We start from the raw sequence: 107852 nt of genomic DNA, 5'->3' as shown, positions 1-107852 counted from the left end.
ACCAGGTGCTTAAGGATCATTGGAGTCCTGCGCAGTAGAGCTAGAAAGGTATATTTGGCCCCATGTCACCATAGAAAACATCATTTATTTACGCAGTACTCCTCTGTCATGCTGTAATATGGATTTTGTGATAAATCCTTCACAGATACCAAAATAAGACACTGTAAAGTATAGAGAAACTCTAGCAATCTTAACTGAACAAGGGTGAGAATCAGACACGGACAAGTCTATTACAAAAGGAAAACACAGCTAGTTCTCAAGAACAGTGGCCCATGGGCTGCTGCTTTTCATATTTTCTTATAACTATTTACATACACTATGAATAAATCTCATTTATATATTTTAAAAGCTAGGCTCCTGTTTCTGAACACACGAAAGGCAGTGGTGGGTCACCTAGAAAAGTGGATCTTCCTTATTCACCCTGGAACAAGGAAGACATTAATACATTAAATCCTGATCAATTTAAGGAAGGTGAATCAACAGAATCTCCGCTGGCCACACCAGAGATTGATTTCTGAGGGAAAGATCTTCTGATCCATGAAAATTAAAACCATGTTTGTACTTCCTTTTCTGTATTAGTGACACTGCCTAAATAAATGCAGAAATAAGAGATAACACCTCCAGGTTTCACGTCAGATCATACTGCTAGAAGATCTAAAGCTAAGCTGCCAAAACCACATAGATCCTGGCTGGTTGCTGTTCATCAGCAGAAGTATGAGGAGCAGTTACACTTGGATGGAAAGCAGCTGAAAACGGATCTCCTATTTTCACAGTCAATAGCTGTGCAACGTCAGTCAGGGGTACCAAGCCAGGCTGTGGCTGCTGCTTCTGAGCTTTTGTACTCAGCTACATCAGAACAGGTCAGGTGCCAAATCATATTCCCACAATGTCCTTATGGGTGTTATCTCCTTCTTCCTCATCAGTTTTCTCCACATCTTGGAGGGGGGGGGAGGGGGGGGGAAGGGGGCGCAGTGTGGGAATGTCCAGTGCTTCTCGAACGGTTTACAAGGGAAATTTTGAAAGATGGTAAGAGCCCTGGGAGTCCAGAGAAGGGTCATGTTGTGTGACAGGTCTAATGACCGTTCACAGGACTGCTCGGCCACATCTGTCATCTGCCTATCAATTCCCACCTAAAATGAAGTGTTCCCTGAGTATCAGAAGTCTGAGAAACATTTCCTGAGATCTTTTTTTCTAGGGTGGTCAGCACACCAGGGCCCTACTCCTGGGTAACTCCTCAGGCACTATGCCAGTGCAAATTAATACAGCATTCTGCCTGAGCAGGCTTCTGGTGGTGTTTGTATAGGTGCCAAGGGCTACTCGGAATTGAATGGATGTGGAAAATCAGGGCGTGAAGCTTACAAAGTAAATGTAAAAAATGTAATTTACATACACAAACACATCTGGACTCTTCGGACAGTCTGCCTGTCAACTGCTTGACCACAGCCTTCAACAAGGAAAGCGGCCTGAGATTTCACGCTGAGAATTACATAGCTCTCACTTTGAGAATGCCACAGGAAAAAATTAAAATCGATTTTTAAGAAAGGCTCGAGAAGTTTGTAGTTACACACTGTATGATTTGCTAGGAAGGCTGGACTTTGTTCAGTGGCGGCCTTTGGCTTCCATTTTTCCTATCAGTTTTGCATCCCTTATAACAGCTTACCTTTCTCTCTACTTTCTCTATGTTCCCACCTAAAATGCAGCCACTGCCATCAAAAGCTGTATTCCACAACGATTAAACTTAAGAAATTATAAGATTAAAATGTAAAAATTACTAAATTGGGTGGCATTCAGGGGGCACATGCAGTATTCAGGTAACTACTTTCACTGGCCTGCAGTAAGAGCAAACTTGTCAAAGGTTGCCAGGGATTTTAATGACATTTAATTAATTAATTTTAAATCTTTACTCAATGAAATAACATTTATTAGACTGACTAGCGGTTGGGAGCCGTTTGTCAGCAGTGCTTAAGTTGGCAGACTCTCTGTTACTATACATAGCCAGAGAGGCAGAAAGTAAACATCTTATAGGATTAGCAGCTATGTTCATAGCTGAGATGAAATTTGGACATTTCATTAGTATAAGATTGATTCTGACATTTCGTAAAGCCGAAATGCAAACAAAAAAATGTGTCTGATATAAATACAGTATGCGGCACTTACTCAGATAAAGTTCAAGAAGCACAGCAGGTTTAGTGCCATGACAAAGGAAATAGAGAAGGGTCATTTAAGGACCCTTAAGCACTTAAGTGTATGCTTAATCCTGTGGGCATGAATTGGATACTTTGTACTTATTAAAAGCACACTATAATACTAATAATTAGAAAACATGAAAAATTTCCATAGCTAGTTATTGTTAATGGTGGCAAGAATTACACCACTCTCACCAAGGAAAACAATATCACAATTGATTAAATTTTATGAAAGTTTTCATTTATTGTGCCATCCTCTCAGTTTAAGATGTTCTCTAACAACCACAGCTTGACTGCTGAGACTTTAAAGACACGTGACAATGTTATAATAGGAAATACTTCATTACCTTTATGAGGCACTACCTACTATTGTCTTTTTTTAAGCCCCTCACACCACAACAGGTTGAAAGGAAATCTATGCCCCTCCTCTACTCTCACATCACGATTATTCTACATTTTCATGCTGTTACGTGCTTTCATGTGCTAAAAGTAAATCAATTACGTTAACTTTTTTTCAGCAGCTAGTTCTCCTTAGACTGTCTAGAAAATACATTGTTGAAAATCTTCTTTTGCATGTTAAAAAGAGGTTATAGGAGGCTCACCTTTAAAGCTACACCTCCATGCTCATTGCTTTGTTCCAAACTGGGCATAGGTACGAGTGAGAATATTTCCCTACTTTCTAAAAGTCTCTTTGACCGTGTTATCTCTTGAGGTTATACAATGGCTGCATGAGACTCAATTTAGCAGTGTAACAGTACTACAACAGGAATCATTCAAACCAGTCATGGGTTTTATATAGGAGATTGGGGATTTGTATTTTTGAACTGCTAGCAAAATTGAGGCATTTTGAGAATGGTACTTAGCTTATTTTTCATTGAGAATTTGCCATTAGCAAGAATACCCAATAAACATGTACAAAAAATTATTCCAATCCTATAAACCCAGCAAATAGACTTTGTTTGCAGAAGTGAGAATTCATTAGATTAAACCTGTCATTAATGGCCTCCGCAGAGGAAGACCGCGCAGCCTTGCCATACAAACTAGTCCATTGCTTAACAAATTTCTACTGTTAGAAAAGTTCTTCTCATGGTCTAACCGGAATACTTCTGCAGCTGAAGTCACTTGTCTTGTGTTCACCTTGCCCAAGGAGAACTGATTCATTTCTACTTCTCTGCAGGGTAGCTATTTATACCTGTACATACATCTATCCAGAGCTTATCATCACGCCTGTTTCACTCTTGCATCTCCCAGCCTGTCTTTCTTAAGCCAAAAAGCAAAACCTCTTATATTCTTTCCTCACAGGTTGCACTTTCTAGACTTCTGTTTATTTTCATTTAAGTTCTCTGGAGATCACACTTCGGCTTCAGCCTCACCATTCCTCAGTAGGCTAGAAGGCTTTCTTTAAATAGTTTGCCGTCACTATTCCTGCTCATACACGTCCAGCGTAAGGCTTGGCTTTTCTACAAGACAGCGTTGCCCACTCATACATAGCCATCGCTGATCCTTAAGCCCTACATCCTCTTCTGAAGAACTGCTCCTTAACCAGCTTCCCCCTTTCTCTCTTCCTACAACTGCTCATTCCCGCCTGCTGCAGTATCTTAGCTTTATCTCTACTGAATTTAAAAGATCAGTTTACCAAGAACATTTTGATCAGCTCAGATTATTGTTAAAAGGAGCTTTCTTCTACAAAAAAAACAAAAACCCAACAATTACTGCCCTTTTGTTAAGGACATTATCTTCCTAAAACTTCACTAAGCATCTGACAGTGCACTAGAAGCAAAACACTACAAATTAGAAAGACATGATGAAAGCTTAGAGGCTATAATTGTTCAAAAAGAATAATTTCCTTTTCAAAGGTAAACATCAGCCTTGCAGACAAAGATAAGGCCAAGTGCACAATTAGATACGCAAGTCTGTGCTTCTGCTCATATCTCCTGATATCAAAGATTGCAGGAAAATTCAAAATGTTTTCTTAAAACGTAAAAAAGAAATGAACAGGAAAAAGTGTAGGAGACTAGAAGGAGTCATACCAGAACTGCCAGCAGCTCTTAGGAAAGCTGTTTTCCTCAATGCCGGAAGTCTTTGAAACTGAAGATAACCAGCCATGAACTACAGCAGCCATTCAAAGCAGAAATTATTTAAAATGTTTAGATTTTGTACGCTGGTCTTTTGAATGAAAGCATGCCAACCTCCATAATGTTATTTAATTACATGCCTTTGACAGCCTGTCTCTTGTAGGCAGAAAAGTATATTGTCAATATATACTGGGGAGAGAGAAACAGCAGCATTTCCACCGATGCAGTTTGAACGCAGGTTTGAACTATTACTAACTCAAAGCTACGCTAAACCTAAACTAACCTTTGAAATAAATATGAGCAGGAGCTATTCTTTCTACCTTTGCTGTTGCTGATTTTAAAGGCAAAAGTCTATGCTTTTTATAGTGGAAATTTCTCTTTTAGTAGAAAAGATCCTCTGTGGGCCAAAGAGAACCAGCCCTTCTGACAATGCCAAGTCATAGGAGACACCTTTGACGAAACTTGCCATTATTATTCATCTTATTACAATGGATTGTGCAGCTGTAACAGAAGAACAGCCATTGAACTAAGTATTGTATAAAGGACATAATAAGGGTTTCTACCTTTCCTGGATATTTAACAGTTTATAAATAGACATGGCAAAAGGAAAGCAACTACTCTGCCAGAAGTTACACAGGAGGGTACCAGCAGAGCAGAGAAAGAAATACAAGAATTCTGACTCCTGAATTACCTACCCATGGGTGCTCACGGTGTCCCAAACCTCCTAATCAAATTTGACATTCTTTGCTTTAACATTCCCACTTATTTTATTTTTTTTTCAGATGAGAAAAGGCAAACTCAGCATCAGATCGTGAATAGCACAGATTGAACAGACTTGATCATTTATGGAAAGATGGTGCATTTAGACTTCTAGCATCTTTTTCCCTATCAAAGTACTTGTACTTCTTACCTGCCGCTATCTCTCGCTTGCTGTCACTAGGCATTTTCAGTGATACCAAGTCTGATTCTTTCCACCATGATCTGGTGCATGCTAAGGTGCAAAAGAAAGAGATCCCAGGTCTCCATACAGTTACACAGGAGTACGCAGGCAAGCTCTGCCCTAGCAGACACTGGCCTGCCACCGGTCACTGTCTGACCTTCTGCTGGAGTCAGTCAGTCTCAATTTACTCTTCTTCCAGCCTAATGTGAACAATTTCACAGTAGACAAAAAACCCCTCCCCTCCACCTAATCTCTTATTATTTTCCCAAGTGGAGTCCATCTAGCTTACATCAAAGAATTGGTCTCGTTAAGCCATTGTTTTATAAGTCTGCTAATATTTTTCCTGCCCATAATACAGAAGACACTGCTGATAGAAATATGTCAACAGGAAAACAAACAGGCAGCATTTGACATGCTATTAGTCCAAGTCTGGGTGGATAAATAAATCATAGATCAAATATTCATAAGGGGGAAAACACTGTTTACTTCCAATGGATTCATTACGCACACATCTCCCATACAGCACGGCGACAAACACATCCCACAAAAAGGATGTCACAATGTACCCAAGAAAGGACTGTTGATCCAACAAGGACAATGTATTCCCTCCTTAGAAAGTGCTTCTCCCTCTTGGGAATATATCACACTGCTCATACAAAACGAAGGCAGCTAGAAGTCTCCTTTAGCTGTATCACTGCGTAAGGCAGTGTAACTCATCAGGATCGAATCATTCCTAATCACTGGATGTTTCTCTGAAAGTGATTTGTGCTTTAAGTGCAATAAATATTAAGTATTTCAGCCCTTTCTTTAAAATATTGAAACTCCCACACTATTCTTAGATGAAAAATATATTCTAATCCTACTCACCAGGGTATCCCACCATCTTCTAACTGAGAAAATATAAAATAACTTAATGACATTAAGTTGTTAGCCATCTATATATATTTCAACTCACAACGCTCTCCCATAGTAAATGATACTGATGTAGCAAAACTGAACCCAATTTATTTTGGTGATGCTTCCTAATTAAAAATATCAGCAAAGAAACCACCTTGGCAATTGTTTCAGATGCAACCTTAACTACAATAAAGCCAGGATGATAAGGTTAGCATCTCTTCTCTCCTAAAAACAGTGCTATTGCAATCAGGCCACCCAAACTCTAAGAATAAAACACATACAGCTGTGGAGTCCTCAGCTACTAGAACTCTACAGCTCACGTCTTTAGTGGTGAAATAAGCCATCAAACAAGAATATTCATTTTGGATTAGAAGTTTGCCACTAGACAGATGCCTGTGACCCACTGGTGGCACCCACTTTCAGACAGTGGGGAATGATTAAAAAAAATCAAGAGCTTTTTTCTATTTCTTCAGACGCAGTTACTTCAGAGGAAGCACCTCAGATACGTAAAAATTTACCTTGATCTCTAGATAAATGCTGTGTGGAAGCGCAGAGACAGAAGGTCACGTTGTTCAAAGGTACCTCTGTGCCTAAAGAACCATTTTCCAAAAGCCACCTATAGTTTAGAGGACCAAGTATCATTAAAATACATTTTCAGTCTGTTTCTTCAGAAAAAACAGCCCACCCAAGCACAGGGCACAAGAGATAGAAGAGAAGAAAATCCCTGTTAACTGCATTTCAATTGTGAAAATCAGCTGTCTGGAGGAGCTAAGCACAGGACTGGTGAAAAAGCACAAGTCGGTCTTCCCCCACTGCTTTCTCAGAGCAAAGTCAGAGAGACGAGAAGGCAGGCAGCATCACAGCTCTGGCGGAAGAACAGCTCTCAGCCAGGAAATGAGGCAACTGCAACTAGAGTCCGAGCAGCAGCACAACACTGCCCTTTTGGCTTACAGGTATGTCCCTCTTGCCAAACGCCAAGTCATTTTCAGTCGGCATTGCTATGGGGATAGGGGAAGATATTCGCCACCCAGTGCCACAACCCCCATGTATTTTCTTCGCTGAAAGCCTCATTTATGCACAAGGAAGCTCATCTCATTTATCTGACACAGTAGCTCATTGACTTAGTTATTGTTACAGAAGGTCAGTGCGGGCTCCCAGGGCAGGTCTGTGCATGTAGGCTTTTTTCCAACACAGGCAACTCCTATTCAGTTCTTTCATTACTCAGGGCTGGGTGATGGACCATTGCCACAGTGCCGTGTTTTGCTCTGGCCTCTTCTCACTTACAAGCTTCTACTGTAACTAGTCAATGTCCATCAGCATACTCATTACAACTGTGGTTTCTCATTAATTGATAAATGGTTCAAAAGCCAGTGCTGATTTTCTCTGAATCTCGCATCATCACGAGAGCGCATTTAATTAATAGTTTTAATTGAACACATTCCGTCCCAGGTTACACCAGAGACCTTCCAGAGCTTGAGGCTTACTTACCACTCCTGCTATATGGTTGCAATCACATGGTGTGTCCCTACTCCGTGATTGGATAAAAATATTTTTTAAAAGTCCAAACCATCCCAAAAAAGGAGGGAATACAAACCACTAACATAAACCACAGCCTTCCAGGAAATATTAATGACCTTCCAGGCAATATTAATGTTAAAATCAAGGTAACTTTAGTTGCATAACTTTTTCAATGACTGTGGCAACTAGCAATCTGAATTTCATTTGTTCCTACAGAATATAATAAACTGAACTTAGTTCTTTTAATTGCTGAAACACTTCCCAAAAGGGTGCTTATTGCTCCCAGATTTAGTCAGCACTCAGTCTTAAGCCACAAAATTATTTAGATGGTATCGCTTCTCCTTTACCTTCACTGCCTCCATTTCTGTCTCTTCTCTGTACAGAACATTGAACACTGGAATTTACACAGATAACATTTGCATTTCAAATAACTACACTCACTAACTGGAGGCAAAGAGACTGTATAGTCTCGACAAAAAGAACTGTATTCAAATCACATCTGTGCACATCACAGAAGTGTGTGAAAAACAAAAAGTCAATGAATCAATAAATGCCTAATATTAAACAAATGAAAATGCCCTATTACCCCTTCCTTGGACCTTACTAAATAAGTTTCTGGGAGACGCTGAGCAGCTGAGGCTTTCTCAGAGACAGATGAAATGAGATCTCCTCGCTCCAAGAACAGGTCTCCCTCATCTGTTTGTTTTAAAAATCATTAAACAATCCTGAAACTCAACTGCATCCCTCTAGAGACACGTTAAGGGCCATTTTTTTTTTACATATTACAGGCAAATGCTCACCATTTAAAACAAATGTGTGCTTTTTTCCTAAGAAACTCCAAATAAAGTTATACATTAAGGTCATTCCCTTGCTGCAATTCAGAAAAGGATGCATTCCCAACAGGAGATAACATAGCAGATTTTAACAAATTCAGCAAACTTCAAGGGAGATTCAAAGAATGGCTGCTTCATTCCTGCAAAAGGAACCAATTAAAGATCCAGCGCTAAAAGGAATTTTGAAGGTATTGCTCTTGAATGAAACAATGTTTGAAGAAGGAAATGAATTTGTTTATGAGACACATTGTTGGCTTTGCTGAGTTTTACCACCAGAGTTTTCCTCCAAGAGGAAATACATTATTAAACAAGAAGGAAGAAAGCCTCTATCAATCCCAGTAAGGCAGCCTAACGTTAATGTCAGCAACGACATGGTAAGGCTCCTACCAGAGTTTTATTTGGGATTTTTAATTATAAACCCTCTAGAACTGCCAAGTTCTAATTTACATCCAAACTCCTTCTGAAAGGTTGGGATTTTGACTTTACATATTCTTATCTGGGTAGGTTTTTTTAAGCTTGGATTCGTTAGGGTTTTGATTGGCCTCATGTTAGACATTTTACAGACCCTATCATAAGAGGGACCCAGACCCCACCAAAATATAAATCATAATTTATTCAGCACAGCAATCTGACCTTTCAATGTACATTTTTGGAAGCTGCATTATCAGGTATATCTGCCAAGAAACAGGCCCCAGAAAATAGGTCCTACAAACTGTACACCAGAATCAGATAATTACATTGTATGATAATGAACTAGCACAGTTAAGGAAGCATCAATACTGCCTTAGTGGTTCCTAAAAGTAAAAAAACTGAATTAGTGTGCCATCAGAGCTGTGTTATTATACCACAGAAACACAGCACGAAGCTTCCAGCACTTCTCTGTTCCTGGCCTCATACTCATTCCAGTAAGACGACCGTGTCCTGCTGCTGCCTCCATAGCTCCAACCCATTTTCTCTTTCTCCCCGTAGGGGCTGCATAGACTTACCCGACAGCAGGGACTGAAACCAAGTTTTGCTGAGATCAACTTATAAGAGGGGAAAAAAGAATGAGGGTAAAAGAAAATAGGGAAAAGTATAAGAAAAATAATATGGGAGTCAGTGGACAATGTTAATGATTATTTTATTGAGAATGAGGACACTGAAGTGCTGTTGCTGCATTAAACCCTGCTTTTGCCTCCTTACAGACACATAGATGGAGAATTGCGGAGGCTGAAGCCCTTAGGAAAGTGAGATGTTGGAGACAACTGCAGCAATCCTAGAACCAAAACAAGCAGGCGAAATGGTAACTGAACTAGACGTAGTAAAATATAGGTAGTTTGGCCTTCAGTAGCCCTCTCCCTGATGAAGTTATTGGCCATACCAACTTAGTTTGCTTCTATCTTCTTACTTTCTCTCTTCTAGTCTTGTTAAGTCAGCATATACTGACATCACTAAATACACAATATTCCTTCAAAGTAGAGTGTGCCTTCCAAATCTTACCTAGGGTCTCCTAGAGCACAGCCCTGATGAAAAAAAGATGCAGGGAGTTTCAGAGAAGCCCTACACTCAAACAACTCATCCTCTCATCCTGAAACTCCCCTGTAATTTCCTCTGTCCTTGTTAATTTGTTGAAAGGACTCCTGTGCTAAGCCAAGATCAGAGTCCAGCAAATACATCGGCCTATTCCTTCTTGCAACCTACATAAAGAAAGCAGCTCTCAGCTGCCAGCACATCCAAGTTCTAACCAAGCAGTACCTATACCTCTTTGTTTTTCTTTTTTTCTCTTTCATGAAGAAAAAATACAAGAAAAAAGGGGAAACCACATTTCCCAACTTCCTCTGAAACTTTTGAGTCTAACTCAAAACTGCATCAGCCTGCCTTAGCTCAGAGCCCTCGCTGGAAGGACTCTGAACCCCTGGCTGGAGTTGAACCCAAGGTAAACCACACTGCTGTGTGGCCCAGCAGGAGGCAGAGCCCCTCATAAAGAGATATTGAATATATTCCATACTCCCTCCCCCAGAAAATCTGCAAACTGCTAATGAGATGCAGAAGCCAGGGATGCGACTGGCCCTTAGATTTCCTTCTGCAGTATGTATGGAAGCTCAGGCAGATCCTTGTCCAAACTTCAGAAATTAAAAACAAACAAACAGAAAACACCGGGATCACAAAAATGTATTAAGAAATAGCACTGCTTACATTAATAATATGCAGACTAATAATTAACAACAGCCTGCCATTAACAGCAAAAGCTTCTTTGAGGAATTAGGAGAGAGCATGTACAACAACTCGTTGTTCTATGCCGCTCATTAGCTCACACATGCATGCTGGTATATCTTGATTTTCTGCTATAATGTGCTAGTTTGCTTTTGGTTTGACACCCTTTCACACACATTCAGCTCACTCTCCCCACGCCCCGTGTTAAAAATTTTTTTATTTATTTTAAAAATTTCATTGTGCTCCTTTGCACAGGTAGTTTCTGCCAGACAGCACAACTGAGTGGAACATTACTTAATAAGAGCCTGATCCCATTTGCTTCCCCATCTCTACCTCCCTACCATGACAGACCTGCAGAATGTGAGGTATCTTAGAAAGGTTCTGAGACGCCTCCCTGAACGCACAGAAAGAGGCTCAAGTGGTTTCCCTCTCCTGAAGGCATTCTAGACCACACTGAAAAACTCTCCTAAATTCATCTTTGTTTTTCTTCCAAAAAACAGTAAGGCATATATTTTTATTACCCTTCCATTTTTGAGAACTCATGGTTCACATTTTCAAGCTTATGAGCTGGAATGTAACTTTTTCTTCTTGAGTGGAAGCTAGGTTTCGAACGGAATCACATGAATTCAGAAGGTGGGACTTTATGAAAATACCCTAAATACTCTGAGGTTTGGGCAAGCTGGCAGCACTGGGCCCACCCACAAAAACGGAGGATCCCTGGGGAGCTGCAGTACAGCAGCCCATCTGCACCAGGCCACACCACCCACCGGCCCTCCCCAGTTCCAACTCAGTCTCGCTGCCAGGCACTCCCTGGGGCTGGCACTCTCTCAGATTCTCTTTTAAAAGAGATTCCCATCTGCGGGAGATCCTCTCAGAGCACGCACTGCTGTTCCACCCTGGCCTCATTTGTCTGGGTTCCTCTCCATGGCCAGAAGAGCAACTATATTTGTATCGTCCCAGTTCCTCCCCCTTGCAGAGCAACGGCAGGCCCAGGTCCCATCCCATGTACGAATGGTGCCACTTAAAACAGGAGTGAATGGTGTCATTTGGGTTCCCATTCTGTATCTGAATCCTAAAAGAACAGTGGCCACAGTTCACCAGAGGCAAAAGCACAGATGAAGGGTAGGCGGTGCATAGCACAATGTTCTGCCATGCTTGGAGATAAGCTGTGTAGCAACTTACTTTGCCTTTCCAGTGCACAGTCATATTCTCTCTGCCTAAATTTGAACAATCCAAACTGCAGACACAGGGAAGGAAGGCAGAATAATTCTTCTGAAGAAAATTATGTGGACTAATCAGTTAATAACGATGATCTGCACAGGGATGTGGAGGACCACCAGTGGGATAGAGAACGGGGAGACTGCAGATGCTGGTGTTCACCGAGAAAGAAAAGGAGCATGGCTGTCAGCTCTTCTGAACAGGGGAAGTTCTCCTTATACCTCAGGAAGTGCAATGGGACTCCAGTCACCGACATGGAATCCCAGCGTTACCATACTTGCCACCGTGATCCCTCCTGGGAATGCTTAAAACTTTGTACTCTAATGTGTACCAGAAGAGCAATTATCGTGATATTAAGCTACCCAGGAGATGGACTGCGAGTAGAAAAGAGACTGTATAGTCTGCAGATGTATCCTCAGTCTACAGCAAAGGAAAGAATTAATATTCAGAGGATCTGATTCTGTCTGTGGACTTGCAGATGACCTCTGCCATAGCATAATGTAAGCCACTGTTCATGTATCTCTTCTCCTTTCCCTCTAAACTGTTGCCACCCTGATTTTCTGTCCCTGTCTCTAACTGTGCGTGAGCACAGGATGAAGTCCACTGTAGATTTGCTATTACAACAGGGTTCTCGACTCTGCTATCAAAAAAGTCACAATTTTCTCCCAGAAACAGCACAGAAATTTTTAATGACAGTATAGAGGTGAGTATATTCAACTTCTCCATCATACTTTCCCAATGAATGATAATTTTTGACCTGGACCACATCTCTCATCAGAACTTGGACACCAAGAAAATGCAACATGCAAATCTTCAGAAAGCAAAAGAGATTTTTTAATGTTGAAGATACCTCTGAACACCTCATCTTTCCTTCAGAGTATAACGCCTCACAAAGAATCTCTCACCATGATTAATCTTCTGGTATCACTATTCTTTCAGTACACAAACAACAACTGAAGATTTGGCTGGGCAAAGTATCATCTTATTTTTTAATTACATAATTTTATGTTTAGCCATTTCTATGCTTATGTTTTACTGAGATGCAAGCAATGTACTTTGATTAAGAACAGCCTGAAAACTAAATAATCGCAGCAAGGAGGGATGACTGCATGTTTAGCTGCTGGTTACATCTCTGCTCAATTATTTTCTATGAACAAAGAAACAACTAATTCTCCAAATCTGCATCTAACTTCAAAATCAGCATTTTCATTCCCCTTCCTTTTACGTCAAAGATTCTTGTCTGCTCAGGACACGGAGCAATCAGGCAAAATTCGGCATTAGCTTTAGGAAACCTACATGGAATTAGTAGGTCACAAAAGTTTCAATTCCTGGAAATGGCAGAGAGACAGAAGACGTCTGGTGTGCGAGAGGGCTGGCTGGCAGAAGAACGTCAGAGGCACTGCCATGTTCTAGGATCTAACATCAGCTCTTCCATTCGCTTGTGCCACAGCAAAATCTTAACTAAAACATTATCTTGGCAACATTTCCTAAACTTTGATTGCTTGGCTTTGCAGCCGGGACTGCCTTTTAACATTGCCATTCATAGATCTCAAATATATGCTTTAAATCAGAATATTTGCTGCATCGTTAAGGAAGTTTGTGTCTTCCCTACTCTCAAAGCAAGTGTCTTTCATTTCTGTAGAAAACCACTGAGTTCTAGTCTTTTTAGAGGTCTACAGTATTTGATAGGAGTAAGAGAGCAGGCACCCAAGGCGAGATCCAGCCTCCCTTAAAAGATTTTTTGTGAAGGTTCATGTTCAGCAGTACCAGAAATCCCAGCTGCTGGGTACACTGTCGCCTTCCCGCGAGTCCCTGAGGCTGGAGGGAAGGACAACCAGCAGGTGGAGCTTTAGGGCAATCCAAAAAGACATTTTTTGCCTTTCCTTCCACAGCGTTTACTTGAAAAGTTGCTCTTAACTGTATCCCCAGAGCCAGCCACGCAAGGCTTCCTGCCAGAAACGCAGAGCCCTTCAGAAAGCAGAAGCCAAACCACCGTAATTATTATTTCTCTAGATACTTTCTACATAACCCCAATCTGGAAAAACGCAAGCCCACCCTGGCACCTGCTTTAGCTGCTCTGTGGGACACACGGCAACAGAGCTTGCCACAACATCCCCACCGAGGCAATATTGGCTCTGCCAATTCGTGTGCCTCCTTTTCTCAGTTTCAATAGTCATGCAAGTATATGTTTGTTTTAATATATGTACACCCAAAGCAATGAATCATGCAAGTGTAAGTTCACTTTAATATATTTACACTCAAAGCAATAATGCAAGTACTTGTTTCTGTATCTTTTCATTCTTTGCAAAACAAGTTTAATGCCTATGAAACCCTTTGCGCTTAGTCTGGAAATACAGAGAAGGAATTAGAAGTTAAGTGAGTAACAACAGGGAAATCCTGTCTTCTACTACCCATCAGTATTTCCACCTATATTAAATACAAACACAAGTTTATTCAAAGTTGCTCTCACTGTGTAAAGCTTGTCTCTGACTTTTCAAAGAACAGATATAGCTAGAAAAATTTTTTTTTCTTTACCCTGTTCTATAGCCTCCCACTCCAGTACTGCTCCATTTGTGGTTCAGCTCAGGCACCGGGTGTCTCCAGAAGGAATTCACTGTATCCTACATTACTGGCCAACATTTTGGGATAACCTGCTTTTTTAACACACACACACTGCACTCCTAAAACATCAACTTCTCTGCGCTACGTGGTTGTCACAGTGCAGCTTTCCCTTTTAATCCTTGAGCTGAAATGCAGCCATACACACAGGTACATACCTGTGTGAGACAGTGAGGACTGTGGGTCGCCTATAGGTTTCAGTAACAAATGATTTTAGATGCACCAATTAACATAGAGGTGGCTAACTATAATTTTTTTTCCTCACTTAGAAAACGTGTCCCTTCTGCACGGATGTGGGATTTGATATCCCCTTCACCGTTCTCTGACAGCACTTCCCAACATTCCTGCTGCTTTGGGAACTCGTAGCCGCTGCCCTTACAGAGCTCAAGCGTCCACAGTCCCTACCACATTTAGGACCTAAAAGTTAACTTGTTTTACTTAGGCTTGCTTTTTCCCAGGTCCACCTTCCTTCAATTCGGCTTCTTGCTTCTAACCTTTCGGCTTATCAGCATTGATTTATTTAATATAAAGTAGTGAGGTTACCTTAGATCAATTATACCTTTTTTTCTGTGCAATTTCCAATCCTTAATACATCTGTTACTGCTCAGCCGCAGGGACAACTTGTCCAGCTGGATCCTAAATTATTTCAATCCTTAATTCAATTGTATTTTTGCCACAGCCCAGCCAATGAGCATAATTCTTTTATGGCTAAGAAGCCTCTTTAGAAATAATCCAATAGCCCATATTAAAATATAGGTCATTGTGAAAACTGCCAAGTGCCTGACTTGTCATAACTTTGAAGACAGGCTCTGAGTCTCCTTCGGCATTGCTGATCCTTTCGGTGCTTGGAGGCTTAATTTTAAAACAATCAGCTCAACAAAAACAATTTACTTATAACTGTCCAAACTAGTCAATGTTAGCTGGGAAGCTAATTTGCTACTTGATGCTGCACTTGGATAAATGCTACAACTGAGGGCAACTGGAGGTTTCCAAGTACTAAATCAGTTCACAACTTGATGGACCTGTTGCTATAGAACTGCAAAGGCTTTGGACAGTAAAAATAAGTAAAACCCATTCAAACCTACATATGAGGCAACCATGTGAAAACACCTGTAAGACGAATGTGTAATTTTACATAAAGCAAAACATACTGAAAGTTTAAGAACTTTTGTGAAGAAATTATTTTTGGCTCTTCAACTAATACTTCAACTTCAAATGGGACTTGGATCCTTTTGAATGTTTATATTTTTACAGATCCACTTTGTTTTTAAAAGAAACAAAGAACTGGTCTTGTTCAGTGTTTTGGAGGAGACTATTTTCAATGAGGTACTGTTTGGTTTTTTTTCTCAAAGAGATGGAATCATAATCTCAGAAGCTTAAGGAAATCAGTTGCCTTACAACCACTGACAGACACAGTGGTCCTTTCTCTTGAGGCACCAGCAATGGAAAACTAATTGCTTCTAGGTAAATGAGATGAATCTGACTTTTTTCTGTGCTTGTGCCTGTTCAGCATCTAGCAGAAGAGAACCCTGATTTGGCTATAACTGGGCAAAGCCTTGGGCAACGGTAGGGTGAGCTACTGCTTGTACACCTTCCCTTATTGAAAAGGCAACTTTATCAAGCACAGTACACTTGTTTCTGAGTACTCCTAGAAAAGTGAAAAATGACAAACAATTTAGATAAGTGAGGTTTTCATTTCCACATCTCCTCTCCAGATCTCTGAGTACCATTCTCACTGGCCACAAAGGGAGTTCTGTTTCTATACCAAAGGAAATAATTTGGTACCAAATGTTAGTATTAGGCCTAGTAGAAAGCACCAATAGTGAATAATTTAAATGTTCTTACTATTTGTTTGGGCTTTATTGTAATCAGTGAAATCAGCTGTTTTGCATTTGGAAAAAGAATCAGTCTTACTGTGTCTTCAGATATAGGTGCGTGATGCCTCTTAAAATGAACGAGGCTACATAAAGATTGGCTTTGAATGTGTTCAATGATCAGTGTAGTACACAATAAACTTAAGATCAGAAGCCCGTGTTAAGGTCCCTATTTCTAATTAAGCAAGATATCAGTGCTCATTCTCAGTCTTTTTTTGCAGCCTGCATAATTGGACATATTTTACTTGCTGTACAAGCAGAGATATCAGCAAGAGACTGGCACCAAGAGAAAGGGCAGGTCCTCCCAGCAAGCAAGGACAGATTGCTTCTGGTTTTTTGTTTAGTCTTTTCAACAGGAGGAAAATAATATCCAGCACCTTGCCATCAGCAATGCAGTAAAAAATATAATCTTAGGAACATCTGAAATTCAATGTGTTTTCATATCATGATACATTTTGGGTCATCTCAGTCTAGCTTTGGACATTGAGCAAGGTGTCTGTTCAGGGTCTGCAGACGACAGGGAGATGCATGTAATCCTATGACCACATGGAGCTCCCAAGTTAAAACCCTTTTCACGAATTCTACCCATAGGCATATATGCACAGAAGACTGCTACGTGCAAAACGAGCTTCCCAAAGGAAGCCAGATTAATCTGGTACTTATTCTGATAACTGCCTTTTATAAAAGCAAGAAAAATGTGGTAGATAGTAATCTATCACAACTTCACAAAAGCAGCTGCTACAATGACACTTGTAATTGTTAGTCTGAGCAGAAGAGATGAAGATAAATAGAACTGTTAAGACAGAAAAGGAACTGACTAAAGAGAATATAATACTATGTTGCGCTATAAGGATAATTACAGGCTTGGAGTAAGATTACCCATCCTGAAAGATCTGTTATTGGGAATGAGCTTATTAAATATTTGCATTAATATTAGGCACCCAAAAGTTTGTGTTTGCTAATGAAATTTGGAGATGATGAAGTTGGCAGGCAGTATTAAATCAGTGAAGAATGGGACTCACACAGGAAAAAAAGGAATCCTAGAGTAACAGAAATGGGATGGAAACGAACAGACTAAAATGTTAAACCTGGCATTTAAGGATTAGAGAAATGACAGAGAAGAATGACTTGGGTGTTTATAACCTGTCTGTGGACAAACATTTAATATAGGCATGAAAAAGGCAAGTGAGATCCCCTTCACATTAAAGTCTTGGCTGATAATCCTGGGAATTATTACTGTTTCACTAAATGCTGGTAAGACTTCATCTGAAATCTAGGCCATTTTTTGCTTATAAAAGGTTTATTCCAACCAGAAAAGAGAAAGATTACATAGAGACATAAAATGATGAACCCAGAGGACAGACTACAGTGGACCCAAGCGTTCTGCTTCTCTTACTGGTCAAATAGGGACTAGGTCAGTGTGTGTCCTTGCTCCCTTCTGGACCGTGGACAGCCAAGACGAAGGGAGGAGGGTAGGGTGCACCTCATGCACAGTCAGACTGAAACTGGGAGTGCTCCCAGTTTCACCCCACTTACACGCAGCTTTGCAAATTGCTCTCATGCAACTATCTCTGAGATAGAATAAACCTGATGCTAAAGCAGCAGCAAAAGCCAGCGATTCAAAACAGGTAGCAAGAAAGAATATTGTTAAAGTTGCAACTTAACTACTTCTGGTGTGAAATGTTCCGAAGTAGATTTATAATAAAAGACAGTAAATGCTTGTAAGTTGGAGAGAGGCCAAAGTGAAGTGAAGAGGGTGTGCCTATAGAGAGAGGACAGTGGTGAAAATTGTGAGGAGTAAACCCCCTAGACTTCAACATCATCCTCTACACACACACACACACACATTCTATATGTGATAAAATGATAAAGATGCCATGGGATAGCTTGCTTCAGTGATACTGATGGCTCCCTTGAAGAAGGTCACCTGATGCCAGGGGTAGCAGATCCCAGGTAAAATGAGCTTGGGAGGCGTGTATTTGTGACAATCTCAATCAACTTGATAAGGAAGATACAAGTGCTACTATCGTAAGAAATAGGGAGAGGTCCTGTCTTCCCCTAGAACATTCTTGCATAAATGCAATACCAAAACATTGTGGAGCACTTTTGTAATATTTATTTGCAGTCTGAAGACAGTTTGTAGCATGACAGACACTGACTGTCAAAATGCAGGGTTGGACCAACCCAAACGGGCCCTCTCAGTGAAAGAGATGCATTTCTTTGGCTCTAGGGAAGAGATACTATGACAACAGCCTGCTAACAATACAACACAAAGCTTTTAAATACCAAGTAAACACTATGCTTGGAATGGCAATATGATTTCAGGGATACTATGAAGCAAACCTGCCCAACCCACTCTCAGCAGTCCAAGAAGCTGGGGCTGATATACATCTACTGTCATCAAAAGGCGTCTGATACAGTCTACAGCATGGTATCCTTCACCTGCTAACCTAGAAAGATGGACACCCCTGCCACTGCCATGTTCCTATCACTGTGAAATTGTTTTAACATTGATTCAGTCAGAAGGCTGTTGTCTACTTTGTTCCCAATTCCTGCAGCAACTGGCTATTCCCTGAGTTTCTTCTGTCACAGAATAACCAAACCTAACTTCATTCAGCTTATGCACTTCATTTGAAAAATGTTTAATCTTTCAGTGCCAGTGAGCCCCAAGGCCAGAATGAGCTCAGAGTTGCTGTAGATGTATCAGGACATGAAATTAAATAGTTGGTGTGTATATCCCCTGCCCCTTTTTACTCTTCTCATTATACCTCGGATTATAATAAAGAAGTGATGTCCTGCTACTTCAAGTTGAAATCACAGCTCTCACAAGCAACATCATTATACAACCCTGATCAGAAAACAATATCCTAAAACCCCGGTCTTCGGTTCCCACTGTATTCACTGCTTTGATAGCTAGAATTCTTCTCATTTTCCAAATAAATTTATCATTAATCTTCTTTCCTTTGGTTTAAGTGGTGGTGGTGGTGGTGGGGTTCTTGGTGACATTTACCTCAATTTATTTTTAAAGCAATGATAATCCCCCCGCTCAGTCACTGTTTTGTTTGGCTCAATTGCCAAGCTCTTTCATCAAGCATATCAGACATTACATGAAGCAAGACTCTCTCAGATGCACCAACTGTAAAGAGTGAGTTCCAATATACTTGAACGCTCTTTGATACAGCCCTTCTCAAAAGCTGGTTCCTAAGAAGGACAGTAGCCAGTTTCTGTAGTTCTCTAACACCAGTGTCAGAGGGCCGTGCTGCCAAAGGTGGAGAATTCAAATCCTGCTGCCAAGAAGCACAGTGAGCCTTGACACCAGCAGCAAATGCAGATCTGGAAGCACACACTAAATTGTTGTTCATTGGGGTGTTTTTTTTGTCATAGACACTAATGTATGAGAGTGACAATCCCAGCTTACTGTTACAGCATACAGTATATTCTCCTATATGTTGCAAAGAGAATGATAGACAAGAATTTGAATAATTGATGACTAACCTAGCAACACCTGACTATTTTCTAAAGTAAATTATAGCCTATTTCCCAGTCAACAGTGGAATATCGCTAACAGCCTGCCATCTTACCTGGCTCCATTGAGGTTTCTAAACATAATATTCGCTTTTCTGACTTCAACTCTACCCGCTGTCAGGCTCTATTAGGCATAACAAGATCCAGACAGATTCAAGATTAAGCAACTTTTTTATAAAATCCAATTGAGGACTTTCTTACCTTGAGGGTGCAGCAGATATTACATTAACCAGATTGTGCACACTTTCCATGCAAGAACTAAAGACATATATATATATATATATGCAGAGTGACTTAATTCTCTTAGGAAATAAGCGGGGGCTTTCTAGATTCCTCCCACCATAGACATCATGATCAAGCTCAGCTAATTGAGACCTTGTGGGGGAAAGGGTGTTCCTTAGCAAGGCCTTATTTTTCCAGAAGCAATATGTGAGTGCTGTTGTCTAGCGTAGGAAGTCTGTGCCGATTATTAAGGCAGCAACAGTCACGTGGAGAGAGGGGAACCAGGTTTAAAAAGCTCCTTACTGGCTGGGCTACAGCTTCAGCTCCCAGACAGACTGCAGTCCCAGAGTGGTGGAACCAAGAAGAAAGAATCCACCTTCAGTCATCTTCCCCCTCCCCATAGGTACCAGGGAATGGGACAGAGACATCCCCAGTGCTACCTGGTGAGTCTGTCAGCAAGATAGCTTTAGGGCTCTGCAGCTGAGAGCGGAGGCTCTCCTTACGCCCGGAGCAGGGCTTGTCCTTCATTTGTTGTGGGAGAAGGGGCGTGCAGGTTCATCAAAACGCAGGGGAGCGGGGGCACATTTGGGGGCACTGCATATAACATGGGTGTGTATTTGATGCGTTTGTTGGCAGTGACTGATGGATGATGATATGAGGAGTAGGCAGCAGTGTAGCTGCGCATGAGTGTAAAAACGTGGGTTGTACTGCATGGGCAAACAGCGCGTGTTTACAGTGTACGATGTAATGACTGCACAGGGGAAGTACTTGCAGCACGTATGGCATAAAGTATCAAAAAGAATAGAGAAAATAGTGTTATGCGGTGTATTCAGAGAAGATGAGGGCAGGAAACCATGGCATAACAGAAAGAATATATGAGCTGCATGTTCTAAGCATGCAATTGCCCTGAAACAGTATAGCCACTGCACAAATACTTCACCCAGATGAGGGCTTTAGGATCCAAGTCGCAATTTGGATCTTGGAGTTTGAAGCAAGAGCTTTTTGCAAAGGCAGAAAATCTGCAAATTATCAATAGCTGTCTTACTAGCATCTTTGTAGTCTGTGGCCTAAAGAGAGGAGGGGAAGATGCCCATATGCAAGCTTTAACTCTGAGCTGTGATTCTTTTTCACATTCCAAGTTTGCAGAGGAACCTGGTATTGCTTGTGAACTCTGACTAGCACCTCTTCATATATTGCAATTACAATACCGTATTATCAGTCCTAGCAGAGTGAGTAAGAACGGTAGGCTGTAACACCACTGAGAATCCTCTGCGATCTGACCTATTCTAATTGATGCCAGGCAGAAGGGAAGCTATTTAACACTGAGGGGGTTCAGGGGGATAGGACAGTTTCTGCCTTTTGTGCTCAAATTTTATTCTCTAAACAGACACAACATACAGTTACTACCCACAGCTGTAACAGGAAGAGCCCCTGAAAACTCCTTTCTTGCAGCAGTGTTTAGCCAGCTTCTGGCACCAATCACTCTTGTTCTGCCAGCTAAATCTTTGCTCATTTTACACCTAAAAGACCCAGTTCCCATTTGGCATAGCAGTAAATAGTTAATATCCTGCAAATACTTCAACCTGACAATGGAGTCCTACCAGCCCCATGCTTTCTAGGAAAGAAAAAGACAGGCATCCATCAATCGTGGCATAGGAGTATTAGTAGCGTCCATCTCCGCCATTCAACCTGCACCCCACCAGGTTCTAATGTCAAAACCCAAATTCTACAGTTTAACTAAAGCCACACTAGCAGACCGGGGGAAAGCTCAGCCGGGACAGAGGGGAAGTGGGCAATCCAAATTAGCTCTACCTGTTGCAAGCTAACGGCACTTGCAGCTTGCTTGACCGGGAACGCGGATTTTGCCGGGCGGGCAGGAGCGGCTCCGAGCGCCTCGTAGCCTGCGGCAGGACAAGCCCTAATTGTCTATCTTTAAGGTGAAACCGCCGCTGGCGGACAAGGGGCAGCGCGGGGCTGCGGCCGGCTCCCGGGGGCGGGTGGGGAGGCTGCAGCTGGGTCTCCGCCGGCGTCCCCCAGGTGCGCCGGCGGCTCGGCAGATTACGGGCAGCGGCGGCGCGCCCGGTGCCGGCCGCTCCCCCGCGGAGGAAGGGCGCGGGCAGCCCCGCTCCCCGGGGGCACCCCGGCGGGCGCGGGCAGCCGCGGTCCCCCCTCTCCCGCCTCATTTGCATGGCTCTTATTACGGCCGTGCCTCGCTCCTGCCGCGCTGACACCGGCGGGCTGGAGCGCGGAGTCGCCTCCAGCGGGAAGCGCGCTTCCGTTATCCGCGCTCCCACACCCCCGCCCGCTCCCCCTCCTCAGCTCCCTCTCCTCTGGATGTTTAAGGCAAGGATGAACAAACAGATCCAGCCCGACCGCAAAGTGTCGGTGGTGGCCCCCTTGCCGGAGCGCCCGGGGCCGCCGCCCCCGAGGAAGGACGTGGAGCTGATCCTGGTGAAGGAGCACAACGGGGTGCAGTACACCGCCAGCAGCCTCCTACCCGCCGCCCCCGCCCCGCGCTACGGCGCCCAGGACAGGGAGACCTGGGGCAAGAAGATCGACTTCCTCCTCTCCGTCATCGGCTTCGCCGTGGACCTGGCCAACGTCTGGCGGTTTCCCTACCTCTGCTACAAAAATGGAGGGGGTAAGCGCGCCGCTTGCGAGGTCCTTCTCCCCGGCCCCACACCCGCACCGCCGCAAGGGCGGCATCCCCTCCTCCTTTCCCGGAGTTTCAGGGGGAAAAGCAAGAGCCGAGGCTCTCCCCGCGGTGCCGGCTGGCGAAGGCAGGAGCGGCGACACCGCCGCGCTGCCCCGTTTTCCCCCTTCGCCCCCCGGCACGGCGCATCCCGCCGAGCCCCGGGCCCTCGCAGCGCACGGGTCGCCGCTCCCGCCGTGCGGCTCCCGTCCTTCGGGGTAAGGGATGCTCGCACACCCCTCCGAGTTGAACTTAGCTGGGAGCACAGGCGTATCTGCCTTCTGCTGACACTTCAGCCTGCTTAACACTTTTTTTCGTTCGTAAAAAATAGCAGCAAGAGGGAAAAAAAAAACCCAACCAAACAAAAACACTTGAGCAGAAACACGGCATCTAGAAAAGTTAGCGCCGGAGCACTGAAAGGTTTCTTGGGGAGAGTTTTAACGTGGGGTCAGGATTTCTGTCCTCCCTTCTGCAATCTGGGGGCTCTACCCCCTCCAAAGTAGGTAGGAGACTTGTTACAAACAAAACCTCACCTCCTGCACAGTTTGGGAATGACAGCAACAACGAAAAAAAATTACACACAGTAACTAGAGTTAGCTCAGATTGTCTGGCACATCTTCAGTAAGATCGTAACTCCATCATCCCCTTTCATCTCCCTGAAATACGCTGTGCTGTCAGTGATGACTCCACGCGGTGATGGAGTAACACCATCTGCGAGCTGGGCAGGTGCCTGGGGTGCTTTCAAATCACCATCGGGAGAACAGACCCTGCCTAGCAGATGGAGGACTGCTTGTGTGAATGGTGAATGATACAGAGAACCACCGCTAGATAGAAAGTGTGTTCTGTAAGATAGTTATGTATGTCTTGATAATGTGGTTGCCTGGCACCACATAATGTGGATAAAGGCTAATGGTTCACATTTGTAGCATAAAATACTTGCTTCCTGTGAAAAGACGAATGCAGGATGGGAAAATCCCTATCAATTAACATGGAATTACACCCGTCCTTGGAACTTAATAGGGTACTAGAAAGGGTTGGTACTGAAACACTCGGTCTGGTTTGGTACCTCCAAAACTTCTGAGGGGAGTCAGAAAATCTCTCTGCTCACCACCCAGACATGCTGAAGAAAGTAGTTAGTACTGAAAAATAACCTCCATCCTTATTTCATTATGTCCAGAAATAATCTAGCAATTCACACTACAGCAGCACAATTTATCATGAACTCAGCAGGCTTCCACGGTGTCAGGTGCAGGTGTAGCAGCAGAATCACGCGTGCCACTCAGCACATATGTGCCATTGCCAGATCTCCGGGTTATCCGGCAATTTTTAGGGAAAGAGATGTATTCCCCCTATCTCACATTGCACAAGGTGACACCCAGTGTTTGAACTCATTTCTATCGCATTTTGGGTCACTTAATTTCCTAACCTGCTTCCTTTATAATTTGCTACTAGCTCAGGCATAGGAGGTGACTGTCTGCAGCTCTCTTGCATTTTGTTTAGTCTCCATGTATTATCTTATGTCAGTTCAGCAAACCTGGGTCTTCATCAGCATCTTTTAATTCAAGTACTTCCAAATTGCAGTGGAGAGACAGCTAACTACTTCACAGCTACAAGAGCCACCTTTCAGTGAAAAGTTTGCACCAATTCTTCTATACCACCAAAGTGGAATCAGAGCTTTACAAGCAAAGGTAGAGAGGCCCTCTGCTATCAAAGTCTATAGAATGACTCAGAACGGCGTACTGATACAGAGATTATAAACACTTGTTTACTCTGCTCTTCAATAGAAAACAAACTGCAGTATGAAGCATCTCAAATCAACACCTTGGATGTCATTCCTGAATGACATACATAATATCACAACATCCTTTACTGGCACTTAAGAGACTTATTTTACCATAAAATGAAAGACGCGATAATCCCAATGGTCAAAAACCATCAACAATGGGCTTTTCCTGAGGAGATGTTCTCATGGAGGACATCAGCCAGCTGAGCTAGACAAAGACACATCAGCTGTGGCTAACAGGGGGACAAACTCATTTTTACAGCTTGATTGTGCTTGGCTTAATGAAGTTTAATCATATCTAAATATTGAGATTATTTTTCTTTTTCTATGCTGTTTGATAGAGTGTGGCCATCAGCATATCAGTCATGACAGAATTTCCAGGATAGAGCCTGCGCTGAGAAGCGGGGAATGGAAACACAGCCAGGGACTGGTTAACAGCTCTCCTCCTTCTCTTTACAACAACTGTCCCTATGTTATCCTAAAAAATTTCCATCCATTGCCTCCCATGTTGGACATGTATCAGTTTCAGTCAGTAGAAACTCCTGTAAGAGATTCAGGCTCCAAAGTACTTGACTGAGTTTCAAGCCAGGTCATTCCCTTCTCTGTCAAACTGGGTTTGTGAGCTTGTTTGCTCTATGGGTGAATTCTCCTACAAGAGCAAACATGAGACAACAGGCAGAGCTATAGGATATTGTTAGATTTGTTGCTATCTTTCCAGTTCTAAATCACAGATATTCTGAAACATCTTCCTCCCCACCCCCGGCTACTGCAGGAGGGAACCTTTTTAGCACTACAGCAAGTTTTGCTATCTCAAAAGAATAATCCAATGGGTTTCATATAAGTGCTGGCTTATGTATCTCCATACAGAAGATATAATAAAAATAAAGTACTAATAGATACGGAGAAAATTTCATTTCATTATCTTAGTAGTTTTGCTGGACTGCTGAGCAAACTAGAGAGACAAAATCAGGTGGCATTTCTATACCTGTATAGCATGCTCAAAAGTTTTACAGAAGCTCATAACAGAGTTATAGTCTGCTTTTTGATATTTAAACTAGTAGATAAAGGAAAAAAACTGAAACAGATAAAACTTGCATTGGATGGCATGTATAAAGTAAATCAGTGGAAGGGAAAAGGTTTCCTTTCTTCCTCCCTCATTTTCTCTTTATTCTAAAAGCCTCAGCAATTCTCAGCCTCAGCAATTTAACTAGAGCTGACTTTAGACAAATAGTCGAATGTAGGTTACGAACTTGTATATCTTCAACAGACATACAAAATAGGCAGTAATGCCATAAGTACTGAGCCACTAAGGTATTTTAACACTTGTTTTCAGCGTAGCTTGTGCTATCTAGCAAAAAGAAATTCGGTTATCCTTCCAAAATCTACACCCACAAAGGTTCTACAAATGCTCTTAAATGTTGAACAACAGCGTCAAGGACATGGAAGTAGTAGAAAATGGCAAACCCCTTTACATCTGAAAAAAGTGACATGGGTGACGTGTACTGTTATGTTCCTAAGACTGGCTATGATTAATTTAAGATGCCAGCAGACACACTAAGGGCCTTTCCATGCTTGTAAAAATAGGTGGTTCTCAATAAAGCGTGAGAACTTAAAGTTAACTCAGATGGAAAGTATAAATACACACTGTATTCCCTCATTCACAGTTGAATTTTACAAGGACATGGATGCATATACACCCCCTCCTTATTACTAGCCAAATCCTCGAGTTTCTTTCTTTGATAAACCCAGGGAAATTTCCTGATTAAAAACTAAACATACAGGCTTTTGGGTTAGATCTTGAAGTTCCACACATATAAAACTCCGATAGTTTACTTCAGTGAGTTTTACTTAACACGAGGCATACACCACCCAGTGGTAGTTATATAGACTTTTTTATGTTAGGTAACTTTAGAGACAGTACTGGTGGTGTTAACAAAAAAATCCCTATTTGTATTTTAACAAGCTCCCAGTAACAAAAAGCTAGAGAGTAAGAAGCATCCAGCAGCACTAAAATGCTGAATGAATAGCCAGAAACATCTGTGTTTTGGGAGTAGCCTGCTGAGAGACCCCAATGGGACTTCTGCACAAAGATAGATGGCAGAATGTAACCTTTCTGTGAACAACTGTGATTTTTGGAAACATTCTTCTGCTATAAAAAAAAAAAAAATCCCCAATCTCTAGTAAGATCTAAAAGCCTAGAGCATTTATTTTTTGTATCAGTTACCTACTTCCATAGGACTTGCCTGCCTTACAAGGGCAAAGAGAGATCCAGTGGCCGTGTGATAATATGAAACAGGCCACAGAAAACTTTGAGGACAGTTTAGTATGAAATGTCTGGATGAGATCTTGCCCTCAGTGACTTCTTGGAAGCAGGATATGCCCATATATAAAAACTACTTTACAAGATGATAGGGAGCCTCTGTACAGATGGTAAAATTCTGCAAGCTCTCATTAAGCAGATAAGGCAACGCTCCAGAAGGGGGAATTCTCAAACATCACCTTGTCGGCTTCTCTGATCAATAAACCACAACTTACATGTATTTGACTGCTGCTCACAGCACAAAGGAAAAGCACTATTTGCAGCAAATCAAATACTTTTTGTGCAGTCCATTTGTGAGAGTTTCAAGGAGCAGGGTATGTCACTGGAGAAATCATCAACTATGGTCATTTCTACCGGCTATTCTCACAAGTGCTATATCCTCATTATAACTCATTTCTGGCAAAAGCCCATTTTTTTCTATTTTTAAAATGAGACTCCCTAGCTCTATGACTCTGTAAGTGGTCAGTATCAATGTACTCAAAACAAGTCTTTATAACACATCCAACCTTTTAAGTGCTCCCCAGTTCTGTAAGAGGCCACACAGAATTAAAGAATAAGAAGAGTATTAAAATTAGACTCTCATCAACTTAGGGAAAGATTTACCCTGATATTTGGATTACATCTAAAATTTTACTGATGCCAAATGAAGTTGAGTAATGCCTAGTATGATTAACTGATGTGCTCACAGTGGGGGAGGATGATGCTCAGTCGTAGTTAACAAAGCTATTGTAGTTTTTGTACAAGATACTTTTAATGTTAATGTTCATTTTTGATCCATTTTCCTGCATAGTCGTAGGCAAAATTAGTATTTCCCATTGAACTTTGTGGAAAAAGAATTTACCAGCATAAAGTACTTCTTTTGTGAGCCAAAGTATTTGCAAGGTCAGTCATGTTCAGACTACTCATTAGGAAGCATGTAATTGTCGGATTAGTCACTGGAGACTTATTGTATCATAAGAATCAGATTAAGCTTTTCATGAATTTACGAATAGCTGCAGATAAATATTTTAACAGTTCTCTAGCTATCATAATATACACTTTTAATCTCCTCTGAAGCATTATTTTTAAAGTATTTTTAGACCACAGTATTTCTAGAAGAAACTGTTTGCTTCAAAGAACAGTTCGCCAGCAATCAATACGCTTTAGAACAGAAGTATCTTACAATTTATCCTAACGCTTCCTTTCCTATTCATACTTCCATAAACTGCAACACAGCACTGAGCAATCCACAGCACAGGTACCAAAGACAACATACAACCAAATCCAAATATCCCCAAACAGGGCCAGCCCAAAGGCAGGTGCAAGAGCCCTCATACACTGAGAATGACACCTGTGAAAGTATCCCCTGCCACAGAGCTGTGAGCCTGGCTGTGCACCACTTCCCCAAAAGCAAGCTGTGATGCTGCACCTTGCACCTTGCCTTTCTACTAGGCTCTGCCCCTTATGTTTTGCCAAGTGCCTGACAGCAAATTTCATCACTATTTTGAGAAATAATATAATCTGGCACTTTACACTTCAAAGGTGGATGACCTTTGCCTTGTAATATCAGGGTTTACATTCCAAAATAGCATTGATAATGATAAGAATAAGTCAACTTTGAAGTAATGTCACTGTAAAGCCTACGCCGAGAGTTTGACTCATCATTCAGTCACAGCTTAGATGCAAATCTAGTCATTTTGGTTTCCTAATAAGGGGGTTTCAATTCCCGTTCACACATCGAATCAGTGACCTCCAATAGGTTGTGCTGCTCCCCACACTGTGGGCATCAGCTTTGAGCTCCTGGACATTGTGTGACATAGGGGACAACGTTCGGTTGCGTTGTGTGACAGTACCTCCTTCCCCAGAACTGGATTCAGTGGCCAGCTCACAGTTGCTCTCTTCCCTTTCCCACATGACTTCATCACTTCCCTGTCCTTTCCTTGATCAGCCAGTAATCATCCACAGAGGAGAGATTCACCTAGGCTCACCAGATTGTAGCTCGCATGCCAGTTGCCAGCTGCTTCTCTGAAATTCCCTTTCCTCCTCTACCTGTCTCATTGGCTCTGCAAAATAAACCTTCAGAACTGTAATGTCTGCAGGGTTATAAACTACTATGTCATACACCTACTTCATATGAGGCATTATGAATAGTTGAAAAGGAAGAACTGAGCCTTTCAATTCTAAAATTCTCACTTAAATTCTAAAATTCTCATTCGTGACTCTGGCTTCTGGTAAGATACCATGAAATGGTGTGTAAGTGGTACACTGTATAGACTCTCAGCTAAATACCTGCCTGAGTGGAGGTATTTGTCCCTGAACAATTCTAGCAACCCACGGATTGCCAATTTTACAAAGGTTCTAGAGATACACAGACATAGAAAGATTCTAGACAAGGTTCATAGTATTCAGCTTCACATTATACCTTAAGAGGACCATCCTCTGATTAATGCAGGGCAAGCATTCAGAACTGATGCAAGGGGTGCACCAATCAATTACCAAAACTGGTTTTCCACTTTTGCTCCTCCACGTTACCAAGATAATAAAAAAGGTGGTGTGAACCAAATGAGCTGTTTTGACAAAAGCAAAGATACCTCTTTCTAAGCACACTGAATGAACACATTTTGATTACCACTCAGAAGCACTTTATTCTAAAGAAAGAGGCAGAAAAGACATCAAGCAGTAAACTTAGTTCTGTTGTTTGGAAATTTTAAATCTCTGCTGAAGGTCTCCCCCCGACCCCAACTTCACTCCTGTATGCTCTTCTCAATTCAATCAAGAAATAAAGGTACTGAAAAATCCCTAGAAAGCCATTCCAACAGGATATATATCCCTCCTGGACAAGTAAATTCTGAAAGTCGCATTAGGAAGCCTTCTATGTTCATATTAGCACCTGTTAAAATATATACAGGAGTTTCTTATAGTTTGTCTAGAGATCTCAGGTTTTGGATACTCATTCAAGCTGAAATAGCAGGCTCTTAAGCTTCATCTATTTCTAGTCTGTTTTCTCACTAACATCTTTTTAAGCTCTTTATTCAATTCACTGGGATCAATGGAGAACAGAAAGGCCACATTAGGAGTGTAGGCAACAGCCCTTCTTTATGAAGAAACCAAAATATCTCTAAGGAGACTGAGACATGGTCTACATGGTTTTGGGGCAGAATTTCTCTTTCATTCTTTTGCAAAATATCACAAACCTGTCTGTCAGTTCAGTGAATATGTGAATACAGCTCCAGAGGTCTAAAGATGTTATTTCAAGACAGATACTTTCCTCCCCATACTTACACCGATATGAAACAGAATGCTAATACAACTACTTACACATGAGATCAGAGGGAACACACAGCTTTAATGAGTGTTTAGATATGCTATGAAGGAAATGATGATTAAAATCAGTCCACAAATTACTCAACCTCTCGCTGTGAATTAAAATGGAAACAAATGGTTTAAAGAATTTTGAGCAGTTCTGAGGAGCAACATCAAATAGAGCATGCCTTCATTTTTGCTATGTCTAATGGGAAGCTCATCAGCAACTCCCAGTTCTAAAGCTTTTGTCCCAGGTTAACCAATTGATTAAATAGTTGAGACACATGCTGGCTCTCTAATATCAGTATGCACCGTAAACTCCATAGCATTTACACACATTGTAATTATTTGATTATGTTGGACCTAACTGCTCTCAGCACTATTACAAAATAATAAAACATAACCAAATCAATTCTATACTTAGAGATATATTTATATTAAAACATTGTAATTTAGGAGGCACGAGACAAATTCAAATGAAGTGTCTTTGTAATACAGTTCTAGATCTTTCAGTACCACTTTGCTGTTAGTACTGTCCATTCTCTCTGTATATATCCTTCATATAGAATATAAAAAAAACACGATAATGGATTTGGGGGAATCTTGCAACTGACTCTTGATTTGAAATGTGACAATGAGAAATTATTATTATTACTGAAGTTGAAATAAGTTCTATTCAGGACAACTCCACTGCCCCAATCCAGTTTCAATGAAAAGTACGTAAAGATTCCAGGAATATCACACTGATTATAAACCTTCAGTTTCCCTTCCGCAGGGCATCTGGAGACAAAGGATTCATGTAGCCTGTTACCCATGTCTTGACAGCCTGTAATTCCTTCCTCCAACTACAACTCCTTAATCTTCCCCTTTCCTTCTCCCTGCCTCCAAGTCTTGAACCTTTCATGGCAAGATTTCATCCTAATTGTGTAGATCTTATGCACTGGTGCCAGGTCAGAATAGTTCCAAATGAAATGCTTTACTGACACTCCAGACTTTACTTCCTAAAGTTGGATAGCTGAGTCCTTCAGGAAATCAGCACCAAAAGTGCCTAGACCCCTAGTAATGCTGAATAATCCCTGTTCTCATGGAAATTCTGGAGAGATAACTGTAGTATAATTCATCATCTTAACTTCTGTATAGATTCAACATACTTAATTTTAGCCATACAGATTTTGAAATCTTTAATCCATAAAGAAGGGGGAAAGAGGTGGGCGAAATGGAAGGGAAAGAGTTAAGTTCATTGCCTTATGACATATTATTCTTCACAAAGACGATAGGAAAGAACCTCTAAACTACTTGTCAAGGCTATCCTGTTTTATTTGCAGTCTTCCTCCTCCTTTCCCCTACTCTCTATTTAAACAAGTTTTGCAATCTCTCTCCTGAAGCATGACAAAGGTGACAGCACAGAACTTCACTTCGAGAACTAGGGTCTACCGTTCAGAAACAGAAACTCTCAGCAGGGAGGTCTGGCTACGTAAGCCACATTCTTCTTTACACTCATATTCATCCAAAGCACACTACCAACTCTCCAGTGCACAGAATTTCATGATAACATATTACTAAACAAAGCTCGGACAGGATTGGGCAAGCAGTTGTCTTTTGCCAGTCCATAAATGTTTTTTTATGACTAGCGTTCTGATTGCTGGTATGCAGTAAGACAAGCTGCCCTTATTATACAATAAGCCTTTTTATAGAAGATGGTAATTTTTCCAGTGCTCCTACTCTTTAAAGCTTTATGAGCACAACCACTCACTTCCAAAAGCACAAGTGATTGCAGAAGCTGTGCTCTTAATGTAGGTATTAACTGGTTGCTATTGCTTGGCTGTTACTATTGTTGAAGAATATACACTAATTTAAGTGTGCAAATCAGGATCCAATGCTCCCAGACTGGTGGTGTTAGACTACACAAATATAAAGCCTTTCTTGGACTGCTTTAGTATAAACTGCTTGCCTAGAACAAACCCAACACCAGAAGAGCAGTATTGGTTTGATCCCGCCCTACTGAAGTACACAGGATTTGTGATTTCAACAGCAGAAGAATATTACTCCTTTACAGTCTTTATTGCAGAGCTGGAGAAAAATATTGCATGATTTCCAAGCACCGCAATTAGTGACAGAGTGAGTTAAAAGCCATGTCTTGCTATAGCACTCTTGTTAGTTTGAGAAACAGCTTTTGCGGCATTGATGTACAGGAAGGACTGTGGCTGGGTAATTGCACAGCATTCGTTTTTACTGAAGTCCACAGAACTGTGGGAATCCGCTGATTTTCTGGCCCATGGACTGCATGGAAGAATACACCCTATCTGATTGCCTCACTGACCATACAAACAAGCTGTTACCATGGGCCTAGCATATGTACTGAAAAAAGCAGCCAAGTATTGTGTATCTTATTTTTTGCTAGCTATTTATAATTCATTCTGCACCTTCTGAACTATGCGTACTGAACAGCACTCCTCACTGATTTAACTTTTATTTCTTTTTCTCTCTTTTTCTCTTCTGTAATCAAACACCTTTTGCAACGTCTATCCTGAAGCATGCCAAAGGTGACAACACATTACTTGCCCTTAAGATCCGTATCTCAAGGCAAAGTATTATACTGATTCCGGCCAAATTCCAGTTTAATAAAAAAAGAGGGAGAGGCTGGACTTTTTCTGACACCAATCTAGAGTAGAATGACGGAAAACTTTTTTCAGACCACAAGGTGGAGCAGTAGATCCTTATAGATCTTATTAGATCCTAACCTGATAATTAATGTAACAGCAAGGTACTGAGTTTCTAGGAAAAAAAAAATAAAATTATTGGAGGACCTAACAGGGTGGCTCATGAGTTTCAAATACAGAGCTGACCAGTAATAGCAATGATTGTTCCTAAGCAGACCCTTCTTGGATTTCCTGATTAGTTTCATTTATTAGGACATTATAGGAGTGGCAGCTTTTATTGATGCCTAATTCACATCAAGGAGCTCACTTGTCAGCACAGCCACAATGACAGCAAGGAGACAATCCATTGATAACAAGATGTTCCTCCCTGAACACACCATTTTTTAAATGAGTGCAACATTAAAATGGAGATACAGCCTCTTCCCCCCCAAGGAATGATACAGGAGGAAAGAATTTCTCAAATACTAAGTTCAGGAGGTTGTTCTCTGCAGTGCCCTGAAAAGATTTACCTTTGGAAAACAAAAAAGCTCCACACAGACTTTCACTATCATTCTACAATACAGAATGTTAATTCTATATTGTAAAACTATGAAGAATGTTTCTTCTTCAATGTCAATGTAATCCACTTTCCAGCAGGTCTCAGCACCTTGCCTTCTTGGCAGAAGCATCATTATTTCAAAACACCAGGAAGCTAAGAGTTTTAGTGACAAAGAACAATTACATGTGTTGGACTAACTACAGTATTAGAAAATTCAAGGCCAAGTGTTATCAAAACATGAAGTTCACAGCTAGAAGTTACTCAAAAGTATCCTTGCTACATAAGTCTTTGCTGGCGTGCAGCGCTGTATCTGTCTACTGATGTCCAATGAGACTGATGCTACAGAAAGCTCAAAAGCTCATGCCCCCAGCCGAGGGGTGATTATAGCTGTACATAGGCATCTTATAAATAAGATTTATCACAAAACTAGGGAAAAGCTTGTACTGTGCAGTGCTTTTGTCTCCTCTCTAAAGAGAAATGCAGATGTGTCAATGAGATCATGAGGCAGGTGTTGGTGAGACTGGAGACACTCCAGGATGTTGTTTTGGGGAAGAGTTTGATCATTTGCTCTTTTTCTGCAGTTTGTTTCTCATTTATGTATGGCTCTACAGCCTTAGTTAAAATCAATAGATTCATAAACCACAAGGGAGAAATCCTGACCCAGCTGAAGTCAATGGGTGGTTTTTTTCCATTGACGTCACCAGAGCCAGGATTTCAACCCAAATAACAGACGTCTCTCTCTTAAGGACTCCTAAGTAGACAGAATTTCCAGACTAAGAATTATGTGAGAAGAAAAACAGAGTTAAGTAATAAAAAACTATTCAGACTAAACTGATATAGAAGACTTCCACTGATCTTCACTCAGTGCAATAACTCAGTACTTCACCTAATAAGCAAAATGTCAGGACTTACATAGATGATGGTCATTATTACACAAAATGAATTTTCTCTGTGAGAGTTAGGCTATGACCTCGGCATTCTCCTATGTAAGGCTCAAGCAATAAAAAAAAGTACTATTTTAAGAAGTGCTTTCACTCTCACAGTTTCAGAGAGACAAATGATTAGGCAAGAATCTCCTTCTAGCTCTCAAGGCTAAAGAGAAAAGCTGGGAAAATACAAAGCAAGTACAAGACTAAAAGCCAGCAGGCAAATAAAAAGATCACACCAGATCTAAATTTTAAGACATTTTAAATTATTCTGGGGTCTAACCCATGTTTTTTGAACTTTTTAAATTGGTGGTTGTAGGAATATAGCTGGTATCAGTGAGTTACTCTCTCTCCTTTGACTCTTCCCTAAAAGAAAGTGACTGAGAACAGTTACCAGGCTATCCCTAAATTGCAGGTTAACCCTTCATTGACACATACAGAGGCTGATGACAAAATCACTGTCTCTAACCGAAACTAAGAGATTTGGAGATCTTCAAGATCACCTACACTCTTCCCTTCTAAATACTGTTTTACAGTCTTGAGGTATTGTGTGTTTAAAAGCTATTTAGAAATATGAAAAAAAAAAATATAGCTGTGTGATAAGCTGAAAACACCAAGCTCAGCTACACTGATTTGTCATAAGGTCTGAGTAATGAGTGAACAAAATTGCCCCTCAATCTGCCCTAGCAAAAGTCTGCACTGTGATGAAACAAGAAGGATTTTGTATCAAACTGTTAATAGGCCTCTGCTTCATCTTGGCAGTGAGCTATGATGGGCCCTGAGGTCATTTGCACATTCTTCTATGGCATTTCAAGCTAGGAGGCCCTGTGCAGAATGGCAGTGACAAAGTACGTACTGGACAGCTCGGACTGGGGGGAAAATTTACTTCATTGCTTGAGGCCTATTAGGAAAATAGTCCACTAAATAAGAACAGAAATACAGCTCAGGTTTCAAACTTAAAAACTTTGGTCTGATTAATTCCCACAGAAAAGGGAGAGTAGTTGCACAGAAAATGAAGGGAGGGTGTTGCTAGCCAGTACAGCTAGGCTGATGCAGCACTGTTGTGGTTTCATACTGGTCTAGGTGAGACTTCGTTTACCCTTTGGAGCAAGGGAATATCAAGGGAAATAGTTCTCACAGTCTTCCTGTTGCAGGGATGCTACTGAAAAGTTTAGCTTTGTGCCCACAATGCCCAAATTCTGAGACACCCCACCTGATGGCTCTGCATTGCATCCAGAATATTTCCAGCACTACCCTAGGCCAAATACAGATTTTTTTTCCAAATTGAAAGGTTTTCTGTAAATAACGTGTGACAGTTTTTGTGAAATTCTTGTGTTCAGTGCTAATAGTTCAGTACAAAGTAAAGAAGCCACAGCCATTTGGAAGCTACCTTCACCCAGACCTTCCAAAAATTTAGCACTATCCAATAGCAACTATAATCTTTGATAAGAGTACAGGGTTTTGCATTGTTCTAGCCAATTATGCAGTAGTAGCCATCACTGTAATGGTAAATTTGCCAAAGTGGTTGCTAGCAGCATCACACACAGTCTTTATGTTTACACATAATTTAAATAAATGCAACATTTGTCTTATATAAGAAAATATTATTTATGGATAGATAGAATACTATTCATTTCAAAATATGTGTGAAGACTGTACTTTGTAGTTTACATAGCATGTCTAAGAAATATAGATATACCAGAAAACTGTACATAAAGAATAATTCCCAGCAATGTTGACAGAAAACATAGGTGGGTTTTAATAAAACATGTAGAATGGCTTTATAGTATATGTAACTCTTTGCCTTCTACTTTAAAGTCCTGTATAAACATGCATTATATGTAGTTTACAGTATAGTTATTTTGCTTCCTTTAGTGGCATTAGAAAGAACATACATCCTGAAGGCTTCATTTATAATGACTGAGAGTAAAAGTTAGATTTACTAGAGTTCTTACAGATAGGAATGTGTAACTGTCTCATACTTCTGTGATAGAACACGACCCTTTATTAACAGGAAGAATTTAGAGGATTCTGTTGTACAAGAGTTTGTAAAGATTAAGATAGTACAGAAAGTATTACATTATTGCAAATAAATCTCTAATAAAGCCTGGAAGGAAAAGGAATGTTTTGCTTTGGTCATTGAGTCCAAAAATTGGAGTTACAACTTAAAATTGGATTAATCACAAAATGGTAAGGCAAGTTCTAACTGTGCCTCAGAGTGTTTATACTTGATTCTTCTCTAGCAGAATTTCAAGGCATTTACCTCCTATTGGTTTGTACATTAATCCTCCTGAAAGCTGCCTGGCACTTGTCTACAGCTGATTTAAGATGTCTTAAGCACTTTGTTTTACCCTGGCACAGTTATGAATCTCATGCTGCCTAAAATGGGTACTGCCTCCTCTCCAGAGGGTGCTTAACTCTGGGGCTGTTTTTTATTTTGACAACCTGCAAAAGAAAAAGCAGTCTTTAAGAGAAACATCCTCCATCTGAGGTTGCGTTGTGAACCAGAAATCGCACTGTTACATGTACAGAACAAAGCACGTTTAAAATGCCTTGTCTCACTATGTACACTAGCTACTACTGTGGCTCTAATTAGCTCTGCCGGAGCAGTCGTATCACCTCATATTAGGCATCCAAGGCAGGTGGCATAACTAGGACATGGGTCTCCCCGTCTATACCCTGTACAATGTATACAGGACAGCAAGCAGCTCCCACAAGGGCAATCCCGAGAATGTTAGAAAGAGTAGAAAGATCAAATGAAAGCAAGGACTAACACTGCCTTAATGAGGGGCTGAAATCCCAGGCTCTTTTCTAGTAAGGTGGAGGAGCATCTCAAGGATATAAACTTGGCATTCCCGAAGCATCAAACGTACAGCTCAGGAAGTGGGTACCATAGCTTAACATGCGTACAAAAAGTGCCCACATAGCTCTTCAGTCTGCCAATATACAAACCTGCAGCACCAAGAAATACTTGTAAGGTGGGAATTTTAGGTAGGAAAGCAGGAATCACTATTACACTGTAATTCATTAGCCTAGTTCACTCAGTCTCTTCAAATTATTAAAAGAAGGCTGAAACACTTGATTGCAGCACTTAAGCATCTTCACAGGAAGGAAATAGAAATGTTGCAGGGTATTTTAATTTATCAGGGAAAGCACTGCCACAATCAAATGTCAGATATATTCAAATTAGAAATAATGATTTTTAAAAAAAAAAATATTTTTTTATAACAAAGTTATTAACCTATGAAATAAGCTACCAAAAAAAGCAAAGGATCTGTGCCTGGTATCTTCAAATCAGGATTGTATGTTTTTCTTCTGAAACGCTGGCTTATGTTAGACAGGAAGTTAGATCAAAGTATCTAGCAATACATTCTGACATCAAAATCAGACGGATCCATGAATTTTGAAAACATTCATTTTAGTTTACAGCTGACTGAAACAAAACAAACACAAATGAACATGCAAGTTCTCCGAGAAGGGAGAGAAAACCATGACTAAACAGTCTGTATCTGAACCAAAGTAAAACTGTAGTTGCCAAAATCTCCCTGGCACCAAGCAAGGACTTCCCTACACTTAAGAGACAGCTAAAGCTGATGAAGTAGTATTTCCTTTCATGCACATGACTATATTCTGTACATCACAGAAAACAGTTTTTCAGTACACACATTTCAAGGAAAACTTATCACATGAGGTTACATTATTACAGATTTTCTAGTGCTGGAATCCAGCAAAACCTGCTTATCTTGTTCCACAAGCTCACAGCAAGTATCTTGTCATCTTCATTGAAAAAAATATTTTTAGCCATAGATGTTCTGCCACCAATAAATCAGGGTACATTTTGACAGACACTTGATTTTGTACATCTCAAGCACAGCCTACACCTTACATGGGTGGTTTTGTTGATATGCAACTGCAGGTGAATATATCCTTGTGTCACCCCTAATAATTGCAAGGTTGGGGAAAAACACGAATAGAACACTCCTATTAATAAAATGACAGAATAGTATTTTTTCTTCTTAATTTAGCATCTCTTAAGCTTCCAGTCACGTCTGTTGAGAAGGAGCAATGTTCTCCAGCTAGGCATCTGCTCACTGACCCGGCAGTCCAGTACTACGCACTTCCTCTGACCAGCACCCGCTGAAGAGTTTGTGAACTAGAAAGTTTGCTGGTTTGTTCCCAACAGCATTAGCTGTTCCAGGAAAGGATACTACCACTGCTACAAACCCTGTCCTAATGAACATTAGTAATAGGGATTTCATAAATCATATAACAAAACAGTCTACAAGCTGGCTCCACATTCCAGCTCACTCTCTCATTTCTTGTTTAAACCAGCCAGGTAGTTAAAAAACAAAAAGGCACAAAATCAACAGGATGCATTTGCGCAGGAATGTTTGTAGCTAGACCTTCACATTGTTACAGACTTCAGGTTATTTACTTACCCAACTACTGTCAAAACTCACTTGATGCTAATTCATTTATTTAGAAACAAAGGGGCCAGCTCCAATAGCACCTCTGCCATAAGGAGGCGTAAAAAAAAAGGCTATCACTGCAACTTTATAAAGCAGATTTTTGGACTCTCTAGGGTCACAGAGCAGAAAACGGGAATAGCTTAATTTCCTAAGCTAGAAGCAGTGAGAGCATTGTCAAAGTCAGCAGCAGGAACCCCCCGCAAAGCTCCAGAGCTCACACTACCCCACAGGCCATCTTGGACCAACCTGATTTATATTCTCTCAAACTCCTGATGTCTCTTTATTTATTCGTTAATTCCCTATCAAACAACATAGGCCAGGGTTCTGTTCTTGTACGTTCCTGCGATTATCTTTAAACTACGCACTGTTGTAAATGTGATCATTTCATTAATTTATGTAAATAGGACCTTAGCCAATGACTTGGGTGTTATTTATGAATGAATCATGCTGCTCTGAGTGGCTGGGTATATTTAACTCTCATTAATTTGTTCAAAATAGCTGCTAATGGGTTTCTTTAGCTCATTACTCTTGTAACAAAAAGCCAAAGAGATGACTGGGTTTGCATGGAAGGGCTTGGGTAACCCTTTCTGTTACATCCCAGTGACCAGCTTATAAATATACTGCACTTCAAGTCACTTCAAGTGATTTCAAGGCAGTAACAGCTCAAGACAAAAAATGCAGGCTTCAGTTGGCATCAGCCCATGAACAGCATTGAACCATTTCTGGAAACTATTTGTTTTCACTTTCTTTTGAGTAAAAGGAACGCTATTAAAATTGGAATTCTGGAAAAACTGAAGGCTCTGAGCCCAAATTGAGAGTAGAAATATAAACAGGTTCAAATCTAGCAACGGTTTGTTAGAGGGAGTAGCTAAATATAGGGGCTCCAAAAGAAACATATCGCTCACCATGGTATAGCTTTCACTGGTTTTATGACACAGAAATACTTTCCATGAAAAAGTTTGCATACTTGGAAGATTTTATTGCATACTTGGAGGATATTACATGTGCAAAGTGCTGCTGAAGTTTTTATAGTATGTCATGCAATCTGTTTTGTAGAAAAATGTTATTTTTGACTACTATAATCTATTGCTGTCTGGTCTCAACATCATCATACAGCTGCTGTTAAAATCATCATATCTTGGCTTTGACACTGAGGTTACATCATGCTCCTTTGTATCTCTGACTTCTCTTTGCTGTGCCACGCAAACCCGAATTGCTTTTAATCTCAGGTCAGTAAAGGTCTACCTTTCCACCCCCTCTTCCCAGGAGTCAGCATCAGGCTCAAGCTCACCTGCTCCAGAGGTACTCTCGGTGGCTGTACAAGCCAGCTGGTAGCCAGTCTGCTCCAAGAGCCAGAACTAACATTCTTATACTAAGAAATACCTGCCTTTCCAATTACGTCGTTTTTCTACCTATAGTGATCTTGTACAGACTAGATTTCAAGATCTCTGCATGGGGGACTTCCTTTCCATTCGCAAGCGCTCACACGGAGTAGAGGTTCCACCCATTTTCCTCGTTGCCCAAGCAGACGTACTGCATTCTATCAACTGTTTGCTGATATTGTTCAAAATACTATTCTGTATGAAAAAAACAAGCAGTGTTGATCAGATACAGAGATTAGCTTGTATTTCAATGCACCAATTGGGAGATCTTTGTTTTAAAACTCTTTTCCTGCACAAATACTGGAAACACTCCTATCAGAAAATATACTGCAATATTTGCTCAAAGTTTGTTGTTTTAGCAGAGATCCCCGCCAGTTAACATTTTGACTAGAATAACCATGGCAACAAACGCAAAAGGCTAATGAGCACAAACAGTTCAAAGTTGTTTCAACTACCCCTGTCCTGGCCTGCTTCTTGTATGTGCATCAACAAATCCTTTTAGGATACCAGCAGCTGTTTAAATGATCTTTTTTCAGTCATTAGTAAATTAATGCTTCTTTCTGGTATTTAAAAGCAAGATGGGACCTCCTCGTAGGACTGAGAGGAACATTTAGAGCTGCATTCCTCTTTGCCTCCCACCCCTTATAAGATGCTGTTCATGCTGCAGAACAGAGAGAGGAGACACTCTTTGCAAGGATTCTGTTACACCAAAATTAAGAAGTTGTTTTGGCACTAAACACAAGAATGTCAAGCCTGTCTTGTATTTTGTCCTTCATTAATTAAATGCAACAGGTTTGTTGGGGTTTTTTTTACAAAACTCCTATGTAAGTTTCCACTTAAAGTTTCGCACAGATGGTTCTTGTAGAAGCTGAGGGTTTGATCTAATCTAGTTTTGCGTAAAACACAAGGCTGTCTTAACTCCATGTATACGCTGGTACCTTAAGGGATGCATATGGATCTCATGAAATCAGTTAACAAAGAGACAGAGCAATTCACGACAGTCTAAGGCCAACCTGCAGCTTTTTTGCTGCACATGACTCAGTAGCAAGTCAAGTATGGCTCTTATGCCAGGGCTGTATTACAGATGTTAATTACTTCAGATTTTTAGCTCTTAAGGGAAATTAGGAACCATTAGGGATTGCTGAGACCAATATTGCCTTGTGCAACGCAGCTGTGTGCTCAGCCCCATCCCATCACACAGTGGGGGAGTGGAAACCCCTTGAGTGCCATCAGTGTGTTGCTGCCAATGCAGCAATCCCACAGATTGCATTCCCTTGGCTCTCTGAGGTAGGTAGGTCTTGGCAAGCCAGTCTGAAGTGTTAGCCAAACCGCGTGCTCCCTAGGAGTTCAGCTGGCTGGGCTAGGCAAATCTGACTGGCCCCATGGATTTGTGCAATTAAAGCGCAGCAGTTTCTGTGGCCGGTGGCACAGGCAGAAGTGACATGGCTGGCGCTCTTCCTAACACATTTTGACTCCATACACCAGGAAGGCATTAACAGCAAGGCCGCTCCTTCAGAGAAGTCTAGTATGATGCTCAACTTCACACCAGTGGACCTAAAGCAAGAGGACCACCAGGAAGCCAGGTTGCCTCCTCCCTGACCCACAGGATGTTCACACACACAGGACGGTACAAAGTCTTCTTCCCAACAACACCTCTTGCTCGTAAGATACTGTACACAAACCAGTCCTGTGATGGACCCCCTGTGCAATCAGAGTGAGCGTGGTCATATATCACACACATGCTGTTTATAAGCATTTGCATACCATTCTAGTTTGCAGCAATTTGCATGATACTTTGACCATCTTTTTTTTTTCCTTTGAAGTACCCATGATATCAGAAAGGGTTCAGTGAATACCATGAAGTTTGATTCTGGATACTGGCTAGGAAGAGAAGAGCAAATATCAAGATATTTACAAAATACCTGTCTTTTGGGTATTTTTTACCTAATCAGAAGCTGCTAAACAAGAAGTTTCCAGAAGTCTCCAAAACATTAAGTCAACTTAATGTGACTAAGCACCCTTACTTTGATATTTATCTCAATTTCAAAATACTTCAATCATTTAGTTACCTGAAAAGTAATCCAGCTATGAAACCCTGCCATACTGTGTAACTGCTCTTTGCTGAAAATTACACCACACCTTATTAATCCCTTGCGGGGGCAGGGCGGGGGAAGAAAAAAAAAAGATAGAAATCTCCTTTAACTAAAGCCTGGAATGACTCGCAGCCAAATAGATGACGCTTAAGCAAGTATGCCTAAGTACAGTACACTTCACAGTTCATCATGGCATTAGTCATACTTAAAAACCACGTATTTTAAACTAGCACTTAATATGTATGTCCACTACAGATCTCCAGGATTAATTTTCTCAAACGCAAGTGTCCCTGTGCAATTTGTGGCATCGTGTTTTCCACAGTCTCTTGACATTGACGTTAATCAAACGGCACTCTGTGCAAACTCCATACCTCCCAAATGCAAGCGAGGTTTGTGACTCAGCTCCACACACTGTAATACTATCAAAGCAAGACAAGTATGACACTTCAAAGACTGTCACTTACAAGAAATCTGACAGTAATATCACCTAAAATAATTTTTCTAGATATAGTGAAAGCAATACATAGTATCCCAGATTGATTTAGCTGAGTATGTTTCAACACTGAGCAGAGCTCAGAACTGCAAGGTATTAAGTATTTGTTGAATACAAATATTTTTTTTCTCTACAATATTCAAACATACAACAGTTCAACATGACAGGCATAGAAAGCAGCTGATGAACAATACTGAAACATTACTAAAGCATGTATCACTGGTACTGAAGGTAGGTTGCATTCACACTACACGCCATATAAACATCATGAAGAAGAAGATTCTTGCCCCCAAAGTGATACAACCAATATACTTCAGCTTTTAGGATGCATTCTCAAAGCTTCAAAGGTATTCTTTATTCCTGTTGATAGACCTTGTCTCTGTTTCATTGCAAGACTTCAGCTTTCAAATGCATAGATTTACAACTGAATGCTGAATAAGTTGTCCTTACCATTATGTTACAGCATGTTACTTTTAGAAATAGATTTGTGGTGTGACTGAGAGAACGGTTCACTTTTCTATTCTTATTCTCCAGTATATTTGGGACTCAAAAGTCCCTCTCTGAACAGTCATCCTAGGCAGCTTACACGAGTAATATCTGTGAAAAGCAAACATGAAAGGTAAAGGAGCAATTAGACTTTTAAAAGCACGACAGTAGTTTCAGAAGTACTTTTTAAATATGCAATTCATTCTGCTTACTGGCATGTTCTAGATAGCTACAGTCATGCTTTTAGCTTTTATGCTTTTATAGACTACATGAACCTTCTATAAGTTTATATATTCAGAAGCAATGCAAACTTACTTCCTTTTGCAAGGGAAGTTTTCAAATTACTAACCCAGTGCAGCAGATTTTAAAGGTTTGCAAAAGTTCCCACTACTTGCTGTTGGGAGAGAGAGACAGCTGCTGCTGTTTTTCTTTTTTATTTTGCTGAACAATGTAACTGTGATTTTCACAATCTAGTTTCTTTTTCATAAGTAACTCCCAAGGACAGCAGTCAGTTATTCAGAATATGTAGTTACTCTGTCAGGTCCTTATTTATCAAAACAATCTAATCATTTTTTCATACAGACAAATTTTACATGAATTGAATTGTCCTGGACCAAGTAAGTGATGCAATAAAACAAAAGCTACACTTTACAGGTACCACAAAGCAGAGGAGTGACACAGCATCCAGTTATTAAACATGACACCAACTATAACTGTTTCATAGTATTGTATGTAGCCATGCGCAGGGGAGTCTTTCTGTGACCTGCTGGATCATATAAAATTGCTGAGCAATCTTCAGATAGTTTCTAACATTGATGATCCTTTTGTATTTCAGTTAGCAATACTTTCTATGATAGTAGCACTGACACATCAGGATTCTGCCACGGGTGACAGTTTCTGTGGTATGAACTCACAGGAGAATCCTCAATCAAGTAAAGTTGTGCATTCCAGGAAGGCGCAAGCAGCCCCGGTACTGCCCTGCTGCAATGTAAAGATGCTGTACTTGGGGCTAGCTGTGAAACCTAGTACGTACTCCACATTAATGGTGATGAGCATTGCTAGGTTGGAAAGGGGTGTGATGTCCAACACATTTCATAAGAATAAGGGAATTTATTACAGGAAAACCCAAAATATGCCATGGAAGCCCAAATTCCATATGACTGATCGGCAGCGATTCATTTTCAAGCTAGAGGTTCCTAAAGACACTTTACACAGTATGATTTAAACCACATTTACAGGAACTCACACAACACTTTTTCCTTTGTTGCTGGCCTCCATGCTCCCTTTTGGACATATTACACTAAAAAAAAAATTGACAAAATTTTTCAGAGTCCCTTTCCCTTTTAGCTCTGCAAGTGTGTTCGGCATCAGTTCTTGTTCAGTGAGAGATTCATTTCCAGGGACACATTTTTTTTCCCTTTGAATTCAAAAGCAGACGGGAAACATTAGGGGGAAATAGGAGCAATGGTCTACAGCTTTTTTCAGGGGTTTTGTCTCCACGACTTTAAAAAAATACAGGAAAGGGACAAGAGAACATGGGTTCTTCCCTTCCTGAAATTTCCTTTCTAGTTCCCAAAGGCTTTGTCTTTAGCCAGTAGAAGTAAGCATTAGGAAAAGCAAAATGTAACCAAAACATAGACTATGACATCTAATTGTTCCCTTTACAGGTGCTTTTCTTATTCCCTATATCCTCTTCTTAATCATTGCTGGAATGCCCCTGTTCTATATGGAATTAGCACTGGGACAGTATAACCGAGAAGGGGCTGCCACTGTGTGGAAAATCTGCCCAGTTTTCAAAGGTAAGTGTCCCTCTGCTCACTTGAATAGCACCTTGAGGGTGCTACCCACTTGTGATCACAAACAAAGTAAAGGTCTCACATCTTTCCACAGACAGCATGATATTTGCTGACCTTTCCCCAACCCTTGAAGTCAGAAGTCTTTTTGTTATCACAGGTGGAGCACAAAATGGGAAAAGCCACAGAAATCATCTTCAGGGTGATCACTGAGGAGCAGAAGAGAGAGCAATGAGCAGAAGCAGTTCAGCCCCATCACCCTTTCCAGTGGGGGGAACTGGGTATCGATAGGTGGAGGGAGGGGTTGGCAATGCAAACATGCGGAAATACCAAATCCCATCTAGGTCAGTTCAGCCCTGTCTCCCCCAGCGACTAAAATAACCACTGACACTATTCAGTTCATTGTGTGGAGCTTTCTCTGCAGAAGTCAGGGTACCACAGTGGCTAGAACACCAAAATGGAGTTGTGAAGACTGTAGTTCAACCACTAGACTTGTAACATCGCATGAGTTATCTGTGGCTCTGTACCTCAGTCTTCCTGCCTATGAAATGGGAGCAATGATTCTGACAGACTTCGTAAAGTGCTTTTCAAATCTACCAACGAAAAGCACTTACTTAAACCTGAACATTAATATTACTATTGAGTGTTTCCCACTAGGGTTAACTCTCCAGCGTCACTGAATAAAAGGCTGTGGAATGTTGTCTTGCGCACTGAGTTGCAATCATTCTGCAAGGGAGAAATAGCCCAGGTTGGGTGTCTGGATACTGATCGGGGTGTTTGGCATCTATCAGGGATAAAGGGATCTCCCTGGGTGAAAGAAGTCATATGCTCTCTGTACATGAGACAAATACTTGTTAAGGAGCCTCAAGAATTTTCTTAAGCATTGCTTACCAGCAAAAATGCTAAGTTCCCTTATATCTATACCAGATTGTATCTCAAATCTTATGTAAAAGCCTTTTCAACACAGAGCCATTTGAAATGAAACCAGTCAAGCTCAGCTGATCTTAGAAGCTTAAAATTCAGATCGTGTTCATCCCGTTACTGACAAAAGCTGAGGAGCTTAACAATAGCAATCCAAACTTGACGGATCCAGTGCTTGGATATAGGTTACACTGAGTAAATGTTAGTCTTCTTTCTCAAAATACAGCTTTCCTCTTCAAGGAGTCTAGTGCTGCAGAATAGGAAAACTGCAGGGTTTTTTTTCTTATCAGTCAAACCCAAAACTCACATCAAAATTAGAGATATAATAAAAATTAAATAAGCAAGCTATTAACATATGTGCCCAAAAATTTTAAAATGAATTCATATAGATTTACCTAGCCCTACTATAATCACTTCATGGGAGACAAAATTCATCCCAGCACCCTGGAACCTGGAGACCCTTGCTCAATCAAAATTCCTGCCAGTATCAGTTAATACCTTTGGATGGCAATGAGGATTTTGAAAGCCTAACTGCAAAAATTAGACCTTAAGGATCACAAAATGTTCGAGTCAAATACCACTGTGCTCAGAGGTACCATAGCTGTTGACTTCAGGATTGAAAAGATGATGAGAAAGGAAAATAGAACTTATTTCATGTATAGTCCTATTGACATTCCCGCTGTGTTTTTAAGCTGACATTTTCAAGGTGGACTAAACATACATTACTGTTGATTTTTAAGTGTTATTATTACTAGGATATAGAATAGCATAAGTTATTTGATCCTCAAAAAGTAATAAGCATTGAGTTGTATTTGCACCTCAGCACTAGTATAAACTCAGCACTTCTAAAGTTTTGACCAAATCTTCTGATAACATACAAACATATTCTACTGCTAATGCTTTTGAGTTGTTTCTGGGATAACTCAAATCTCTCACTTAAATGAAAAGTACACAGTCTACACAAATTTATAACAGCTGCTCTAAATGAACAGCATTATAGCACTAATTTTAGCTATGAATATTATTGCTATGAATTCTAAGGACTCTACTTCTAATGAGATGCTCTCATAATGCATGCAATGAAAAATATACCCTGTAACCTTTGCAACACAGCAACACAGTTGTTTTCATCTCTGCATTTCCAGGGTCTATTCTAGGGTGTGGGTGGTGCGGCATTACTTTTAAGAAAAGCTAGACCTAGAAACAGAAGAGCAAATTCATTCCTCAACATTCTTGTGACTTCAGAAGAGTGACATTTAAGATACATTTGATCCAGTATTTTTTAATCTTAATATTAATTATCTATCATTGTCCTCCTGAATTTTGGGAAATCATCCAATTACAGGCCAACATATATTATTCATACTTAGTATTTTAACATTCACATTAACACTTAAGAATTATCCCCTTGGGTGATTCCCCCACACACACCGTTCTAGTGATCATAATGTATCACTAGAGTTTGAGTGTTAATGTACCGGATTCATTTAAGCACGAAGGATTTGATCTTTACTTTCACAATCTTTTCCCCAGTGTTAGGGATGAGCAAACTGGTCTATGTATTAAAAGTCTCCTGAAGAGCCAAGAGTAACTTTGGTATATGCAGCAGTCTTTGAACTGCCAACTCCTTCAGGGTCAGCATCTGTTCCTTATGCAAATTTTAAACCAAGGATTAATACTCAAAGTGTGTGCTACTTCCTTGCTTTATCAAGAAACATGAAAGCCTAATAATCTCCAACTGCTGGGCCTCCCATGCAGTATCTCCAAAAAAACTAAACGGAAGAAAATGAGAAGTAAATGTTTACACTTAGGTGCTGTGACAGTACAGCAATGATAGTCATAAAACAGCTCATAGTCTGTAGCTGTAGTCTCTACCTGTTATATGTAATACATACAACTTTGGGGTAGGATTCAGAGAACAATGCTGCTCACAAAGTAAAGGAAGAATGATATAGGCCAAAGTAAAGAAAACTTCCTGAACAATTCTGGCATCAAACTTTTGTTCTGCTCTATTCCTCCCAAACCATTGGAAAATTTCCATTTTCATGAGGAGAACACAAACTCTCTGGGGCTCTCTCGCTAAAGGGACCCTCCAAGCACACTTCACAGTACGCAAAATATATAAAGCAAATGTTCAAAGTCAAAAGAGAATGCTTACAGTGGGGATTCTGTAATCCTAGGGAGCTAATAAAATGGTTTGAAGGTCCACACACAGTTTAGCTCTAAGCTTGACATTCACCAAGATTTACTGGCATGCGCAAGAACCACTTGGAGCACCTCAGTGAAACCGCACAGATTGTTTCAAGCATGTTTTGGACCTAGTTACACACTGACAGAAGCCAATCTGGAGAGTAACAATGGGAAAGAAACAGGAGAGGGAGCGGTGTCTGTTCCAAACTAGCTCAGGGTGGGAACATGAGGCACAGGGAAACTTCACTTAAGTCTTGAGCCTTACTTTTCCAAGAAAAGTTGCCAAGGACTCTGACATTATGAAGATAAAGTGAGTTTCACTCCTAACATGGGCTTGCATTGGAAGCAAATCAGCAACGGAGCTTTACAAGAGGAAATTTTGACATTGCACTGCTTAATTTCTTCTTCTGGCAAACAACTGGATTTCCTAAAAGCCAGTCATTTTCCAAAATCATTAATTTAATTATTTGTTTTAAGGTCAGTGATACAGTGTCCACATGTGTGTACGTAAATGTCAAATAATTCCTTTTATTGGTCTGAAGATCTGAAATGAATTTGCAACCACATATGTTTCAGTTTAACTACAGTGTTTGCATATACTGTTGCATGTAAAACGCAATGTATAATCTAGTTTTCCTTTGTCTTCAGGTGTAGGCTATGCAGTGATACTCATAGCTCTTTACGTGGGTTTCTACTACAACGTTATCATAGCTTGGTCTCTGTATTATCTATTTTCATCATTCACATTTGAGCTCCCCTGGACAAACTGCGACAACAGTTGGAACAGCCCAAACTGTACAGATCCCAAACTCTTCAATGCATCGGTGCTTGGCAATGGTACCAAATACTCAAAGTACAAGCTCACTCCTGCAGCTGAATTTTATGAGTAAGTGTTGACTTGACTTTGCTATTTATTTAAAATTGTATGTCTAAGAGTGTTTCCTCTGGAAGGTAAAACAGCTTAGCATCCAGCCTCTAGAATAAGCATCAGAGGGCTAAGGTTAAAATTTAGTTGTAATGTTGATCCGTATTCCTGTGTGATTAAGACTCTTACCTCTGCGAGCTTTGGTTTCTTTTGTACAAATGCAATACTTGCCACTGGGCAAAACAGAATTGGACAAAAGACAGAAATCTTTGCCGATGCACCACTTTTCCTTGCACCAACTTTGCCAGGGCAAGGAAACATGGCAATATTCTGACAAAGATGACTACATGCCAAACTGAGCTGACTCTTAAGGCTTTAAAATAATCATTTGTTCAACAGGCTTGGCCCGTTTCTCTACTTGCAAAATATCTCAGAGCAGACCTCTGTTTGCTCAGCTGCTTCAATAGTTCAATGAAGTGAGAGGAAGCACTGAGCAGGAGGAGAGCACCACAGTTGTAGGAAGACAGGCTTTTTCTAATTCCTAAGCGAAAGAGCATTCTGCGACATGGGCCAAGACAGACAAAGGCACACTCGAAACAAACACTCAGAATCAAAACCAAAAAGGTCTATAAATTAACAACTGAACTATGAAACAAAGATATCAATCTGTGTATAAATAATTGCATTATGGGCCTCCAGGGAAAATGGGATTTGATTAGGATAAAGAAAGACGGATGGGCATCAGGCTAATTGAATCAGCTGTTCAATTAATCCAAATACTCAATTAATATTTCTGTGTTGGGAATAGAAGGATATCAGGGCACACACCTGCTGAGCAGCGAGTCCAACCCTGTAGCAACAAAAGGACACAACTCTTACCATAAATAACCTCGTGTGTGTTACAGCATGCCTGGCTACAGTAGGGATCCTGAGGTCTGTGTTTATAGCTCCGGAACATTTGTGTCTGCTATTTCTGCTCTGAGGCAGCACAGTGAAAGATCAGTGGTGATACACAAACTGTTGGCAGGGGCTTGGGTAAACTAAACTCAGTGCTTTGGAAACAATAAGGGGGGCTGAGTTCAAAGGAACTCACTACAATGGCAAATAACGACAGCTAGGAAATTTACTGCCCTTACAAAGACAATATATGATGTGTTCATAACTCAAACGTAAAGATAGATCATTTATAGCAGAAGGCTATATAAGCATGTAGTCAGTTAAAGAACTTGACTTTGAAGTGAACTGTAAGAAATTATACTTTCAGCATCTTCAAATAAAGAACTGCATTATTACAGGATTTTCATTTGAACAGCATTCAAGAAAAGGTTTTCTTTACAATTTTCTTGTGCTTAAGCCTTTGTAAAGCAAAATGCTATCCCTATATTCTTGCTTTGCTCCTTTAAAGTGGTTCTATGCATTTTCTGTTATCACATCATGCTTGGGGTATGATTTTGACTTTGTAGTGGGTGAGGTTGTGGTAGAATCTATTCACAATGTTTTGTTTTACTAATCTGGGTAACAGCTCAATTTGTGATTCTGTCTATATATTGAAATTTGAAATATTAGGATTCTTTCCTCACCATGAAATAGATTCAAGGAACAGTTTTCAGAAGGTAAGAATAAAAAGGGAATTTGACATTTCATTATGCTTTGATCCCTGAATTTTGAGGCCATAATTAAGTCCCTAGGCTCTGTACTTATTAGCAACTAGATTATATTACAAAAATGAGAATAACCACTCAAGTAACACAATCTGTAACATCTGCTTCCCCAGCTGTAAAAACAGGGAATCACAAGGGGCATTATGTTCACTTATCCAGTATTTGGATTAGCTCATCAAGTCCAGCTGTACAGCTCAGGTGTGGACCCAAACTTGTGCAAAGTTTTAGTGTATTCAGACACAACCTAATAAAGACAGCCCAATTCATTCCCATGGTCTTTTTACAACAGGGAGAGATGAATCTTCTGATTATAAAGTTTCACATTATGTGCAACAGGGTCAGGAAATAGAAGTGATGATGTAATATTAAATTTGCATCAGTATAGTAGGTTTACAAAACGATGCGCCATTTTTGGATGCAGTATGTTAAGTAATAGTTCAAGTAAGGATCTCGACTGGCTACGTTCCCTCTGAAAACCCCTTCAAGTAAAGGCTGAATATTCCCATAACAATATGGTTTCCTTACACCATATTGCACTACTGCTTGAACGACTGCTGAACTTGACCCAAGCGTTTGTATAGGAATCACACCTCATTCTTCCTGGTAGATAGCCATTAGTCACTTCCTAATCAACAAATCTTTGCCAGAGGAGAACTACAGTTCCTGACGGAATATTTTGTGTCAGGTCAGTCTATTCCTTACAAACAGAAATCCTAGATTATCGACTGGATAGCTAATTTATCCATCCTCAGTAATACCATATGTATTAATAAGAATTTATAAGTAACAGCATCATGAAGATACTGGTTTCCAAATTCTACGATCATGTTTCTTAAGGTTTGTAGTGCTATCCAGTGGTGTAAGATGTTAGCAATATTAGCTGTTATTAGCAACAACAGAAACAATTACTTTCTGGGCAATAGATCTAATATGACAGATTTCAGATTTTGAGTTTTGATCAGTTATATAGAGAAACAAGGAAACAGAGCAGCTACTTTTATACTAGAGGGAAATCAAACTATGCTACTCAAACTTCAGCAGGATACCTATGGAAGCCCAGCCTCTGCGCTAACACAAGGTATCATAATTAGCATTATTAAAACAGGGATTGAAAATAGCAGTAGCACTGATGCCCGCTGTAAAAGTATCAAAGAAAAGGAGTGATTTTGGAGATGAAAATAAGTTCCACTATTCTCCTGAGTACTACCAAGGTTTACGGGAGACCATCCAATTTGGAGTATTTGGGGCCATGCTTTCAACCACAGTTAACTAACGTAACAAGAACTTGCTGCTCTGTGTTACTGGGTTGCGCTGCAGCTTATGGAAAACTTGTTAAGGATGGTAAATGTGCCCAAGCACTTCAGTTTTCAGCCTCAAGAGTACACGGGAAGTGGTACAGCTTGAACTTGGTTCTCTAGGATGTATACTTACATCAAGAACACAGGCAAACTTTTGCCTTGTGGTGGGCAGGCTGAACCGGAAGCAGGGAGACCAGAAACACCAAACATTTATTTTGCAGTTGGAGAATAACTGAAGAGAGGTACTTCTGAAACAGGTCACGAGCAGAAAGCTGGTGTGGTTACCCTTAAGAGAAACAGACACTTTTTCTCTTTGGGACACAATTCCTTCACACAAAGATGGCCTGACCATGAATTTAGTGTAGATTATTTCCTAAAACCATGCAGCTGCCAAAGCTGAATGTCTCTATCTCCACCAGCACAGGAATAAACTGTAGGAAGAGGTGGGAGTACTGTGATGCGATAGTTCATCTAATACTTCAAGAAAGGCACCTCTAAGTTCAAACGAAATATGCTGATTCTCACCACTTACATTAAGTGAGGTAAGGGAAAACTTGCTGGGAATCTAAGCCAAGTCTTTCAGCTGTCCAGTATTTGGTGGGGAGGGAAAAGCAGAGAGAAACCTCTAAGCCTTAGACTTGGAAGAAGTCACTTCAAATTGCAATTTCCATGACAAGGCAGAAACAGGCAGACTTCAGCAAAACATATTTGGCTTTTGTTTTCAAGCCTTAAGAGTTGGGCAGTAATTCAGGTTGAAGTGGTTCTACACTTAGGCTTCCTAGAATGTTTCATTTTACTAAGTCTGGTTTCAGTCGTTCAAGCTTAATTCAGGCCAGGGTACCACTGACATCAATGGGACAGTTGCATAAAAGAGGAAGGAATGGGACCTCTACAGTACTTCATTAGAGATGGTTAAAATCAATTATAAAGTAATTGTACACTGCAAACTTAGCAAAGCAAGCACTTCAAAATCTAACAACAACTAATGCCCTTCTGCTAGTTATAGTCAGTCATAAGAGAAATCCAGTTAGGAATAAAATGTAAATTCTATCCTTTCAAGGTATGTTAAAACAATTCATTATAAACATTTTTTGGAAGAACATTAAGTGCATCACTACAAAAAAAGTTCCCCTATCTTCTCCATATCACTCCTATTCAAATACTTTATCTGCATACAAGCATACTTACTTACTTACATACATACATACAAAGGATAGAAGGTCCTTTGCATTTTGTGTGTTTAATTCCAAACCACTGAAGAGGGAAATAATTAAAGTAATGTGCATCTCCAAAGAAATGTGTAATTTACATTTTATTCCTAACTGGATGACTCTTGTTCTCTCCATTCTTGTGTCTGGGAAAAGTCTGTTACCATCTTGCTTTCATTTACGCTGACAATTAAAAAATACCAGTTTGGAGGAACAAAAGCACTGTTCTCACGAGGTACTGTGCCTGTAAAAAATCACGATCTGTTGTAGGAACAAATCCTGGCAATTTTTTAAACAAAACAGTGAAATTGTCAACAAATGTATTGAGCTATGGCTATTTTCCTCCAAAAGTACTTTTTCTCAGGGCTGTAATCCATTCTTTCTGCATAAGAAATAAAACGCATTTTTACAGGGAAATTTTTGTGTCAGATTCAGTAAAGGAAATTCACAGAATTCACAAGTTTGCCCAGCTGTGAGTAATTGCAAAAAGCTACCTAAGAACAAGGAATAAAGACAACGTTCTGTCACAGTAGTCTACATCTATCATACTTAAGAACATAAATTCATGAGGTGTCTGCAGACCAAGAATATCCTAAAAACCTCTCACCCTATACAGCAAGGGTTACTTTTATAGATCAATAGGTTTGTGCTTTGGGTATTCACCAGAAATACCAACACAGACCAAAGTGTCCACATAGTTCAGTATCGGGGCAAATGGAGTGATCAACACTATGAGCTCCAAAGGAAGATGCAGGAACGTATTTCCATAAAACAATTGTGAAGCAACCTCTCCCAAAAGAGAGAAAGCACCACTTCAGAAGTAAGCATAAGAAATTCTGCCTATAAATGCTTGTAAAAACTGAATCAGACAACAAGAACTAATGGGTGTGGATAGCCCTATATTCTGCTAATCCCATCAGGTAAGAAAAGACTCTAAGCTCATGCTAAATATGAACAGCAGTTCTCAATGATACATCACTTTCCTGGACAACAAACCTCTATCAAATACATCTGAAGCTTCTTTAAGAGGTTTCTTCACGCAACATCAACACCCTATAAACTAATTAGAAAGTTCATAAGCAATAAGAAATTAAGAACCTCTCTAGACATCTAGACTTACTCATCTTTAGCATCTTAATTGAAAGGAAAGCTGTCAGGTGTTTCTGACAGGCTTGAAGTTGGGTAGCAATCATCTGCTTACCTTCATAGACATCACACAGTCAAAGACTTAACAATAATTCTAGCCAGATTCTATACCTTCACCCCTAGAAACCACCCCTACCCCCCCCCCCAAATGCAACAGAAGAACTCCTCTGATTTCAGTGGGCTTAGAATCACGTACATTATTAAATACGTTATGTGAGAAATTTATGGCCATATTGCTGAAATAGCAATAAGCCAGCTGATTTAGAGATCAATTCTATATTAACTGCCCAGGCATATTTAGGAAGCGTTTGGGTGCACTGTTTATTCATCCGTAGTCTCACACTAATATATTTACATCCCTACATATTTACTTTTTGATTGTGTTGACTTTTCTGAACTCGACTAAGTAACTCAGTCTTTCTCTTTTTGACTCAGCGCACAGAAAATGCTGGTACAAGTATTAATGTGCATAAAATAAAACCAGCTATCCACAAATATTTACATGAACAGCTTTGAAATTTACTTTTAACATATGTTCACATCTTCACATTTGTTCACCATTTACGTACACAAAGAGAAAAGAAATTAAATGCAAGTACGGTGGAAGTCAATCCATGTAAGTGTGTACACATGCTCTTAAGTTTGGACAGCTTTATGGAAATTATTCCTAAACGACAACATGCCCTTGCGTAGCAAGTCCAGAAGACTGGAAGAATCACAACTTTGCCAACTTAAATTTGCAGGGAGGATTTATGAGATACTGCAAATGTCAGGAGCTGCACATTATGCTGCATGCAACTGGCTTGCTTTATACTAACTTGTAGGAATTCTAACTGTTTATCTTTACTTACAGAATCCCATGTAGTTTGGTACTGGTACCAGGCTCTGAGCAATAACTACAGCAGCTGAGGTCAGTGCTGCAGCACCTCTGATGTGTTACCTTGCATTTGAAATTCTGGCAGCAGAAGCAGAGCCTTTCTCTGTGGAACATCTCCACCTGCACATATGGCTCAAGGCAAAGCCAATAAATGTGTCTCACACAAGTAAACACCCATTTATTTGTATTCACCTGTTTCTCATTAAATATACTCTACAACACAGTACTGACATAGAATTACTGCTAGTGTTTTACGTGTTGCTTCCTATAGGGAAAATGTTTGCTCATCCAGAACTATCCCATCTAAGTATTAATCCATGAAAAGGTTAGAAATTTAACCTCACTGTGTAAAAAAACCAGCATTACAACAAGTGTCAAACCATAAAGTGAGCATTAATTTCTTTAAATGTGTCAGCGGTCCTCAGTTTGTGGCACATGGGCCTATTCCTATGGTTGACTGTCTTCTGGCAAATTTATGTCTTTCCATGCAGCTTTTCTGAAATCAGTAAAGCTTCATGAAAGTCCAACAGCTTCTTTGGAGAGGCTGGGGCTCTTCTTTTATGACTCTCCTGCCTCGGGCAGAGCATGGCCCATTGAGAATGTTGACTGAAGCATCATCTCACTTGCTGACTAAGGGCTGGGGCAGTTGGGTGCACATGTGCTCTAACTGCTTTCCATGTATCCTAAAACAGACTTTTTGCAGGAGTTCAGTATTCATTAGATCTACAAGAGGGGTGAAATTCAAGCGTTTCCATTCTATCTGCAAATCTCAATATAATGGGTTTAAACGCAGATTTTGAAAATCTCTTTTTTCAGAGCGCTGTGCAGACTTGAATGTGCTGAATTGTGGCACAAATAGCAGGGGAGGTCAGAATTGTATAGTTAATGGGAGAATTAAGCTGGGTAAAGACCTCAGTGAGTTGAGATCAACATTCTCAGTGAATTAAGAGTTTAGTCCTAGTAGCCACATATAATTTCAGGATTATCATGATTCAAAAAGAAATACAATTTCATTCAGTACAAGTAATAATTTTTATATGCCAGCCAGGGTGACACTGGTAAATTCTCTTTCTGCAAGTGATTCCCAAAATCTAGCTTGAAGTCCATCACACAGGTCCATTCTCCAACACAAGGGGGAGCTTAAATATCTTGAGAAACAGAAAACCCCAGGCAACTAAGGTGTTGGCAAAGGACAACGCAGTGTCCAAGAGAGCTGGAGTGAGTACATCCAGCTGAAGCCACACGCTGGCTGCTGCAGAGCCGCTGGCATGCCTCTGCAGCATGCCCCCCGCTCCAGGGGCAGGGGGAGGTATGTCCTGCACACGTAGCACTGCACATCAGATGGCTCTGCACCACTGTGTTCTTGGCTGTGTGAGAACAGTCTCCCGGAGCCAGGCTATCCTTCTGCTTTGCGGAGATGCCATACTCAGAGATCTTTATGAAGCACCCAGAGGCACCCAAACAGCTCAGCCAGCAGCTGTACGTGTGGCAGAGCTGGGTCAGAGCCAGGCCAACCCAGTTGCACTTTGCTGACTTCATGTGGAGCCACCCTGCTATCTCTGTAGTGTAGCCCTAGCCCCAGAACTGCAGTGGGGAGACTCCGGTGTTTAACCTGCATGCAGCCAACTCAGGTCTGCAGAGTTTGTACCACAAGCTGTAGATACACGTTACAGACACAAACTGCCATGGAAACACTACAGCTGAGTGTAAGCAGTGCTGTACCTGAAGTAAAAATACCTGGAGCCTGGCAAACTCTATGCAAAAAGAACTCTATCCACATCTGCTTAACGCAGATAGCCTAACCTTCCACAGATAAAAGAACCAACTGTATTTTATACTCTGAAGGTAACTGGCAGCAATGACAACTATGGTTGCCCAAATATATAACACAAGAGACACATGTAGGAGAGCCTTCTAATTGAGCACAATTATCATGCTTCAAATTGCCTTCTAAATTGAGTATGTAATTTAATTTCTATAGATTGCACACTGTATACACTAAGAGTCCTTTTAGCATCTTCAATCTACAATTTGCATTAAGTTTTAAATCACAAAAAAATAGTCTAACTACCAGAATAGGGCACAGAGCTCAAGAGAGCAGGACTGTATCTATTTATATCTTCGCCAATCTGCTGATACTTACTCTATGCAAGGCATTTGTGTTTGATCCCATAAAAGTAAATACTAACTTCTAGAAGTACTTGGAAGTTCTTAGAAGTATTTAATATGTTAATTAACAAATATATTTATTAGTTAACATACTAATTTGCTGACAATCTGATGACATTTTTGTAATCTGAACAAAGCTGATACAACACATCTAAAAATTGTTTAGATGAATGACACCCTACTATTGATCATATCAAATTTAGGCAAATTAACTTTTGCCTTTAATAAAAAAGAATGAGCCTATAATAGCTGTGTGATCATATTTGGATTGAAACCTAAAATGAGAATTGATTTGGGATTGGAAAAACGAGGCCTACTCCAAGACCTTTAATTTATCTCTTTGTACAAAACCTTCTAAATTTCCAAAATACAATCATGTAAATCTGCCTACAGATGAATAATACAAAAGGCTCCTTAGAAAGTCCTTCGAAAGTCCTCAGAAAGAGCCAGTTTGATAAAAAAAAGTCTAGGAGAATTCTACACCTAAAACTCTTACCCTCCTGTTTTCTGACTATGGATTAAATGTTTTACAGTGAACAAAACACAGAGTAATTTTCAGATCATGACCCTTGGCATTTCTTCTTCCTTTGGTTTGGTTCCCTGTTTATACTCATATACTCACCACTTCCATAAAGAGTATGTTCTGAATTGCTCAGAATGGAGACAAAGCAAAGGTTTATAATTTTATAGATGGGAACACTAAGACACAGAGAAAAATTTATTGGTTCCAATATTACCTATTATTAGAACTATGACGGGATCCTTCATTTACTGAGTCCTACTGAGCAGCCACCCACCTGCCTCCTCAATGATTTGTCTTTAGTAGGGTTTATGTGTGAATACCAAGCAGCTGGGCTTCCTGTTGGCTCTTCACAATCTGACACCAAATTAAAGAGGACCCAAGTGCCATCCAAAGATAGAACAAAAGACAGTGGTTCCAGCAAACTAATTGCTGTTTGCTGATTTCAACGAAGGTGAATTATTTCCCTTTAGCTGAGTGCTGTGTGGAAGTACAGCAAGAACTGGGGCCAGATTAGTGGGTGACTAGGGGAGTCTTCCCAACAGAGAGCACAGGGAAGGAGAGGACCAGAAGAAATCCCCCAGTGCGAGAAACCAGAATGTCCGAATGAGGCTTCAATCTGAAATGCTTTTACATTCCTGCTGCTCTTGCAGATAAGCAGAAAGACTCTTGGGACCCCTATTTACAGAAATGTAGTCTCAAATTCATTGCAAATATAATTTATACTCCCTTAGATGGAAAGCAGTCTTAGCATAAATCAGGCTCCTTTGCACAAATCCCTGATTAAAAAAATAGTTATTTTCTTATCTTTAGTGCACATTCTTTGATTCTTATTGCTGTACTAACTAAATATTGCTAGAGGTCTGACTAGAAAATTAGAAAGCTTAAACAATTTATTAGCTACTCTTGTATTTTGCCCAGCAAAATATAATAGGTCCCTGTTCTACTTTCTGTCAGTTCCATCTGTTAATGTTTATTCTCAATCTTTCCCCCATAACATTTTCTTCTCCTTTTTGCACGTATTTCTCATCTACTTTCATTCTGTTCTTAATAACAACAATCTGCAGGCAAAATACTAATTCTGGTTGTCTTACCACATGTGATTTTTCCTTCCTCTTTGACTCAGACTTGCAAATTATGAAAGTTTATTTTGTTAGCAGAATTGGGCAAATATCTCTGTACTTATGAAACAACAACCACTTTCAGAAGCTTTTACGTAAGACATTCTCAGTAGCTTTGGACATAATTTAAAGCTGACAGACAATAGAGGCTGATACTAATTCGTGCTGTATTTCCTCTGGTTCCCTGGCTTAGGGATTTAAGAGAGATCAGTTTATGCCATTTTGTTTGACTTGTACATGTCCTTATACTATTGGGAAATGGGACAATCCTGCAGCTAGTGCAGGCAACCTCTATTTAGGAATGGATGTTGGCCACATTTCAGCCTTTTGATATTACAGCAGAGTAATGCAAGTTCAGGTGTTTTGACCTCAGAGCTTCTTGAGTGGGGAATCTTGCAGTATCTCTTACTTCACATTTTCCTCTTTGTGGCCAGTATGAGGGAAGTGACTGAGCATAATCTAAAGAAGCCAGTCAGGGATTTATTACTCAACCTGCCTTAACAGAGACAGGCTAAAAACAGCCTCAGCTGCTCCTGAAATAAGTACTCCTTGATGTGAGATAAGAATAATTGTGGCATAATTGAGCTAACTGGATTTTCTATAGCATCACTGATGTACGCTAACTTGGATGAACACGATGAATGCAAACTTTTTTTCAAGTTTGCCCTTCTCCAAAAAATTACTGTTTTTCCAAAGAACACTACAGAGCTATATCCTTCAAGCCAAGAAGGTCTGGTCTATATATTAGTTTGGCTGCTGCTTCTCTCCTCCATCTCTTCAGATGTCAGCACATTTTAACCTAAATCGCTGTTTAGCACTAGATATTTTAAACTTTATGGTGCTGCTGGAAAAGAAATGTAGCTTCTAGTAGGTAAACGTTCATGAAGTACTTCCTAGCAACCCTCAAAAAGGCCATCTTTCGGAAAGCTTCTATGACTTATCTTCAGAGGTCACAAAGAAAAACAAAAAAGAAAAAAGGAAAAGGAAGAAAAACCCACCAGAATTATAGCTCAGAAACAGCAGCTGTCTACGAAGATTCCCTTGCTTTGCTGCCCAGTTACATAACTGTTTTGACTGGTTACAAAAGTATTTTTCTCTTCCTATTTTATGATCTCTTACCCTGATTCAGGGAGCAGAACTCTTGGAATGGATATTCTCCTGAAAATCCTGGGAATCCCACATTTGAAATGGAAGCTCTGGCAAGTGTTCCAAACAGTAAGACACATTGCTAGCTGCTTCTTGGAAAGCAAACACACAAGGAAGCAGGCTTCTTTACAAATCCAGAAAATATTTGGGCAAGAAGAATAAAAAGTTAAAGGGGCACAAAGAATGCAAGTTCAGATTCAGTTTTTCTGAGTAGCCATCTACGTGTCATAATCCAAACAACTTTCTTTCCAACATCCAGCTCTGATAGCGATAGCAGTGTAACTGTGACAGCACAGATTGCCAAAACCCTCCCAAGATCCTGGACAAATGTTCTGATCAGAAGCCTATGAAGCTTTTCCCAGCTACACTTATCACTGCCCAAGCTGGTAAGTTTAGCATGGAATCAGGAATCCCTGCCCAGGATTCACTTACACTTGCGTATCATCTGGCAAATTATGCTTTATTAGCAGAAATACAAATATCTTTCATTCACATTCTAAGCAAAAGCTGAACAAGAACTACCTATTTATGTACATTTAAATAAAGATAATAGGGTTTTAGATGAGATACCAAGAAGTCTGCCTCAATGTTTGACTCTTTCAACAGGTAACTGCTATATTGTTAAATAATAAGAGTTATACTTTCTAAATAGGAACATTCTTGAATATACGCCACAAACACATGGTTGCTAGCTTTTTACTGCTTCACCTGTTATTAGCCTTACAATGCAACAGAAACAGATCAGCTGCTTCATTTAGGAGGATATTTTCTACAAGTATCTTTTATCTAACCTGGAATAAATCATTGAAAAAGGTAAAAAATACAGCATTTCTTATTAAACATGAGAAACTCCAGAAGCAGAACTGTTAGAATTCTTAGCTGATCATATCTTTAGGGATCAAAAGGGAATTGTATACAACTATCACTAGATGGATCGTTCTAATGGGCCTTAATTTTCCCAGCATGTTTCTACAATTTAAGTAGTACAGACACATTTTTTGGTTTTCCCCATTTAAGTTGACATGGGTTTGCCCTATCGTGGAACTTATTTAGCTATCTCACTCATCTCTGACTTGATAAGACAAGTGTGTAAATTAATTCTGAAGTGCCATCTATCTAGTAAGAGATTGTATGCAGACAGCCAATAAGGCTGGAATTATACTCCTCAGGCTTTAGTTTCTACATGTCTGCAGTCACGCAGGGCAAATCACTCAGTGTTTCAGCTTCTTTAAAATGCAGTTATCTTCATAAACCAGGTCAAGGTCCTCCAGTGAAAAGGGTTTCTTTGATTTGATTTGTTTGTACTATCATGGTACTAAGAGAAGCCAAAAGAGATCAACTTTTTTAAGCAGTGCATAGCAAATAAAAGGTGATAGGGAAAGGGAGGAGACAAGGAAGGTTGTGACTATTTTATCTGGATGGACACTGAAACACTAACAAATTGAATCCCTGAGCCAGCATCCTGTAGATCTGTATCAGACCCAGGAGTTAGCTCTGCAGTTCTCCTCTAGTGCAGGGCTCCAGCAGCAATGCCAGTCCTCTTTGCAAATACAACTTTCAGTAAAGCAAAATATTTCTGCATAATATTTCTGCATAAACAGATTCGCAAAAGCAGCAAGAGACACTTCAATAGCATAGAACTGCGTTAAAGCAAGGGAAATGCACTATAAAAATCTCTCCCATATCCCTGTGCCTGTTGCACACAATGTGTTTGGACAGCCCTAATTGTAGATATCGCCGCTCATGGGGACAAACACTCTTCTACACTTCAATCCACTTCATTGTGTACATCTCAAAAGAATTAGCCTGCCCTGGTAAGCAACAGAATTTTCTCTGCTATCACTCCACTATTTCAGTGATCAACACAGAGCGCTATATCCAATGTAAATTTACCAACTGTTGGCTTTTCCTATCCAGCTACTTTTTTGCAGCCTCACAATAGCCTATTCAAAAAGAAACTGAAAGTAACTTTGTAACTGCCCAAGTTGCAGGAAGCCACCTGTTTGCTTATCTAGAATCACAAAATAATTTAGGCCAAAAGAGATCTCTGAAGGTCATCTGATACAACTCCTTAACCAAAGCAAGGCTAACTTTAAAAGTAAATCAGTCTGCTCAAGGCCTTTACTGGCCAAGTTTTTAAATCTGCAGGGATGGAGATTCTCTGGGCATCTGTTCAGTATTCAAGCAAGACTTCCAAAATCCCCAAACACTTCCAGCGAAGGAGAGAAGAGAATGCCATCATTATGCCACTACGGTGCTAAACAGACACTGATGGGCCAGTGAAAACATAAAGGCATGGTGGGAAGAAGCACAGTACATGGCTTCACAAAATTCGCTAACTGCTAGCAATGTCAGTAGGGCAGCTACTACTGCAGTGCGACATCCATTCCTGCTGCCCACGGGATGAGATATGTAAAAACCTTTTTCCCCCTAGTGACTTTGCTTTGTTTCTGTGTATCTGGTATGTAGGCGAGGAGTTCTGCACCTGCATGAAAGCCGTGGAATCCATGACCTTGGCTTGCCTCGCTGGCAACTTTCCCTCTGCCTCTTGGTGGTGGTAATCATTCTTTTCTTTAGTCTGTGGAAAGGCGTGAAGACTTCAGGAAAGGTAGAGATAACATTATCCTTCTATCTCAACTACTTTCTTTGTCTCCTTTGAGAAGTCTCCTAATTTTAGAAAGCAAGAGGCTAAATCACTGCTTCTGAGTGACCCTCAGGGACCAAACCATGTGAGAGGCCTTCATGTGTGTACAGTGGAAATACACAATACAGATTCAGCCTTTATTTTATGTACAAGTTTTGCTTGTGTGATGTTCCACACATGGAAATTTTATTAGCATATTATTTTCAATTCAACATTAGTGGTCTCATGAAGAAAATATTTTGAAAGACTTTGAATTGTCTTAAATGTGCCTCCTATTCTTAGACAAATGTACTGATGTTTCAATGGTTTAAGATGCTTTGGTTTTATTACATAAAATGCCATGATAAGAGAAATAGCTGATGAAAGTAATTTGAAATTACTTTCACATACTTTAGAAAATACTTCAACAAAAATTCTAGGGTTGGATACCTCTGAAAGCTTTTTGTACACTTTCATGAAAGCACTTGTTCAGTAAATGAATATATAGCTAATCAAAAGTCTAACACACACTGGTAATGTATAAGCACTCCAAGTCTTCTTTGTCAAAACTGTCTCCTACTGGTATCTAAACATACATATGTAAAGACTCATGTTACATAACAGCATTTTCCCCTGAGATGTCCAGAGAGCTTCTGGAGCTTCTCCACCAAACCGAATGGACAAAACCAAGAAGATGCCCACTGTATTTTTCACACATTCTTCAATCTTCTGTAACAGCTGATTAACCTTTGGGATCTCTATTGTTTGCAGGTTGTTTGGATAACAGCCACTTTGCCTTATGTTGTATTATTTGTCTTGTTAATACACGGAATAACCCTGCCTGGTGCATACAATGGAATAAATGCATACCTGCACATAGATTTCAGAAGATTAAAAGAAGCCACAGTAAGTGTATTCGTCTGCTTTCTTTCCCTTTTCATTATTAAACCTGTTGCCCCTGTTATTTAAACTGAAAATACTGCAGCTAATTTCAGAAATTATATAGCCACACTTGTGCATTTGCATAAGCACTAGTCCATTGTCCCTGATAGTCTAACTTCCCAACAGTCTCTGCAACAGGACTATCTCAGCCCAAACTCAAACTGTTCTCATCACAAAAAAAATGAGGGCAGATTCAGATGTAGCAGTCCCTTAAAGTCCACGCTTTGACTGTGCACCCTGTAAATGGCGCTATCCTTTGTACATTAAAATTGAATTGTGCAAAAATTTAGTTCTCAAAATGCTAAGAATTCCCTCAATGAGAAAATTCTGCTTTTTGAATCACTAGGTTAAACATTAACCTGGTGAACACAAATCCCAGCCTATGAAAACCTTGCTAAACATGCTAAGTCAAGAATAACTCACCTAATCGTAGTCCTTCATACAAATGAGATTTTCAATAGTATGATGTTCTTATCTTACTATTGAAAGTAATGTACATTTGCCTGTATCATTTAACCACATTGCAAGACATTCTCATTAAATATATCCAAACCAACTCAATTTGTGGAGTACCTTGGAACTAAGAATTGATTTGTCCATTGTAAAGCAAGATCTACGAGTATTGTCACTAACTCATGAAATCACCAGCATTTCAGACCTATGAAGAGCAACGATCTGGTGACTACAGATAGATCTTACCACTGTGCTATTCTAAAAATATCATAAGTCATTTATAAGATAGTGGTCTCTCTGCGGATGGGTCATGAGGCCATTCAAACAGTTACAAAACTGAAAAGTGAGGACATAGTTTTACTAGAAGGCAATAAACTGTCTCGAAAATTTGCAGCTTTCAGAGGTGTCAGTATTTTGTACATAGTTGCATTGTACATTTCCTATCTTGGTTTTTCCTGAATAATTAAATAGGCAGAGAAAGACTTTAAATTTTAGAATACAGACCTATTTTATATACTCTTAGCAAATTCCTCGGTTTTGTAATACTAAATTTGGAAACTGGCATTTCTTCAAAAACAGAAAAAAAAACAAACTTCAAATATGTTACTTGCAGCCACCTTTGTCACCAAGGCAGTAGCCACCTCAATAGTTCACATTTATGCATAAACATAAATACAAAGATGCAAGGATGAAGAAAGGAGGTGCTTAAATTTTTCTTATATATTTTAAGTTCTGTTTGGGAAAAAAAACATCAAAAGACTACACGTCTATGGAGCTGGGCCAGCTTCCATCAGTTCAGAAGCTAGGCCTCTATAAGCATAGCTGCCTTCTGCTTTTGGAAGGATATTCTTTGCACTGCTCTTTCTTGGCTTAATATTTTTGCAGCTGCTATTTGGATGACCCTGACGTTATTTGTTTCAAAGACTAAATTTTTCAGACAACAACAACAAAAAAGTTGCTTTAGAATAATAAAAGGCTAAAGATCATTTATAAGGAAAAGTTTCATGAATTGCTTTGTCATGTCAGCCTTTCTCCTGGTCGGAGACTGGGATACCTGCTGCTGCAATAGGTTTGTGTGTTTAATCTTTGTCCTGAGGCTCCAAAGAATAGACTCCTGCTTCAGTTCTATGTCAGTGTGTCCCTGAATCTTTCTGATTTATTATTTTTTTTTCCTCCCAAATGAAGAATCTAACAAAGAAACATCATAAGTCACAAGCAGTAATGACCTAGAGGGCTCTGCCAACGCGCTTCTAAAAGATCTTAGAGCATCCTCATCAGTGTCAAGGTCTGCCTCATTTTATAGGACCACATACTGCACAGCACTGAGCAAGCCCTCAGAAATCTCATTTTCAGGGATATTGAATCCACAAAAGGGTATCTCTGTAAAAAGGAGAGAAAGAAGAGAAAGATATTCACCTGAGAACCTCTTGACTAGACCAATGCCTAGCTATGTTCCTTGCTGAAAGTCCACAAGCTACAAAGCCATAATACTCATCTCCATTGCACAAATGGATATATTAAACATCTGTGTAAAACAGCAGCTACACTGGAATCTGCATTAAATACAGAGTTAAATCAGACATGAGAAGACACTTATGCTTTTGAACACCTTAACAAATTTCCTGAAGACTATAACATCTAGGGGTGCACACAGGGATTCCTCTCCACACAGCACAGTACTTCTGTAAATCCACATACACAAGGAAGAATATGCACAAAAGTTATAATAGCATAAACAACCATAAAGAAAGCTGGAAAGACTGATGACTGCCTCCTATAAAATGTTTATGTTTTTTAATTTTTAATGCATATAAAAACAATACCCTGCCATAAAAATATATTCAACTAGGCGTCAATCAGAAGACATTCAGCTGAAGTGAACAGAGAACAACGAGTGTAAACTGCAGAAGAACCAGCCCCACTGTCTGTTTCATATTCTGCTTTGTTATAACAGAGGGAATGTTTTGCATTTAATCTTAGTTCTAAAGGTATTTCTGGTTTCTTCTTTTTTCCTTTCACCTTGATCTTCTCAATTTGTTTCCTAATCAGCTTCTATGAGCCAAGACTCTTACTCCATGGATACCTGAGCCAAAACTCTTACTCCATGGATACTTAAGCATATGCATAACTCCCTCCATAGGCAGCAGGTGCTAACCTCTTATCTGAATCAGTAGGTACGAAAGGGGAAGTATCATGAATACAACTCCACTGGCAAGACACAAAAGAGCTAGAAAACCACTAAAACCAAGTACCTTATGGTGGCAGCATGCAGATTTAGTTATAGTTTAAGCAAAATTTATTTTAAAAAAATGTCAGGAACTTCATTAACAACACAAGTTGTAAGAAGTTTTAAAAAATAAGAATAATTATAGGAGGCTTTGCATCCCTCCTTCTGCACTCTGATGCACATAAACGCTCCTCAGAGAGTACCACCCTATTTGATCTCAACCTTTTGTGTAGAGATAGAACACTAAGATGTAACTAGGTATATAAAAGGAATGACCAAGGAATTAATTTTACAGGATTGTTTTGCTGTTTAGTAAAAGAAATCATGATACCTAAAAGCCCTGTATGAACTGAAATTTGGCAAAAATTACATCCACCTATCCACTGGTGTGCAATAAACACATCACAGATTGTTCTACATATTAACTTTCAAGTAATTAACTCTCAACAGTTCATAAAGTTAAGTTTCTGTATGAGTCCAGAGTTCACAGTCTTCAGTGGGCAGTAGCTGAAAGTATCATCTATGTTGAGAAAAAATAGATCACTAGCATAAGTGCTTTTCATATATCATGTTAGGATGGGATAAGGCGCTCTCTTTCTTTCCGTTGGGCCAAATGTGAAAGCTTAGCATTAAAATCCCAATGCAGAAGGAGCACATAAGCTGCCTAGGTCTGTTAGAAAGCTGAACAGACACATCGGATCTGATTTTGTAGAGATGGATAGAGATGAAATCCAGTGCTTGTTATAGCCTTGAGCACTTGGCAGATTCAATCAAACACTGAAGATATCATTTTGAGAAGTGTTGAGTATTATTCACTCCATTGTCTTCATTACCCTTGTGGAAGATTCTCGTTTAAATATTTCTGTGTAACTGAATAAGTGAAACCCTCATTAACCAGGGTAGACTATTTGCAGGCTTCTGATTCAGGACACCAGCTCTGTAGCATTGTTCCTGACTGTTGTCTGCACATCGTGAGTGGATGTTGGGCTGCAGGCTCACTTTAGAGAATGTTACAGCATTAAAAACATGTTTTCCCTAGCAGACAATTTTAAAGTGACCAAGTTGCATCTAAACTGAAATTTAATGACTATCACAGGAATAACTCCATCTCCAACTAAGTGGGAAAGGCGACAGATAACCTGCATGGTTCTGTTCACAGCACATCAGTCGTGCTTCAGCTTCTGAAACACGAAAGCATCGTGTAAATTGTACCAACAGTCCCACAAAGAAAGCTCTCTTATGGGAAAGAAAGTGTCCTGTAGCTCTTGACCCATTAACTATTTTTAGTTTTCTGGTTGTACATTCCAAACTAACTTGGAACAAGAACTATTGGAAGTGTATTTGTGTCACCCGGGAGAAAAATCATGTAATCATTTTAGACCTCAGTAAAAGCTTAGAAGTAGAACCCAAGTGGTACACCCCATTGTGGTAGCAGTGTGCATGCACTGAGAACTTTGCTTTGGCCACTTTAGCCACTTTGCCCACTGCTTTGGGCCTTACCATTTCAGGTTAAGCCATTCCAGACCATGACTGTGCTCCATGTGACATCTCATGGGGGCTGAGAAGCATTTAAACTCCCATAAGCATGAATGCTGATCATTTTTCAAAAGCCAGCTGTCTTGTACAATCTTGCATTTTCCTGATCTATCTTTTGGACTGAACTGACAGACAATGTTGGTGTCATTATGCAGGTATGGATTGATGCAGCTACTCAGATATTTTACTCCTTAGGAGCTGGGTTTGGCGTTTTAATTGCATTTGCCAGTTACAATAAGTTTGATAACAACTGTTACAGGTAAGACAGCCTATTCTTTCCTTACTGCTTCAGAATGTTACTATTTTACTCTAACTGCAGCTGGGCTAAGTACTAAGCTATATTTTTATCTTCAGTCATTTCTTAATGATGGTCAGTCCTGTGTGCACATAGCAACCAACCCAAATCTTGAAACATTGTCTTCCTTTCTGAAATTTTAGCAACAGGAACCTGCCAAGATATCTGCCAAAGCAAAACAGAATGGGATTAGGTTTGGACTTTAGACAGCTGTGTAAACTGTGCTTGTGTTTGCCTTTCAAAAGCACCATTAAGAGCAACAGTGCACACAGGATGAAATCTTATCGGTCCAGGAACTAACAGCAGGATTCCAGTTTCCAGAAGTGTTCCTGTACTTTGGGATTATATTCCTGATATTTTATGTGGAGCTCCAATTTAGGATACGCACTTTAAATCAAGTTGGTTTGTAAGTGTTTTGCTGAATCACCACCATGGAAATTCAACCAGAACTGCTCTGCCCCTTTCGAGAACTTACAACATTTAGAAGTTTTATTAACATTCCATTTTGGAAAGAAAACAAGCATCGCTTTAAAATTTCCCATTAAGTATAAATTCAGAAGTTATATGTATGTATTATAAATACATTGTGAAATGAAGGATGGCAAAAAATGTTGAAGTGAAAAGGGAGAAGAAAATAAATAGATTTGAACTGCCTTAAACAGCCTGAAAGCCAAAATCATGGAATACTCCCACTGACTTCAGAGAGCTTTGTACTTAGCCCAGAGTGGCTTTAAGTTGCCAGCTGATTATTTGCAGTAGGAAATATTACCGGGTTTGAGAACACTTCAGTTAGAATGCTAGCTGTAATAGTCTTCCAAAATAACAATTTACCATCTTCTGCAAATAATTTTGCATTAATCTCATAGCAGCACTGTTTTGCTTCTGTATTCTAATCTGCTCTGAAATGGAAAAAATCCACTTGAAACTAAGAAAACACCACAGACTTATATGTGAAATCATATTATTTAGCTCCTAGCTTACTATATTTGTTCAATGTTGCTTCACAAGCCTTGCCTTCCCTATAAGAGTCACCTGTAGTTTCATTAAATAGTGTGTTTTAGTTCTCACTATGAAAACAAGCTTTAATTCAGTAGCATTTTGCAACACTTAGAAATATCCTTCTTTTGGTCAAATAACTCCATAATGTGCTGACATATTTTGTTCAAAAGGCTTTCTTGAAACGACAAATTGAAAATAGTACTGTTTGCAAGTGAAGGCCATGACTCAGAGCTATACTGACCCATCCATGCTTCAACACAGCTTCCGTGAGAGGAAGTGTCAGTAATTAAGGCAGGGTAACAATACTGAAAATCAGGGACAGAAAATATGAGAATCTGTACTTAAATAATGATCTGGTTTTATATGCAAAATACTGTGAGCTAGCTCAGCTCCGTTTGTAAGCAGATAAGCATCACGTAATCCAGCTACTGACTAAGCAAAACAAAGCATTAGTCACTTGCACAAGAATATTTTAGTGTTGTGGGAAACAAGAAATACTGTTGCCATCTTATCAATGACAAATACCTAGCAATTTTTCTCTTTAATGACCGAAAAGAATTTGAGTTTATGGGTCCAATCTGGTGTCTCTTGATCCTGCTGCCTTCCCCCAGGAAAACATTTTAAGAATTACAGGACATAAATCGTTCAATGTTATCAAAATAAAGTAATATAAGGAAGATGATAAAGTTTGGTGTACGACACCTATGTTTTTGGGTAGTGTAACTGATGAAAGGAAATCGTATTTACTTTCTGCTTATTAAAGCACTGTTTGGCATTCCTGATGTTCACAGAGCCGCGTCCTCTGTTCTAAAGGTCATATGCAGCAAAAGCTTACATACAAGACACAGTGCAGATTAGGCAGACATCTAAAGACATACGGTCTGCTTATCTTAAAGCTAGGTTTGGCAATAGTGGTTATTAATACCCAAGAAAACTCATACATCTATCATAATACCGTGGCAGATTGGTTAAAAAACACAACTTTGTACAATCATTACTATATGGTGCACACTGTACAATATTTAACCTTTAAACTAAATTCACTTTTGTAACAATCTGATAAACAAGAGTTGTATTTTTTTCAGAAAAGCCTAGCTGACTTCATAGATGAAGAGACCCCATTACAGATTAAGGATGTTATCCAGTGCCATCTGAATGGCAGCACAGTTTGCTAAAAATGCACTCCTGGGGTTGTCTGAAAATACTCTTGAATATCTGCTCACATGAATTGATAAACAGCAAGGCTCTTTCACTTCAGGGCACTCTCTTGCTATGCTTTGGCTACCAGCTAGGATGATGACATTAATATCTTAACATTTAATAGAGCTTTGCTGACTTTTTTGAACATAACTCAGTTTTAAATCAAAATAGTAAGTGAAGGTAGGTCATTTGCTAGCATAGTATGCTGATATGAGCTTTTGGATCATCAGGGTAATTGCACAAGTAGCATTTTCACAAGAATCTGCCTATCACTATAAGATAATCCCTATCTAGTTCTTAAAGTGCTTTTTTTTCACTGGGCTGTTCTTCTCTCCATCACTAGGGATGCTTTGCTGACTAGTACCATTAACTGTGTCACAAGCTTCATCTCAGGATTTGCAATTTTCTCCATATTGGGCTACATGGCTCATGAGCACAAAGTTAAAATTGAGGATGTAGCCACTGAAGGTAGGAAGTTAATTCTGTATTAGTTTTACCACTTTTTGTCCACCATTTCTTTGCAGATGTGTTTATATTTGTTTCAAATCAGTATGTGAAAATCTCATAGAAGTGACCTGAATTAAATTACTTAGTATACATGCCTTGCTGAAACGTGCACTCTGAATAGTATTGATTGATCTCACCTCTACTGAATTGAGGTTTCCCAACATCTTGCCCCTCACAAGTTCAGTCTGTGCAACAAAAAGGCATTTATCACTGCACAGTATCTTGTGAAAGTGTTGCTGTTCAGTGCCATAGGTTACTGTTTTGGATGGTTCTTAGCTGTGGAGTCCTTTCACTGGTAACAGGTCACCCATGATTTCAGTTCCTGTATCTCTCATCACATGCGGGAGCACTCCTGCAAAACACTGGAGTCCATATCCACACAGTTCATTCTCTACTACATAGTTAAAAAGTAGCTAGCAATGTTGTGAATCCCATAAAAGATTACTACAAGTGGAAAAGAATGGGATAGCTTTTTTTTTTTTTTAATACAAAGCTGTCATGAGTACATTATTAAAGTATGTTGGATATATTTTTTGTATAATGCAAATTTTGTTTTAACAACTACTCAGAGTGTGATGTGGACTGATGTAAAAGTCAACTTAGACAGAATTTATCTTATTAAAATGAACAACTTTTTTGAAGCTGAGAAACGTCATTTAGTAATACTTTTTTTCTCCTATTTCTTTTCTATTTCAGGAGCTGGTTTAGTTTTCATTCTGTATCCAGAGGCAATTTCAACTCTTTCAGGATCTACATTTTGGGCTGTGGTATTCTTCATCATGCTCCTTACTCTTGGCATCGACAGTTCTGTGAGTATTTTTTCCTTCTTGCCTTGACGTTTTTCCTTTACTGTTATATTCTGTAACTGGAGAGGTATCAACCTTAAACAGGGGCTTTATTACATTTCAAATAAACACTCTGTACATTCTCTGAATCTGTTTTCACAGCCACAGCCAACATACCAACAGTATTGCTCCTGGCTGTGTATTTAAAGACTCACAATATTTAAGAGGTTTAGAAAGAGATCAAATCTTTTACAGGCCAGCAAATAATTACTCACTGCTGCTTTTTTATGAGCTTACAGAGGGGCTATTCATCAACAGTTATTACTATTTAAAGGTATGACCCAGCATCACTGCTATGAACTATTACTACTATGAACCTGCAATGAGGTTTTGGAACCCTGCTTGCAAAATACAAGCCACAGTAAGACATTGAGTAGAGTGGTTTCTAGAAGAGATTTTTTGCAAGTGCCAAAATTCATTAATCTGCTCAAGATAGACGATGTCTGAAGGTAGTCAGGATCACAGAAACTTCAGCCCAGAAAACACCCCAAAACCCCGAACAACTTTTGTACTGCTTTGTTCTTGCCAAACAGGCATCAAAACACCCTGTTATATTTAGCTTAAAGGTTGATTAATCTTTGGGAAAAACAAAGAGGGTCTTTAATGAATAGTGAACCATGAACAAGCATTTATCATTTTTAAGTAGGGTAGGGGTTTTTTACTACTCTAAAGCATTGAAGTGTCTTTTGTAGTTCCAGATATACAGAGCTGATCTAGGAATTTCTTGCTGAAAATGGCAAATAACAGTGTTTCCATTGCTTACAACTTCAGAAAACTTCATTCATTTTCAAAGACAAGAAAGGGAAAGAATGAACTAACTTGGAAGAGGGCAAAACTAAGAAAAATTAGGTTGCAGCAGGAAGCTTTTATAATCATTGGCAAATAGCTGAATGAGAGGAGCAAGGTCTGAGCTGTAAAGGTCAGATTCAGGTCTAAATGCTCCTGAGGGGTTTGGATTTTTGGATTCAATCTCAGGTTCAATTAAGTTTGTCTTTATACACTAAGATCCAGATCCTTATTCAAAAGTTTAAGGTGAGATTATATCTGGGTTTGGCCATTTTCCAACTGTAAACAAACATGAAGGATGGAAAGGAAGGGTTTAGCACAGTGTCAGGGCATGAATGACCAGTAGGAACAGGGCAGAATTTAGAAGAAGAAAATACACACTCAGAAGTGTTAACTTTGCAACAGCAGTAAATTTAAGGCAATGTAAAGAAACATTTGAGTGACAAAGACACTCAAGACTTTAAGATTGCAGAACACAGTTTTGCTACGAGTGGAGAAAGCTCTTTCTTGTGGAGTTCATTAAAATAGTGTGAACTGATAAACTGTGGACAGGTTTAGCTGTTTCTTTCTAAAAGGGGAGGGATCTGCTTGTTCATGTTTTGTTCAGGATTTTTCATCATTTACCTAAGAAAACTCAGGTCATGCAGTATTTTTTATGGTGGTCTCCTCAACTCTGCCCCTACATTTGACTGATCAAGTCCCTGAAGGGAAAATTAAAATTTTTTAAATCTAGGGAAAAAAAAAAAAAAAAAACAAACCCCAAAGCTAAAGAGGAAGAATCATATATGAGTAGTTTTATTCATGCATATAAACCTGCACTGGCATAGAAATACAGACATCTGCACAAAGATGGAACTGTCAAAATGTTTAAGCAAAAAGAAAACTGATCATGCAAGTTTAAGCAAGCAACAACAAAAAGGATAGAAAATGGAACAAATGTTTTGCAAACATTTTTTGGAGTTGGTATCTTGCTTGGCATAGGGAATTAACAAGGGGGATCAATTGTGATACATTAAGAAACGGTCCTTAGCGAAAATAATCCAAGCTGTCTCTTTCCTTTTTCAACTTCTCCAAGACCATTTAAGTGCCAACATGGTAACAACTTCTGAGAACATCAAATATTAACCCATCTTAACTGCAGGACACTCACTGATGACCCCCCAGACATTAGGAAATACGAGCCTACACTAGGTTTTGGGACATTTTACTTGTGAACATTAGTTACCTTAAAAAAAAAAAAAAAAAAAAAAAAAAAAAACCAAGAAAAGGCCTACTGCCCCCAGCAATTTTGCTGTAGCCAGGAGTCATTCAAATTCTATAGAGATAATTTGCTGCTACCAGTTCCCACCAGAGATGTTGGTTTCATCAAATTCTTACAGGAAAGAGACAGGCTATGTCAGCACCTGCTAACCAACTATTGTATTGCACCCAGCCCTACAGGTCTTGCCACGATCTTTCAGCTTGAGAAAAAGCATGGAATCCAACCTCTCCAAAACATTACATAAATTTATTATGACAGGAGACTGGAATTCATTTTCAGTTTCTTGGGGGGAGGAGGGGAATGCTTTCATTGGTGAAATTAAAATTCATAGCAACCTACGTAACTCAGCAATTTCAACAAAACTTGAAAAGTACCTTTCCTATATCTCAAAATGTTAATCATTAACTCCTAGAAAACAAATTAAAATTCTTTCATGTTGTCGGAAAAAAAAAATAAATTACATGAGGCTTTCTATGTAGTGATTCTTCCAGGTCTGTAAAGATTTCTGTCAAACTGGATTTGGTTAATCAATGGCTAAACTCAATCTTTGTTCAGTACATTTCCCCTAGGTGCTTGGTGTGTCTGTCTTTAACTAAATTCCTTAGTAGATTTCTAATATACTTAAGCTGCCACCTTTTTCCCCAAAGTATACTGAAACGTATATTATTTTTGCCAAAGTACTCTCTACTTACTATCCTGATGAGTCAGCACAGGGTCCGCAGAGGATATGCCTATCAAGCTACTAACCATGACCCTTGATGTTCAGTTCCCTGACCCAGTTCTCTACCACAAGGAAATAAATTATACCTCAGAATGACAGTAATTTACAGCTGAGATGTCAAAAATCATACCGTGGTTGGGAATTAATTATACCAGTTGCTTTACATTCGTCGATCTGTTTTTAGAACAGTCAGTAGTGTTTAACCAGAATTCTTGCCTTCCCTTCCTCAGATGGGTGGAATGGAGGCTGTCATCACTGGCTTGGCAGATGATTTCCAAATCCTGAAGCAGCACAGAAAGCTCTTCACCTTTGGTGTTTCTTTTGGCACTTTCCTACTTGCTCTTTTTTGCATCACCAATGTAAGTACAACAAAAGTTTCCATCAACAAGCTACCTTAAAAACATAGTTAACCTCCTCAGATAGTAATATGAATGGGCTCAGGTGACTACTTTTGTAATAAATTTTAATTCTTAAACAACTTTATGGTCAGAACATTACTTTTAGTCTTACCTACATGAAGTTTCTCCGCTTTTTTGCGCCAGATCATTAGCTATCAACCAAACCTACAAGTCTGTTTCAAAGAACTGTCTGTCCTACTGTTTGATTTAGTTGGTTTGGTGTGCTTTTTTTTTTTTTAAATCTCATTAAATGGAGCTGTGTTGAGTGCTTATACCTGTGTGAGGAACTAAGAATTTCAAGTGATCAGACCTTTAGTCACCTGGCTATTCTCATCTTGAAGCACATAAGCAGCACTCACTTCTTGTGAAGGAAGTTTAGAATAATCATCTCCTCTCCCTGATGTGTTTCTTAATGTTCCTTCATGTACCTAGATCTTATGTGTTACTCTTAACACCATAAAAACCACATAGATAACTTATCCTGAACATCTAGTAACCTGTATTTATCACTACCATCATCTGAATGATTTGCCTTATCAGGCTTTTGACAATTATTTAAAGGATGAGAATCAGTGTTCTAGGTTGGAGAGAACTTTCAAGTTTTTTTGACAAATACCAAAAAGCCCTGTAAGCAAAGATGCCAAAAAGTGTAAGAAAACAAGTGAAACCTGAGATAGCAACCATGATAGTAGATATCCTGAACCTCTCTCCTAAATCTCCTAAATTTCTGTAAACCTAGAAATGGTTTACAGATCAATTAAGATTACTGAAATGGTGTAAGTGTATCAACACCAAAGCTCTTTTTACACTAAAAGAATACCCCCAACATTTTTACTCTAGTTTCCTCAAACTGGAAAACATTTGAGACACTAAAAATTGATACATCATTTACACCTATCCTTTTAAGACCATGCTATCTCCATTGTTATCTAAAGAATTGAACATGCTCCTTCCTTATTCAAAGTTTCAACAGGAATAAAGTTTCCTGAAGTACAAGATCCGAAGGAACTCAGTGGTGCCAATGGGTGCAATTCCACGGCCTTCAAATGAGCAAAGCAGTTCAAGATATCAATTTAGCTCTAGTTTTCAAATAACAGCACCTGTTTAGACTTAAGTTCACCCCACCAGCTGGAATGCACAAAACTGCCAAGACTTGTCCAAATGTATTGCTTCACATAACTGAAGAAGAACATTTCTAATGCGCACAAAATACAATGAAAAACACTTGTGATACCATCACGTTAATCTATTTGATTTTGTCCTCTGACATTTTAAGGTATTTTCAAAACATGTTTCTTACGAAACTGCATTTGTCACTCACTTTACTAAGTTTGATAGCAAAGGCGTTCATTTAGAGCAGGTGTAGAACAAAAACAAGAGGTCACACTCAAATGTCATTCAATAAGCAACATCATCGTTCTAACACAACAACCGAAGTTCATTCAGTTTCCGGAAAAGTCCCCACAGAATTAAAAATCTAGACAAGGCCTACGTACTGTTCTCTCTATTTTCGTAAATATGCACAGCTGTTTCAGAAAACCATCCTTTTATAAGAAAAAAAACCTGATTGATTGCAGAGATTAAAATCAGCTAGAGATCTAAATAGTACAAAGGCTATTTAGACTATTGGTAAAAACTTGGAAAATAATTCCTTTTTTTCTACCCTACTGAACAGGCATAGTCAGATTAAATTTGGTTGTAAAAAAAGATTTAACAAAAATCTACTGCAACTGCAAACATTTCAATTGTTTACATGTGAAAAAGAATGTCCTGAAACACAGTATTCAGGTTCATTTTGAAACAAGTAAACATACCATGGTCTGCCATTCTTTGTTAGCCCAAACTAAATAAAATGAGCAGTAATTTACACAAATGCATACCACGTTATAAAATGAGGCCAAAAGTAGTCAAATTGCAGCTAAAAAAAAAAAAGTATCAGGGAAACAAGACTTTAGTAAATGCATTTACAGTTCTCAGTCACAAACTCAAGATGATGTGGTTGCTCTCTCCACTGAGCAAAGGCTTGCTAATACCACAGCAAATAAACTACAGAGGGCAAAGCAGCTTCCATGCTGGGCTCACCACCAGAGACTCAACATGAAACTGCTCCCGTTGCCCAAACACTGGAAAAGAGACTCAGAAAAGGAGACGTCAGTCTAAGACTGCAGATTCACTGGACTACAGAATAATTGGCCTTAGGAACAAACTGAGTGATAATGTCTGGGGGAAACTCTTACAGCACTCCATTCCTGCCAATAATTTAGGAAGGTCTTCATTAACTGCTGTAGACAGGCCCTGTCCTACCAGCTGCTGAGCATTTCCCTGAACAGCCCGTGCCTTCAGCTTCCACTGCACACTGAGTGCCAGGAGCACCCATTAATCATGCTAAGCTGAGGCTTCTGTTTCCCAGTTCAGCATGGACACTGGTGAAAGGAAGCCTCTTAAAGAGTTGCAAGTCTGATTCCACTGTTTTAAATGCAAATGTGAACCCATGTGTGCAGCATCAGCTCCACATTAAGATACTTGGGTTAAGATAACGTTTCAAGTAAAGTGGAACTAGATACTAAGCTACTGAGATGAATCTATTTGTAACTTTGTTTTGTCACATCCTTTTACTGCCCAACACTAGGGTGGAATTTATGTGCTCACACTTCTGGACACATTTGCAGCTGGGACTTCGATATTGTTTGCTGTTCTAATGGAGGCAATTGGCGTCTCCTGGTTTTACGGTAAGCACTTCATTTTGCACCTGCAAAATCTTTTCTAAAATTCCAAGTGCTCGTGACAGGCTTTCACATTGTTTTACGGGAAAACACCACAGCCTTGTACACATGAAACTGTGACAAGCCAGGCTTCATACAGGGATTTTCATCTGATTTATGAAGAGTGACAGGAATGCAGACATTCACTAGGCCAAACTTTGAAACCCTGCACAAAGCCAAACAAAAATGCCTTGTGAAGGAGGCTGCAAGTGGGATGGGAATGTTGCTACTTTTGCCAGTATTTTGCAGCTGTTAACATAGCTGATGACTTGCAGTAGCAGGTTTATACGCAGTTGCTTCAAAGCAAGTAGGTTAGCCTAAATACATGCTCACCCGCTCCTCCTTTCCATGATTTCCCCAGGGCCAACCTCAAGCTCCCCCCATGCAATACAAGTAAAGGTAGTTTGTCTTTAGAGAGTTAAAATAATTCCTACATTAGTCCCTTTTGTTTGAGACAATATTCTACTGAATTGTAAAAGACTAGTAGTTTAAAATTTATTTCATGGTATGGTATGGAATACCAAACATCCTAGATACCAGAAATAATAGTATTTCTAGTTCTTCACATTAATTTATGCCACAAAAAAGATGCAGTAGTTCGCTTTATCCTCACTACGGCAGGCTTTAGGAGTATTCAGTTGATCTCTGGCACTAGGCTGGAATCACTGTGTGCCAACCACAGTGAAGCGATCTGCTGCAGTACCCTGAAAAAAACATGGCTCATAATTTAAGTCAGGTCTCAGAAGATGTGCCCAGCTTATTTAATAACTTTCCTGGCCTTGTTTGGTCTTTAATATTTTTCTCCTCCCTAAAGTAACATAAATAAAAAGCAAGACACTTGATACACAAGTTTCACAAGAAAGAAGAAAAACATTCTTTTCTTTCCCACTGTATAAATGACCACAGTGATGGCAAACAGCCACAATCACTGCTCTAAATCCCTATGAATGCTCTTGGATAACCTTAACTGGGGAAAACGCAACAAATTGAAATTATGCTTTCCACCACAACACTGACTTTGGCAACACAGCAGGACACTAAGTCTGAGCTCAGTCCTTAGCCTACAGGAATTTCACTGTCTTGTGAGGTGTCCTGCGTTGACTAATTTCACCAAGTCCTCTGCTGTAAGTGATGAAGTTGACTACTACTACTCTCAAAGAAGCAAAATAAAAAGGTGAAACTGAATATTGCTTACAGTAGAAATAATTGAATATTTGATTATACATAGCCTGCTAAACCTCCAATTATATGAGAGAGTATCTGACCTGTGAGTGTTCTCCCCATCCCTAACTCAGCGTTTAATAGGTGAGGTGTTTTTAAATATCTGAAGTCAGTGTTTGAAACATCTCTGTTTTCCCTTACACCCCCAACCTAGAGGAGTACTTTTTATGTTCTAGCACTGACCCAGAGTTCAGAATTTCCCTCATCACAGAGGAAGGTAGGGTAATTCACAGCCTCAAGCTTACTCACTGGAAAAGATGCCACCTCTGGAAGGGCAGAAATTAAAGTGCCCTTAAGTCACCAAATCAAGCAGAACAAAACAAGTCATAATTTAATCTGAATTAGGCATATCTTGCTAAAGAAACAGTGAAAGTGATTTTTCCTGTCTTCTAGGGACAATGCTATCAGTTCTTTATCTTGTCACAGACAGGGTTAGTAAAATTCTACGGACACAAAAAATACCATCTCATTTTCTCCAAGAAAACCAATAGGATTCTGCATCTGCATATATGACTTACAGAAGTCATCTCACCGCAACAGTCCAAACTATCAGTTACATCTGAAATTGCTTGCTGTTTTGATTAACCAAGTTTTTTGAGCTCTTTTTTTCCTTCCTCATCTCCTATTAATTTTCACATCATACTTTCTGCTTAGTCGCAACTTTTTTCATTATTACGTGGTTTCAATGTCATAGCAGCCTGCAAGTCCCCTTCCCACTGAGGTATGTCTTGAACTAGCTGCTCTGATTTCCCAATAAGATTGTTCTTCCCCTGAAAGTCATCTTCATTTCCATTCAGAAATAGTGTTTATAGTTCACGCATGATTCAGAAGGTTCTTAGACGTTATCATTCTTACTGCCATTTACCTCCCTCAGTCACTTATTTATCTATCCATGCTGTGCCACCATATTCTAGTCAAACAAATTCTTGCTTGCAGTTAAAAACTGTTGATGAGGGAATGAGGTCAAAGAACGGCACTCATGCATAAAGCTGTTCAATCTACTAAAGAAATAGTTTTTGGCTTTAATGTACTGTCACTCAACATCAGCATGGAGCTAGCAGGTCATATGTTCTCCCTTAAAATAGGGGAAGCACTAGATTTCACAGACAACTGTCTTTAATCTCTGTAAAAGAGCCAAACGCAGAACAGCCATAGCTTAACTTGGAAGCAGAGGCATAAAAATATTCTTCAGTTAGTAAGGGCGAGTTATTATCTGCTGCTATTAAAATAGGATTTACTGCACTTTACAATAGCTAGGCTTTGTACGTGGTTCACAGACCACAGGGTTAGTCAAATTTTGTTTGTTGCCCCTTCTGTCCTTCATCATTCTTTCCTTTCTCCCTCCTGCCTCCACATAACTGGGAAAATATCTACTCATTTGTCTTAAGCAGCTGTCAGATGTTTTTACCGACACGGCGTGACCTGTTGCTTTATAAAGAACTTATTACAGCCCCGGGTGCTATTTAAACTGATTAAATCTGGCATGGTCTTGTCTACCTCTTTTTTCTGACAGACCCCAGTTGCCTTCATGACCCAGCTGAATATTAAGCCAGCCTGAAGGCAAGCATTGACATTTTGGCACAGACCAAAAAAGGTGGAAATTTAGTTCAAATTATACCTATGGCCACTTACTGTGAAGTTTATTCTTGCAAAGGGCACTGGTATGTGTAAGAGAAGGGAGAGCTAGTTTGATTTACTATGCAGCTGTATTTTAGTTACGACTGCTAGCTTGGTACCATTTTTCCTCTTGTGCAACCCTGATATCATCCCTCTGATGAATATTCTCAGTAAAGCCAGACACCTCTCCCACTGACACAAAACTGCTCTTCAGTTTCACTCACAGGAAAACCCCTACGCAGTCAGATTTTAATGCAAACATCTCCCTGCATGACTGGAATAAGCTCAGTATGAGCTAACAATGATACTCACCCTCATCTGTAATTTCATTGCTTTCATTTACTTAAATCATTTCCAAAAATGATCCCTTAAACTGACTTTTCAGACCAACACGTGCATTTATTTGAAACAAATGTAAGATTGACTGTCTGATTTTGCAAAAGGGAAAGAAATTAACGAAGTACTGACTGCTGGAACTCATCTTTTGCTCACAGATGCTTTTCTATGGATGTGTGCCTGGCATGAGAGACAAAGTAGGAATACACACATTTCCTTAGAATGGAAATACAAGTGGGGCAAACCAACCTGGAGAGCTTATTGCACTGCCTTGGTGTGGAAATGTTTCCTACTGTTCTGATTGCTTTTACAGTAGCCCAACTGCCCTTCTTTGGGAATGGTACTGGTATGGCTTACTCCCTTACTGCCACCACGTGAGGGTCACCACGAACAAATATCAGTATTGCTCCAGAGTTAGAAAGGGGACTTGGAACAAAAAGGGATGGTTGTTGTTACTTCACTTCATGGCTCCCGATGTGAGGAAGGTAACTTGCAGTTATAGCCAAATCTACTTTTCACTTTCTTCCTAATCTGTTCGGTTTTGCATATTGATTTAATTCCCTTGACAACACAATGTTATGTATGGAGAGCATAGGCCAAATTTTCTGTCCCATTTAATAAACTATTACAGTGGAAACATTCTCAGGTAGCTGCAGTGTTTGTAAGTTCATAAATTACACTGAAATTCTCTTTGGGTTCAAAGTATCTCATCATAAATTCTAAGCATCTCTTACTTGTTTTTCACCAGCAAAGCAAGGAGATTATTTCCATATTCAACACCAGGTCTCCAGCAAGTAATCTGGAGTTTTGTTGTGGTACACCAGTTCCTTCCTGTAAATAAACAGGTCACCCACAGTTTCAGTTTATCCTACAGAATCGCAAAAAAAAAAATAAAAAAATGTATAAATGCTTTCAAGAAGTGGAAAAATCCAAGCCCTATAGGTACCAACATCTCTAGCTATAGCTATGTTCTACTTCACGGGTTGATTCTTAGAACAGTTATTTGAAGACATATAGTGTTGAAAAACCATGCTGTTGAAAAAGCAGTCTGAGATCATGGACTACTTATCCCCCATTTTCAGTAGAAATTGAACACAAAGCACTATTTGAGCTCTGGGTACGTCTGTCTGGAAACCTACGAATAAAATTTTTTTGAGGTATCTAGTCCTTGTCTTTGACCTTCTGCACAATGATAAATTTCACTTGGTATTCATAGCAGCTGAAATTCAGTCACTTTAAAGTTCACGGAAGGCACTGCAAATAGAATTAGATTAAATTTAAAGAGCATTTGCAGTTCCTTTTGGCTGCTTTGCTTTACCTGTACATAATATTGGGGGGGGTGGAAATCAAAGAAGTTTACACTCAAATGTCCAGACCTTCTAAATACGTTACACCCTGGCTGCATGTGAAGGACTAACTCAAGCTGTCCTAATTGTTTACATTAAATAAATCCTGTTGGAGTAGGAGACGGACCCGGAGTAATGATGGAGTCTCAATACGAGTATGATCGCTCTCCCTTTATTCAAGTTTTCACAGAGTATATATAGACAGGCAATAAGAGCACGCGCTAGCGGCAGCTATATGATTGGCTTACAGTCTCTGTTCACGCGCTGTCCATGCAGTTCATTCACAGATCAGGTTGGTTACAAGAATTCACATAGTAAATTGCTTAGTCATTAGCACAACATGTTTTCTACCTTCTCAGTTCCCATTTTTCCCATGTACTAATTCCATCTTCTACCACCTGTTTTGCTCTTAATCTAATCTCTCATAGTAGGGAGGCTGGCTCACGTGACCATTGTCTCTCAGACACATTCCTACAAAATCCTAATGAACTGATCCACATGAAGAGAAACAATTATTATGGTAAACTATACATCCTTTCTAATGAACAAATATGCATGGCAAAAAGCTGCATTTCTGCGCTTTACCTAATAGGGTTCAGGATTAAAATAAAGTTCCTGAACATATCAAGTATAATAATTACAGACTAGTAGTCTGACATGACAGATTGCACTAGAGAGAACTACTTCTCTGTGAGTCTGAAGTCAGAGTTGGTTTTCTTTAAAAAGAAAACCAAGAAGGACATTTTTTCTCCATTTTTATACCAGCAATAATATCCCGTTCTAAAATACAGCGTGGAAAGTAGCATGGGTTTAGATTTAACTTTTGCAAGATACCTCATTCTGGTAAATCCAACCAGAATAGAATCAACAAGAAAAACTGGGAAGAAGCTACCATTCAAATGGAAATTTTACAGTCACTATAAAATGCATATTTGCATTTACAGTAAGTTACTTGCTACAAAAAAAGTCTTTCAATAAACACTGAAGATAGAAAACATCCTACTGAAGACTAAAGTATTTCCAGGAAGTCCAAAGCATGCAAATTAACAGGAATTAATATTACATTAATATTAATTAATATTAGAGTAAAAAAACAAACACACAAACAAAAAAAAAAAAAACACAAACCAGCTTAATACCCTTGTAGACTACTCAAACTGTTTAGATAGATGAGGCTAGTGCCACTCACAGAAAGCACATTATAGTAGTGCAGTTCTTCCTAAGGCATCCAGACACAGAATTTGCAACACTCACTAAATGTGTAAAACCCATAAGGAATTAAGAGGCACTGACTGAAATGCCATTTCTCATTTATTTGCTGTTACAGAATTCGGTATGTCCTGAGGAACCCAGGACAGCAGATTTTTTTGCTTTCCCCTTGGTCTGTGCAGCATGACCTATTCCGATTTTGAAGTCCCCGTCTAGGTAGTGCTTCTTAAGGGGAGTCAACAAGGTCAGAGGATCTTCCTTTCTGCATTGGCTGGGGGAAGAGATTTCTACTGCAACTATTTACTTTGGTTTTATAGCTATTAGTGCTTCAACTGACATAAGTACTAAATACACACACGTATCAACACACACGTACAAAATCTCAGAGTAGATGGATTCAAGGAATATTACAGACTGAGAACTGGCTATTCGCAGTTGTTCGCCCCTCTGGACATCATGTCACCTGCTCAACACTTTGTTCTGGTGCCTCCATTTCTCTGCACTGTAGTGAATCCCACTGCAGGTAGCTAACGTTTGAGTGATTTTTAATGGAACACTGTTACACGTGTTTCCTGACAATGGAAATCTTGTACATTACCTTCTTGCATACTAATATACAAAGTCTTATCCAGAAATATTGTATGTTACTATCAAAGTTTTGATAATAATCAAGCCATCTATGTTTCTAAACATGTATTCTATATTCCTGGTACAATTAGCAAGACTTATCTTTCATCGGTGTCTTCATTTAATGATTTGTCATGTTTTCCTCTGCTGTCTTAATTACTGCAGCAAGTAAATTTCTGACTACTCTGGTTTTAGTCACATGAACAGATCACATATCTTCTAAGGTATCTACAAGAGCTACATCACTAGATATTTAGATGCATACAGAGGTAACAATTTTAGAAAATTCTAGTTGGTATTATAAGTGTCAAAAACACACAGGATACTCTAAAAAAGGCCACACATTTCTAGATAATGTAGTTTTGTACCTACTTACACTGGACAGGAGCATCATCTACCCAGTTCCTTGGAAAACTGATAGAAGATGAAATTACATTTGTCATAGATATAACAAACATTCTGTGGTACTTAGTGAAACACTGAAAGAGAAGTAAAGTATGCCATTAAGTGGAAGAAGTAAGCATCCTTTGATAAATTAAGAATCATATGAGTCTATCTAATTATCAGTAAGCAGTGTGTGTGAGTAAGGGTCTAGGTTCTGCTTCGGTGTACTCATAGTATTGAGTAATTACGGCATAGTAGTCTACAACTATTAAAAAAAAAAAATGTGTGTCCCATTCACAACTTTTCAATGGTGATGCTATTTGCAACAGACCTTAAGTGCTCACAGGCATTTGTCTTGGATACAGTGATGTCAAAGACACATCTAGTCATTGAAAGGAGATCAGTGTTATTACATGTCTTCTGATTTGAAAGTCATTATCATCTGCTTTCTGAAAAAGCAGATGGTTTTGGGTATGCCAGCATTGCATCAGTTTAGATTTATGCCAGTCTGATGTTCACATCCCTTCTAGGTGTGGACAGATTCAGCGAAGATATCCAACAAATGATGGGCTTCAAGCCAGGGCTGTACTGGAGATTGTGCTGGAAATTTGTTAGCCCTGCTTTTTTACTGGTAAGTGTTGATAATTATTTCATTATGGAAAGAATGCTAGCATGTTGCATCCTACACTATACAATAGGTACCGAGAGCAAGACACTCATTGCTATGCCTGACGTTGTCAGGGCAAGTAGAAGACACTCCAATTTAATTCTTTTTTCTCCTCAATGGCATTGGCTATATCTTATATAATACATTTCAGTTGCGAAAGAGAAGCTCATTGTGGCTGTGGCCATTTCCTGTTCCTTCACCTTAGCGGGATTTAAAGAAAGCAGCTTTTCTTAGGGAACACTGAACACTTAGGCAGTGTTCTCCCTGTCCCCCCAGCATTCATGCGTATTAAACATAACTCATTCTGTTGGGAAAATAAACTAACCAGGGATAAGAGATTGTGTTAGTAAGAATTTATTTTTCATTGGAGGATCCCAAGATCCCCGAATTGTGGAATGACACCTCAGAATAGCTAATATGCAACTACACCCAGTAATTAGCTATGGGAAACACTGGAGAGATGTGTTAAATATACCTTGTAAGCTGCTTGATGTGAAAAACAAGTGCGTAGTTACATTTGGGGAAAAAAAAAAACCAAACAAAAAACAGAGTATGAATTTGGTTGCATTGTTTAAAGGTTAAGATTCAGAACTAAACTACAGTCTTACATTCGGATCTTTTCCTATGCATATTTGTAAATCAAAAGGTCAGGATGAATAATATGGAAATTTGACCTCACTACGATTTGAGGAGACTATTAATGGCATTAAAGCTGGGCATCCTTAAAGCAGTATGGGTATTCCAAAGACACACTGGGTAGGCTTTTATGACAGCCTTCAGGTCCACTTGGTTTTGTTTTGATTTTTTTTTTTTTAATATATAAAAGCTTCTGGCCTCAATTCATCAGTAAGCACCTACCAAGCATGTATTAATAATCCTTTTAAACACTGTTCTATAAAGAAGCTTGTATGAAACTATACCCTGCAGCACTTCAAACAGCCTGACTCAAATAGAATGGAAAAATGCTGCACCAAGGATCATGAGGTTTTGCGCATTAGGAGATTGTTGAAAATTTAAATTTTACAAAGAGCAGAGTTCTAGCAAGCAAGCTAGAGAAAGCTGAAGTGACTGTCAGTCTAACCTTCAAGTGACTTAAGATTTCTTCATGAAAATTGCCCCAATGCCTTCCTACTGAAGCCTATAAACATGAGGGTCAAAATGAATCTGTAGGTAATACATTTTTAAGCCATCACAATGCAAAGACTTTTTTTTCCCAGCTGGAACTAAATTTAGATCATATCAACGTAATTACTGGGAACCAGTATGTTTTGAAACCCATTGTGACCGGGCAGTTTTGTTATAGCTGTACATTTTCTCAATTTTCTAAAAGGCAATACGGACATTACAATCTTGATTTATAGGGGAAATTAAATATAATTTACCTTCTTACAGCCTATCTTTTGGGTTTATTATTCAGTACATTAAGGAAATAAAGCGAATTACATTAAATAAAGCAGGTAATTTCTAAGTGAAAACTGTAAAGATGGTCACTAGCATGAAAAAAGGTAGTCCAGCTACGTAATTTAAAACTATAAATTTAGGAATTTGGTCAGTGATCTAAAAAACATAGTTTTTATACCACCTGTACGAAGCTGCCTCACCAGAAGAGACTGAAACCACAAGCACAGTAAATACAAATAAAATAAAAAAATCAGATATCATTTCTTTGAGAGATATATATAGTTTAGGATAATTTGGAAAAGGCTATACAGTTGTCACACTTCAGTATAATTCTCGCTCTAACAATCCCACGCGTGCTTAGCGCAAGGTGTCCCCTGTTTGGGACAGGTATTGTATTACAGCAGTTCCTAACAATAAATTCTCTACAAGATAAAGGTAATTTGGGGTTGGTCAGGTACCTGGTATTAGGAAATATCTCCTTGAAGCTTCTTCTCCATACTGTCTGCAGCTACGCACATCATCCCAAGAAAAATCTCAAAATGGAATTAATATTTTTCTAACCGGATTTCACACTATCAGCTTCCTCTAACCCACACCATTACTCTCCTTGTATAGGCTCTGAAACCCTAGGCTCAAAATACTCCAATTTGAAATTGCTATGTGGAGCAGAATGTATAGGCCCAGGGAACCAAATCAAGGAACTCTGCATATTATACAACCTACATGGATTTAACAGGAGGGAAATGGGGTGGTGCCCCACTCTTTCTTTTCTGCATCTCGTACTGGACAGGGCAACACCAGCAGGAAAAAAACAAAACAAAAACAGAACAACTTTGTTTTCCAGGCCTTAAGGCTGCTTCACCTTTCCCCAGTAAATGCAGCGTGCTGGAGTTGGCATCATGCCTCTCATTGAAAAATGGGCACGAAACTTCTAAATGAAGCCTAATGCCTCTGGGAAACAAAGAAGGGAAAAGCAATAGATCCTGCAGAGGTTTTTTCTTGACTACAGAATCCCTTTTTTATATCTGTAACATTAGTTTAAACGAGGCAGTAGCAGACAACCACCTGATCTTCCCACCAAAATATCAAATAATCTAAAATGAACTGTTAATACTAGTAAATGCATCGAGAACTTCAGCAGTTTAAGCAGTAAGAGGCACAAAGTAAATAGGATGAAGGTAAATGGTAAAGCCACGTTGAAATATACCTTAGCGTGGCTGCCTAATAAAACACATGAAATTGTTTCTTCATCTCAAAACTGTAGTTCATTTTATTCTTCTTCCCTAGTTTGTCGTGATAGTCAGCATAATAAATTTCAAACCTCTGACCTACGATGACTACACCTTCCCTCTCTGGGCAAATCGCATTGGCTGGGGAATAGCATTATCTTCAATGATACTTGTGCCTGCCTATATTATCTATAAATTTATGAATGTGCGTGGGACCTTTAAAGAAGTAAGTGGAATGCTAAAAAAATGTCATGAAATGTTGCTATGAAATGAAATGGCTGGATCTAAGTTGGCAGTTTGTTTCTCTTACTCCTGAAACTTATTACTTATGAATGACCTTTTGGATCCAACCGTCAGATAGACTGGAGTTTTGAGGTAAGACTACTGCATACTGTTTGAGTTTCTAGATAGAAATGAGCTTTCCAGAAAGCACCGTAATAATTCTGAAAAATTATTTTTGATGCATGTAATTAATCCGATTGATGAGATTAATTTTTCCTCGTTAACAAAAAAATATACAAATGATGGTATCTTCATATCTTCAGCTATGAGGTACGGTCTTCACACAGCTCTACCTTAACAGAGTTCAGTCCAAGGTATGCTTTATCACTCTATAATGGAGTGTTGTAAACTGTTGTATGCACAAAGTTAACTCAGACTTCTCCTGTTTTAGCATTGTAAGAGTCTCTAAACACACATTCACACCTGGGAGGGTGAGATGCGACCACGAACCAGCCCTGTGTTCAGGACAGCCTTTGTTCATTTAATGAGCATCCAGAAAGGACAGAAGAAATACTTTACTGGGTCACAGCAATAGATCCATTTAGCCCAGTATTCCCTCTTTAACAGCAGCCACTTCGTATTTGATTTTCTCTGTCAAATATGTATCCATGTCCTCTAATTACTGGAATTATTTCAACATTCTGACAAGGCTAGAATTAATACAGATCTTTCTGTCATGTTATCACTAATACCAGAATACTTGAAGAAACTTAATATTCAAAGTAGACCAAGGCGCTGAAGTAGATCTGGAAATCAAGAAACAATTCTAATATAGGCACCGCTTATAGTCTCATAAAGACTGTTGCTAACTACTTACTTCGGTAAGAGAACCGGGGTACTAGACAACAGCATCTTACACTACATAAACCCACTTCAGGCATAATACGCCTAGTCTGTGCACTGAATAAAGCAGAAACTGAGGGAGAAACAATTTGTTACCACATTCTAACAATTTGCCTAACAGCAAGAAGTTTAACGCTGCAACCTTAATAGTGTTCGTTTAACTTCATTTATATCTTTATCTGTAATATTAATATGTTAGTTCTATTTAAAAGTACCTGTTTCTATGGGAAAACACAGCTATATTTCCTTAGAGTTCACCCCCCTATACTCTTCTTTATTTATCAGTTCAAAATGGCACAGGATTAAAGTTCACTGACCATGTTAATTTTACCATCTTATTAGTTTTACCACAACTGTTGTAGTAAATTATCTATAGTCTTAAAACTTCTAATGCTGCTCAGAAGTAGGACTCCTCACCACTCTATATCATCAGTTTTTGTCCTGTCGCATGTCATAATTTTATAACCTCATCTAGACTCTGTTTCATACCTATCTCTATTGGTCTCCTTTCCTACAGCTAGAGTTACACAATGGTGTAGCAAGATACTGACACTCTTAGGCCAATCATTGAACCACCACCCAGAGAATTAAGCAGAAAGTAGGATCTCACCCTTTACCTAGATAGGCATCCCCTTCACGTCGACCTAGCAGGCCCAAAGGGATAAATGTCTTGTTCCTGAAACATTAGTGTCACCTCACTTAATGTTCACCTCAAAAAGGCACCCCAAAGTGGGTGACAAGAAACCTCTTCACCAGCCCTGTTTTCATCAGCTCCAACACCTCAACGTTGCACACAATTTCTAGCTCTCATTTCCAGCAATTCTATAAACTCTTTGTTTTGTTCCATTCCTGGGGGTTTACAAACCCATTTTCTAGTAGCATCTAAGTGTCCAAAAATAATTTGTAGTGGCCCAACAGGCTTTTGCCAGCTTGCACAAGTTTACTTATATTGGAATGCAGAAACCTTGGGCCAAAAACACATTTGCTCATTCATTTTGTAGAGTTAGCAAGTTCTGGTTTGTCTTTTACAGCTCTGATAGACGGCAACTCTTCAGTCTCCCCGTAAGACAAATAGCAAAAGGCTAGTATATTACATCCAAATAACTACCCATAAAATACGATGCCCTAAAACGTGGCTCTTAAAAGTATGGGGAAAGATATACTCTTAGTCTAATGGAAACTCCTTAAGTTGCTTGAAAGTTCAAGATAAACCAAAATCTACATGAGATTCCAAATGGCAGAGCACAGGGCAGACAAAGGAGATGAGGTGGGAAATAGTCAGTACCTCCTTCCTCTCCCACTGGGACTAGTCAACCTCATTACAGCACTAACAGAAAAGTGTGAATTTAGGGGATGTAAAGCCTGTGACAGCAACTTGTTCCTGGTGTTCTTTTCCATATGCACTTGCTAAATGTTTGGACTTAGTATTTGCATAAACTTTCTACTGTTGCTTCTTATATTAAAGGCTAATATCAAGGGGCTTATAATAAGCTTGTTCTCTCAGTGGCTAAGTTAAGGCACATGATGCAGTGATATTAAAGATTTAAGTTACTGTTTTAAATAAAGTTCATGCTACTTCCTCATTATAGATTGGGGATTACAGACATAATCCCACTTCATATGGCTGACTTTTTCCTCTTCTTCCCGTCTGGTTTAGAGACTAGCCTACTGCATCACACCTGAGAATGAGCACCAACTCGTGGCCCAAGGAAATGTCAGGCAATTTAAGGTTTGTACTCCTTTCACCATGCTTCCTTCTCCTGATACCAACCCTCTCCTGTCTCTAGCAACAACTACAGGTTTGCATCAATCTCCCCCTTAGCGGATACCTTTGGAGGTCTGTGATTCTGTTTTTCTGCTAGCATGAAAAGACGCAGGAGGCTCAGTACCATACTCATCAACTCTCTTGGAAGGCTTTTGACACTCTCCTTCCTCGACTAAGCAGAACCCACAATTTTACAGATCACTTGAATCCAGTATTTTAGGTTGTACCTGAATACAGTGAGCTCTCACCAAAAGATGAAGGTATTTCCAAACTATCATGTGCATTTGAACAACTCGTAGCCTCTCCCTCAGTTACTGCATAGCAATCTGAAGTCATGCTTCCTAAACTCAAATTATGTACCACAACACACAGTAAACAGCAAAAGAAATATCCAGTGTCAGAGCTTAAACATAATAGCTGTGATGAAATAATGTGCTAGGTTATGTGGAATAGGCTTTCCCCACAGGCCTACAGTTGATTGAAAACACTGCTGGAGACTTCTTAAGCAGCCATGAAAAATACGTTATAGGTTTCCAAATACTGGTTTCTTTTAGCAAATAAAATGAGCTTATTGAAACAAAGTCCTTTTTATAGCAGATAAAAAGGATGCAAATATGAAGCTTGTTACACTTATCAGCATTCATGCTGGACCACTTTCTGTTTTCAAAGTTGAAAGCAACTAGAATTATGCACACCACCTCAAAACATGACCCAGATTTTATAGTGGTGGTTTGTATGTTGGTATTGAAAAAAGAAATCCTTTTGCTTACTCAGAAAAATAGTGAGAAAAACACTGTTTGAAGTATAATTTTGAATTTTAAAGGAAATAATGCAAGTGTAGATTTATGGGATGCAGAATGAAAGCACAAAGAAAAGGCTTCCTGTTTTGTGACCACAATTTATTTGATGTGGCCAAGAGAATATCTAGTAGCACAGCACCTCTTCCTGCCTTCTCTTTCCCCCATTCCTGCTCCCAGTTGTCTGATGACTTATGTTCCAGCTGTAAGTAATAACTTGATTTTTCCAGAGGCAGGTGTTCCTGTGCTGATGGGCTACAAACAGCCATTCCTACAAAGTACTAGTCTTCTGAACCCAAACCTATAGGAGCAAAGAGGAAGCAAATGAATTTCATTTAAATTAGAAAAGACTGCACTCAGAAGTAAATTCCTAATGATACCTCAAACATGTTAAATACTAGAGCATAATTATTTGTGGCTATCTTCAATGAACAGTGAGGAATAGCATTGTTATTGCTAAAGCATAGTTAGTACATTGTTCATGATGTTTAAGTTTGTAAACAGAACACCGAGTACCACAGCCAAACAAGTACAACTTTCGTTTCATATATGTTTGACAGCTGTGAATTTTAAGACCGAACTGAGAGCTGACTAAATAGCCTTTTTATAGAGCACATTTCTCACTACAAACGGGAATCCACAGAAATTTAGTTATAATCTATCCGTTATTTTGAAACCTCTTTGTAATTTCATATTTGTCAACTAATGTATTTAAAACATCTCTCACTATCATCATTTAAATCAATAATGTTATTAAACAACTAATTCTGTTCTCTTACAGCTTCAACACTGGCTAACTATATGACAACCAACAGGTTGAGGGAAAAGCCAATATGTTAAGCTAAACTGGGAATACAGAAAAGTCAAGTTCAAAGCTCCCTCAATTATGCTTGGACCAGGCTGGCTCAGAGCTTACCTACTGACTCTTTGAGGGAAGACATCTGCTCTCTGTTCTCAATGCCTCCCTTCTATTACTTGGCTTCAAACGATCTTTAAAGACTCCGTTTAATTTTTCTTATATCCTTTGGTGCCATGAGATCCCTACATGACCAAAACTTGTGAGTTTTGCTATTGGCAGAAGTGGAGGAGGGGGGAGCAGAGGAAAAAAAAAAAAGCAATCAACATAAGTTAAATGCTCTTTTATCGTGAAGAAGTGAATTAAACTTTTCTGACAGTAATAATTACTTCAGATATTCATGCCATGACCTATTTTAAACCAACAACACCTGACCATTTTTAGATCTAAGGAGAGAACACATCTCGATTATGAGGAAAGAGCAACTTTAACTATGTACTAATGCCATTAGCTTTCTTGCCATACTATCCTTTGGGATATAAGTTTGCATCCTTCTGAAGTGAAGACTCAAGTGCTTCATTTTCAGTGGTTTGTTATTAGTTTCTTCTCTTGGTGAAGAAGATTGCTGTCTTTGCTGTCTGTAGATGTCCATGCCATTTTCTGTCCAGATTAATTATAAAAGCTGAAGAGCAGCAGGAACAGAATTCCTGTTACAGCTAAATACAGAACACGGTTTAATACCACAGCGTACTCAATGAAAAATATATTCCCTTGTATCAGCAACTAAAATGGCTTTATCATATGATCCATACTCCACAGACTTTTTCAGCTAAGTATGAAAGTTACATGCAAATAGACAGACTTTCATCTTTTTGTTAGATTTTGTTCCAAATAAAGAATTTAAGACACACAGGAAGAGTGATTTTTAGAATTACATAATCTACCCAGAGGCACCGAAACACCAAACTTTGGCTTTATTCTCCTGCTGTGAACATGCTTTTATGATAATCTAACCTGGATTCACCTACCAAACCATAGTAAGATTTTGTTGAATAATTTAGAAGGATATTTTAGGCATACTTAGCTCTCTCAGCCTATTCCAACTCTTCTCTCTGGTAGCATTATGCAAGGTAGAAGATACAGAACAAACTCTGCATTTAGGTGCTGTTATTATTCTGTGGTCACTTATCACTGTAGTATCTTCCCAGTGATCACTAGATTCAGTAGCTTTGAGTTATTTCTTGTACTTATTTATCACTAAATCTATAGTAATTTTTAGAGGCAGTAGCTTCTCAGCTGAATCCAGCCCAGAGTTTACCTCTGGACCTTACCTCTGAATTTCTTTTGCCTTTATACGTTCAATTCAGCTTGTCTTTTAAATCTGTGTAGTGCTTCCTCTTTTTAAAACGACCATTTAAAAGGATGGGGCTTTTTTATTTATAGTACAATTTTTGTTGAGGGTTTTCTTTCCTTTTTTAAAATAGCCCAATTTAGAAGTCCGAAGTGATTTTGGCCTTTTCCATTTAACATTGATTTCTGTTGAAAATAATGGAAGGAAAATTTCTCTCCTTATTTATCTTTTTCCTCCAACATAATCAATACTTCAGAATGTTTCAAGAGTCTCTGGGTCAAATAGCAGTTTTATTTAAACAGGGTTTTAAACCAAACGGATACTTTCTTCTAATTATAAAGGAAGTCATGTTTTCTGGCCCAGCTGATGGCCAACAGCTCTTTAAGTCCTGTTACTAAATATATTTCAATAATAAAGGAGTTTTAAATGTTGCAGCTCTAGTTCTGTAGTTACACAAGGGGCCAAAGAGTGACGATATGTTGAGGGCTTCAAAAAAGCCATCCCACCAACTTCACAGTTAATCCTATCTTTATTGTTTCCTAAACTACATGACAATCTTTCCATTGTTAGAAAGTTTACTTTTTAATAATACAGCTGCTTCAGTCACTGGCTTGGCATGGCTCAAAAGCTTCTTAGCGTTGATATAATTATCGAGTTTTGAAACTCTTGGGGGCTTTAATAGCTTGTCACATTATACATTGTTTGGTTCGCTAGTGACTGGAAATGCTAACAACCTGCATCAACGTTCACTTGTGACACACCCCATCACCACCCCCCATATGGCAAAACCCACATTTCATAACCACTCTGCTCTGAAATAGGAGCAAAGCTATCTTAACATGGGAGTGAAATTAGCTTTACCCAGCACGTTAGGCTTTGATTGTACTTTTAATACTAACTCCCAAGGCAATTACCTACTACATTATCTTTATTTCTATTGGTGTACAATTTCTTAGGTTTAGTGTAGTATTTATAGCTCAGGACTCCACTGCACTATTGTCATCTTGTTCTGAGGTTTTATAGACAAAGTACTTGCAACCTATACAGAAGACAATAGGCAAATCAGAGAAAGTGGGAATCTTATTACCAAGAATAGCCCAAATGAAAAAGAAAAATAATACACATTGCATGCCTGCACAGCTAGGCTTTAAGTTCAAGATGTTGCCCAAAGGAAGTCTCCCCAAAAATAAAACAACTTCTGTCCCAGACATGAAGAACAACGTCTTCAGTTCTCCACAGAATAAGATGCTCAACTACCTCATGCCTCTTAGACAATAAATGATGCCCTTAGACACAAACTAGCACCCATTTGTGAAGACCAGGTTATATTCTTTCCCTCGACCCAGAGATATGGTACAGACATTTCAATAAGAACCCACAATTCTGGCACCCAGCTCCTCTTAGGCACCTGCTTTGAGCTGCCTAATGGGTTTTCAACATGGAAAATATCAAATGCCACTAAGATACTTACCTCCCTTCAGTTCAACCACTTGTAGTTAAAAAAAAAAAAAGTAAAAAAAAAAAATAAATCAATCACACAGTCAAGTCCTTACAACCCATCTGGTTTAACCACAAGTCTTCCTCTAACTCAGTCTTGAATTTTCAGCCAAGCAGCTCACTTTTTCCCTCAGCTATGCCTACTGTGGGAACAGACCTGCTCTGGGGACAGGTGCTCTCCCAGATATCCCTGTAGGACAGCAAGTAGATGCTGAGGGAGTAGGCAGCCCACTTGCAAAAGAAGAAGAGTTTTGATACAAGCTTATTCAAGATGCAGTTATCATCTGCTTGCTAAATATGCTGGCTGTTTTGGTAACAAGCCAGTAGGAAGAACTGAGTGAAGCAATTAAATAGCTCATTTGACAGTTTAGAAAATATTTTCTTGAAAGCCTTTTTTTAAATTTGATAAACGAAGCAGCTGTCATACATTAGCATCTCCCTTCTGACCTTCCTTCCTGTCAGTGAAAAATACCTGCCTGTGATCCACGTTGTTTCATTAAGCCACAGAAATTTAGTTAGCACCAAGGAAAGAGACCTTCCATTTTCTTTGTACTCTTGCTGTCATTCAGCAGGGTAATTCTTCATATACTTGGTACTGTTCTAGAACTACATTACTAAAACTCTAGAGATTTAGATTTCTGGTAGAAACAGTCAGTCTTGCATAGGCAATAGTCCAAAAGCCACTAGTGCTATTCAGTGTTCAGCCCCTGTTCGAACCATATCTTTTTTGTCAGTCCTTCTTGTGTTCTGTCATGTCCTAACGCATATACCCTGGCAAGACTTGAAAGACATCTTACCATAGTGAAGGATCTTGCAGGAAATCCAGGATCAAACATTATATTTTAAATATAGAATGTAGGAGAAATACTTGGCTGTTACTATTGTACATGTTCCCTAACTGCACGTGCAATATATGTTGTATGTAATTTTCCCAGAGGAAATTCCATATAATTGGTTATTTCTTCTCAGCAAAATACCATTTAAATGCTATTATTTAAGAAGGTCAAGCCCAAACATTTTGTATATACATCCACTTCTTACACTATTGTTTTGACATGAATTAAGTTTATTTTGTACTATTAGGTTGTAGGAGGCCACGTAGAAAGTTCTTTTGCTTTTAATGTCTCTTTCGCAGTTCTTCCAATTCATATGGCACTAATTAGCAGATGCTTGCTTTTATGGGAGTAGATAGTTTTCATTCATATCCTGGACTGATTCACTAAGTTTCACAAAGCATTGGCAAACTTTTAAGAATTTCTTTTCTAAGAACCAAATTTAAACCGTAGATCAGCAATTTCAAAAAGACATGAGACTTAAAAATATTCTACTTGCAGTGCCCCATTGAAACACTTTAAAATGTGCCTGAAGGACTCGGACATAAGACAGTTATCACGCTCAACAAATGACAGTGTATAATGTGCCTGCAGAAATTATGTGTGCACTCCGAGCCTCTTGGAGCAGTAAAATAGGATATGTATGTTCTAGTACCGCTTATTTTCTCAAGGCTAAGAATACATATTTATAGTCCATCAATTAGCTTATGTGCAAGAACGCCATCTCCTTAAAGGCCAACATGATGTTTCAGATTAGACCCTTGAACAAGTTTGAAGCATTGGTTGTAGTACAGGGAGACAAGATCTTCTGGAAACACCTCCAGAAAGTCTCCTCCAAAGGAAAACACTTTTTCAGTCTACCTTCCTCTGACTCATACCCACGTTCCTGTTAGTGACTATGGGCTGACCTAGTGAATTAGTGGAAAGTCAAGTTACTAGAACATGAAGCTAAAGTGTTTATAATAAAGTCAGAAACAGGACCTTGAAGCGACCTTACTTGGTTCGTCTCAATATACAAGCTGAAAGTAGAATATGGACTATTTTAAGCAAAGCTGGCCAGAAATCACCATACAGGACGGAATCTGTGAGCTACTTGGATACCTGAATTATTACAGATCTTCATTTAGTAAACTAGTACTAGCTGGTACTTGAGAAAGCCACATTCTGTCTTCCTTTAGGAAAAAGGTACACTAGTACAGGATACTGCAAAACAGTCTGAAAAAAAGTTTAGAACTTAATTTACAGATGTTAAGCCTTCAGTTAAGCCCTGTTACACCTGTGACCTTGCATCACAGAGTTTCAGAGAGGATCATATACAGGGAACAGTTGTATCTCAAACATCCATGTTTGAGTGTTTCTGGCTTGTTCAACCATTTCAGTCTGTTGTAACTCAGACTTTAACTGGAACATTTCACCAAGCACTTGCTCCCCTCTAATCCATATTCTCAAAGGAGAGTTTTTGCTGACGATCAGCCAAGACCACTCAGACTGACCAACAAGGCATGCATGTGTTCCTTAGCTGTGACTAGATGAGCAAGTACTTGGTTTTGCCTGCTTAAGCTTAGCTGGGGAATGACAAGACTTGAAAGCCATGCCACACACAGAGAAACTTCTCCTAGGCCAAAAAATACAGATTTTTGCACATTTTTCCTAATAAAAATTAAATCAACATAGGACCAAGATCCTCAGCTGATAATTAATTTGTACAGTGGTGCTGCTCCCTGCCTGAGACTGAATTTAGATGCATTCTCTACTATAGAGAACTAGATGGCCAATAAAGACATTTCAACCAGCAGAAAAACACAACAGTGTAATATAGCTGCTTTTAAGTACAGAATTTGATTGGTGTTCTTTCACCATTTAAAAACAGAGTATGTTTAGACAAATTGCAATCACTGTATGACCAACCTAGCAGAAGCCCACAGAGAAACAGAAGACAGCCAGAAGACTGTAAGTAACACAGGTATCACGATTTTATTCAGTTCAAGTCCTCCTCAGAAGAACACATAGATGTCTAGATGCATATAGTTGGGATGGAGGCAAGAAGGGGAGAAACCGAGAGGCTTAAGTCCAGCAGTGCAGCCTTCATGCAAATTAACCATTACTGCTGGTAGTTCTCTCATTTTGAGAGCTGTGGGCCTTTTTTGCCTAAGCATTGATGGCAAGACTGGGCCACCTGTGTCCTTTGCTTTCCTCCTTTCCTTTAGCTGCCATACTAAGCAAAAGTTGCTTAATTTCTTTAACAAGTGAACAGAATAAATTCAGTGAACTAAGAAAATTACTAAGCCTTAAGCTGGCTCTCTTTTAAAGGTGTCATGTTGTTTCTCAGTCACTGCTAAGAGGCCTCAAACTTGCAGGTGACTTGCATTTGTAGTTTATGTTGCACACTGAATTTCTCCACAAGACTTAGGTTTTGTCTGCTATGGCTAATATCAGTGACAAAGGGAGAATCTCCAAATAGTACATTTTAAAAATAACTTCTAATAGGTCTGATGAAGATTTGCCTTACAAATAAAAGCTTTAGAGTGAGCATATACTTGGTTTACACCAGTGTTTTACTTAACTACTTAATTTTTAATGCCTTTTTATAGCAGCAACTAGACTTTACCTTAGATAAGGGCACCTCTGTATAGGAAATATTTTAATATTTTTACCAGTTTTTTTAATTTTCATAGAATATAAATGTATATTGTAAGGCGAGAAATTCAACTTTGATGTAACAAGGTTATCACACAAGACCTATTTCTCCATTATAATATTTTGTAGTCAGCCAGTCTAGTTCAATAATATGTTGGCCTTTGATTATAAACGTAAAAATGTGATAAAGGAGAATAGAACGTTATCTACAGCTAATGCACATTGTAGCACAATATTCTCCATTGCTGCCTTAATCTCATAAAAGGAAGTCATGTGTTTTTAATTTATAGTCTAAAAAAACCAAAAAAATCCAGAGCATCTTTTGGCTGCAATTTTGTGTTGTTAGATGACTTAACATTAAACTAAATGTATTAGCATCCAGTAGGTCTACTTCCAAAGCAAAAGATCACATTGCAGTTTTCAGGAATAAGTTTTCATAGGACTTCAAAACTTGCCACTAGTAAAAATACTCTCCAAAGTGCCCCAGTGACCAAAAGTGTCCAAACACAGCCACCACATTTCCATGCCTAATTCCATTAATTGTGCAATCTGCAGGTCTATTTACCTTTTTTGTTGTTGTTGTTTTTAAGTCTTTGGTTATCTGGGGGAAATGGCATTTCAATTTTTATTTTTCTTTAATTTTTTGAAAAGGGAGACACCTACATGCCCATGTGTGTAATTAGAAACAAATACATTTCTTATAAATATGGATGTGTGTGATGTGTGCTGGTTAACTATACTTAAAATGCTGATAAAGATGGTGAATGTAAAGTATTTGTCCTCATTCCTCTGTCTTTCTGTGATCAGTGTAAATAAGATCTGTTTTAAGCTGTGCATTAATGTAACAGATTATTCCAATATTGTGTATAAAATTATTTAAATAAAAATCTGACAAATATGCACATAAAAAGAGTATAAAGAAAAGTCTTATGTACCAAGAATTTACTTATGACAGTCAATTAAAAGCTGAAATGAAAATTTTGCTTGTTGTCAATACTGTTTGCAACTAAAGCTTCACAGCAACAGCCAGTCCTTGGTTCTGCAGCAACCTCCCCAGTGGTGGCACATGTGCCTCCCAGGGACAGGCATTTCTGGAGCAAGACTGCCCGGCAGCCCTGTGGACAAAGCCTCTAGAAGCCAGTCTTGAGCCAACTGAAAACAAAAGCCCAAAAGCATGAACCCTATGTTGCACTCAACTTTCATGAGTTAGTTCACATTCTTTCAGTGTCCGGTGGATGCAGTGAACAGATTAATTTCTACATTTAAACTCCTTCCGGGAATGTAATTACTGTAATGCAATGAAGCTTTCACAACCATACATTGAAAGGAAATAGTCAAAGACCTTTTAGGAACATGAATCAAAATGCATATCACAAAAGCTGTAATTCCCCAAGGCTACAGTGTTTTCCTTTCTACAAGCAATTCCTTTTGTCTTGTTAACTTTGCCATAAGTAGCAATAGCCATAAGAGCATTATTCTTAATCTATGGATCAGCCATGAAAATGCTACTCTTATCTAACATGAAGGAAGAATAGACAACCATTACTTTTTTTTACTAAAACTTGAACCTATTTCCACATGAAACATCACAAAATGATGAGAACACTATTTCCAAAGTATATTTTATTAGGCAATCTCAATTATCTCCATATAAATTTCACAACTGGCACATATAGAGACTAATCTACTTCCCTCAGCATTTTTTCCTTTTTTTTTTTAAACAGATATCAATATTATTAAGGTACAGCCTTCAATTGTTTATATTCCTCTACCACCTTCAAACAAGTAAGAAAAGCATGGTTTAAATTATTTTTAATACATCTGAAAAAATGAATGAAATTTTTGTATGTGTTTTAATTAGTGTAAAACACTTAGAACCAAAAATTAGTATTGAAATAATTCAAAGTTTCACACTTTCAAAATACTTTAAGCATTTCACAGAAGTTTCTTTTAATCTGCTTTGCTGTTCAACAAAAGCCTGTTTACAACAAATTTCATTTTTTCAGTACTCTTCATTCTCCCATTTACAATTTTCACCAAGGTTCAATCAATAGGTAAGTCTTTTAGACTCAGCATTAGCATAGTATTATGGAAGTAGAACTAGGCAGGGCTTACCTAAACTAACAGAGAAATTTTGTCCTCCTGGAAGTATTATAGGACCCTAGTTTGCTGTCTGCTTTTGAGTAACTACATCATGTCTTCTGATATTCCCCTAATTTACTCTAGAAGCAGGAACCTCAGTTACATCTTTTTTCAACAACCAAGCCAGAAGAGGCAGATTAGGAACTGATGCTACTAGTAGTAAAGACAACTGCTTCAGCATCTCTCCTTCTTCAGCATCTCAGATTCATACACGTAAACCTGAAATTGCAATGTGCCCTCTTACCTAAGCTAATATTTATAACCTAAGTTAATTTAAAATGCGGAAGCACAACAAAAATTATATTTGAAAAGAAAATTAGGGGAAAGTCAGACTACATCTGGTTCTGTTTTCATTATAACACAAATCAACAATGCTCCCGAGAAGTCAAGTGATTACACTCTTGTAAATGCAAAGAGAATGAAGAGAGAAAAACACACATGATGTGTTTAGAAGTTGTAACAATCAACGAGCACTTATTAAAAAAGTTCAAAGAGAAGCCATTTTAGCCTTTTTTAAACTAAAAACGTACTACTGTAATTGAGAGAACCAGAAATGCTCGCTTGCATAATTCAGCAATGTGTAATGCCAACAATAAATCAAAAGTAATTCCTAGAGAACAGAAAGCGCTCCGCTTCCTCCACTGCAAAAACAGTGATACTACTGCATATCTCCATAAAGTTTTGCAAGATCTTGGACAGACCAGAGCAATGGCATATACAAGCCAAATATTACAAACCTTCACTCTTACAGTTATTAAACTTATTACAGCACCAAAAAAAACCCAGGATGTTGTACACTCCTACAAACTCTTCTGCATTTTGGAAAGAAATTTGCCTTAGATTTCTTTCACTTCTGTGAAATTTTCAGTTAAGGACTTTAAGTCATTCAAGCGGCAAAAGCACTTTGCCTTTGAAAGGCTCTGCATTTTAAATGGTTCTGAAAGTAATTTCAACAATGTTTTCCGATGAAACTATCTGCTGCTGCAGAGAAGCACTCTTCTCCCAATCCAGCCATATGCCTTCTTCTCTTACTCCTATTTTCTTCAGCACTATTTTCAAAGTCACCCATACATTTTGTGGGGTTTTTAGTACCCTCAAGAATGCAACCAAGTAGCCTCTTTGTGCCTTTATCTTCCTAACATCCTCATAAGAGCATGTCCCAGGCAGACAGAGGTCCAGATCCACAGGAGACACCTTGGCCATGCCTTGGCCTACAATCTCAGAAGTCCATCATCTCCTCCCAGAGACCTTCCTCTCTGAGAAGGTTTCCACACACACACAGGAACTTATTGCCTAACTCAGAGCTGTGGATTCCAGTCTGAGAGTCAAGACCTGAAGAAATATGCCTTGGGATGCCAAGCCCCCTCATGGGTCCTGCCCTCAAACTTGGCCAAAGTTGCAAAAGAGATAATTTCTCTCACAAGGCCAGTGACAGTCTTGCAAAATCACTGTGTAATACAGACTAGGAAAAGAATGGCCAGTCATAACCCTTCAGCTACTGCACCACTGCAGCTGTCAAGTTACATTTTATTGTTTCTCAATATGCTTCTAGATTCAAGTTAGAAGATATGCAAAATTGGATCAGGTATCCAACTCTGTATTTAAAAGTTCTGTGAATATAAAACATTAAATTGAATTTAAAGAGTCACATTTAGAGTGACTACTACAGCTTTCTTCTTACATCAATGCAATGTTTCCCTATGCTATCACAATTTATTGTCTAACCACTTCCCATAAAATCATCTTTATACTCTTGCTATCAGATTAATAATTCTTTGGAATGGCAGACTAGGTCAGTGCCCACAGTGTTGCTTCAGAATACAGGAATAACAGCATACCATAAGTGTATAGGCCCAGGCAGCGCATACATCCAAACATTGAGTATTTTCCTCTGAATTATTCTAGATATCAGATTATGTTTAACATTAGCATTCTGAAGCACAGTTCTCTCAAACATCATAGCAACAAGACAAGAAATCAATCTTCTGGTCTTATAAGCAGCTCACTAGATTTAACTCTCCACCTCAGCCAGCAGTGAAAATCTGGAGCCAGCATGGACCCAGTTAAAGGGGCAATATCATTTACATAAACATACACAAACGACTTGCTGAAGGGAACAGCCATCACATATCTTCCACTTGCACATTCAAAATAAATTGACACATTCTAGAGCTGCATAAAGTTGATATCTAGCCTAAAAACCCTGTTCTGGCAAATCCAAGCATAATCTGCATGGCTGCTTTTACTTCAGATTGGAAAACATCAGTTGTGGGCAGATGTACAAACAGAATGCAATGAGATGTGACAGAAACATACACAGCTGGTGCCATGACTAAGTAAATTATTGTGCTAGATTATTTTCAGAATTACTCTTGCAGGGAAAAAATCAAGCTAAAGAATTAATTTTCTTCTGACTTAAACACTAAGTTTTATATGTCTTTAAAATACAGAGAAAGTCTCAAATCCAGGCATTACCATTCTAAAGGCTTGAAATACATAAGAAAAAAAGCTGAGGTTTAAAAATACGGAAGCATTCCATCTCAGAGGAACAGAATTGTTTATTTATAACACTAAAGACAAAGCAGAAAATATAGAAAATGGAAGTTAAAACCAATCATTTCTATAGGAAAGTAAACATTTTTCAAAACCAGTAAGAAATATACAATAAAATAAACAAACAGAACCTTCAGCTTGATTGCCTTGCATCCCAAGCAGAGGTAAGAGAACAAAACAGAAAAGAACAAAACCAAAATATTCAGCATTTAAGAATTAAAAGGGTTTTCCTTTTATTTAGCCAGATTAAAAATAGATGAAAGGCAGAAATAAACCAGGTTTGAAGTCTACCCATCAAACAACTTTAGATCAGTCTGTAGGTGCTAGCCACTTCGAAAAAATCACTGTTTCGGCTTTTACAAGGCTGAAGACATATGCTGCTCTGCCCTCTCCTCATTTATGGGAGCGAAATATTTGAAAAGCACAGGAAAACCTATTGGCCAATGGAAGATAGGTAAATTATATACATCTTTTGTCTTCAAGAATTCCTGCATTTTTATTTTTATTTTTTTTTTACAAAAATTAACTATGTTTGATATTATTTGCAGATATACTGTTGTTCTTTGGTTTTTTTATTGTTATGGAAGAAAAATATTCCAATTATTACACTTGGAATACTCAATAAAACAGTTAATTTATTCAGTGTATTTGAAGTTAGATGATCTTTATGGATACACAACTGCATTTCCCATTAGAGTAAAGAAGAGCTCAGTGCTTCAAATTTCAATCATCTAACTGCCAGATTTTCTATAGGAACAAGCAGAATCTATTGTTCACAACCCTTTTTCTAGTACGGAGGATTAGTCAAACTCTAACCATAGATACTAAAACAGATAGCAAAATTTTCTTCATATATACTGACTTCTGTGTGAACTTAATTTCCTACCTGTTCTAACTACAAGAACGAAGAATTTTAAGAATCACGGAATCACTTAGGTTGGAAGAGACCCTTGGGATCATCGAGTCCAACCATCAACCCCACTCTACAAAGTTCTCCCTTACACCATATCCCCCAACACCACACCTAAAGGAGCCTTAAACACATCCAGGGATGGTGACTCCACCACCTCCCTGGGCAGCCTATTCCAGTGTCTGACCACTCTTTCTGTGAAGAATTTTTTCCTAATGTCCACTCTAAACCTACCCTGCTGCAGCTTGAACCCATTCCCTCTTGTTCTATCACTAATTACCTGTGAGAAGAGACCAGCACCAACCTCTCTACAATGTCCTTTCAAGTAGTTGTGGAGAGTGATGAGGTCTCCCCTCAGCCTCCTCTTCCTCAAACTAAACAGTCCCAGCTCCTTCAATCGCTCCTCATAAGATTCATTCTCCAGGCCCTTCACCAGCTTCGTTGCCCTCCTCTGTGCTCGCTCCAGCACCTCGATATCTCTCTCTTATTGAGGTGCCCAGAACTGGACACAATACTCAAGGTGTGGCCTCACCAGTGCTGAGTACAGGGGGACAATCACCTCCCCACTTCTGCTGGTCACACTATTTCTAATACAAGCCAGGATGCCATTGGCCCTCTTGGCCACCTGGGCATGCTGCCGGCTCATGTTCAGCCGCTTGTCAATTAGAACCCCCAGGTCCTTTTCTGCCAGGCAGCTCTCCAGCCACACTTCCCCAAGCCTGTAGCGATGCATGGGGTTGTTGTGGCCCAAGTGCAGGACCCGGCACTTGGCCTTGTTGAAGCACATTCCATTAGCTTTGGCCCATCGGTCCAATCCATCCAAGTCTCTCTGTAGAGCCTCCCTATCCTCATGTAGATCAACACTCCTACTCAGCTTTGTGTCATCTGCAAACTTGCTGATAATACACTCTATGTCCTTATCAAGGTCGTCAATAAAGATGTTAAACAAAAATGGTCCCAACACGGAGCCCTGAGGGACACCACTTGTGACCGGCCGCCAGCTGGATTTAACTCCATTGACCACCACTCTTTGGGACCACCCATCCAGCCAGTGCTTGATCCAGCAGATCGTATGCTCATCCAGGCCATGAGCTGCCAGTTTTTCCATGAGAATTCTATGGGGGACAATGTCAAATGCTTTTCAAAAGTCTAGGTGGACAATGTCCACAGCCTTTCCCTTATCCAATAATCGGGTCATCTTGTCATAGAAGGAAATCAGGTTTGTCAGGCAGGACCTGCCTTTCATAAACCCATGCTGACTAGGCCTGATCCCCTGCTTGTCCATTATATGAGTTGTAATGGCACTCAAGATGATCTGCTCCATGACCTTCCCTGCTACCGAGGTCAGACTGACAGGCCTATAGTTTCCTGGATCCTCCTTTCTGCCTTTTTTGTAGATGGGTGCTACATTTGCTACCCTCCAGTCCATTGGGACCTCCCCAGTTAGCCATGACTTCAGGTAGATAATGGAAAGTGGCTTGGCGAGCACGTCTGCCAACTCTTTCAGCACTCTTGGATGTAACCCATCCGGTCCCATAGACTTGTGCACATCCAAGCGGCATAGCAGGTCACTGATCACTTCCTCTTTAATTGTGATGACCTCATTCAGCTTCCCTTCCCTATCACTTTGCGTCCATTCTCAAAAAGCAAAACCCCAAGGCTCCAAATGAGTACGCCATGCTGCAGAAACACTGGCTATTGTGTTTACGTCTAACGATGCTGTCAGCTCCAAGCGGTTGCTTGATTCTTTCTAATATGATTTTCTGCTCTTCTGATGCAGTAATCTTAAAACCAAACGATTTCTTTCTTCCTCCTACAGAGAGTTACCCTAAAGAAAAGTTAACCTGCTCCTCTTATGCTCAAATCAAAGTCAGATGAGGTTTGTGACTTCTTGTGATGACCTGGGTTACTCACACAAGCAAGCACTGCTATTTGGTGCTCATTACACTTTTGCTGACTTCACTACGAAACACAAAAGGAAATTCTCTGAAAAATGTATGTTGAATAGTTTACTCCTTTAACACACACCTACCCACTTATCATCGTTTCCTTCAAGCTTTTACAGTAACATCAACTCCAAACGACAACTAAAGCAACTTACTACGAAATCAACTGCAGAACTATCCCCCCAAAAAACATGAAATGTTTAAATAAGCAAACATTTCCTCAAAACTACATTTAAGAATACAACTTGAGTGACTGAAAAGGGGGTTGATTTGATGTAGACATAGAAAACTAGTTGAAGAAAAGGAGTCCCTGCTCTCATAAATCACTATGGAGTAAGTAGCACTTGTGATAAGGAAGACCCAACTTTAATCCTCTCCTTCTCATGGTTTGCAATAAAGAGTAGAAAGAAGGCAATAATTTTCTTCTTAGATGTCTACACAGTGTCTGGGGAAACATTCACACATTTTAATGGACAGTTATTCCACATTACACAAGTCACCATCATTGAACCAAGCTGGAAAGCTAAACACCAGTTCTCCTTATACACATAAGCAGACTAAAAATTCAGCCACTCATGAATTCATCTCTCTTCAGAGTCTTGTTAAAAGCAAATTGTAAAGTTTACTGTCATTTCAGGCAAAAAAATGTATGGTCATGCCATTGATTTCCATTTCAGTAAAGATTTAGTTCTCAAACTACACAGAAAGAAATCAATTTTAACCAAAATATATGACACTGCATACATCTTCAGAAGGCATCAATATTGATATTTTATTACTTGTAGTCACTGAGACTCAGAAAAAAAAAACCAAAATGTAATTTAAGATACCTACATAACAGTGAAACACTTTATAATTAAAATCTGTTCTTTTTAATGACTTTTCTTTCTGCCAAAGTCAGAAAACAATCAAGTAGGGCATACTGTTGGTCAATAATGTTTTTCTAAATTCCTTATCACAAGTTTTCCACAGACTGGCTTGTAAAACAACACTTGAAGTTCAAGTTGTCTTCACTAATTCACACACAATACAAGTCCTGAAAAATTCATGCGATTAATGCTCAGATTAGTTTTTCAGTTTTATCCAAAACAGTGCTTGCTTTTCACAAATACTAAACATGAAAATTATTGCTTCTACAGATATTTCTGCAAGCAACAATATTAACAAATGTGAACACAACAGTTTACAAACAGAGAACAAAAATGACATTTTGGTCTAAGTGGTTATTCATTAAGACTTTTGAGAAATAATTCCTCAGCTGTGCCTTTGTAATTCAGACAGCTTGGAGTATAACACTAAACTCTTCTGTTTCACAGGTTGATTTTTGGTCACTGTGACTATCTGCATGGCTGATGTTGCATTTCCAGTGCTGTAGAGGAGTGATCTAGTCCCTTGGGAAACTTCCACATTGCATGCTACACTTAACCACTCTTCAAATCAGATTTCATCACATGCTCCTTTATTCTAACACATGGAATACCTTTTCTTATTAAATGACTTTGTGCCCTTCTCCTGCCAAACCAAATATGCAGAACTTGACCATTTCTGCTGTAAAGCCACTTTTGCAATTCACTGATTCTGGGCACCAGAGCAACACATCAGGATCACAGATGAATTCGGAGTACCTTCATATGGAATCTTAATTGTGTGAATTCAAGCAGGGACTAGGATTTTGCTGGTCACCAGCATTATTGACATGTGACCGGCCTTTTATTTTCCAGCCCTGTTATGCTGTGGATGGTGAAGGAACAGCTACACTGGCCTAATTC

The 107852-nt window shown here is 39.3% G+C and overlaps 1 protein-coding gene across 1 annotated transcript; it reads left to right on the top strand.

The window, feature by feature from the left end:
- The first annotated feature begins 20513 nt into the window (after positions 1-20513).
- On the top strand, positions 20514-92449 carry SLC6A2 (solute carrier family 6 member 2). Its single transcript, XM_063332265.1, has 15 exons — positions 20514-20543; positions 22444-22741; positions 44892-45023; positions 48777-49014; positions 62609-62747; positions 63534-63668; positions 68076-68179; positions 70758-70882; positions 71618-71730; positions 74765-74893; positions 77562-77661; positions 84965-85065; positions 87790-87957; positions 90514-90585; positions 92200-92449. Exons 1-15 carry the CDS (start codon positions 20514-20516, stop codon positions 92221-92223), a joined length of 1908 nt encoding a protein of 635 aa, XP_063188335.1. The 3' UTR covers positions 92224-92449.
- Positions 92450-107852: the final 15403 nt, after the last annotated feature.

The sequence above is a fragment of the Chroicocephalus ridibundus genome, chromosome 4, assembly GCF_963924245.1.
Source record: "Chroicocephalus ridibundus chromosome 4, bChrRid1.1, whole genome shotgun sequence".
NCBI lineage: Eukaryota > Metazoa > Chordata > Aves > Charadriiformes > Laridae > Chroicocephalus > Chroicocephalus ridibundus.
Note: the sequence above shows the minus strand (reverse complement) of the source record. Positions and strands in the feature narration are given on the sequence as shown.

Bases quoted from the DNA above. Each gene is read 5' to 3' on its own strand.
- SLC6A2 (XM_063332265.1), top strand. From the start codon at position 20,514: ATGGGACAGAGACATCCCCAGTGCTACCTG. The intron at 68,180-70,757 runs GTAAGACAGCCT...CTCCATCACTAG, and splicing joins TTTGATAACAACTGTTACAG to GGATGCTTTGCTGACTAGTA. The intron at 71,731-74,764 runs GTGAGTATTTTT...TCCCTTCCTCAG, and splicing joins CTCTTGGCATCGACAGTTCT to ATGGGTGGAATGGAGGCTGT.